The 124018-nt window shown below is 46.5% G+C and overlaps 3 protein-coding genes across 5 annotated transcripts; 1 reads left to right on the forward strand and 2 right to left on the reverse strand.

The window, feature by feature from the left end:
* The first annotated feature begins 23078 nt into the window (after positions 1-23078).
* Positions 23079-53783, forward strand: LOC118789165 (calcium/calmodulin-dependent 3',5'-cyclic nucleotide phosphodiesterase 1A-like). Its single transcript, XM_036545490.1, has 15 exons — positions 23079-23320; positions 37936-38049; positions 42604-42786; positions 44684-44750; positions 44957-45073; positions 46340-46480; positions 46767-46867; positions 48506-48631; positions 49207-49308; positions 49493-49613; positions 50234-50315; positions 50581-50701; positions 51594-51781; positions 52292-52579; positions 53698-53783. The coding sequence occupies exons 1-15, from the start codon at positions 23268-23270 to the stop codon at positions 53721-53723; spliced, it is 1830 nt and encodes a 609-aa protein (XP_036401383.1). The 5' UTR covers positions 23079-23267; the 3' UTR covers positions 53724-53783.
* Positions 53784-58313: 4530 nt separating this feature from the next.
* ppp1r1c (protein phosphatase 1, regulatory (inhibitor) subunit 1C) lies at positions 58314-76243 on the reverse strand. The gene is made up of 7 exons (XM_036546035.1): positions 75996-76243; positions 74703-74763; positions 68887-68924; positions 68403-68469; positions 65020-65235; positions 60631-60792; positions 58314-58623 (listed from the first exon to the last, which is right to left on the reverse strand). The coding sequence occupies exons 1-7, from the start codon at positions 76074-76076 to the stop codon at positions 58535-58537; spliced, it is 714 nt and encodes a 237-aa protein (XP_036401928.1). The 5' UTR covers positions 76077-76243; the 3' UTR covers positions 58314-58534.
* Positions 76244-84881: 8638 nt separating this feature from the next.
* LOC118789339 (protein ITPRID2-like) lies at positions 84882-118986 on the reverse strand. 3 transcript variants are annotated; one of them, XM_036545715.1, is made up of 19 exons: positions 118889-118986; positions 105994-106220; positions 105570-105612; positions 103782-103831; positions 102509-102562; positions 100168-100210; positions 99971-100069; positions 99652-99860; positions 96913-97550; positions 96360-96420; positions 95446-95534; positions 93625-95088; positions 92703-92777; positions 92129-92256; positions 91286-91430; positions 89955-90020; positions 88524-88865; positions 86680-86792; positions 84882-86148 (listed from the first exon to the last, which is right to left on the reverse strand). In XM_036545715.1, exons 2-18 carry the CDS (start codon positions 106178-106180, stop codon positions 86685-86687), a joined length of 3801 nt encoding a protein of 1266 aa, XP_036401608.1. In that variant the 5' UTR covers positions 106181-106220; positions 118889-118986; the 3' UTR covers positions 84882-86148; positions 86680-86684. The 3 variants fall into 3 exon arrangements, with proteins under 3 accessions (XP_036401608.1, XP_036401610.1, XP_036401609.1); XM_036545717.1 differs by having other exon boundaries at positions 86662-86792; XM_036545716.1 differs by lacking the exon at positions 118889-118986 and adding an exon at positions 107261-107319.
* Between the last annotated feature and the right edge of the window lie 5032 nt (positions 118987-124018).

Raw genomic sequence — 124018 nt, forward strand, 5'->3', positions numbered from 1 at the left:
TCTTAGTTTAGTGGTTTCTGCTCTTCATCAGAGGTGCTTTTGAATATTTTTGTTTTGAGTTACCCCTCTGAGCAAGGGTGACCGAAGTTGATCAATGATCAAGTACGCTCTCGCCTCTAAAGTAACACCTTGCCCAGTTTTGGAGAGCAGCAGTTACCTAATGCAAACGGCCATGATATTTAACCTCAAGAGAAAACACGCGCTTTTGAAATGGTAATCAGGATCCTATTGTGCCAGCATCTAAAGTGGGCATTGGTGATTAACCTTTCAAGTGGTCAGGTCTTTTGAATTTCGCCGTTTGAAAAAGCCGGAGCTGCTTGGGAATGTGGAGCTGAGAACGGGGTGAAGAGGCATTGTACGGGAGAGATCTTTTGCTACTGCTGTGCGGTGTGTTCGGTTCCGGAATGCTAGATAGAACACCGTGCTGCCGCGCACAATGATGAGTGACGGCATTCACCGAGGTCCAGCCGCAGTGTGTTAGTCACTGCACAGTTTTAATTCGGAGAGTTAAATTCTTGCTTTGCTCCTCGCTGGCAAATCCAGTGCCTTTGCAGACCACGTCCGGTGGCTTGATACAGTCAAGGATGGAAAGGTGAATTGTTGGGTAATTATCGTCGCATGAATAATATATTGCGCCTCCAGCCTCCAGGTAGCTGTCATTCACCTTCAGCTTTTTAATCCCTCTGCTTGTTATGAAACGTAAAATTAACTGCGTTCTCTCCACAGAACCATTTTCATACATACAGCACCTACAGATGTCGTTCTGTCCGCGCCCATAATCGTTGTATAGCGCTTGCGTGTGCTGTACAGTCCGGTGTGCTCTATAGATCGACAAGCGAAAGGTTTCAGAATGTCAATTTCGCCGGATTTGGGATTACACCCTTGTTACTTTGTAGGTTCTTAAAGTTCACTTAGTCGAACAAGCAACCTGATATGAAGCGTCTTGGAGCTGGAACATTAGCTATGCCTAGCACTAGGCCTTGCGTACAGGTACTGACGTTACTGACGTCAGAGCCCCGCGCCTGTGGTTTTGTGAGAAACCGTTTGGAATAGATTAAATCAGGTTCATTACTGGCTGTGTAATGGCTCTGCGGGCAACATTACATTGGTGAAGAGACCGCGGTTGGGGTGGGCGTATTAAAGTTTTAAAGCTAACCTCCTCTTTACCCCAGTGCACAATAAGAGAGCTCTTGTCACACATGAGCGCTGTCCTTTTTGGTAAGCAGCTGCAGGTATGCTGCGTATCAGATGTACCCCTGACAGCCGGGCCTCGGGGCGCGGGATGAATGCAGCGGCACCCTCCCGAAGGCCTGTAACACGACCTGAGGATGTAAGCGGACCACAGGGCCGGATGGACCAAAGCTCTCTGCGTTTCACAGCAGTCCCTCATAATAAAGACAATCAAATTATTATTACTTATCTGGAAAAGGATTGGACACGTGCCATCGTAGGCCTGAATATTACCAAATATGACCTGTGGTGTGACTAAAAATGACCCTCAGAAGAGGCCCACAGTCTCTGTTATTGTTTAGCTGATGCCCCTTTTTTCAGGTTAACTCTCATACCTCACATTTTACATCCTAATCCACTTCAACAGGATACTGTACATGCTGTGTGGTGAATATGCACCGAATATCAAGCAGCATGGTTTAGCTTCTCAACCAACAGTGATAGCAGCAGCGTCTCTGGGAATTGAACTTGCAGCCTCTGCGTTACAAGTGCAGCTCCTTAGCTGCTATGCCACACTGCCACCCCCTAGTATGCAGGGAATTTAAAAAAAAAAACATTCCTGCGGTGACCGGTGAGGGGTCTCAGAGCTCGCTGTTGCCGCGGTTTCCTCCCGAACGCGGAGCCGGCTCTCCCGGTCGGAACATGTCCACTCTTCCCCCACAGTCGCAGCCGCCGGCACGATGAGGAAATGGACGTTGCCATGGCAACCCCGCCTCATCAATAACCATTTCCGAACAGAAGGCAAAAAGATGAATAATGTTTTATTTACGGACGCAGCGTGAGCGTGCTGTCGCGGCTGTACGGTTTTCCATTTGTTTAAATGAAGTCGTGTGAGACAAATGAGCTCACGAAAAGGAAAACGCATTAACCCCTCGCGTTTTGTTTCTTGCGCAAACATCGCTAATCCCATTTCCCATAATGAAGAAGAACGAGGGGGCTGGAGTGGTCTCCCTCGCAACGTTACGGCATCGATGGCCCGCCATTGCGGAAAAAGGCGACGTTGGCTAGCTTATGGAAAATGCTCTCAAGTTGGTGGCTTTTATTTTAGCCCGCCCAACAGATAAAGCAAAACATTCAAAAAGAGGAATCAAGAGGAACAGGGCTGGTTAATGAGATGTTCTTTTTAATGTCCAGTTTTCATCAATAATTTGATGGAGGAAATCTCTTTCCTTGTTGTGCCATGATAATTTTCAAATGATTACTCTGCCCCTCCATAATGCAGTATAATTCGATACAAAAAACAGACCTCAAGGAAATAATTAGGATTCAGTCCACGCAAGAGTCGTCTGCAACATCTGGGGGCATGTACCTCTGCGTCCTCATAAAGTGTAACCCAAAAACTATCCCCGTTTCAGCCTCAGGTCTGCTGTTTCGTCATGCTTTGAAGATGCAGCTCTGTGACGTTTTAACAGCAATCTCGCTTCATGAATACGCAGAAACATGCACTCAACCTGCTCCCTCACAGTTAAATCTCTTACTAAAAGGTTTCCTGTGTGTTATTAAAGGGGTTTTTCTCCACTGATTGGATCAGATGGGGCTTTAGCTACCTATCCACCCTATGGCGGCACTTCCCAGGGCTCACCCCGAACCTTTCCTCTCCACCTATCTCCCTGCCCCGCAGGTGGGATGCTTGCATGCTGTACAAACAATCAGGAATTTTTTTACTAGCAAACTCCTCCTCCTTTTCCACTTCCTCCAGCAGTGATTGGCTGCAGCAGCAACTCAGTAATGTTGAAGGCGGCGGGGTGACGGTGCTCAGGTTCACTCCAGGGTCGCTCCTGTCCGACAGGGAGCCGGCAGATATTTTTGTAGAGGCGTGAATCATCCCAGGTCTTTGCAAACCTTGCAGAAATGCAGCAGACGGGGCCAGGCTACAGCGTCGCATCAGCTGTGCCTGCGCTTCCTGCCGAATGGGGCAAACATCGCGAAACTGCAGCCAAAGTGCTCGGCAGGGCCTCCTCCGCCTCTGGACCGGACACGAGGAAATCGACCTCTTTTTCCCCGTAAAATCTCTTATGGCATGGGAAACACAGGAGCCTGACTCTCTGCTTGATAGTTAGGAGGGTCCTGTTGTTCTGCTTTACCCCCCTCTGTTAGTGCAGCTTAGATCCCAGCCTTGGACTGATGGATTCATTCAGATAGTGTGCCATGTCAAACACTTGAGAAATTCCCCTCCTCTTCCCCCCTCTTAATGGCAGTCAATACCTGTACCTGTGAGTGTGTGTGCATGGGTATGTATGACAGTATGTGTGAGAGAGAGAATGCGAGCGTGTGTGAATGCGTGTGTTTGTGTGTGTGTTTGCGCGTGGGCGTGTGGGAGGCTGTGTGCTCTCGCATGTTTCAGTGTACACATCGCTGCAAGGGCCACCTGTGTGCCCTGAACAGCTGAGCAGCGATCCCGGTGCTGCAGCCTCTCGTGTGTCTACAGCGAGAGAGAGAGAGAGAGAGACAGAGAGAATAACAGAGAGAGAGAAAGAGAAAGAGAGCAAAAGATAGAAAGAGAGAGAGGGAGAGAGAGACAGAGAGAATAACAGAGAGAGAGAGAGAGAGGGAGAGAGAAAGAGAAAGAGAGCAAAGGATAGAAAGAGAGAGAGGGAGAGAGAGACAGAGAGAGAGAGAGAGAGAGAGGGGGAGAGAGAGAGAGAGAGCGAGAGAGAGACAGAGAGAATAACAGAGAGAGAGAGGGGGAGGGGGGAGAGAGAGGAGGAGAGGGAGGGAGGAGAGAGAGTGATGGGGGAGAGAGGGAGGAGAGAGAGAGAGAGAGAGGAGAGAGAGAGGGAGACTGATTTGCCCATCTGACAGCAGAGAAGCGAGCGGACCCCGTGCAGCCGGTCGAGCATCTCTCTCTCTCTCTCTCTCTCTCTCTCTCTCTCTCTGCTCTGACTGGCGGATGCGTGTTGCTAGCGGTGTCCGTGAGACGCGCGGAGCCCATGCCAGCCGGGATGCAGTGAGGACGCGTGGGGGGGCATCGGGGATCGTCCGCGCAGCGCCTGTACACCACCGCCGCCTCGCCGCGGGACCCGCGCCATGGACGCTCCCGCCGGTGACTCCGACAATCTGGAGAGCAACTCCCTGAAGTGCCCGAGGAGCGAGCCCAGCGAGAGGATGGACTCTGACAATCCGGAGAGCAACTCCCTGAAGTGCCCTAGGAGCGAGCCCAACGAGAGGATGTGGATGAGGCTAAGGGGCATGTAAGTTTGACTCCCGCGCGTGACTCCCGTGGGGGGAAGGTGAAGGGCGCGAGGGGCAGGAGGGACGCGTGGGGCTCGGTGCTCCGCTCAGGTGAATGCTAGTCTTGCGGTGCCGGGGGAATTTTGACCTGCTTTGTTTTAAGCTGCGTTCGATTGGCTGCCTCGTTTGATCCTATCCTGCTCGAGAGATGCGACTCGACATCGGACAGATCCCGAAACATGCAATATATGCCATTTGTAGGTGTGTAGCGTTCCTCCTCTTTACAGTGCGTGTAGGAAAGATGGAGCTGCTAGATTCCTGCTTGAGGCTTTTGCTGAAATGCTTCTCAGTTGTTGATTCTCTTGTATTCGCATGCTGGCTTTTTGCCATAAAACATCACACCTGGATGCAGGTACCTCCAGAGTCCATGCTCCGCAGTCTGCGCATGCCACAGGCGGGAAGGGTTTACTGCCATCCTCAGACTCACCTCAAAACAAACTACCTGTTACATCCCTGAAGTGTGTTTACTTTCAGCTGAGGGAGTATATCAGGCAAACCTGTGCAGTGCTGTTCTGGTGTCTAATGCCGATGCTACCTTCTGCAGTTCAGGTGCACAGGGCAGGTAAATTGTGTTTCAGAAATGTTGCATGTGGATGAATCATGGTTAAGAAAAAGACTCATTACTCCTTCTTACAGCTTCTTATAATGTACAGATACTAATAACCAGCTCAATCAGCTCTAACACCTCAGGTGCCAAAAATGACAACTGGTGTCACAGAACACAAGGGACACAAACTACATGCTGCATGTTGATCGTTTCACCGCATCGGGAAGACGTGGGAGGAACGTTGTGTCAGTGAAGGGCTGTGTTGGTATGGCGACGGAACAGCCAACATAACCATTCCTGCAGGGTCACATGCCCCGCTGACATAATCCACTGACAAAAGAGAGCTGAAGCGGACAGTGGATCCGTCGTGCCAGGGTTTCGGCTTTGAGGGGAGAGGGATCTATCATCCACACTGCGCCCTGCCTGTGCGGGACGCTCATTAGAGGGGCGATTCTGCCGTCTGCTCCGCAGGGGAGCGAGCTTGTCGTGGCATCTGCTCTGTGGCTCACGCGGTGGCCACGGCCGTCGGCATGCGTGTTGCGGCGTCACAGCGATCAGAGTGGCAGCGCGAGTTTGCACGCGGTTTATTTGTGTGGAGTTGTGAGTCTGTCCAGGATTCATAGGTCCTGATCAGAACACCTCCTTTTTCCTGTTTCCCTAGTAGATGCATGCACATGCACTCACACACACACATTCACAAATGCACGCACGCGCACGCACACACACACACACACACACACACACACACACACACACACACACTCACAAAAGCGCACACACACGTGTACACACATGCACAGGTGCACACAAACACATGTGCCTGTGTACGCACATACAAACCTACGCATGCACACACAGTCACTCTCTCTCTCTCTCTCTCTCTCTCTCTCTCACTCACACACACACACCCACAGGTGCACACACACCCCCACCTGGCGAGCGGTCTGTCAGCACGGTTCGTTCTACAGCCAGTCACATTGACTGCGCTGCATCCACAGATCTCTCTCGCTCAGTGTGGCGTTCCCAGCCTCTTTCCCCCTGGGGCAGCGCTTTCCCACTTTCACACAAAGTGGGAGGAATTCATTTAGTGTAATCCCTGCCCGAGCATCCCTACACGGCTCCCGAGCGAGGGTTGCCATGACGCCTCCCTCCATCCCACCACACCAGCGCTCCTCCAGTCCGCCCAGCTGCGCAAATCACTGACTGACTGATCCTTGGATCAAAAACCTGCCCACAGCTTTGTAATTACCCACAATTCCACAGACCCCGCTGGCGTGAGAGTCACCCACGCCTCTGTCGAGAGGGGCGCGGGTAGGCATTGCAGAGACCCTCCAAAAGAATTTTCCCCAGCATCCCAATAGCATGGTTATCTTTGAGGTTTTAAGCACACTCTGCGTAATGGCTAGATGTCCAATTGTTGCTGTAGAGATCACTGTCAACTTGGATTCTCTTCTTTATTATGTTCTTTTCTGTGATGCATTCTGTGATGCATTCTGATTCGAAGGATTGTTTTCTGGAATTATTTTTGCGCTGCTAGGTATAACTGAAGTGCAAGAGAGGTTTAACTTGCTTTCCTTCAATAAAGATGCAGGTATTTCGACTTTGGTTCTTTTAGATGGTGGATATCAAAATAAAAAAAAAACTTGCATTGTGTATGGCAGCAGGTGGGAGTGTTGCTCAGTCAAACATTTGCAGTGAATTTTTGGTTGAAACGTAGCTTTAACACTCCTCGGCTCTGCTGTAGTAGGGTGCAGAAGCTAGGCTGAGTTATGATCTTTGACACTACTTGCATACAGCAGCTGTTATTTACATGGAAAATTCCCTGCTGGTTGCCAGCCTCATATGAAAAAAAAATGTGACATTTTATTCTCAATTTACATAATAATGATATTAGCAAAGAACTGTGCATTTGTTTTGCAACTTTTGTAATAATTCAGCCCCTATCCAGTTGCGTTTCAGACACTCTTGTGGATTAACGGCCTATTTATGTTCAGCACAAATGGCTTTATTTTGTATGGGAAAACAATTAGTGCAATGAATAATTCACTGTTTAGTAACAGTCTGGGTGAAAGTGATTATTTCTGTGTTGCCCTTCAAAGAAAGGAGTGAAGGGGTGGGGGAGGCAGAGTGTATGGATGTGTGTTATAACAAAACGTTGTTTTTCCTCTCTCTGCTCAAATACTTTGAATTTCAGTTACATGCATCTTTGTATTTAAATTTGTCACATGTACTCTGCTTCATAATACTTACATTTGTTCTTTTTTCCCCTGAGCTATGGGATTGTTTCTCCCACAAATCTAATGATCGCTTGTCTTGTTTTTCAGGCAGAAGTACAAAAACACGTCTCAAAGGTAAGACATCTTCGACTCAATTACAACTTCCTCAGCCAGGCCATCACTGAACTCCTGTTTCAGAATCAAAGCTGTTTCAGATTTGGACAAAGCCATTGTCACACCACTGGCCCTTTCACCTGAAAGTCACACAGTCCTTACAGTGCTGACCTTATCAAACTTTTTGTTGCTGAACGGTTTCATTCTTGGCAGAAAAGTTGCAGAAGAATTTCTCCTTTGCCTGTCATAGGCAGTTAGTCATTGTGCCTGGGGTATGACATCCATTTATTTTTTTGCCAATATTGAGAGCTGGGGCTGCTAATTAAGCTGTCAACACTCCTGTCACTCCAGCTCTTCTCCAAAATGAAATGATCTTTTTTTAGTACATATATACATATGTATATATACGTACATATATTGTGGCTATAACCCTCCCTAAAGCTGTCTCCCCAAACAGTTCTAGACAATGGTTCCGACTGTAGCCTACCTATTCAGTCTATGCGAAACTAGAAATGACATGTTGAGAATGTGTGTTAGAATACACAAGGGAATAAAACACTAACACTCGCTCTACCCCTGAGGGATTGCTTGGGGCTGCAGGCTTGTACTGGGTGTGGTTTGTTAGTAATGTCTGAAAGGTACTCCCATTGCCTTTCAGACATTACTAATAGCAGCAGTGTGGATGAGCCGTTTCAAGTGAAGGATGAGCGGAGAGGCCTGCAAGGAGCCCGGGACCCCAGGTGCTTGCCATGTAGAGACGGGATTGGATTAGCCCCTGGCTTCCCTTTGTACATCTGCGCGGCGCATGCGACCCCTTCCACAATCCGGGTGTCTCAGGGGTTTTCGACGTGATGAAGTGGCCCTCGAACCCTCCCACGGTAGCGGGCCCTGTCGCGGAGCGCTCCCTCCCGGTGGGCAGCCCCGCGTTTACGTAACTCCCGCTGAGAGGCACTCTTCGGTAATGACCCGCACCGCCTCCCCTGGAGTCAGCCTCTCTGCTGTCAGTAACGGGGGGGGGGGGGGGGGGGGGGGGTTTGGCTGAGGGATGCTGGATTTGGAGTGCGTCTGTGAAACCCACCGCAGCGCTCTGCATTAGTGCTGTCTGTGAGCCCCGGCCGCCACCACTGCGCCACGGTAATGCGGCCTCCCTCATCTCAGAGTCGGAGCAGAGATGCTGAACATGGAGGCAAATAACTGTGGACCAGCTGTACCTGAGATGAATGATGCAGTGATTGAGGTTTTATGATACTAAAGCAGTTTGATATTAAAGCTGTTTAAACACTCCGCTTTTAAGAGGCAAACAATCCATTTATAAGAATCGTTTTGGGCTCACTCGCATGTAAAAGTATACTCAATCGAGGCAAATAACTATGGATCAGGTGTAGCTGAGACTGGTGTGATTCGTTCTTACATTAGTGATTGAGGCAGAATCATTATGATACTAAAGCTCTTTAAATACCCGCCTTTTAAGAAGCAAACAATCCACTAACAAGAACCATTTCAGGCTCGTTCACATGTAAAGCCATATTCAATCGAGTGCAATGGTGCATAATAAGCGAAAAAAAAAAAAAACAGCTTAAAAGCCATTATGAATATGAATCTCCTGTCTGGCATTAATTACTGTAGCACCTACTATTTAAAATATTTGGAGAAAAAAGGTGTGCATTTTAGCTAAGTGCTTGGATGACAGTCAACATGGCTGAAAAAAGATGTCATTTTCACTCAATGAAAAACACAACCTTATTGAGGCTAACGATACGAAAAGCTCGAGGAATAAGGGACACAGGAACTTAATGAAAGCTAGAAAGGAACCTATGAAGGCAATGCTTGACACGCTTGACAAGGTTGTTATGTTGTTGACTGTAAGCTACAAAGCTCTAAATATATTAAAATATGTAAAAAATGAGTCAAATTATTTTATGTTTTAAAGAATTTAGATGAGGACTGTGCTATGGCATTGGAGCCTACAGTTTTCAGGCAGACACCATGTCTGACAAGAGACATACATTAACTGCATAAAAATACTGTCTCTTCAAGTTCTTTTTTTGTTTCACATTTTCAGTATTTCTCAGTTAAACAGGAGAAAAAAGTGTTATTGGAAATGTAAATGTTCATTTCATGCAAACATTCATCCCTCTGCCTTTAAGAATTCACTGCTTATGAGGATCAGCTCTTCCTGGACCCATATGATTCTTATAAAAAGATTGCACAGTCCTTCTGAGGAGAGCCACAGTCCTTCTGAGGTCATTTTAGGCTCAGCCCTGATGAGAAGGGTATTTATAATTCCACTAGAGACCTCCACTCTTCTGTTCCTCTGAACCCAAGTACTCAAAGCTTTTAGTGGTACAGACTGTACCTCATTTTCTTACACTGCCAGTGATGACCAAGATCAAATTCTTCCATTCTTCCATCTCAAAAACAATATATAACAATATACACAACATAAAAGCCAATGTGTTTTTCTCATTTTGCAAAGGCTATCTGGAAGATCAAGATATTTTTTGCCCCATCTTTTCAATGTCTTATTTCCTTCTTCTTCCCTAACATACAATACACAGTTGACTCTTGTTGAAACTTTGTTGAATATCTACAAAGACGTTTACTTTCAAAGAAAAGAAAGCGTGAGCCGATGGTTCGGACTGTGGTGAGACTCGATGACAAGTGCCTACCTTTCCATTACCTCTTATTTCAGCGGCCAAACCTGCGGGCCTGCTTATTAGCATCTCCTCCAAGGTACTGGCTGTTCGATTTAACCTTTCAGTTTTGGGATGTGCTGGAGTGGGACACTGAGTTCAACTGCATTACCCCCGTTTATCTGACCTTTATCACGCTCGGAAGGTCAACATTCCAATAACCCCATCATTAAGAGCTAATTTCTCAGTACATAATCGAGAATCGGCCTTGTGTGTGTTGTCAGGAGCACTGCAGAAAAGAATTGAGTCACCTAGAAACCTTCTACATTACAGATGCTTCAGGAATGTAGAACACAGACAATATCCAACCTTGTAAACTGCGTGGATGTATTTCACAATCCATTTCCTATTTGTTTTGTTTCAAGTTATTTTATCAGAGAAAATGTTCCTGGTTTTATTGGTCTCCTCTGCCAAATTATAGCTGATGGACTTCGTCTTCCTGATGAAGTAAACCATTCTTGAAGTTTACAGTTACCAGCTCTTTCATCATTGTTGCTTTTAACAGCTTATGTTCTTTGTCAAATACAGGTATGTACAAAGCTGAGCTTGGAACATTTTTATTATGATTTAATTAAGAACACCCATAAAGAACATCATATTAGACAGAACCATATTAACCCTATGTCAACTGAAACAAAATTCATATTCTTGCAGCAACTTAAACATTTAAGTACATTTTAGAATGAACATCATGTACGCAAATCAACAAAACACCAGGGACTGCTTTTGATTTGATGTTAGCAACAGATGTGGTTGTTAATTTTATTCCTTAATCATTTGGTTTTCAGGTAATTATGACATGTATTTTATTGAGCTGGTGAGATTGGTGTTACAGTAATGTAGCATCAGCAGAAATGCAGACAGGATGTACTGCACAAACGGAAAGATTTTGTTCCATAAAAAATGCGGGCTGAAGCTATACAACAGCTGGTCTGCTCGCTGTGCATGTTTCAAATGCTCCCACACAATGTCTTTTCAACTAACGATGATAAGCAGCTCTACTTCCCTCTACACCCTTAGTCCAACCCACCTTTAACCTCATTGGTTTTTCCTACCGATCTTTAACCTCATTGATCATCCAGCCCACCTTTAACTTCATCCTTTGCACGTATCGCCCGTTATAACTTCCTGACTCATACAGCAATAGTGTGGTGTGCATGGTTCACACAAGCACTGCTGAAATGGACCTTTACAAACTACTTGTATGGCATGCAGAACTGTGCTGTGATGTATGGCAATTATGAAACAGATGAGTGCCAGCACAGGGAGATTGCTTTTGAAGACCCAGTGCGAAGTCTTGTTTCATCTGTTGTTTAGCTATAACTGTAAATCTGAATGGAGGCATGCATCTCCCATCATCATCACCAGTTTTTATTTAGCCCCCCAAAATGTGCAAAAACTATTGTCCGATTAAAACAATAAGGTGACAACATTAACAGTGTTGGAATGGAAATTAAACACACTTTAATGCAAGATTGTTTCACTCTTGTGAACAGCCCCTCACAGGAATATCTGGTGCTCTTGAAGGAGGTTATAGCAATGAAAGGGAGGCGGTAAAGAGATGTTTCAGAGGGCCTGCCAGCCCTCTGTTGGGAGGATGTGACCTCAGCATGACAGCTTTAGATGACACTGCAGATAAAGAGCAGTCTAACCCTCAGAGGATCATGGGGTTAACTGCGGAGTCAGTCACAGTGAGATTACAGCCTTCTGCGTCCACCATCACAGCTGCCGAGACACATTAAAACGCCAGCTGTACCCGGGCCACTGCAGAACCAACATGTGGTGGGCGTTGCCTTCCGGTACCGCTGAGGGTGTCTGTCAGGTCCAATGCAATGTTTTCTCCCTCACATGTTCCAGGAGCACCTAATTTATGTTTCCCCTGACTGTATCCGAGGCAGAGACGAAGACCAGGCTACATCAGTTCAGATGACGACTCTCACTCTCTCAGGAGAGGTGGGTGTTGTTAATGATTTAGTGCTGAAGTCTAGACCGGGTGAGGGTCATGGCCGTCCCTCTGTTCTCCTTCCTCCTCCTCCCCCAGCAAGCAGTGACCACTAACATGCGCTAAGCAGTGTTACCATTCATCCCCCACCCCCCCCCACATCGTCCTCGGGGGTCGGGGCTCTGCAGCGTTTCCAGGCAACAGGGTGCAGTAAGTAGCTCTGTGGAGGGGAAGTCATTCCTCTCAGGGATTAGCTTTCTCTCAGTCAGAAATCGCCACATGTTAATGAATACGTGTGACAGAACAAAAGGACCACCCCAGTACCGTGCGTGGACCTGGCGGTCCCGGCTGGACTGGAGCTGGTCTGAAGGTCCTTATGGCCACCTGCAGTCTGAAGGGCTGTGGAGTGGCTGCGATACCCTGAGGCCTGTCTTAGGAAAAAAATACCCTCAACGCCCCCCACAGTCGATTTGAAGGAGTTAACAGGAATGAACCTTTCGGAAAGTGCGGGTAGTGTAATCTAATGGCTTTACCTGCTAGCTTACCTGCTAGTTTGTACCTTGCCTGGCCAGCCATTGAAACCTGGTCATGCAGTCAGTTGTTGACTCCGTATGGTTTTTCGCTTGTCTTGCATTGTACCGCACTCGTAAGTCGCTTTGGATAAAAGCGTCTGCCCAATGAATAAATGTAATGGAAATGTAAAATGTACGGGCAGTCTCCTCATTTTGTCGTTGACACGTGAGGCGAGTTAAATTAAGGATGATCATCCCATGCCAGCAGGCATCATAACGGGGCAAGAGAAGTGCGATCACACTACATTTACTGTTTTTTTTTTTTTTAAATAACCCTCATCTGATGCACGCAAAGCGTTGCAAATGCAATCAAAACACCGAAGGGACAAAACCATGTCGTTTTGACTGTGGGGGGCTGTGCATTTCTCGGCTGTGACCACCTCCCTGGCTCTGGCAGATGGGCGTTTTACCCGGCGCATCTCTGATCTTCACTGCAACTCCCTTTTCACTTTTAGCCGACGCCCTTAAGCAGAGCAGCTGATCATCCACAGCATGGTTTACATGGCATCCATTTATGTGGCTGGATATTTACCGAAACAATTACATTATTGCATTATTACTTTGTTGGCATTTAGCAGATGCTCTTATCCAGAGCGACTCACATCGGTTACAGTTTTATTTTTTTTAACAAAGTTATCCATTTATACAGCTGGATATTTACTGAGACAACTGTGGGTTAAGTACCTTGCCCAAGGGTACAGCAGCAGTGCCCCAGGGGGGAATCAAACCGGCAATTACAATTTCTGCTCTTTAAACCACTATGCTACACTGTCACCCAAAACAATTAATGTTCAGCACCTTTTGCAAGGGTACAACACCAGGGAATCAAAGCAGTAGCCTCTGAGTTGCGAGACCTGGTCCTTAACAACTGCACCACCTTGCTACCATTATGTTCCCTGTCTCTCTAGCTGAAAGCCATCTGAAGCTGCAGTAATGAAAAAAAGTCAATAAAAAATAGACGTTGTTGCAGGCAGAGGCTACTGGCTTGTGCTCCCTGCTGGGAGGTGCGCAGTTACCTGGAGAGGAGACAGCTACCTCAGGAGCTCGGAGCAGGCCTGGCCTGCAACAGCGGGCCCCAAGAGCGGCCATTAAGCGCAGGTAATTAGGACCTCATTTAGCTGTCTGAAGGCTGTCCCGAAGGCGACATTAACTAAATAGTTTGTATTCCACCCTCCTCCTTCCTTCCCTGTGAAGCTATCGGTAGCTTTCTGCCAGTTATCATTTCTGCTTTTATTGTTTGTTTTAGTGCTTTTCTGCAGCTCTCTGCCAGTTCGTCCCCCCCCCACCCACCCCCCCGAAGCAACCGTGAGGCTCTGAGCAATTCTGCTGGAAAATGAAAGTGTCGCAAAGCAATTACCATTGTCCTATACTAAACCTGCAATCACCTCAGGCGCTCAGCGAAATGAAATGATTTGTGAAAAGATCCAATGTTGCTTTCATTATATATTTGAGAGTCTGAGGTGATGCTGACTTTTTTTTTTTTTAACCGCTGTCCACATTAAATTAGTAACTGGTACGACACGAATAGCCTTGCTAAAATCCACAGCGGTGATAGTCCTCTTCAGGACTACAAAATACACATCCTTTCAAGAGCTCTTTATAATTCATTACACAGCATCTAGATAAATGGCCACAGGAACTGTTTTATCAACAACCAAGATCAGGCTGTCAATTTTCTTTTAAGGAAAAAGAAAGGATTTTAAAAAGATGCCTGATCTAATCTTTGCCCGAAGGACAGATTGTTTTTTTTTCCTTTTCTTATGAATTCTACTCGGCTTTTGTCTGGGTACGATCTCCACAATGTTGTCTCTTCAGGCAAAGGCAGGGGCACTCAGCAACACATGCAAGTGCAAGCGCTGCGTTTTCCAACTAAACGGACACGTTACTCTGCAAACTGTTGCTCTCTATGGTTGCCATGGTGACATGCTTTACATTACAGCGCCACAAGAGTGTAATGGCTCTGGAGGAAACGGTACACGCCAGGATAAAATGAAGCAATAGTTGCAACAGCTTTGTGACTCTCACGAAGGGGAGAAGGGATCCAGACCGGGAGTTTTGGTCGTATATGCAGTCCGGAGGTATACGCATCGTGGGGGCGTGAGCCCGCTGCCAAGCTCTGCACACACCGCATTCATGAAAGGAGGCGAAAATACGCCCCGGGTCGAACCCCAAGTGGCGGCGACGCGTTTTAAAAGCTGGCCCGAATCCCGGGGGTATTACTGTAACTGAAGCACCGGGTCTGCGAAACGAAACCCTTAAGCCTGTCCCTCTCCCCAGCTTTTTTCCATGACATCATTTTGAAAACGTGGAGCCGACTGCAGCCGTTGGAGCGCTCCACTCTGGCCCTGTCAAAAGGAGGAAGAGCAGGCCTCTCAGCACCTCACAGAAAATACAGTTAGCTGGTGCATGGGGTCTCACCCAGCCAATGGAAGGAAACCAGCTTCTGAACAAAAAAACAAACAAGCAAAAAAAAAAAAAAACTAGTCTCAGTGAGTCAGTCACTGAGTAGATACTAAACGGACATGTCAAGATGCAGTTGGGTAGGTCTGTGTGGATTTGCCTTAAACTCCTAGCTGTGCACCAGATGCTAATTTATGGTGACACTGGCGGAGTGCTGTTCCTGCAAGATCACTGTCACTTTCCCTCATCACTGCTGCGGAATCTGACTTCCCTTAAACTGGGGTACAAGTGCAAGCCTGTCAGAGTTAACATTACTCTCTGAGAAACTGTAGGATTTGGGCCATGGTTTCTCCACCAGGGGGGTTCACATCTAGGTGTTGAGAACTTTGGATAAATTACCGCACTCATGTGCAAGGCAGTGTGGTCAGTTGGCCAGCAGTGTGGTGTAGTGGTTAAGGAGCAGGGTTTGTAACCCAAAGGTTCCCACTTTGATTCCTGCTCCTGTACCCTTGGACAAGGCACTTAAGCTGAATTTCCTCAGTAAATACCCAGCTATATAAATGAAAAACATGTAAACACTGTTAATTATGTTGCTCAGGATAAGAACATCTGATAGGTAAATGTAATTTTTGGTTTGGCTGCCATTTTCCATTGGTGGGACATGCAGCAGATAGTTCCTGGACAGAACAGCATATGGCTCTGGGAGGTGCAAGCAGTACACACTACAGTAAAAATGAGCAGAATTATGAACATGTGGGGTCAATGTGATGACAGTCAGGCTAATATCAATCAGCACCTCAGTAAAACTAATGATGTGTTAATCAGTTATGCAGTCACTCTAAAGAACCGCTTCATTCTAGCGGTTAACAGCGCACATCCCAAAGCAAAATCAATGGCACTTTACCTGGCCCAAGAGATACTAAGGAAATTATGAAAAATGTATTACGATGACAAAACAGGCAATAAAGGACCAGAATTTGAAATGCAACAACTCATCATATAAATTCCCTATGAATTGCAAAAAGGGCAACTGAAGACATTTAGAAATGATGGCACAATATTCAGAGGTACCCAGAGGCGGTGTTTGAGATCCAAAGACTTATCGAGCCTTTTCATTGGGTTTGGTTTACATAACAATGTTTTGTGCCCATAAGGCAAGCGGGCAAATGTGGAGCGTGAGACGTTCGCGCGCTTGAGCAAATACTTAAACGGATGCCATTTTGAATTCCCTTTCAGTTTGTATTTCTGAATAACTCATATGAATAACGCATATGAAGAATTGCATACTTATGCATACACACAGACAACACATATACGTATATGCATGCCTAAGGCAAAGACACACAGCTGACTCAGTACACTAACTGCATGTTATACCGACTGTGAATACATGCTGTTTGTTCATAAATCTCACACATGTTTTGCATGCCCTTACTGCTTTTCTAACTTTCCAATGCGCACGCAGTGGCTTCCTAAACCCTGCCCTTTACTGAAGGAGACAGTGGGGGGCAGTCACGGGTTGCCAGAGTCCTGCATGAAGTTCATGACTGGTTCATCAAGATGAGCTACAGAAAGCAGGCGATTCCAGCACCAGGCTACACATTATATAAACACACAGGGGATAAGATCTTTCACATCACAGGGACAGGATGTGGGAAAGACATCTCAACTTCACACGGATCTGAGGATATTACAAAGACTGATACACAGCATGAAAGCTCAAATCTGAAGTGGAATCGCATCACTTCAAACACATTTGGTACAGGCAGCAAACAGCAGATGAAGAAATTAAAAAAACCATGAATATCTATACGGAATCTTCAAGGCAACACAAGAGAAAAAATTCTTTGCCCTGCAGGCAAAAGACACAGATGCTCTAATGACAACATGTAGTCACATATTGTATATCATAACAATGTATCCATATACACATACTTATTTGTTTCACTGATTGGGTCAGTACAGTCATTCCATCTACGTTGTACATCTCTGCCTTCCATGACCAATCATGCAATTTTCAAATATTTCTCTAAAATGACAGAAATTGCTGCTTACCTCTTCCTGGCATAAAATTAAATCAGCTGAGGGATGGCTGTGCAGCTCAGTGACCTCTGACAGATGATCACACGGTGTCACTCTGATGCTGAATTTGACACGAGAGAAGCTATCTGAGGGCAAAAGCATGTTATTAGTTTGCACAATTTTTGGTAGCCTGTGACTTTGAATACCTATATTCATATAAATCTCAGTTTTCAAAGTTGAGCACATGATGATGCTCTAAAGCCATAGGGTTTCTCTTATTACTCAAAAAGTTGAAGGTGTCGATCAACATGCTGAAGGTTTTTCCTACATATTGCCTTAGAATACAGTGTAAACAGAAACACAGATCCATGTGACTAAACTGGGTCTCCTCATTCCCTTTTGTGGTAAGATCTCTAGGCAAGTTTAAGAAACGCTTTCAAAGGGCATTTTCTGATTTTTTTTAAAATGGAGAATAGTCTCAGATTCGCAAGTGAAAAAGCTTTATCGAGATTCTCTGTGGTTCTCAGGGGGTCATGCAGAAATGAGTCATGTGCTTTTACATAAGCTTCCCCACATTCAACAGAAAAATGATCAGGCTGCATTTGCCAAAATCCAAAATCCCAGTTTTACAATTCTCACCCCATTGTCTTTGCAGTAATACTTTTGTATGTGAAAAAACTCTTTTGTGTCAGTGGTCAAGCCTCCTGGTGATAAGACCCCAAAAGAACAAAAGTTTACTTCTTGCTTACTTCAGTTTGATCCATTGTGGGTCACTTAGGGTCACTGTACTTAGGGTCACTGATTCTATTTTGACTGACATTTCATCATTTCATAAATCTAGCCTTTACTGCAGACTTTGGTTTTCCTGATTCTTTCTCAAAATGGATTGTTTCCACACATAAAGAGCCAGCCCCAAACCCGTTACTCACTTGCTTTCTTTTTTTTTGGCTTTGAAGGGAAAAGTCAGTGTGTACTACTGACTGCTGCGTTGAGGCCAGCTCCATCTTTAACAAAGCGTTTGACCATATTTCACAGTGAAAACAATCAAAATCAAATCAAAGAAGGAGTGTATTTTATATATTTACAGTGCAAGATACAATAAAACAGCAGGAGAAATATTTACGAAACATTTGGTTTACAAAGCCTTAGCAAAACTCAACTGCTCAGCTCACCTGCAGTCATAGCTAGGCTGATTAAATCAAAGGGTAATCGAATCCCAGGCTAATTAAACAGGTGAGGCTTGTAATCCAAAGGCCAGCCTCGCACACTCATGCACACTCAGTGACAATTACATTCATCTGGTTTGCAATTAATTTGTTTGCAAGAGATCTAATATTTTAAATTTGTCAAAGTGGGAAAGGAGAATCCTCAAAATTGACAAACATTCAAAATAAAATGCTAATTCCTGCACTTGCTATATGTAAATGCAAATTCCGTGTCACTGACTAAGTCATCACGGTTTATGTGAGGACAGGCGAAGGTTAATCATTCACAGTTTTGTCGGCTGTACGGCCCGGCTTGCGTCATCAGCTGGAGGAGGAGGGTCAGATCTGAGGGTTTCAGGACACTGTTTGGAGAGCCCGATCACGCACTTAAATGCTTAATAACTGTCCAAAAACATTTCCAATTTAAATGCTGGACGGGACCTCTCCTTTGAGTGACAAGCCCGAGCGTTGGCGTTCAACAGTATCATTTACAAGCCGCCGGTGTCAAAAGGCCCTGTTGGTCGGCGGTGTTGTCTCGTTTGAGGCCGCGGCCGGGCAGTCGTTGGTACGCTGTCGCCTCTGCGTGCTGCAGTCGCTGAACGCCCGACGAGAGAGGCCCTGTTTCTGAAGTAATCTGCGTAGTGGGAGCGATGCTTCAATTCCGCGTCCCCCGTAACGAGATGACTCACATCTCCAGAGTGCTTTCAAACGTTTCCATCTTATTACAATGCAGACAGGCTAATTAGCAACATATTACCATTAATGTGCTAATGACTCCCGTGCACTGCCATCACAAATGTTTAGGTTTTCAAACCACCGGCGCACTTAGTTCTCGTGATTTTTAATTGGTGTGCAGCAGCAAACTATTTCAGATCTGATCATGTTCTCAATTCCAATAATGTTGTTCGTCATGGAAACGCTTGTTATGTTAAAGTGGTGGAGGGAAACGGAGTGGGGAGGGCAAATTGCGGGTTCGAGGATTCAGATGATTTTAATCTTTGGCGCAGGTCCGGCTTACAGAGGCTTAATAATTCCACTACTGTAAATACAGTCATATCAGAAAAAAACAGCTCTCGTAGATGTAGTTGACCCTAAAGAAAGCACTCACTCTTTTTGTTACTGTTCACAACATCACCACAACACAAAGACAGAATTCAGACGGGGGCCTTCCGCTGTGAGATGTGTTGAAATCATTTGTTTTTCGCTGTAAATTTAGTCGAACATTCTGAGTTCATATCAATGCCAGAACTAAAACAAGCAACAAAGAGTATGTCGGAGGTTCGGAAACAAGAAAAAAAAAAAAACTGAAAAAACACATGGTAAAACAATTAGAATGGCATCCAAATATAGCCTTAGATTCCGTGCGCCGCAGCCAATAGCAATACTCCGCTGGCTAGGGCCCAAAGCGCGGCGGACTGACACGGCTCATGTCCCAGCGAGAGGTGGGCCCCCGCAGATGGGGCTCTATGAGTGGCACAAACGGCAGAGACCCTCAGCGCAAATCGGGCCCCAGACTCCCCTGTTGATGGGACACCCACTCTAGGCCAGAATTTGGAGTCAATCGCTTCCTCTACCTGCTTTTATGAAGTGCAGGTTTGTGAAGCAGGAATGACAGAGAGCACTCGATTTTTACCACTAGCCATATGTCAGAAGGCGTATCTAAGCAACAACCCCCCCCCCCCCCCCCCCCAACGAGAAATGACAAAAAGACACAAAGCAGCTGCCTTCTATGCCCCCTATGATCCTTGCTGGTAATTTTGTTAAGGTTGGTAAAGCTGGTAAGGCTGGTAAGGTTGGTAAAGCTGGTAAAGCTGGTAAGGTTGTTAAGGCTGGTAAGGCTGGTAAGGTTGGTAAGGTTGGTAAGGTTGGTAAAGCTGGTAAGGCTGGTAAGGTTGGTAAGGTTGGTAAAGCTGGTAAGGCTGGTAAGGTTGGTAAGGTTGGTAAGGCTGGTAAGGCTGGTAAGGTTGGTAAAGCTGGTAAGGCTGGTAAGGTTGGTAAGGTTGATAAAGCTGGTAAGGCTGGTAAGGCTGGTAAGGCTGGTAGGCTGGTAATTTTGTTCAGGTTGGTAAAGCTGGTAAGGATGGTAAGGTTGGTAAAGTTGGTAAGGTTGGTAAGGCTGGTAAGGCTGGTAATTTTGTTCAGGTTGGTAAAGCTGGTAAGGCTGGTAAGGTTGTTAAGGCTGGTAAGGCTGGTAAGGCTGGTAAGTCTGGTAAGGCTGGTCAGCGGGAGGCATTGCTCCATTTAACCAGTGTGGGATGTATGTACAGTAGAGGACGAAGGGAGGTTCAGAGAGCCAAAGGCCACAGCAGTCTCTCTAGAGTTACTGAGTGATGATTGCATTATTGCACATTCCTCATGGCTGATCGACCAATGAGATCACTGAGATCTGGTGGATAAGACAATAGACCAATTACCTAATACTGTTTCCACTCTGTTTTTCTTTGTAATGAGCGTCTGCGTTTGCAGCATGATTCAGGCCCTGAGAACTGAGTGACCACAGACTGTCTGAATTGGAGGAAGTGTGCAATTTTCTGTGGACAAACACGTCTGTCGAAACGAGATTTTACGAGGAATTTCATTCCTCAGATGTCAAATGAGGTTGTTTCAGTCTGTGGCAATGTTGCTCAAGCACTGTCCTGGTAAAACCGCAGAGCATTATGGTTTTAATTTCTTTTGAGCTCCATTAATCAAGTTTGATTGAGCTGCTAATGGGATACCGATCTACATTTGATGTCTTGGCCCACTGAGGAAGACTTGTGTAACTGCCATGGTTTGCCACTAATGGAGAAAACCAGATGTTTTCCTCCACTTCTTTGTCAATTTGTTCCTCATAACAAATTAGAAACTACAGATTACACTGAGTACAAGTCCAAGTACCTCAAATGATTACAATTAAATAGTAATTCCACAAATTAATTGTTATAAGCCCAACAACAACAAGTAACTAAGCTGTTTACCTCTAATTTATTGAGGCGGCGGCCCTAAATTTGTTTAAGTGGCTTATTTTTTTATCAACACAAACACAGCTCTGACACCACATTTCCTTTATGGAACGCTACTGCTGAAAACTGTCAAGAGGCGTCAGATTCAATCAAACATGATTATTAAGCTTCGCTGGAATGAAAACCGCATACACAGAGGAGTTTTAAGAGCTAACACTGAGAAACACTTAATCCTGTGCAATGCACAGTACAGTGTAATCCAGCTCTTCAAAAAAAAACTTCAAAAATAAGTGCAGTACATTAAAATCATTACAATATCAGCATCATTTTTATGATTTTTTTATGATTTCATCATTTTTATGATGCCCTTTAGTGCCTTTAAATACTGAGATGTGCTTCTGTTTACAAAACAAAACACTCAATGTATGATGAGATGTGCCAGATATGGTTTTTCAGCTTCAGAGACCTGTAAAGTTTAACATTAAAGATAGTGTAACATAATTATATTGCAACTGCCGATATATTTATGTTTAAACAGCACAATGACACGTTTCAATTCACAAAGATGGGTGAACACAGTATCATTTTAGTGTATATATGTAGTTTAACGGGCTTCAGAATGATTTTCTGGGGGTACCTACACTGCGTTATTAATCAGCAGAGGCTTGAACATTACTATCCACCATTTCTGTGCAAATACATGGCAAGCTTTGCTGCCACTTGACATTTTAATTACATTTAATCACTAGTAAATCAATGTGTTCACATATAGTATTACACTGCAGGCAGACCGACAGGCTGTCATGAAGAGTTACTTAAATGGGAACTCCACATCTTTGTTTATTTTTAGGAATGTTGACAGTAACATTCTTTTTTGGTGAAATTCAAAACCCTCTCTGTGAATTTTTGGAATTTCAATTCAGTAACTTCAGATATCAGTAAATGTTTTGATTCAGTCAGTACACTAACCTGTTGAAGAAGATGGAATGTTTCGGTTACGGAATTTACCCAGACTATTCCATAAAGAATGTAATATTATAAATGGGACTTTAGCCTGTTAATTGAAGGACACGCCCATCTGTGAACAGCAGCAATAATATTATTTTAATATTATATTTATTATTATATTTATTTATATTATAAATATAAAAGTGTTTTTTTGTGTGAAAAAAATTTAGAAGGCTGGGTTCCTCTTAAAAAAAATTTCAATACTCAACTGTAGTGTCATAGTAGTTTATGTATTTAGTGGTTATTTCCTGTCCACATTGCTACATGACATGATGGACGTTTCTGAATGAGAACCAGCACATTTTGACGACAGCTGAGGACGTCTCACTGTGAATGTTTCAGGTCTGCGAATGTCCATTTCTTCCAGAGGGGGCTGAACTCGTTGGGTGTTATCTGTTATCAGGCATGTTAGTGTGTTTTTCAGTCATCACCAGGGCCGAGGTGAGAGATGCGTGCCTTCCCCCTGTACCTCAGACACCTCGATCTCCCATCACTTAGCGCCCTGTGGGACCCCAGGGCGTGCTCTGTCGTGCTCCGCTCTCCGCACGGCTCCGCTCTCCGCACGGCTCCGCTCACTGTATCACCCCGGAGAATGAGAGCTAGATTGCGAAATGATGATTACCGCCGGCCTGACGTGGGGCCAGCCCTTCCCCGAGCGGAGCGGGCCCATCCGTCTTCATTAGCGCTCTCAGAGAGGGGAGCAGCCGCACGCGCTCTCTCGTGCGGGACAGCCCCGGGCCAGAGCGGAAACTTTCTCTCCCCACGGGGGGTCAGAGATAAGGGGGTCTGGAGCCGCTCCTCTCAGCCAGAGCCAGCGAGGTGAGCTGGCCCCAACAAACCTGGCGGAGGACTGTCTGAGCCAGAGAGAAAGACAGGGAGAGAGGGAGAAACAGAGAGAGAGAGAGAGAGAAAGATCCCTCTTCCTCTGTTCTGCGCAGGAGAGCGGGTCTCTGATGTGGCCCGTGTGGCCTTTCTCTCATCGCTGTCAGAGAGAGAGAGAGAGAGAGAGAGAGAGAGGGAGAGGGAAAGAGGGAGAGAGAGGGAGGGAGGCAGGACTAGTCTGTAATGCGTGCTGCAGCTTTGGGGGGGGACAGGCACAGTGTGAGTTTGAGCCTGTGAGCCTTTGGACTTCGGGACTTTTTTAAATGGATGAGTATGTCACTATCAAGAAGAAGCTTCTCCACAGGCCAGTCTTCAGGTAAGCGGGACGTTTCTCCTACCCCCCCCCCCCCCCCTGCCGATCTGTCTCCTTTCGGAATGCTTCACCTGCACGTGCGCATGTGCACGTGCCGTGAGCGTGTGTGTGAGTGGGGGGGGGGTGTGCCAGGTCATGCTGAGGCCGTCTCAGGGCGCGATCGATCCTGGAGATGCCTGCGTGCGTGAGTTTATCGTGCCTCAATTAGAACCCCGGGACTTTAAAACCCTGGGGGCTCTTTGCCTCTATCTCTCTCTCTCTCTCCCTCCCTCTCCTCCTCTGAACTTTCAGAGAGTTTCAAAGAGACCGGGAGGGTCGGCGGCTCAGTAAACATTTGCCGTCTGTTGTGGTTAAACGGCCATTAGGCTCGGAACATTGTGCCACGGTTCAGTGGCCGGCCCCGTTGCACAGGGCAGGTTGCGGGTGGCTCCGGTGCATGTAAAACAGGAAACTCCTAAAGAGGAGCAGCTGTGCAACAGGTACTTTACAGCACTTTCCCCTCAGCGGGGCGCGGAAACATTAACCAGTCGCTCCGCTCGCAGACCGCAGTGAAGGCAGCGACAAAGCAGAGAGCCGTTTCTCATGCTGGACAGTTTTGGGAGAAGACACGGGTGAAGGAGCTGCTTTCTTCTTGGGGGGATTTGTGGCTGGTTGTGCCTAGGTGGCAGTTGTGTGTGTGTGTTTTTGGGAAGTGGAGTCCAGCTCCCCCGCCAAATTTAGAAGCTGGGTGCGGGGGGGGGGGCATTCCCCTCGATCTGGCGGGAACGGTGGGGTGTCCTCTCCCCCAGACTCACCCTGGCTCCCCCCAACCCGGCCTGAGCTGAGCCTGCTGAGGGGACTGCATGGGAATAACATTTTTCTGGCACTTCCCGCCGCTGCTCCGAGCTTTGGAAGAGGAAATGAGGCTTTCGCTATCTTTTGTTTACAACAGGGTGACATTCCAGGCTGCACTTAAATTCCCATTGGACGGATCAGGCTGACATCTGCACTGTGTCATACCGAAGCCGGTCGGCTCGCTGTCATAAATAAACTGACATTTAATGTGGGACCAGGGGAACCAAAGAGGCCAGTGCACCGACTATCGCCAGTGACCTCTCACTCATGGGACTCAGCTGGGCCAAACCGTCCCCAGCAAACAAGACTGAAACTCAAGCTCAGGCCTAATGAAGCCCTAGGTGCAGCACCAAAATTTTCTACACAGAGGGTGAAAAGAATATTCGCCTCCTGTGAGCTGAGAGAACTTGAGACCGTGCAAAAATGAAATTTCAAAGGCATGAAACAAAACTGAAAAAATTTAAAAGGCTGTTTCTTTTTTGTGTTTCCTTTATTTTGAATGAGGGGAACTGTGGGAAGCGCTGTGGGATTTTCAGAGAGGCTAAGAACAAACAGTCTCCCCTCTAAGGCTGAGAATGCTGGAGTGAGCTTGCTTAGCGGAGCCTCAGTTTTCATTCCAGTTCTCCTGCAGGCAGACAGCGCATTTACAGAGGAGTTTGCATAACAAAACTCAGCTGTTTTACTTTTACCGTTTTTTTTTTTTACTGGGACCTTCAGAGCAACATGGCTTTGAACTGAGACAGGAGGGCAGCGAGGGCGCTGTGTCCCAGCGAATCAATCACTACTTTCCATTTTTCACCCTTAGTTAACTGTTAGACTGAAAAGATGCAGTTTCCCTGTTACAGATTCTAATGATGATTAACTCTCAAGTTCATTGGTGGTTCTAGACCCCATTAGAAGGGCTGAATGATAAAATACAGGGAAATTAATTCTGCCGCATCACACATGAGCATCATTCAGGATGTGAACACACAACCCACTGATACAGAGTCCTCACATCACTCCTGAGGTCTCATGGAGCAAAGCACATAATGACAACAATATGAGTTTATGACTTGTACATCAGTTATTTATTTATGAAATTATTCATTGCTGTAAGATTGAATTTACAAGTACAGCGGTTTTAAGAGAGATAGAGATGGGGTAGCGGGTCACTTCATTTTTAAGAGTTAATGATAGAATGAAAGCCAGCATTGCCAAGTAGGTTATAGTTAGAATTAGTAGCAAATGTGTCTGTAATACTTAACTGGAAGTGCTACAAGCGATAACCTGTACTGGGGTCCTCAGATTTGACGTTTGCTTAACTCCCCAGTGTTTTAAATTTTCGTCCAGATTGAATTCCCATAAATGGGAACACTCTGAAACTGACAGAGAGATTTAAAAAAAATGCAAAACATAAAGCATGATGGGAACAGGTTATCCATTCTTAAATTGCAGAGAAAGGCAGCGTTGCTATTTTAGCGCTCTGTCGGTAAGTCCGTTAGATCCCGGCTTGCTCCTCGTCTGTGTCCCGGTACGGAGGGGGCGGGGGGGGTGGGGTTGTGTGTGTGTGTGTGTGTGAGTGTGTGTGTGGGGGGGGGGGGGTTGGGGGGGGGATGAGGACAGCGCATGATGCTAGCGTCGCGTGCCAGACGTAATCCCGCTCAGATCACAGATCTCCCCTGAGAAAGCGCGGCCTGACAGTCACGGTTAGGGGAGCCATGTGATCCGCGGAGTCGCGGCGCAGTAAGTCGCCACAGCTGTCGGGAAACCACACGCCTCAGTCACCCCTCTCCATCAGAGAGGAAAACAAGTCGTGGCGAGAGACTGTTTACTCCGGACGCAGCGGGTCATCTGGTTTACATATGGCTGCTTCGGTCCTGAAACCGCCACCCAGGCCAAAGAATATAGACTGCTAAAGCTAAAGTGTCACTGCGTTCAAGTATTTATTCCTTTTCTCTATTTAACCTTTGTTTAACCAGGTTACTCGGTTGTGAAACGGACCTAGCTGAGAGGCTTGCAGCACAGCAAAAAGAAAGACCCCAGACAACAGGTAGAGACAGGTACTCTGCACAGAGCAACAGGTGCAGATGCTGGTCAACAGAACTTTGAATTTGCACACAAAAAGTTCATAAAATATTCAGGATTCCAAGAGTGGAGGGGAGTGCTCAGGGCGGCGTGGACATCTGCAAGCCAGACATAAAGCTGAATAAAACTGGCACTCGCCTCTGGGACCTGTAGGCAATCTTCCCTATCTCAGTTTATACTTCTGCAACAAATAGAAATTGTGTAGAGAAACACGAGTCTGAACGACCATCAAAGCCTGTAAAGATTTTTCCATTAAACACGGTAAATATGCTGGGTTAGAAAGGGTAATACTTTTTCTGTGTTTATGGCTAAACATCTAAGTAGCTGGCTAAGTAATGTGTGGTATGTGGCAACAATTTTAACACTAGTTATTAAGACTGGCAGATTTGTTCTATGTGGTGTAGTTAGCAGGGTGGTAGTGAGATTTTTCAGTTTTGCTTATGTACAGTAAAAAGGATTAACATCAGGGACGTTTATAGCTATTGAAAAGATCAGGGGCTAAGTCAAGTTTGCCTGGGGCTTGTCTTTTTTTTTTGAAGGGAGATCGGCATCGGTAGGTTGGGGAGGTTATATCTACCTTTATAATAAATAAATATTATCACACCTTCGGACACTGCAAGTCAAGTTCCGCTCTGTTACACAGTCTGTCTGTTGTTTTGCTATAAACACTTACTTTTTCAGGGAGAAAACATTCGGGGCTAGGCTTCAAATATTTGGGGCTATAGCCCCGAATGATCAGACCTAACAACGATTAACATGATCCCAGGTGACCTCACTGCATCGTACAGACCCTTCAACATGGCAAGCTTCGTGATTCATTGATTTGGGAAAAGAATATCAGAAAATTCACCCATTACAGTGCAGTGCTACAAATTTAGCACATTTGCAACAGGTAGTCTGGACCTTGAAGACTAAAACCACCAGCAGCCCTCCGTTGCTGGTTGTGTAACATCTGTGTTTCATTTCATCGCGGTTAACTTACAAAAGGACGATCTCATTCTGATGGACGGAATTGCATTTTGATACATTTTTAGAAAAGTGCCATATTAGGAATGCGAAACCCCAGCCTGGCAGCTTGCATTTGAAATATGATATTTTGTTGATAGATTTGTGGATAGTCTGTGTCGATGCAATTAGAAAAGGCACTGTGCTTTCCTCTGTGCCGTGACCCGATGACGTACGCTGGTGAGAATATGCACGGGCTGTAACGCGGTGTAATGTAATGGAGTCTGACAGCCCCTTGTGACTCGCGCCATTTGAAGTCCCTTTTCCCGAATGCGGGGAGAGTCCTCTCGCACCACTCCTGCTCCTGACACGCACAGGGAAAGTGAAGTAATCTGGAGTGAAGTTTTTCCTACCAACTTTTTTTTGTTTTGTTTTTTTTTTGTCCCCCCCCCCCCAACTAAAGCAAATATGAAGAGGTATTCAGAGTGCACCATGTTGCATCTCCAAATTACCCAAGAGCAGTAACATAGCTGGGATTTTCCTTATTCCCTTGCTGGTATACAAAAACACGTATATATCCCATATGGATTGACACAGGCTTTGGAAAGTTGTTTTTTATACAGATGCTAAAATAGCCTCCTTTGGTCACATACTGTGTTTTTGAAGGTCATGATGAATTTTGCTGGACTGTTGGAACGTGAAAATTCTCTTGTACTCTTGTGAATTGTGGCAGTATACAATTCCTGAGAACTATTCCCCTCCTCCCATGGTCAAAATTTCCCAATTTACCTCATGTTGATTTGGCAGTGCTCACAGACATAAGTGACCATGGAAAGGTCAGCTGCTATCTTTGCTTCTCTGAAAACACTTGTGTGATCTGTTGGGATGATTAACATGAAATTTTCAGAAATTAATTCTTTGGCCCCTGTATTACAAATCATACAGTTGATGTGCACCAATACAACCACAGCATCTTTACTGAAGGCAGTGCTAATCAGCTGTGAAAGGGTAGAGTAGGTTTGATAGGCTTATGCGGTGGCAGAGAATTAGGAGAAGTGTCCTTTTTAAAAGAGAGCCATTCCTACACCACATGGTTTGGCTGCCATGTTGTGTGTAGCTTCAGATAACCTCTTTTGGTTATTCATGTAAAACTCGACATGCACAAACTTTGCCACACACTTCATTTCTTATAACATATACAATACAGTATATGTGTATATGGAAGAAATGATAGTGTAAGAGGGAGATGCAGGTTCAGATCCTGGGCAGAGCCTCTCTTTGTTCTCTTCAGAGAGGTGCTTAATCTGACTTGCTTCAGCCATTACCTGTGTAAATAGACAGTGTATAAAAAGGCAAGCTATATGGGTTGCCTCGAGCAAAGGCATCTACTAAACAAATAAATGAATAATAAACTTCTGCCAACTGTCCTTTCATGAACATCATTGTCAGAGTTTCCTCAATAATAGTCATCAAAATTAAGTTACTATGTGAATCAAAATGCTTGCCATGAGACTCTGCAGCTTTATTAATTATTAATGTTGCATGTGTGCAATGAATGATAGTATTTATCACTTGCACCAGGGGTGCTTATTACAATAGTTAGTGTCCTTTTCAGGACTTTTGTGGTCACTTTGCAGCTTACTGCAACCCAGCATGTAGTTTTAGATGTTTCTGGATCTGCTTGGGTTCTTTTAGTAGCTGCTATCAGCACCTTTCTTCCCCCAATGGTAATTTAGGACTGTCGGTTCGTTACTCTCCTCAGTCCAGCTGTTTCACATTTAAGGGAATGTTGTAAACCGTGGACAGCTTTTGGGAAGACAACAGAGAGAGCCGCCCGGAGAAAGGCAGCGTTGAGCGTTGCCTAATTAGACACTCTCGTGAGTCCCTGTGCACTGCCTGAAGTCACTGTGGGTATAGATATCGTGGCGTTCAGAATTGGGGCCGTGTCCTGGTTCAGCTGCGATCCGTTCAAACGCTGCGCTGACACCAGTGCTGGGGTGGTATTCTCAGCCCGCTGGTGTTCTGCGGGCACAATGAAGACTTTTTGGGAACTGTGTTTTTTTTTTTTTTTTTTGAAACGTCAAAGCCGATTTTTCCTGCGTTGGAAAGACGGCTGCTTTAAATTCAGTGCAGACACGACCTGAGACCAGCAGAGCTCTCATCTGACCTGCAGCCAAGAGCTGCACTTATCCAATCAAAAGGCATCCATCCGCCTACAGTAGGTCTATGGGCTGATGTGGGACGAAGTTAGGGGGTTGTGGTCTTCTGCGTTTACTAACTCCTGCTGAGGTAACCCATCGTTTTAGCACTATACTTTGAAGGCCTGTGCAGGTCACCTTTCATCACCTCTGCCCAGCTGCCTGTCGCAACATCGTACTGTTTTCATTCACATCTTCAGACAGCTGGGTAACCAGCTGAATTAGTGCAGCAGTGTAGGAGCAGGGCTCATAGCCAAAAGGTTGCTGGTTCGAATCCCTGCTGGAACACTGTTGCTGTACCCTTGGGCAAGGTACTTAACCCAGAGTTGCATCAGTAAATATCCAGCTGTATAAATGGATAACATGTAAAAACTGAAACCTCTGTGAGTTGCTCTGGATCTGCTAAATGACAGTAATTTAGCGTGATGAAGTAGGATGCCGCTGCCTGTGAGAAGTGGCGAGCCTGGAAAAAGATGAAGTATCTGAGCGTGCTCAGTTCGCACTGTAATGGAGAAACGTGCTCTCTTTGGAGGCTGTGCCAGAACGGGTCCAGACAGGCTGAGGGACCCTGCTGAAGTGTTTTAAGTGGAAACCTAAGAAGCAGGTTTACAAGATAAAATAAACCAACGGGTAATATGAACGATACGATCTAAAGTGGAGTTATAAAGAATGTGTCTGGAGATGGGGGGGGGAAGGAAAGTTTGTTTGGTCGAGAGGCTTGCGTTCCATAAGCGCAGTGACGTCTGTCAAAACGGAGAAATTCGTCCGTCAACGCAAAATGCTGGAGGGCTATCAGAGGTGCATCTGAGAACTGGCTTTGCTTTAACTGAGGGGGCGTCCTGGAAAATGCGAATTCCCCAGTCTGAGGTAACAAGCGCGAGGGCTGATGGCGTGCAGCCCCAGTGTTAACGCGCGGGGGCCGTTCACAGCCGTTTACGGGGCGTGGCACGCTGGATGTCAAGAGCGTGAGCGTGCAGTTTGGAAAGACACCAAAGCGGAGGAGGCTGGGAAGGAAGGGCTAACGGTCACGGTTCTGTGGGCCTGGGACCGTGAGTGGTACAGAGAGAGAGAGCACAGGACTCAGGCTGGGTTTCTTTTTTTAATCGAGTTTTCAGAGCAGCGGCCCAGGGGGACGTCAGGTGGCCTCATCCCGATTTGAGCATACCCAAGAGCCTCGTTCCCCGAGTGAAGCACACAAGGCACACGCCACCGCCACCCGGAGAAATGTACCTGTCACATTCAGCAGTTTCACCAACAGTCACAGCCTGCCGAGGCCTAATTATCTGGCATTAGAGCACTGTCTGGATGTACCATCTGTAACATGTTGCAAACGTCCTCAGCCAGAAGCCGGAATTATCCGCTATCAACGTTTTTTATTGCTTTAACAAAAATAAGTGGTGTGGGAGACTAGCTACTCACAAAGGCTGTTTCTAGTCGTCTCTTTTTTTTTCATACATAAAGGGATCTGGCAATAGTTTTCCAGAGGAATGACATGCTTGCTTTCAGCGTCGGGACTTTGTTTTAAAAGGCTGTCGGTCCTCTGGGTGCTATCGTTGGGAGTGAGGAATTGGGGGGCTGCTTGGGAGGTTGGCAGCGTTGATACTCTCCGTCGTGCCCAGTGGGGCGTCGTCTGGAACCAAGTGACGGCAGAGGCTCTCTTTTAAGAGGAAGTTTACACAATGAAGGGCAAAACTAGCTCATGGGAATCTGACCCCTCTTAACCCCCACAGCCCCCCCCCCCCCCCCCCCCCCCCCCGACTGACCAGAACTGACTACCACTCTGACCCATCTGCTGGTATTCCCATCACCACTCTACAGACACCAGCCAGGCGAGCAGGGATAGTGGTAATATGGGACATTTCCTTCCTTCTGTGTCAATCTATTTTGGTGTGGCCAAGCACTGTTCGCCTCACTTTGCTGTCATAAATGAGATATTCATGGTTTAGCCTCGGGGCATTAATTCCCCGCTATAAGATGACATTTTTGAGCAGTGGGCCAACCACAATGGCTGAATTTAACCCTTTCCTGCCTTTCTTTGCACTTGCCCTGAGGTGGTGTGTGTGACTGCAGGGACAATAACCAATCAGACATCTCAAATAAAATATAAGCAGGGAGTGGCCTAATGGGGGAAGAAGCCGTTCTCACACATACCCAAATATGTATGTACGCTCACACACAGATTACATTAGTTGTCCAGGAACAATTTTTACAACTTATATGCGCATCACCTGGATAGGTTAACTAACTTGCCCAAAGGTAGAACAGTAGTGTCCCATCAGGGGAATGGAAGTGGCAACTTTTGGGTGAGAAGCCCAGATCCCTCTCACTACACCACCCCGCTCCACGTTCTTGCATGACCACTGAGGACTCTATTCTGAGCGAGGCGGTGAGGTTCTGGAACCTGGAGGGAAGCTCCTCTCGTTTCCATGGCGATAGCGGTAGCTTCCGCACTGCTTTGAGCGGGAAGCTTTTTGAGGAGTCTCCTGGTCGCCGGTCCTCCTCAGGACTCCACCACACGTTCAGACCCACCCCGGCGGAAACCGCGACACCGAGACCTCTGCTCTTGGGCTGACGTGTGTGAACACGGCTAAAATAAGACAGCCCTCTGTCTGTCTCTGTTTTTGTTCTGGGTGGCCGAGCTCAGAAATAAGTCGGCGTAGGAGGTAGAGTTTCACAGAAGGCCCATTTCAAAGTGCTGTCTGTCTTTGGCTTAAATTAACTTTTTATTTTTATTTCAAATGACTGGTCTCACGGGCCCACCCAGTGTACATATGGGACTATGGAAAATAATATACACTTCAGTCTTTCCCGATGAATATAATGACCGTTGCAGAACAACAGATGTCAGATGGCAGCAGATAAAAAGAGATGTCATTTCTCTCACTCAGTTACTTAATTTGCCTCTGAAAAGCTCTTTGGTCGATGTTTTTCTCTGCGTCAAAAGTACGAAAAAGATAAACCCTGGAATGTAAAGGAAGGATGTGCACTGAATTACACCATCTGAATGCAGCCCAGGCATCTGTCTTCCCTTTGCAAATAGCTTTCCTTTTCAGAAGCCTCTCTTCTGTGGATATCAAACCCAACCCAAGCACCTCCAGCTTTCATGTTAACAAGGATAAGCAATTTGGCTGTTGACAGAATGACTACTTTTCAGGATTGAGTTGTGCAGCTTGTTGTGTGGTAGTGTGCCTGCAGTCTGAAATGATTTTAATTAGCCAGAAGTCCTCCCCTTCTGCGCAGAGCTAAGCTTGTAACAGCACTGAGACCTTGCAATCCTATGTTCCCTCCTGACCGCTATGCTCTGCTACCGAACAGCGTCTGGTGGTTCTGTCGCATTGCGGCGTAAAATCACGTTCCAGGACCTTCTCTGCCGTTGTCCCCCGGTGGTGGGATGAACTTTCACCCTTCTTCTGTTCTGCCGAGTCTCTCTCTGTCTTCACGGAACAGCTGCTCAAGACACAAGACACAGCTCTTCCGCTCTCACCCGAGCGCCTGAAACACTGCCCCCTAAAGGTGCTTCTCATGTCTCAAAACTGTCTCGTACTAAAGCATATAAAAAATGTAATCTAATGGTTTATCGCACTCGTTAGCCTTACCAGCTAGCTTGTACCTTGTCTGGCCAACCATTGAAACCTGGTCAGGCAGCGCTTCAAATACCGTTGGCTCCTTATTGTTTTTTGCTTGTGTTGTACTCTGCCTCCCTTGTAAGTTGTTTTGGATAAAAGCATCTGCCAAATGAACAAATGTAAATGTAAATGAGACTTTGCTGAGAGGGCCGGTAAGCCTGGGTTGTGCGTTGGGTTATGTGGGATGCATGGCAGAATTTCAAGCCGTGCTGTTGTCACTCAGCGTGGAAAGAAAAGAACCCCTTCAGCTACAGCACCGGCATCTTGTGCTTCGGCAGATTTTCTTGTTTGGAAGTGGCCGGGACCCGAGGGTGCAGGACGAAAGAAGGGAAACTTTTGCAAGCATCTGTATTCGCACAGCCATTGCTGGCTTTCTTTACCCTCATTGTACCTCACTTCGGTGAGCAGATCGATAATTCGTCACAGCAAACAATTTAATACTTCCAAAAATAGACATGCTGTTTGTTATTTTCACAGAGTCACAGAGTATGTCACAGAGTACCAGAGTACACAAAGTCAGAGAATAAGAATTTTCAGGCTCCAGCTGAACGACAGTGTGCCTCTGCAATGATGTGGATAGAATGGTTTAAAGTGCTGTATTAATGAAATGATCTATGCGGACATGGGATGTAAACATTGCCCCACCCTTCTACCTCCTATTTGTGTCTCATCCCTATAAAGGGTTAGCACAATGCAGGCCCGGTCCAAATGCTTACCCTCCCCATGTCGCTAGGGCCAGCGTGACTGGTGCATTCTGGGACAGGATAGTGCCGCGCGGGTCGAGAGGTGGTGATGGCTCCCCTCTTCAGGCCCGTCTTTACATCACACTTATCACTCAGCCACTCAGCAGGTGGCTGTTCCCGGTGCTGGCTGCCCTCACAATGTGGAGGAGAGAAACCTCGCTCTTTCTCTTCCCTCCCCCTCCCTCTCTGTTTCTCTCTCTCCCTCTTTCTCTCACTCTCTCCCTCTCTCTCTCTCATTACCTCTCTTTCTGTCTCTCTCTCTCTCTCCCTCTTTCTCTGTCTCTCTTTCTGTCTGTTTCTCTCGCTCTCACCCTCTCTCTCCTCCCCCTGTCTCTCTCTCTCCCCCCCCCCTCTCTCCCTCTCCCTCTCTCTCTCCCCCCCTCTCCCCCCTCCCTCTCTCTCTCCCCCCGTCTCTGTGTCTCTCTCCCCCCCTCTCTCTGTCTCTCTCTCTCCCTCTCTCTTTCTGTCTCTCTCTCTCTCTCTCCTTCCTTCCCTCTCCTCCCCCTGTCTCTCTTTCTCTTTCTCCCTCCCCCCTCTCTCTCTCTGTCTCTCCCCTCCCTCTCTCTCTCTCTCTGTCTCTCTCTCTCCCTCTCTCTTTCTGTCTCTCTCTCTCTCCTTCCTTCCCTCTCCTCCCCCTGTCTCTCTTTCTCTTCCTCCCTTCCCCTCTCTCTCTCTCCCCCTCTCTCTTTCTGTCTCTCTCTCCCTCTCTCTCTCTCTCCTTCCTTCCCTCTCCTCCCCCTGTCTCTCTTTCTCTTTCTCCCTCCCCCCTCTCTCTCTCTGTCTCTCTCTCCTTCTCTCTTTCTGTCTCTCTCTCTCTCTCTCCTTCCTTCCCTCTCCTCCCCCTGTCTCTCTTTCTCTCTCTCCCTCCCCCTCTCTCTCTCTCTCTCTCTCTCCAGCGTGTGAGCTGTTTCCAACACCTTATCTGTCCCGGGCCTGTTAAGTCCATGCCTCTCCACCCCCGGCATGGCCTCCATCCTCCAACACCACGGACCAACAGACACCCGGGTAAAAATAGACCCTGATTGGCTGATCTAGGTCACGGTAATACAATGCTACCAAGGCAGTTTGACTCAAACCCAGCCTTACAATTGCCTTTTCCTGGAACTGTTTCTGTTGGGCAAGTGTTGAACAAGCATTAAGTTAACATGAGCTTATGACAAGTGTTTATATCACTGCAAATGGAGAATGTAGTAACTTTTTTTTTTACATAGTCCTACCCTTTTCTGGATTTAACAAAGCAGAGTTTTCAAATGTCCTCTCGCCAAAAAAAGCCCTGAAAACAGTGATTAATGCAATCACATTTAAGCAGGGCTTTGTTGACAATGTATGCTTTTAATGTTGTATAACATGTATAAAATGTCACTCTCATGAGTGAGAGTGAAGTTTTCAAAGCACAGCTGCTGTCCCACAGCTGGACAGCAGCCCTCCCCTGCCTGGCCACTGTCAATCTGTGGGAGGAAGTGGGCCATTTTGGAAAGAAGGCAATATTTTGGAACATTGACATTCACCACGCGCAGACTGCGAATCAGAACAGACTCTGACGACACGTGCCGTGAACTTTCTCGGTGTCTTTAAGCGAAGCGGACAGAAAGCAGCTCCTCAGAAAAAAATGCTTGTTCCATTTGCGTGAGGCAAAATGGCCTCAGATGGCTTAGCGCAACTTGGCTACGTTGCAATATCAATCATTTTGATGGCAGACCTATTTTTTTTTTTTTTGTTGTGAGTGTTTTACTTACAGAGAGCACGTGCTTTGGTGGAAGTGAGAAATATCTTCTCGTAGATTGTGTTTAGCTCGTCAGCGGCCAGGCCAGTTTGTACGTGCGATAACCCTGCTCTGCTGGCATCCCGCGCGGTCATGAGAGGGCTGTTCCATGCCCTCAACACAACTTGTCAACAGGCAGATTTTGAGCTGAGCGCTCCTTTCTGTTCGGAGGGAAGAAAAACACAAACACACTCCACTCAGACTCAGTAATCATGCTGCGTCCAAGTTATGATGGACTGTCGTGTTATGATTCTCTGTCAGTTCTGTGATTAATGAGCACATTATATCATCAGTTTTGTTGCAGGGATATCCTGTGGTCCACGGAGGTGATATATGCACAGTGGTGAATGAATCCCCATGGTGGAAATGTGTTCGCTGGTTTGTGCAGGCATTTCCTTGTGGGACTGCATTCTGAGGCAGAATAAACCTGGGAGAGCAGCAGTGTAGCATAGTGGTAAGGAGAAGAGCTTGTGACCGAAAGGTTGCGGGTTCAATTTCCCTCTGGAGTACTGCTGCTGTACCCCCATACAAGGTAGCAAACCTAGAATTGCCTTGTACATGCTGTGTAAATGGATAACATGTCAAAATTGTATCCTATGCGAGTTGCTCTGGATAAGCGTGTCTGCCAAATGGCAACAATGTAATGTAATGTAATGTAATGTAATGTAATGTTATATAATGTAAGCCATGTGAGGACCACCAGTATGACTGTTATCAACAGAACAACCTGCTCTGCACCAACACAGCCTTTCATGAAGTCATGATAACAAACCACCGGCCAATGCATTTCAGCGTCCTCTCTGTCAGATTCAGTTGGTCTTAATCTGGTGTTTGCCCACTGTTCTTCCCCAAGATGCACAGGGTTGTATCCCGTCTCCCTCTCTGTCGTGACTCCCTGTCGCGTAATGGCCCTAGTGACAGTTTGGATCTGGGCGGGAGCATTAGTCATGAGAAACACGTCAGGTACATGTCGTGATGTGCGGCGGTATTTATGGAAACGTGTTGCTATGTAATGGCACGCTGCAGTAAGTGAATCCAGAATATTCATGAGGCGAGGATCTGACTCCTGATTGAAAGCAGATATGATATTCCCCCCGCCGCTGCCCGACGGTCCCCGAGATTCAAAGCGAATGACTGCCGTCTTTCAGCGCCTCGGAAAGTTCTGGATCGATGATAGATTGCGTGCGCTGAGCCGAATCGGAGTGGAATAGAATTCCCGCACCGGCTTTAATGAGGTACTGAGCTCTGTGGTTAACATTTAAAGATGTTTATCAAGCATGCGCTAAACGCTCCACAGACTCTTTCTCCTCTGTGCTGATCAGTCGGTTTGGGATTCCAGAGAAACGCACATGCTATTGGTTGCCCTCACGCAAACCCAGGCCTGTACGCACCCAAAGACTCTCTGGCCCCGGCTGCCTCTAACAACCCCAGACACACTTTGGGCTTTCTTTGTGTTTCATAATTTCACAGTTCATGAGCAGGGTATTGTTCTTGGAATACTGGATTAAGGGAAATGCTCATTTTGCAAAAGTGTGAGCACGAACCCTACAGCACTGTGAGGACACCGAGTGTGTGGTGTTCCATTTTTTGAATCCCTTAAGTGCAGAAAATGTGATGTTGTTTTCAGATTCGCAGAAAAAAACATGTGGTTCACATATGTGTTATTCAAACAAGAGGAAAAGCAGAATGCATCTAATTAATGAAGATTACATAATCTCTGATCTGCCTCAATTATAATCATCTGAATGCTGTTAATGTTTTGATTGCGAGCCTGCGAAAATTTATTGTAAATACACACAAATGAAATGGGTTGCATGAACCTTCCCTGCACTATTTTCCACTGTGATATTCCTGTCGCATTTGGGTTTTAAGGTGAGGGTAATGCCAAAAAACAAATACAACAGAGTAGATTTGAGAGGATTAGGTGGAATTCATTACTGTTGAATGTTGACCTGATTGTTGTGACCTATATAGAGACCACTCTCCTTGTAGTTTCATCAGCAACCCTGGTGTGAAAAGCTGACACGTTAAGCTAACCAAATAACATAATACTTCATGCATGCTGTGTTATTATAAATTGACTATGGGAAGGCAATTTTTTCATGAGATGAAATTATGAAAATTAGAAAATTTATGCACCTTCACAGTAACAATATTTTCCCTGGCATTGAACTCAGTAAGGACCGTCCAAGAACAGGACAGTTAATATTATCTTCTGTATAATGTTATCTGTTACACTTAATAATCCTTAATACTCCCAGAGCACTAATCTGGGAACCTACAAAATGAATTACGGAGTTATTTATCAACCGGTCAAGGACAGCAAGGAAGAGCAGTGCCAAGCATGTGGGTATAAGTGGTAAAGACAGGGGGGAAAACGTGTTCTCGCACCTGGCGAAAGGGATGATGATTGATGGTCTTGCCTGCCTGTGTGTCCCTGCAGATTAAGATGTCTGGTGAAACAGCTGGAGAAGGGAGAGGTGAATGTCCTGGACCTGAAGAAAAACATTGAGTATGCTGCCTCGGTTCTGGAAGCGGTGTACATCGACGAGACAAGGTGAGCGGTCACCTGCGACCTCTGGGAATGGACAGTTAAGTGTAGAAAGCAGAGGTCGGCCCTTCTGAATACCACTGAGCTCTGCTGATAACTCTGTAGGCCAGGAGGCCCTGGAACCCCCCCCAAGCACCCACCTGAGGGATGGCACCAGGTTAACTGGCCGTCGATACTCGAGCGAAGGGGGGGGGGGGGGGGGGCTGGCTGAATGCTGCTGGCTGAAACACTGAGCTGCAGAGTTGGGATCCCGCGGGCAGCTGCAGTGTGTGAGGTCTGACCTGTGATATTACAGCCGCTGTGTTGGGATGGTTCATGCACAGTATGGATGCACAGCAAACAAACTCAGACTCAGACTCAGACTCAGATTCAGACTCAGACTCAGACTCAGACTCAGACTCAGACTCAGACTCAGATTCAGACTCAGACTCAGATTCAGTAACTGTCCTTACATGGGGAAATCTGCCTGCACATTTCACGGACAGAACAGAAACATGCCAACAGACAAAACTAAACATCAATACAGGCAAAGTACATAGGTCACATTAAGGAAATTCTATCTGTTTATGACAGACCAAGCAAAGCCTTTTTCGCGTTCCTGTACGGGGAGCCTTGGGTGGGTGTGCTGAGTTGCTGTTTTTCACAGGCGAGTCGTGATACTCACGGCTTTGTTGCTAGCATCAGTGTTGCGTTAGTCAGGAAACGGTGAGCCTCCCCACGTCCATAGACTCAATAGCTCTGATCTGGTTTAGGAAATTGACACCTTTGTTGACGTGGCCTTTGTTTCAGCTCTTGCAGCTTCTGTTTTTTTCAAAGTATCTGTTTATTCCATTTTTATGTGTGATGTGCACCCCTGGTGGCAAGGTCAGGTATTACACGTGGCACAATGAGCCGACCCTTGCATTGCCCTGAAACACACAGCATGCACATCCCATGCAGGTGATATGGCTGCGTAGCCTGGTGTCGCTCACTGGCCGTATCATCTGACGGCGCTGCGTGAGCAGGCTGTTCTGGGGCCAGCGGCACTGACCAGTTGTGATCAGGCATTCTGTGTTTCCTGCTGATGCTGTTGCAGTGTGCTTTAGCCATGAACTGTCGCAGTCATGCATAAGGCTTATATGTCATGGCTCCAGAGCTTAGGGAGGAGGGAGTGGCTCAGCAGTTCTCTGGGGCTGCTGGCACTGGGCACTTCCCAGCTATGAGCACCTTATCACTGCTTGCGTGTAGAGTATGAGGGCTTGTAGGCCAAGGCCTTCAGGGATTTACATGCGCATGATTCAGAAGCTCTTCCGTGCAGCGGTGGGCCCATGCTTTGAGTAATACTAACCTACTGTTCTGTGGTATACATAATCCTCCTTTGCTTTGGTGGGGCTTCATGGTAGAGGTGGCCATTCTGGCTCAGCTGTAGGGTTGAGGGAAGGACTCGATTGTTGAGTGTTCTGACTCAAAATGGCTGCTGTGCACCCATCAGGTGGTGGCGGTTGAGGTTAGTCCCCTTTTCACGGTAAAGTGCCTTTAGATCCTTGAAAAAGAATGATTGGCACCAGATAAATGAAATTCATTTATTCATTGTTGGCTCTTGATACGATTCGACATGGCGTGGCCCAAAAGGCATGGGCGCTAAGCCAGTGGCGGGGCTTTCCACGATAAGCATCAGTAAAGGTTATTTTGTTGTGCACCGCTTATGATTAGGTGCTGCCCCATAGAGTCAATTCCCAGGCCATCAGCACTAGATCCAAAGAGTAAGAAAATAAGGCACAACAGTACCTTCCAATTTTTCGGTTGATTTCATAAATATGTTCATCACCAGCGCTGCTTTTCTGAAAGCGTCTGTGAAATAAAGCAAAAAATTGGAAAGCAGTGTTGCGCTCTAACCTTCTCACTTTTGGGTTTCAGGGTTCCGCTTGAAAACATCTCTGTTGCATGCTGGAACTGCGGGAATGTTGCATGATGGGACTGTAGGCTCAGGTTGTGGAGGACTTAGCAGTGGCTCATGGGTGAACACTGAACGTGGGACTCCCAGAGTTCCTGGGCCTGGTCAAGAAGGAAGATGCCTCCACCTTGATTTTTTCATGACTCGTCTTTACATTGCGAGTCCTGCAGAGGGTCCCATCCATGCTGCACCTCTGTCAATATCCATCAGCATCATGATGTCATCACTGAGCTAACATTAACCCTTTGTTGTGTATTCAAGGCTACGGCCTTTTGTTGGTTGAGGTTTATGGTGCATTGAATGGTTGTTGTACAGTATAGTTATTTCTAGTTATCCAGGAGTGAAAGTAATGAATGTCTAACCTGAAACCATTAAGAGTGTGACATTTTGAAGTTCATGTATGGCAAGGCAATTATTTTTTTAACGGCTAGCTTCCATTAGTGTGTTTTTGGTTTTTAATTGTTGCTGAAATATTCTTCCTTATATTTGTTTAAATGGAAAATGGAAAATGTTTTTATAGTGCAGGTTAGTACATATTTATGTTATTTTAATTTAAGTACTGCACACTAATGTGTGCATAGGTCATGATGACCCACACACTGTGTTTCTATGCATAAATAAATGCATTTTACAAAGACAGCATGGGCTTCACAGAGACAGCAATAAAACAGATGACTCCTGAGAAATCCACACGTTTACATTTTCCCTTTTTGATTTTTTATTAGATGTTTTCAAGTGTGCAGAACCCCTGAGTTAAAAAAAAAAAAGCTGAATTTAAAACAGAAGTTTCCTCTGTCGGCAGCCGATGATCAAGGTTTGTGTTTGTTCTCTCTTTTGTACTTCCGCGTTCGGAGTCCTTCCACTGAACCTCCCCGCGAACCTGGCTTCTTTGCATTGCGGCAGCGCTCACTTCGGCGTAGTGAGAGACGGAGACGCGGGCGCACTCACCTGATGCGAAGGCGCGCTTGTCGGAGCTGCGCTCCTGTCATTAAAGCCTACCTCTGAGGTCCTCCGTGGGCGAGGCAGGTGCCGCCTCCGTGCCGGGAGAACATACTGAGGGGTGTAATCTCAATCCACGGGGGTGCACAAAAAGTCATACATTCTATATAGACATTGGCTTATAAGGAGACAACTGGGGGGTGCACTGAGGTCCGTCTGGGGGTGCAGTGCACCCCTAAGCACCCCCGTAGCACCGGGCCTGGGTGGGTGGACATTTTTCAGTGTCACCCCTCCGTGTTGAGGTAGCATTGATGCGTCAGACGGAACCTCCAGCAGTAAGAGAGAGGCGCGTGTGTGTTGGAGAGGAGGTGTGTGAAGCCAGCCAGAGGAGGGATAACTAACAACACCAACACTGGCTTGCAGACCTTGCCTGCCACGCCCGACAGCTAGGCCCTCTGCCCGCCGTCTCCCCCGCTGTTGTTAGCGCTCACCGCTAACGAGATCGAATTCCTCGAAGGCATTCGTCTCAAGCCGCAACGCGTCAGTCATGTCTGCCAAACAATGGCTGGTGGATTTTCCGAGCGAAATGTTGAAAGAAAATGATATGAGCGTTGAAGCTTTTTGGTTCTGAGGGCGTATTCCTTTAGATGTTGTAATGTAGAGCTGTATTTCATACTTGCTTTGCAGTGGCAGTGTGCTATACAAGTAGAGGACCTGGTCTGGATAATGGGCAGGTTGCTGGATCGGTTCTCCAAAAGCCCATCATCATTGGGTCCATGGGGATGCACCTGAATTCCTGATTACCCAGCTATAAAAAGGTTTAAGCTGTGAAAGTCAGTTTGTATAGGTGTGTTGAATTAACAAATAATGTTCTGTAAGAAAGATATTAATTCATTGAAATGGCAGGCAGTCAATTTCAAATGATTACAGATGGCCATGAAAAACCTGCTCACTGGTTTTCTGCCACTGCTGGATTCCTCTTGTAAAGCCTTAAACAAAAGCAACATTTTGTCTCCCTCGTAAATTGTGTATGGGAAGAAAGGACCCTAAATTGGTGCTTTTAATCAAATTGTGTGACGGCAGGATGACTCAGTAAAAGCCTGTGCTTTTTTGTCTGAGTCTTTTTGCCGCAGTTCTCAGAGGAGCGATCCTGCAGCACAGGTATTTCAGAGGACCCATGCTGTCACGCTTTTCATTAACACACAGACAATTCGCATTGGCATTCACAGGCAGCCAGCCAGGGTACCCAGAGCTGTTCATTAAGTAACTGAAGCTCAGCCATGAAAAACTGAATGACCCATACTTTTTTTTTGTTCTCTCTCTGTCCCTCTCTGTCTCTCTTTCTTAGGGCCGAAAAAATGAGTGATCCTTGCATTTTGCCCACTCTTTCTTTCCTTCTATCTCTCTCTTTCTCAATGTCTCTCTCTCCTTATCTGTTTCTCTTGGGGCAAAAAAATTGAGTGATTGATACATTTTGTTCACTCTCTCTCTCTCTCTCTTTCTTTCTTTGGGCTGAAAAACTGAACAACCCACATGATTTCCCACTTTCTCTCACAGGGTCACAGGCTGTAGGTCCCCCTTTTTCTTATGCTACAGGGGTGCACAGAGACAGAGTGAGGGAACCCCCCGGGGCTTGCCCTGCAGGTGGGGGGCTGCGTCTGATCCTGACTCTGGGTTCTGTCCCGCAGAAGGCTGCTGGACACTGAGGATGAGCTCAGTGACATCCAGACGGACTCGGTGCCCATGGAGGTCCGCGATTGGCTGGCCTCCACCTTCACCAGGAAGATGGGCGTGATGCGGAGACGGCCGGAGGAGAAGCCGCGGTTCCGGAGCATCGTGCACGCTGTGCAGGCTGGCATCTTCGTAGAGAGGTACCGTTCTACCTGCACTACCTGCCCACACTCAGCCGGCAAGAGGGACTCTGCACTGCACAGGATGGTCTATAGACAGACACTCATGAAGTTATGTCACAATGGCCAAATAAAGACAGTACAAAATGCACACTTATAGGATGTGAAATCATGACAACAATGACACTAAATAACATATTATATCCACACAAACGGTGCTTTCATATGCTGTCATCCAGTTGAAAAGGTTTTCCTGGTTTTAATCAGTCAGACAAGGTCTGTTTGGCCGAGAGTTTCACAACAAATTGTTTCAGCGTATCAATGAGGTCTTCGTAGATTTCAAGTATTTTGTTGATGTTGATGAAATAATATCTATGCATTTGAATTTTTGGGGTGTTAGGATTGAGATACACTGCACTGTGTGTTTCTAGAAGAGCTGTGGCCAGTATCTCTTATTCCCATGGCAACTACATAAGACTATCACCATCATCTGTTGCGCAAGTTCAGTGTCTCTGGGGGAGTACATTCTAACATGTAAAACCGAGTACATGTATTTATCTTACTAGCTTTCTTCTGAAGTCTCTCACCAAACCCTTGCATCTCAGTTAACTGGACTGATTATGTTCATTTACCAAAACTGATCCCAATGAAAAGCCTAGTCTGTAACTAATAAGCTACGTTGTGTCTAACACTGGTATTTATAGCTCGGAGTGGAGGACGGGGAAGGGGGGGCTTGCCAGTGTTTTCAAATTATTATCAGAATGTCAGAGCATTGGTTTTTATAAATACGAACATCTTTGTCAAGCTGCACTAAATGAATTATTAAGTACGACTGATTATTTTGCTCTGTTCCATAATTTAAAAACATCACATTAAAGGAATTGGAGACGGGGGCTGAAGCCTGTCCAGCGCTTTGAACTCTCCAAAAGCCGGCCGGTGGGACCGGCATTCTTCAGGCCGTTTCTCACAGGGAGAAGACAGTAAAAGTAATGAGTGAACTTGGCTCGGTGCGCAGTAAGTCACACCTTACGCCTCTGACGCTGCCAAGGCCCAAAAGCGGCACCCTCCTCTGCACTCCGACAGCCCCATCTTTGCCTGATGCCTCTCGTCTTTTCAGAGAACGCTTGGCTCCTAGTGGTCCTGACCATTCTGTACACAACGCGAGATCCGTTTCAGAATCGTGCTTTTTGCGGGATTAAGTGAATGCCTGCTGGATCTCTGAGTGTTTATGAAAGTGAACGCGTTCCCCGGTCCCTCGTAGTTCAGCCCTTACGGCAAAAAACTCGACAGGGGTAATATGATTGTGAATTGAACCGCTTATGTTGACTCTCGGTCCCCAGATGAGTTGCATTCCTTTGGTTCTGACTCCACTTAAGGCTCCACAAATAGCCGAAATGATGCAGGCAGTCCAAGTCTCCTGAGGCTACTTTCCTGGTCTCCGACTTTCGTAACAAGTAACAGAACTTCCAAATATGTACCGCTACTCCAGTTCTGCACTTAAACCAATGTATTGACACCAAACTGGGGGGAGGGGGGGGGGGGGCAATGTGGTGTAGCGGGGAAAGGGCACAGAACCCAGAGATCGCTGGTTCATTTCCTGGGGGTGGCCGGGGGGGGGGGGGGGGGGGGGGGGGGCACTGCTGGTGTACTCTCAGGCACCAGCTGATTTGCATCAGTAAACATGCAGCTGGCAGTGATGTCCGTTGTAAAAGTCACCTTAGGTAAAGGTGCCGGCCAAGTAAATAAATGATGCAAATTGCAAACACTGTACACTTTAAAGAATGAGCACGCGACAATTGTACCTGCTGTTGATATTGTGCAGTAAGTAACCAACATAGACCTTATATGCTTAATTAACAATTAATAACTGGATTTACGAAGTTTTAATGCTTGAATAACACATGATTTGTATCACCAGGATGTACAGAAGGACTTCAAATATGGCTGGGTTGACGTACCCCCCAACCGTGATCACTACTCTGAAGGTATTTATCCCTGTTTGCAGGGTGCAGTTGAAAGCTGAACTTCAGTAGTAGTCTCGACAGTGATTTAACACCTCCGTGATAAAGTGCTAGGATGAGCTTGTAAGGCAGAGATTAACAATGGCTCAGTGTTTTGGTTGGACTTTGCTGTGCATGCCGTCTGCGTGTCCTGGTCAAACGGAGGCAGCTGAACGTCTTTTCCCCTGCAGGATGTCGACAAGTGGTCGTTTGACGTCTTCGCGCTCCACGAGGCCAGCGGCGAACACGCCCTGAAGTTCCTGGTCTATGAGCTTCTCACCAGATACGACCTGATCAGCCGCTTCAGGGTCAGAATCTCGCGCTCATTACCACTTCCTGTCAGCTGATCTGCGCTGCATGTGATTGGCTGTCCTCCTCTCTGATGGGTTTCTTGTTTCCTGGCCATATATGTCAGGAACATGTGGAGCCCTTTTGTAAGAAAAAACAACCTTTCATGGTTAAGCTTCATTGAATACCCCCATCACAAAGAAACACGTCTCCATCTCTCATTGGTCAGTTTATAAATATGCTAGTTTACTATTGGTCTACTGCTCCAAATGCCTGTAGTTTTAAGGCCTAAGAATATATGTCATTGGTCAAATGAAAAGATTCATTTAACAGAACAACGAATTTCAGTTAAATTAAGATGTAGGCAAAAATGCACACTGTCTTCACCCATAAAGATTGTTTTATCCAGTGAGGCCCCTGGCTGAAGCCGTGCTCTGCAGTGAGCTGCAGATTCTGTTTGTTATTCTTGGGGCACAGTGACTGGGAGAGATGGCGTAGGACTCATACGAATCGCAGCCCTTTCCCTCAGAGACCGCCCGTCCACACTGAGGCTGTCATGTAAGGGCACACAGCGAGTCAGAACCCAGCCCTGCACCGCGATCTCTGATCCGTGGGCTCAGAGATCGCGGTGCAGGGTGCTAATCTCACTGTGACTAAACACTGGCGGAAAGCCTGCGAGAAAGATGGCCAATGCCTTCTGACCTTGAAGGTCCTTTAACAACAACGTCCAGCTCAAACGCACAGATTGTACAGAGGGAAGCTGCCTAAAACCCTGTTGCTGAGAACAGCGTATTCCCTTTCCAAAATCCCAAATGCACTTGGAATGTTAGAAGGCAAATACTCATTGTTGACAAAGTCTATTTCCAGTCATAACAGTTTCCTTTTTAGTCCTGACACATGTCAGCATATATAGACACGGTCTGCAATCTGTATCGGTCTTGGCAAGCAAACACCTAGCACATCATTTATTGAATTTGACTGGCAATTAGTGCTGCAAAGCCGGACAGAGATTGAAGAGATTGATGGTGAGCAAATGCAAATGTGGAAGATCTGCGCACGCGTATAACATTATCAACATTACGTTATGTTTTTGGCCCCAATTTGACATGTATATGATGCTTAGCATAGAGTATCGTTTCCAGTTATGCAAGTTATAAAAGTGAGGCCTGTTACGTGTCTCATCAACTGCTGGTTCCTCATTCATTTTTGCCCTTTCCTGGAGTATTAGACAGTACAGGACCTGGCCATGTCTCTAGGCCCAAATCTCCTCTCCTCTTCCTCCTCAGATCCCTGTCTCCTCGCTGGTCTCCTTTGTGGAGGCGCTGGAGGTGGGCTACAGCAAACACAAGAACCCCTACCACAACCTCACCCACGCCGCCGACGTCACCCAGACCGCACACTTCCTAATGCTCCACACTGGCATCATGGTGAGTCTCCCGCAGAGGGCCGCTGGAGAAGCAGTTCTGCAGCCTGCCACTAGGTGGCCAATATTGTCTATTCCAATATTGGTTTATTGATGCTTTTAATAAAAGTTTGGTCAATCATGTCACATTCCATTCAACGAACCCAAAACAACTGCACAAAAGGTTTTTATCTCCTACACATAGTGCTACATGTTAGTCATTACTCATCCTAATGGGGCACCCGTCAGCTTCATGCATGTAAAACATTCATTCAGTGTCCTTACAGCAGTTGTGACCTTCTGCTTCCCAGCACTGGCTCACTGAACTGGAAATCCTTGCCATGGTGTTTGCGGCTGCAATCCATGACTTTGAGCACACTGGGACAACCAACAACTTCCACATCCAGACAAGGTGAGAGGCGCTGGGCTACCCTCCCGTGTCAAGTGTCAGTGTCAAGCTCTAGCAGGATTGAGATGGGGCCACACTAGCCTGTCCTGCTGATGTCACATGACAAGAGACCAGTGTATGGACAGGGTCATACTGTTAGTGCTTGTTCTTCCTCACTGACTTACGTTTTTCGCAAGGACTCTGATTGGCTATTGTCCTGTCAGTCTCACCCCCTGCAGGTGAGAAAAGTGAGAAAAGGCATAAAAAAACATAAATTTACCTCTTACGATTTGACCACGGCTCAGAAAGTTCATCCTATTCCGTGTGAGCAAAAACACACACCAAGTCTGAGCCACGAATCCAAAATAGGGTGACTGTTTCCAGACTCACTACACATGTTTTGTTAAATATTTGAAAAACACTTCAGTCTTTGGGTAGGTCTTCCTCGAGTGGTCTTTGGTCCTATTTTTATGTTCGCCTCATGTTTGAATCCAGGTCTTTTTTAGAGCTGCGGTCATTTTTATTGTATCAGGGCTACATTAACTGTTGTGACATTCCTCCAGATGCTCAGAGGAGCCTCATCCACTCAGCACTCAGGGAGTATTAGCTGAAGGAAGACAGCTGTTAGCAGGAATAACGAAACAATATTCACTCATGTGCTCTCAGTCTGTTTCTCCAAACAGTGTGCTGTAATGCGGCTCACTCAGGCGTGTACAGGCCTTTGCTATTGTTATAACACCTGGCACAGTTCAGTGTGTAGCAGAGCCTGTCAAATAGATGTCTTCCAGTCTGCAGGAGATTAACGACTCGCGGCACATTCACTCATTCTGCGAGTAAGAGCTTGCGCATTTTGCCTTGAATTGTGCTCGAGAGACAGCTTGAAGTACCCATTGTTTCAGCCTTGGCCTCCGCAAAACCCAGGAACTGAATGAACGCGGTTGATGTTGCGACTACTTCGCTGTACCTCTGTTGCCCCTAGTGGCACAACGTTGTTACTGCAGGAGCTTCAGGACCGCAGGAATCAGTGAGTGAATGAGTGAGTTAGAGAGGAGCACTGCCATTTCTATGCCTGATTCTTCCAGCCACAGCCTGAAATTACATACTGGCAGAGATTCTGTGAAGAGCACCAATCCCTGCTCTTAACCTCAAATAGCAATTGATTAGAAGGGGCACTTGAGAGTTGGAGCTTGAGGTGGAAAATGAAGGTGTTGCATCTTTTTCAGCCATTTATGTCCACAGTCTTTCAACTGAGAGCAGCACTGCGTTGTGTATTCTGTTTTTTATGTGATGGGAGGAGCTCTGTTTGAGCCAGCACCTCAGAATGAGTCATATCCCAGCGTGCCTTGCTGAAATTACACTGAGCCACAGCCGAAAGAGAGAGATGACAGAGGGGTTTGTTCGAGCAGGAAGCAGGAAAAGGCCATCTACTCAATTTAAGGTTTTCAGAGAGGAAGGCCGCCACACAAAGTGACACAAAATTCAAGACGGTAGAAGTAGGTAAAAAAAAAAAAAAAAATCAATGAATCCCAGAGTCCCTCTCACCGTGGTGGCACTTAGCCTTTCTGTGAGGGATATTGACCTGATGAAGATGCATAACCTCACACAGCCTTCCGGCTCCGTGAAGCCCCCCTTGCATTTATACTCTCTGCCGGCTCTGTGCAGGTCAGAGGTGGCCATTCTGTACAACGACCGCTCCGTCCTGGAGAATCACCACGTGAGCGCCGCCTACAGGCTTATGCAGGAGGACGAGATGAATATCCTGGTAAACCTGTCCAAGGACGACTGGCGGTGAGCTGCTGTTACAGCCTCTGCATGAAACTGTTATGCTGATTGTGTGATGTGAAGAGACAGACCCTGGCCAGCAGTGTCTCTGGCTCTTCGAACCCGACCCTGTCTGTCTGTAGAGCGGAACCAGCATCCCATCCTATGTGTAGGTTTGATATTTTTGGGATGTTTACACAGGTTCTGTCCACTGTCCTGTGAGCCTATAGGATGGGATTGGAGTGTGAGTGTGCTCCTATGTCGGGATGGGTGTCTTTAGTCTCTCGCTCTTCTCCTGTATGTCTGCAGGGTAGGATGAATGTGTTTATGTGTCTGAACCCTCTTCTGTATGTCTGTAGGGTATGATCAGTGTATTTCTGCATCTGACACCTCTCCTGTACGTGTGTAGGGTATGATCAGTGTATTTCTGCATCTGACCCCTCTCCTGTACGTGTGTAGGGTATGATCAGTGTATTTCTGCATCTGACCCCTCTCCTGTACGTGTGTAGGGTATGATCAGTGTATTTCTGCATCTGACCCCTCTCCTGTACGTGTGTAGGGTATGATCGGTGTGTTTATGTGTCTCTCCTGTGTGCGTGTAGGGAGCTGCGCGCCCTGGTCATCGAGATGGTCATGAGCACAGACATGTCCTGCCACTTCCAGCAGATAAAGACCATGAGGAGCAGCCTACAGCAGCCAGAGGGGTGAGCGGAAGACCTGGCCCTGCCCCCCCCCCCCACCCTCTGGGCCTCCTCTCGCTGGCCCCGAGCCCTGGCCTCCGCTCGGACCCCTCACCTCTCCCCTCTCTCCTCCGTGTCTGTGCGTGTCTGTGTGTGTGCGCGTGCCTGTGTCAGTGTTGGCTGATGTGATGTTGTCTGTGGTTGGCAGAATAGACAAGGCTAAAGCGCTATCTCTGATGCTGCACGCAGCCGACATCAGCCACCCCGCCAAGTCCTGGAGGCTGCACTACCGCTGGACCCGGGCGCTCATGGAGGAGTTCTTCAGACAGGTACCCCACGTCTGTGTGTGTGTGGATCCGAACCAAAGAGCTAGGACTGTAAAGAGGACTGAGTGCAAGGTGGGACACTTCAGTGAATGTCCAGCTGATTAACCATGCATATTACTTGCTTAGCAGATGTAGTTAATCAGAGTGATGTGCACAGGTACAATATTTACATCTTCATGTACACAGCTTGATTTTTGTTGAGGCTGTTTGGATTAAGTACTTTGTCCTACCTGGGAATCAAACTGACAACCTTTGGGTTATAAGCTCTGCTCCTTTGCAGCGTTGCACACTACTAACCCAATACCCATAAAAATGCAAGCAGTTAACAATAAGTCATTCTGGATAAGGGCATCTTCCAAGCAGACAGTTCGTAAAAATACCATTAAATCACACTCAAAAGACAATCACATAGTGTTGTTCAGGAGACTGTAATAATTCTCATCGTTTTCAATTACGAAGTTAATGCAGAGTTAACACTGATTAGAGCAGCATACCCTCGGCGTGGTGCAGTCATGAGTGTGTAATAAATTTCTTTGAATGTGAATGAATTTCTCGTGAGTGCAGCGGTGGTAAGCCTCTCTGTGTGTGTGGGTATACAGTGTTTGGCTGTTGTGTGTTTGCAGGGCGACAAGGAGGCGGAGCTGGGGCTGCCTTTCTCTCCTCTCTGTGATCGCAAGACCACGATGATCGCGCAGTCACAGATAGGTGGGCTTCCCGCGTTACAGTGGTCTCTGTTTCCATAGTGAAAACGAAGGACATGTGATTAGGCACTGATGAAATTAGAAAGCATATTAACGCCCCCTAGTGGAATTATGGAAAATTGCCACAAATTGGTTGACATACAAGACTGTATTTGACTTTTTTTAACTACATAAACAAATTTTGTTTGAACTGAAAAAATAAACTACTCATGATTTTAACAGTATGTCACATCTTTATGACTTTATTTGGATTTTTCTTTTTTTTGCAGGGTTCATTGACTTCATTGTAGAACCGACGTTCTCTGTTCTGATCGACTCAACAGAGAAGATTATTACTCCTCTCATAGAGGAAGCCTTAAGATCAGGGGGGAGCAGTGTCCGGAGATCCAGGTATGGCCCCTTTCTCACGGCCGACTCCCTCTAGCAGCACTTCTGAACCAGGGGTACCTGGCCACCCCCCGGGGGGTTAAATGTAGCCTCCTCTTGGGGAAGGCGAGATACATAATGCCTGTGATATTTATGGAATGCAGGTCACACAAAATGAAGACTGCCCTTTGTCTCACTTTAATATTGAGGTTTTAGTGTTGTTGTGTCTTGTCTTTCGATGCTGTACATAGTTTAGTAACAGAACCTAAAAGTATGAATATGAATTAAAATGACTCCATTGAGTCCCCATTGAGAAGGGGTGCCTCAGGTTTCGTACTGAGGCTGTGACTGTGATTGATGAAGGTGTGTGATGAAGGCAATGAAGATTTGATAAAGGTGTGCAAGAGTGACAGTTTACTACAAGTCTTTCTACAGTGAAAATGTATGGTATGTACTGGTAAAATCCAATGCATTTACAAGTGGTCATGCACACACATATTCTTTGAATTATCATGGTTTTTCACAATACAAAAAGCTTATCCAAGCAGGAACCATAGAGTTCAATAAATAAGAAAAGTGTTGATAAAACTGTATTTTATTCAGTACGTTGTGAATAAGCTGTTTTGAACCCAACACCTTATGCAAGGAAACTCTGGGATGCTCATGTACCTTGGCTGTTATGAGTATGAGTATTAACTTGAATATGGAAGTGAATCTGAGCAGCAGATATGGCGTGATGTTGTCAGGATAGGTGCTCCCTCTGTGCTGTTTCAGTGGAGCGTACAGTGACTGCCAGGCACTCCCTTCCTGATTGGCTGTGCTTCTTACCCCGGCAGTCACTGTACTGTTTCAGTGTGAGTGTACAGTGACCGCCAGGCACTCCCTCCCTGATTGGCTGTGCTCCTCTGCATTGCAGTCTGACCGGCGGGGGGTCAGGGACCGTGGTGGAGTCCGTGCAGAGACACAGCGGCCGGGGGTTGACCTCTGACCAGGGCGCGCCCACAGACTACTCCCTGTCCAGCATCAACCTGAAGCGAGTGCGCCATACGCTGGCCGAGGTCATCCAGCACAACAAGGAGCGCTGGAAGGAGCTGGCTGTGCAAGGTGCCTGCAGTCCGTTACATTGTTGCATTACACGGTATCCATTTATACAGCTGGATATTTACAGAGGCGGTTCTGGGTTAAGTAGCTTGCCCAAGGGACAGTAGCAGTGCCCAAGAGGGGAGTCGAACTGGCAACCTTTCAGTTACGAGCCCTGCTCCTTAACCACTATGCTACACTGCCACTCCTTAAGACTTAACCCCTAGATGGCATTCTTTTCATATATATTTATTTGTGTGTTTGCTCAGCAGACACCCCTGTCCAGTATGAGTAACTTACATAACTTACATAGTAACTTACATAGTAGCTTACATAACCATTAAAACAGCTGAAGAAGAAATTCAGGGCAGGTGCTTTGCCTCAGGGTACATCAGTACCAAGGGCAACCTACAGGTTATGAGACCTTCTGCATAGCCTTATGCTGCACTAGTCAGAAATCAGCTGCTGTCAGTAATTCTGAAAAATGCATAAAGTCTCATGAGACTATGTCTTCTTATTATTTTTTCCCCACAGAGCTGGCGAACAAAGAGCTGGAATTGTGTGACAAAGAGGAGGCAGGGACAGAGACTAAGAGTGACGTCAGAGAGCTGACGGAAGTCACGCTGACACGGACCAGCTTCGAGATGCAGAGCGAATCAGAGTCAAAGTCCCCAAACGAACTGAACAATACCAGCTCCAATAACTCTTCCCAGAATTCCCTGGACCGGGATCTCCCCTCCCCGTCTGCGGAAGAGGGGGGCGATTCCCCGCTGTCCAGCTCGGCCGTGCGGACACACAGCTCCGAGCGGCTACCGTGGAATGGTAATACCCTCTCTTAAGCTCAGCATCCGCTGTACTGCATGTGACATTTGCGTTCTGGTGAGGTTTTGCATATGGTGTACACACCTGCGTGCAGGTGTGCATGCTAAATCTTGCTCTTATATTAGTGTACTTTGATATTCCTCGTTTCAGTGAAGGGGTGGCACAGCTGGGGGAGCCCAGGGTGTTCACTTGTGGTCATGAAACAGGGTACTGGCAGGGATGCAGGCATGACCGGTGTATGATGTCCCTGGTAGATGATGTGACTGGTGTGTGACAGGGCTGGTGATTGGTGATGGGAGTGGTGTGTGAGTTGGATTGTGTGTGACATCACTGGTGATGAGAGTGGTGTGTGAGGTGGATTGTGTGTGACATCACTGGTGATGGGAGTGGTGTGTGAGGTGGATTGTGTGTGACATCACTGGTGATGGGAGCGGTGTGTGAGGTGGATTGTGTGTGACATCACTGGTGATGGAACTGGTGTTCCGTGTCACCAGTGTCTGCTAGCTGGGGTCAACCACTGACTAATGCCAACTCATAGGCCCACAGGCTACACCTGGGCCAGTTTCAAGCTGCAACAAGTCCACTCCATAGATAGCTGAACTATCTAGAGCTATGTGTCATACCAAAGCAGTGAGGCAAATAGGATATTGGTATGTGAAGCAAAAATTAAGTATAAATCAGAGGAGCTTATATATATGTATATAATATATAGTAAGATATATATATAGTTCATATATAGTTGAAAAAGTAGAGAGGGGCAACAAGACTGGTTCTAGGCATCAAACATCTAATAGGCTTTGACACAACTTTTTACTCTCAGCAAGAGAGACTCAAGAGCAGTTTGAAGTTTTGAAAAGAATCCATAAATTGAGCTACAGCAGCTGTTTCAGACTCTGAGGACATGGGAGGAAATTAGTTCAAGATAAATTTCACAGACACTAGGAAGTATTATTTTTTTTCCGACAGTGTTATCAATGCATGGAATAGCCTACCAGGATTAATTCATGGCCAGGCTTAACACACTGCTAGATGCACTCTAGACTAGGAAAACCGGCCAGTCTGCAAGGGCTGAATGACCTGTTCTGTTCTTGTTTGGCTGGCGTGTGCTGTGTTCGCAGGGCAGAGACCGGAGCCAGCCCTTTAAGAACATGTTCCGAGCCCTCGATGCCCACTGCCACAGATTGCTTCCCAGATATTACTGTTTGTTTTGTTTTTTTTTTTGTAAATTTGTTTTTAATTTCAGTCTAATGTATTATTTATTAAAGACGGGGAGTCTGCTCCCCTATGCACCACACTACGCCTCAAGCTCATTCTTCCATTCTCCCCTCTCGCCACGAGAGCAGCGTTTTATTAGCACAGGGCTAAAATCGAGCCCAGCTTCCTCCTCCAAATACAGTTTCCACATAGAGGTCCTCGCCTCCTCTTCCTCATCTCAGTTCACACATCACCGAGGAGATCTTTGCAGAGGACAGATGATTAGTCTTGTCTGATGATTATCTCTGGCTACCTCACACTGCAGCATAGCCTGTGTTCTATACAGTATATTGACCCGAAGGAAAAGCTAGAACACAGTCTCCGTCTGGCATTTTTGAAGCTGTGCATTTTCTGATCTGCATCTCTTGATACTTGGATGAATTTATACCACGCATAAATAATTTAGAATTTGCATGGTATTTACTAAGAGTGATCATGTGCAAAGAGCACTCCGATCTGAACTTCAGTTAGACACCGCCGAAGATAAATTGTGGCTCTGTCTTTGAACTCACAGCCAATACGGGAAAGGATCAAGCAAACACAAGTCAGATGAAGCAAACACTCCAACCTGCAGAGCTGCCAGTATTAACAGGGGAAGCAAGCAAACATAACTCAGTGTCACGGTTTAAAAATAATCTGCTGGTTAAAGAAAAACAACTAACAAGCAACTACTAAGGTCAACTCTATAAGCAAAACAAAAATACTACCAAAATTAAAAAAGATGGTATCACCCAGAGAGACACTACACGCATTCTCTCGGAATGCATTTAATGCATTCTGGGCTAAATGGCTGTCCAGAAACTAGTATGCATTGCAGAGTCATTCATTTAAGTGGAATCCATGAGACGGGGGGTATGATATTTGAATGCTCTCTCTCCCTTTAACAGGCTTAAAATTTACACTGTGTCGGGATTTCAAAATTCTAGCACAGCGCATGAAATTACTGATCTCTGGATGCGAGAAAACAAAATGTACTTGTTTATGTGCACCTCATAAATTCCTGATAATTAACATAGACACCCGTGGTTTCTTTTACTCATTCCAATGCATAGTGCAACTGCAGTGATCTTCGGTTCTGCAGCTCTGACTTTCTCACAGACCAGGCCAGATTTAGCGTAACGTCAGCAGTGTCCAACAGAGCACATGTTGCTGGTGCACCCCTGCACTGGGAAATCTGTCAGCTCCCAGGGCTGAGGACATCACACACACAGAGCTGCTGCGTGCTCCACAGAGCCGAGTCTCTGCATTCAAACCGGAGCATTTTCCCAGGCTTTCTTAGCTGGCACAGAGGTTTCTAAGCATTTTTTCAACATCTGTCCCAGGCGAAATATGTTCAGCTGGGCAGGGCAAATTATTAACAAACCAAGTTTACAACCAAAGGGTAAGCACTGAGTTTACACTAAATGCCTTTGAACATTGGACTTTGCAATCAGTTTACTTGTCTTATTTTCACCATCCATTCATTTCAATTTCATATGGACATACCCGTACAAAAATATATCGAGAATATATTTTAGCATACATGCAAAAACTATATTTTAAGGGCTAAATATATTATTCAGTATATTATACATTTCAACTCCATATAGCCTGCGAATTATGTCCCCGTCACCCTTTTTGAGCTTGTCACAGACTTCATTTGAGATAACAGCCAAACTTGCACTTGGTGCTATTTAGAGCTGAATGTGAGGAAGCTGGCTGATGCTTCTCACCGAACACAACAGAGAGAAATACCAAATAAAACAAATAACCTAGTTTAAAATACAGAACAAAGCCTTGCCAAGTACCACACACTGCTCACAAAAGTTTTCCCTGCAGCACAGCACACCTGTGTTTAATGTGCCTCTGATTAGGCAGGTGTAGTTCATTAACCAATGGCTGGCTTCATAGGTCATTGCAATGACAAAAAGGTACACAATTAACAATTTACTGATTTGGATGCAGTTGATGAAGTGGGATCTGCTATTGGTAGGTTTGAATTGGATAGAAGACATTGTTAAATTTTAAATTTTAACAATTAATAATCATTCAGTTGCTTGGGGACAGGTGAAGGCCCTCCTTCACAGTGAAAAAAAGTTAATCGCTCACAAGGTTCACTGGATACAGCTGGGCAGTTGAACTAAAAAAAATAAATAAATAAATAACACAGTGCATCTGTAAATGTAGATCCCTATATTCTAATGTACCTCATGGTTCTGACAAAAGCTTGGTCAATAGAGATCTTTGAAATAACTCTGAGGAGGGTGGACATCTGACTGATTGGAAGTTTACAGTGCTGTCCACGAGGGGGCGCTAGAATCACCCATCATTCTATTATCTCCGTTTTGTATGTCAGTGTGGCCACTGTTTGCTCTGACTGTAATGTTCATGAGCGTTCTCTCAAGCAACGGCTCCAAGTTCAAGGCTCCAAGGGTTTCAAATAATGTGCAACAAAAAAAAACCAAGGTTTAAATCCAGATAAAATCAAGTATATGAAAAAAAAATGTTAAAAGATGAAAGCAAGCTCCACGGCTGGGAGAGCAGCTTGAAACACCATGGACATCATAAGATGAAGTTTAATGTCTACAACTTGGTGTCTGAAGTATATGAACGCTCAGAAGTACGGGAGTTTCAAAGGCACTGACGGAGGCGAGAGAGAATACATTTATTCATTCTGGTTATGAGAGGACAATGCGCTACGTGTTGTGAATTCATCTCCTGCTGTGCATTGCGTGCACAAATATTTCTTCTTGGATTTAAAAGAATTAGTAAATGCAAAAATTGATGAAGGCACAAGGGTCTTTCTAGGAACAGAGATATTTATTTGACATTAAAAAGACTGAAATATATACAAACCCAAACCTTAACAACAAGGTGACACTGTGCTCTGTGTCAAAATTACATATTATGACATTCAGAGTTTCTTGTTGGTGAGAAACTACCTGAAATATTTCTCTTGCCTTTACAGGTTACACAGATAAAACCATGTTGAATATAGATTTTGAGACCAATGTATTAAAATTTTAATAGGTTAAACTCAAAGCATCTATATGTTTCAATTAGTTGCTTGTTGACTTGAACAAGGTTTTCAGAAGCATATCTTTAAACACATGTATATACATCTAAAATGGTTATAAAGCCCAAAATATTAACACCTTGCTCAAAATAATTCTGAACTATTTATGGTGTTGTGCCATAGAATATTTGCATATTTCATATGGGCATCTAGGGGCGGGACAAATACATTGATTTGATCCACTCATATATGGTTCATTTCCATTTAGTTTTTTCTTTGGGGAAAAAAAGCCTGACCTTTGCTTGCAAACATGCAGACCAATCAATATCAGGCTAAATTCAACAGATTACAGCCATAAAATATAAGATACATAAAACATAAGAAAGCAATTGTTTCAGGTTAGAAAGGATTATTTTTCAATACATGTAGCCAGGTACCAAAGCAGGTAGATAGCTGTTGCTGTCTTAATGTAACAAACATTATTCAGATACATAGCAATCTGATTTATGGCATATTAATATAGATACTTTTTACAAGTAACCACCAACAAAACCTAACATAGTTAGCTTGTTAGTATTTACTGTAACTATCAGCCTAGCCAGAAGAGTACAGCTTATCATAATGTCAGTGCCAGAATTAAATTTGTTACAACAAAGTTGTGAATGAAATTTATATATGATTTTCTTTAATGCCATTAAATCAACAGATGTTTTAAAGAGGAGGTTTTAAAAAATGACAGTTTGACAGATTGCAAATGGCCAAAGTCCCAGGCCTCCATATCTATTCAGACTGAGTTGAAAGGGCTAGCTACGGGAATCAGACATGGCTGAGGCCCACAGACTTCCCTAGTGCTAGTCTGGCGATGTGGACACACTGGCTACATTAAGTGAAACCCAATGCTCCATCGCAGCCATAAAAAGAGACACATAGCACTCTGTTTTATTCAATTTCTTTTTAATGCATATTAGGGGCCATGCCAAAACCATTAGAGGTATGGCCAGGTTGCCTTGCAGGGGGCGGTCGGTCGTGTTTGGAACTCGGATTAGAGAGGGGTATGTCTCTACCGGCGGTCCCTCTCTGCTGTGTGGGGGGGCATGTACAAATTACTTTCATGTAAAAAAAAAGTTTTCCACAAATACTTGTGAAAAGTCAGCGAATGGCTTTGTTCTGGAATTTGAGCCTTTTTTCAGTAGCTCAGAGGAACCTAAACTGGAACAGTTAGCATATAGACATGTACGCTGTTATGTTCTTAAAAACAAAGATATAAGTCTCTGCGTGCATCCAGATTTTATATGGTATTTTATTATTACTAATGACACAAAAACATTAAGCTGGTATCTCATCTGTTTGTCATGTCACAACTGTAAATGGTCAAAAACAATGAAGCACATTAGCTCTGTAAGAGCATGGATGCCAGAGTAAGGTGAAGTAACTGAAGTAACAGCTAAAGAACCGAACTGTACTCCAACCACCATATTCAACAAACCCCCCTAGTCCTTCCGGCCGTTCAAAACCCTCCCCACCTCACCTGCAGCTGGAGCTCAGGGGTAGGGGTATAAAAGAAAGACGGTTGTTTCTTAAGACAAAAAAGGCATTTATCAATACCTCTGAGCCCCATTTGGCTGAAAAAGGGCACCCAATTCTCTTTTCCACTCACACGCCAGAACTGTCGACACCAGATGTGAAAATGGAGTCCCATGCTGTCTCTACGGTTTCCCATCATCCTCCTGTTCCTCCAGACCCTCCTCCTCTTCGGGGAACGCGGACTCCCTTTGCGGGTGCAGCAGCTTCCCTCCTGCAGAGACACACCTGCAGAGTCAGGGTCACCTGTACGGAAGCTCTATTGGGCCAATTTTAAAATGAAAAAGTCTAAGAGTCAAAAAATAAAAGACAAAGGCTAAAATACATTGCATTTGTGTTTGGCATTAATAAACTGTGTAAGATGAAAAAGGAAATGTCTTCATCTGAATTAAAAAAAAAGTCTGAAGTTCTTTTCACGTTCATTGCTTCCAAATGTATTTCACTCTTGCAATTTCTCTCTGACTTTGTTTCCCCCCTCCCCCTCCCCCCCTCCCTTCCCCATGGACATCTGCTCCTCTTCCTCCTGCAAAGTCAATAAGCTGTCGAACCAGCAGGGCACTGTCTGTCTGAGCAGGTACTCTATCACAGACCCCTGAGAGACGACGGAGACAGCTCCCCTCTGATATACTGTGCTTCAGAATTGCATCACAGTTCAGAGATTTGCGGAGCGCGGAGTGGAGCAGGGGACTGGGGACTGACCCAGGGTCAGGCGACAGCTGCTCCACAGCCTGACCATCTGGACACACAGAGATCAGGTGGCAGGAGCTTCCCCCTCTCTCTGAGGTACCGGGTGGCACAGAAGGAGCTGAGTCAGCAAACGGCTCTGAATGCCAGGGCTGACGGTCAACGTTATTAGGCTGAACGCTCCCTCTGTTAGTGCGGTTGGTATTCACAAGCACTTTCCCCGCTGCTGATGTGCGCCACAGTCCGATCCAGCCTGATGGCGTTCCAGTCCTGACCGCATTCCATGCTCCGCCCCTCCTGGTCAGCTGACCGACCGCAGCGCTGCGCACGGTCAGAGGCTGATGTGCAAGGCAGGTTGCCAGCATCACTGGGGACAAGGTGGTGTTTGTGCTTCAGCAGCTGCGGTACCACTGACACGCGTCCGGTGAAAACACCCAGATATGCTCACTCATCTCCAATGTGCCACTCATGACCCCATGACCCCCCCCCACTCATCACCATGACCCCATGACCTTTCAAACCACTCTGGGGTGGTGCTCATACATACGGTGCGTAGAGCACAGCGATTTCTCAGTAACATGATATAGTAAGACTGAGAACAGGAAATGAGGCTGACACAAGGATGGTCAAGTCTATTAACAGCCAGTAGAACATAATTAAAATGTAAAGAGACCAGCAGTTGCCTTCACAGAAGAAACACACACATTACTTAATATTTATGGGGATCTCTGTGGTGACGTTAACATGAACACATTTAGGTTCAGTTTTATTCTTGTGTGTGCATACTGCAAAGAGAATTTTAAGATAACACTGTAATGTCTTGTCTTTGTTTGCTGACACTGTTCATAATTAGAAGAGAGGAAGTGAAATGCACAGTGCAATATATCTTGTTTCTTAGGAACAAGAATAACTTTAACTCTATTGCTGCCGCTCAGAACGTCGGCCTCCATTCCCAGTCTCTCATACGCTTGCCAACAAAATAATTGTGAAGGAGTGCACAGGATCGCATTGCATCATATATTTTTGTCATTTAGCAGATGATCTCACCTAGAGTGACTTATAAAGAGTGGGTAGGAAGTGCAGCCAGTTAAGCGGTAGGAAAACGTTACGTACACAACACAACTGAGCATGTTTGAACAAGTGTCTGCCCCAGAGGTGGAAAACGCCGGCTTCAGAAAGTAAAAGCCCTACCATGTATTCGTTCTAGCCATTCACTAAACAAGGTGATTTCAGTAATTAGCTCCTCTACCTGGCTGAAGAGTTGTGCTAATTAAATTCAGCTGGTGTAGTGCATGGGTGGAACAAATACATGGCAGGACTTTTACTCTCTGAAGCCGGAGTTTTCCACCTCTGGTCTGCCCATTTGTCAGAGTGTTGATAACTAGTGCATACGTAACTGCACTGGATACTTAAATGCAGTACAACATAGCCTAAATTGAGATTACAGCATACCCTACAGTGCATGGAGAATGGCCCTTGCTGGTGTACTGCACTCAAACACATGGTCGAGCTCCGGCTGGTTTGGGGGCGGCCCTACCTGGAGTAAAGGGATGAGGGTGCTGGTAGGGCGTGTCCTTGCGCCTGGGCGGGGTTCCTGGCTGCTGCTCGGCGCAGGTGTCGGAGTGCGGCCGCCATCGCTGGGGGCCGCGGGGGTCTCTCCCTTCCTCCCGCGCTCCGTGGGGGTCCGTCAACTCCCTGCCTGCGGTGGCCATACACAAAGATCCTGCGTCAGCCCGGGGGGGGGCAGCACCCACAGAGCCCTGGGATCCTGCTACCCCCCTCCCTGCATCACAGTCTTCATCATAATGCCTGACACCCGGTGCAAATGCCCCGGGGGGAGGGGGGCGGGGGTGCACCAAGAAGTGTATGGAGGACATCGAGGAAACACTGACCATTTCTCTGATTTGTTCATTAGTGGATCACCTGGATTCATTTGCCTGATGATGTGGGCTTTACCAGTGCAGAGATTAGGGCCGGCCTGGCGCTATGAGAGTGCACCCCCAGACCGACTTCAGTGTACCCCCAATTGTCTCCTTACAAACCGATATCTACACGGTATTTATGACTTTTTGTGCACCCCCATGGATTGCAATTGCACCCCTCTGTATTTTCTCCTGGCTCCGGAGCCTGGATTAGGGCCATGCGTACAAGAGACACAGGATACAAGACAGACACCTTTTCAAAGCCATGCGGTTTCTCATTGAGAAATGAGGACGAATACTATCAGTCTGTTTTAGAGTATCTTGTGTATTTTATCAAGCAAATCGGTCATTACTGAAATCATTTAAATGTCGTATTTTGAAATGCCATATTATTCAACAAGCCTTAAAGGACAGCTGGCACTCTGCTCATAATGGTGCAAAATTTTGATTGTGTTATCATAATTCAACATGTTTATCCAACTGGAGATGATATTTATTGTAAATTTCCCCTGAACAATAAAAGTATAACAATTATTATAGGAAAATCTTAATCCTGAAAAAAAAGATGTGGATATACATCATATATAGACCAACAATATTTCTGCAGTCAGAATATGTATAGCGATACACAGAATAATAAACACAGAGATGCTGGTATGACACACTTGTCCAAATTCACTTCCATAAGTTGATAATGAGTGTATGTGAGGTTATGATAATGAGCATGAGTGTTATTACAGCTAAATATATGACAACTACGGGTTTTATCCAAGTTCTCTGCGATAATTAATCACTGAAAATTTGTTGAAACGATCCTGATGCAAGTAATTAGCAAGGATTCACGAATTAGAAAACATGTCATTCAACCTGTGTGTTTTTCACTGTAACAATGTATTTTTATTCTGTTGTTTTCTGGGGAGTAATACGGCACATTGTACTTACAAGTAAACTAACACGCTGTCCTATCATGTACAGCGCCCTCCATATTTATTCATACCCCTGGCCATGTGCTATAAAAGGATAAATGTAACTATTGTTTTTCTCGTTGATTTATTTTTATTTTAATTTTATACGTTAACCTTAATAGCATCGCAGAGAGAAAATTCAGATCGTTCACAAATGATGGATTTTATTCCAGAAAACACAAAAGTCACGAGTCTGATGTATGATTTGCATTTCAAAACACTTTCATTCTGATTTTTGACTTGATTTAACAGCAGCTAGACAGCTACTACACAGATAATCAATCATAATGACGACACTACTACTACCACTAATTATAATTAGTACAATAATAGTATGATGATAATGATGTAACTATTTGCTTCCAAAGTTTTGAACCGGAGGGTATCCTTGGCTGAATTTGATGAAGTGAGCTTAAACACACACATCATATACATGTTTAGGCTTCAAAGGCACCGGGTCCAGTTTACTTTTTGTGCACATCACCCTAAAGTGAGATGTTCATAAAATCTAAAGTAGAGGGGAGAGAGCAGCTCTGCAGGACTGAATCAGTTACCAGACAGGAGTGAAGTAGAAAGGGCAGAGCCATGACATCTGATCTATATAATTCTGTCCTCATAAAAATGTTGTCTGTTTCCTGATTCATTCTTACATACTATTGCCTTAGAATGGCAATTCCCTGCATGGAGATAGAGGAAAAAGCAGGAGTTGTGTATTAATATGTATTTAGTAATTCTGATGAAGAGGGGTTGCAGTACGAGCCTAAGATAGGTCAGAACTGTCACTCCTTTAGAATGGTTTCTCAGCTTGAGAGAAAGAGTCACGCACTTCCATCTCCAAATATCATTTTCACTTTAGCTCAGAACATTCTGGAAAAAATGCAAATGCAAGGTTCTGTTGCTGTAAATTAATTGAACGCAAGATATTTCTTTAAAATAATCTATTCATTTTTATTACATTTCTTTTCACAGAAGAACAACATTCCATATACAGATTGAATGGACAACAAGGCTACTCTTTGATAGATACCACAGAAAAATGACAAGTATTTCTGATCTGGAGAAAGACAAGCACTTTGAGGAGTGAAACTCGCCGCGTTGTAGAAAAACAAGAAGATGTGATTGCTATGCCTTATTATTATTAAACGAAAACTCTGATTTATGTAACTAGAAAAAAATACGGTGCGCAGTGAGAAAGATAAGCCTTAATAGCTCGTTATGGGCTCCGGTAGATGTTTCCAGAGAAAGGCTTCCGTGTGTGATACAATACTGCGAGGACAGGCCAGCCGCAGGAAGGAAAGGACAGAAGCTGGCCTGGGTACGCTAGGCTATCGAGAGACAGACGAAGGACTCGGCAGCGGTTCCTGCTGACTCTCTGACACCTCTGACCGCTCTCCTGTACAGATATGTTAAAGTAATAATAACAGATGGTGACAAGAGGAGAAAGAAAATAATAACAGTGAAATTATCAAAAAACGTGGAGGGAGAGAGAGAGGAAGAGAGAGATCAGACATGTTAGCAACACTCGAATTGTACTGAATCGTTAGTATAGTAAGCCATGTTGGAAACTATGCCCCAGAGACAGTGAATACATATATTGGATAGACACATGCAGAAGGGGAATCCTTATATAAGGGCAAATGGTGTAACCCGATATGGTGTCAGGGAAACCATGTTTATACCGTGAATGCATTACCGCAGCTGTACTTGAAGAGCTTGCTAAAGATCTATGTCTTTGTTACATAAATGTAAAGGCTTATCCATGAGCCTACTGCACATAATACTGCTCTTGGAATTCACAAGGAAGAGCACAAGTAAAACCAGACACAAACACACACAGTGTGCATTGCTACTGACAAATCGTGGAAGGCTGGTGGCGAACACGTCACACCGAACTGGGGAATGGTGCTATATGTCAGTGCGCGAGGACTACAATTCAATTTCTGAGCCATACAGGGCTGCGCGTGAGTCACTGACGATGCCGTATAGGGGTGTAAACTGCTTACCCCAGCTCTGGGATGTACCAGGTGTTGCTATCGTGCTGACAGCTGTGAGACGGTTTGTGGATGGATTCAGTTTATTCCTTGTGTGCTTGCCACAGCTCAATCAACTCCTCATCTCTGCTCTGCCCTTCCTGTATTCTCCCGTGAGTCTGGTGCTCACAGCTTCTGTATGGTATATTTTTCGATCCATGGCTCCCTCACTGCATGTAGCTATGGCTCTTACAGTAAAGAGTGAATTTTTTTTTTTTTTTTGTCAGCATGTTACATTATTGAACGGGTTCTCTTATTTTTCACTGGCTGTTGCCAGTCCCTCGGTGCTTGTGAAGCCCTGCACTGAGCATCAATCGGCAACAATTTCAAAACCAGTTGATATCCACTCCCAGCTTGCTCAGCACTCAAAAGAGCGATCATTTTTGCTCTTAGGAGCCACACGGCACTAGCCAAGGTGTTAAACTGTGCTGCGATTTTAGCGTCCGCATGCTAAATTTCACTAAGGATAACGCACACTCTAGGCTAAATTGCAGCTAATATCATAATTTGTGTACGAGGCATTACGGTGATCTTTGAACATTTATATCATTCTTTTAAGTATATGCAATGTAATCTTCTCAGAAGTCCTCGTTTTGCCTTTGAAGGATCCAGAGAGGTTGCTTGCAGTTAACAATGCAGAAAAAGAAGGATCAGTTACAGTGCAGATATATGAATGTGTATGTTCAGAGATCACAGTAACATGAAGTGTTCTCATTGGATCTCATTGGCATCCTCACCTTTGCTCCAGGTACCTTGGTACCTATATGTAATACCTGCCTACCTATCCTCAATCCCAGCCTCCAACATTGATTATAAAGATTCTGATCTGGGATGAGTTAATAAGGGAGGAGGATGTCCATACTCTCCCCTTCAGACTCATGCTGACTGTGGGTTGTATTTAATAAGGGAGGAAGATGTCCATACTCTCCCCTTCAGACTCATGCTGACTGTGGGTTGTATTTGTACTGTGGGGGGAGAGGTGAGACAGCCCACAATACCCTGAACTTACCCCCAGCACAGCTGCTGTCTGGGTTTTCCTCAGTACCAAGCTGCACACTGACAAAGGCCTCGTTGCCATTGGGCTCCGGGCAGTTGTGATTGGCCCACTGGGCTGCGTTGCCATAGTGCTGGGCCGTGATTGGACTGAGCGAGTCAAGGCTGTCAGAGAGCCCCGCCTCCTGATGCTCCTGCTTCTGAAGGTGCTGCTCCACCACCAGCTGCAGCTCTGCACTCAACAGGGGAGACAACAGCGCCACACATGGACAAGTACTGCCATGACACCTTCCTTAAGGACCTCCTCACTTCGCGGGGACAAAGCTGAGTTTTCAAGGCAGTGCAGATTTGAGTCTTTTGGCAAAACCCTAATAAGCTTTCTCAGTGATATCAGCTACTTCAATAGCAAATTTAATAAAACAAAGAACATGACAGTGGCATTTTACTCTTTAAATACATTTTTTAACTACGTTAACAGCCAGTGATTATTTATGTTCTCTTTCTTAGCAAAACAAGGGATGTAAGCATGCTATTCAACTGAATTCTGGACAAAAGCGTGAAAGTGCAAGCCAACCAAAGAGAAGCCATGCAGTGAAAGGAAGCAGTCACCAGCCTGCTGACTAACACTGCAGCTCATTTCCAAACCCTGCACTTTTGAAAAATTGAAAGTGCTGGACATACATTGAACTGCTTATCTGAGCTACTTTTTTTAATGTGTGTCGGTCTTTTGTTGCTGAGATTCACTCTGTTGAACTCCTGGTCCCCCAAGCTTGCATGGCCCTGAAAAACTACCACTGCGACCATTACATTTGCCTGTGTGAACTCCTGTTGGAGACAGCTGTACTTACTGGATCTGAAATCCACCACAGCTCATAGCCACCAGGTTCTATACAATTGCACAGTTGTCTGGGTAGTCCAGTTTGGTCCAGCATTAAGTGTCCCAAACACCTATGTGTTTACACTGGACTTATATAGACCCATACAGACAAAGCCTACATTACAACTGACTCTACATCTGCACCAATGTCCAATTCATCAAAGAGCTAAATCAAGGGTTAAAATTTGGGTCCTGCTACACATTAAGTGCTCCTGTTACCTGTGTGTTTACACTACTACTAATAGTATACTGAACAGTATACTACTAGTAGTAGTACTACACAAACAGGTTTGACAATTACAACTATCCGTATGTACACAATGGTTATATTGCTAATGCAGGTACAGTGTAAATGTACATGAATATTCAGCCCATTTGTTGATGATGGGACCATCAGGTCAAAGTCCGCCTGTCATTATACTGCCAGGGAGAAGGAAAGGCTACCATCACTCAGACAGACCTCCAGATCTCTCTGTCCATAAAGCGAGGAAGTGTGGAAGTAGGTTTTATTCCAGGAAACGCTCCCTGTATGAGTCAGCGATACTTTGCGCTTAGCCAATGTGGGCTCTCAAAAACCCCCTATGCTGGCAGTCTCCATCCGCCATCGCAAGGAAAGCGGCTGAACAGAGATAAAATATGCTCACGCGTGGTGTCACGCCAGCTGTGGACTGTGATATAATAATGGCCTAAGTCCAGCTGGCTTTCTGATGACATCATTTGACAAGAGCATTCCGTGCCACATGAGATTCCAATCAAAACTCGGGGGATTTGGCAGAAACATCCAAATCAATAAGCTTAATTATTTGTTCTAAACATGGCCGCTTCTTCCATTGAAAGCATTGAAATGGAGAAAGCTGACCTGACCTGCTTTGTAAGAGCACCCACCAGCCCTGAATGCAACAGTGAATAGCCACATTCCTGGGCACTGGACTCAGTGGGGTGTCAGGACTCATACAGAAGCAGGAAGCCATTGTGTTGGAAATAGCAGCAAACCCCAAAGACTTCACTGTAAGACAGCTGTGTGTTTGTGGTGCATGTCTATCTGAGTGTGTGTGTGTGTGCGTGTGTCTATGTGTATGTGTGTATCTATCAGTTTTTATGTTTGTGTGTGTACTGACCATTAGAAATCACAAATGTCAGGCAATGCCAGATATTGCATATCTGTATTATTGAACAAAAGCAGTGCTGGGTCAGGTAAATGATGGCACAGCACTCACAAACATCAGATGTGTCAGGGGTTAGGTGCATGCTCTTGTATCCCGTCCTCTCCATACATAATCCAACGGCTGAGCCGAAACGGAACCACCATATCTAGTACACTATGTCCTCCCCATGTCTGCAAGTCTCCGACAAGCACTCACAGGTACTGAACGTGCAGACAAAGCATGACACCTCCTGAATACGCAGTTACTATGATTGGCCATCTGACAGTACAGAGATCAAACAAATGTCACTGGGGCCAGCTGAGGGTGGTGCAGTCCAGTGCTGAGTCTGAAAGTAACTGTCTCTGATAACCACAAGTGCAGCGGTCAGATAACCACGATTCAGCAGGAAGTCTATGTTTCGGTCAGCTAGAATACAGATCTAATCTATAAAAACAATGCTGTTATGTCTCTGTGGCAACACCTTGGTATTAGTCTTATTGTCACACAGTGAGAGAGTTTGTTAGCGAGCCAGATTATTGATTGGTTTTTACATAGCTGATAGCTGATAACTGTAGATGTGGGGAATTCTGCCATTTCCCTGCCAACCACATCTCATGGTTCTAAATGGTTCATCTAAAGACACACGATGTCGTCCAAAACTACAGCTCAGAAACACATAATGTTGTGTATATTATCTGTTGTGTAGTGTTGTGCTCTCGGCTGTTTAGACGTCGCAGACAAAATTCCCTAAGGAGACAAGTAAAGTAAAATGAGAAATAACAGAGTGCGCATTAATGCTTTTTGAATTTTGCTACTGTACATTCGCACGTAAGCCGCAGTCCATACCGCATTAGTGGGCTCCTGAACATTTCTGAACACATCTGAGTGCACAGAATAATCCCTAACTCTGATGCTCTGTTTGATACTGTGGCTGATGCTGTGTCATGATTGGAACTGTGTGCTGTGCACAGTGATAGGACTTCTTCAGCACGTTACAGAGACCCTTGACGACGCTCCCAAACAAGGCAATGCTGTCAGTGTCAAGGAGAAAAGTGCAAGTGCAAACCAAGTTCTCAGGCCAAAACAAAAAGAAAGCGTGTTTGGGCATACAGGCAAAAGAATAAATCCACATAAGCAAAATGATCTCTGCACTTCGTGTGCTGCAAATAAAAACCTCAATCAATAAAAAAAAATCACCTTGTGTAATGATGAGGTCTACCTACAAGAAATGGCAAAGATGCACTCAAGAAAGCAGTGGTGACACACGCGTGTTCTTGTAGATGGAGCTTCATGTAAGCTGCGTGTGCAACAACAGGGAGCCGACGCCCCGGCGTCTCATGCAGTGCATGATGGGAGACGAGCCCCCGGGCGGTTTACCTTTCATAGTGGGTGGGGTGTAGACGCTCTGCTTCCTCTGGGCGGGGGACGGCTCGGCACTCTGTACCTGGCACGGGGAGTGGAAAACATCGGCGTGAGAGGGTTCGGTTTCACCCATGCTATTTTGGGACGGGACACGCCCCCGCCAATCAATAATAACCGCATCAGAGCATCCTCCGCTGAAGAGACACATCAAGGGGGAAAAAAACACACACACGCGTGCGTGCACACACACACACACACACACACACACACACACACAGCCTGTCTGGAAAGTGCACTAATAAAATGGAAGCTAAGGAATGGCCTTTCACATTGCAGCGGGCAAGGAAATAGCAACAGCAATCCAGTACAGCTCTGCCAGAGGGCTGCCTCAGTTTAGAGGAGGGAGGTGGTGTTCTGTTGGCCAATAAAATCAAAGTGAATCTAAGGGTGTCTGGACCATTTCCCCCCTGTGTCACAGAGACGACAGCGCGTGGCTTACCTCCGCTTGGCTTCCTGTTGTCCCTTTGTCATCCCCTTCTAGGGAAAAAAAATGAAATTAGTCATGTGAATCATTGATGTTTTTTATTGCTCTTGTCAGAGCGCCCCTTTAATTTTAAACCCTCACTTTAAAAACCAATCACAGGCTCGGCTGGCAACACAAAGAGTGCATCACCCTGTTTTAATACGATAAAGTTGATGAGGCAATAAAATGATACGCACAAAGAGAGCAGCACTGGTATGCCCATTAGGCAGGTGAGTCACATATGTAGCACTGCACCTGTCGTAACTGTCTCAAACTAGCCCACGCACTCTCAATCTCTCAAAACAACAGCCAAGAGGAAAAAAAAACCACAACATCCTGGTAGAATCACTAATTGTTGCTACTGAAACAAAAAGAAAAGACAACTAAATAGTTATGAGTTATGATAGGAACACAGCGTTTCACAGCTCAGTCTGTAGACGTGAGCAGCTGTGGGTTGAGAATGACCTCCTGCTCTTGTGAATGCTGGTGTCCGTCTCCTATAGCCTGTGGCATTACAGACCCTATGTAATGTTCACTGGGTTACTGGCTCAATTATTCATCCTCTCTGGCAGAGTGCAAAATCGACTGTCTCAGTCAGCAGAAGCATTTATCTCCCCCGCAACAAAGCTTATCACAGGCAGGAACACAATTAGGCTGGAGCACCAGGCAAACCCACGGATAAGTGAGAACACGGTGAGGAATCACCGATTTGCCACGACACGACAGGGACACAGCGATGAACCAGAACACAGTGAGGACCTAGCGATGAATTGACCCCTTCTCCTTCCTTACCACCCCATCACCAAGCGAAACCATCCTCTCGTAATCCTCCCTAGGCACACATCCATGACATGCTCACAAATGTCATTCATTTGAAATGAATCATGTTAATATTCAGGACAACAGAAAAAAAAAAAACAATAACACTGTCTATGTGTTGTATCTGGGTATAACTTTGAGACCCGTGGAAAGCACATCTGCCTGGGATTGAAACTTGATAATGTTCCCTGAGTGTGTGGACACAGGGTGAGAACATGGACCCCTTTACCTACATGATGACATCACAGGATCTTTATCTTTGGAATGTTTAAAAGGTTCTGCCTTCAGTTTTATTAACAAGTGGGATGATGTACAGACTAAATACATTGAGCAGAGACCTTTTGGCCTGTGAACGTTACTTGCCTTTGAAACTAATTTGTTCTGGCCTAAAATAACATCCATCTGTTATTCATTCCTCTCCTCATTGCTGTGCATGCCATGGTAAAGAATCACTCCCTAAAGATCTCACATCTCATGTGCTACATCAGGTTTTCAATGTGGAACACAACAGAAAAAAGACACATATCCCGTGAAGAGACCGCACACACTTGGTACACTTACAACACTTGATATGATACTGTTGCTATAGTAATTTAACGGTGCTGTTTAGTGAACAACCTAGCTAACAGGTGAACTTTTGAAACATCATTGTTTATTTCATGTTACAATTACAGAATAGGGTTGAAATATTGGCATTCTACAACATCTCCCTACTTCAGTTTGCTATAACCATTAATTTAAGCATGTCCAAGTGATGTACCAATAGAATGTACGAAAATTCCATTTAGGCACGGTATACCAGGGAATATTGTTATGGCCGGAACACAGACTGTGTTGACCTAACTGGTTTACAAACTCTATCTAGTTAATATGTCTGCAATAAAGGTCAACTGAGTCATAGGCAAATTTGTGTTAAATAATTTAAAGTGGATGAATTAAGCACGGCAGGATAGAATTCCACAATCAATCAATGCTGTTTGTGCCTGTGCAAAATGATACTGAAAATTGCATAATATCCCAGCCTTTGTACATGTAAATACAACTGACAACACAGTAAGCATGCCTGAGTCTAATTCAGTGAAATTTCCTGTGTCAAAGGCAAGTAAACATTGGACGTTGCAACAGAGAAATTACGCAGCATGATAAAAACATGGTTTTAAGCCTTCAGAAGGGGCATTTGAGTCTGACAAGATATAGCCCAACGCTCTGCTTTGGATCAGAGCGAAATGCCAGCGAGACAGAGAGCGGCTTGTTCTCAGAACTCTGTCTCGGACAAAGAGGGTCCCACGCTGCCCACCCACTGTGGGTCTCCCGAGAGTCACACCACACGGCCCGCAGTCACACATAGGGTACGAGCGCGGCCACGACACCGCGTCAGTACAAGGACAAGCGCCACGCAGACCGGTGCCTCCAATCTTTATCGCACTTCTCAACTTGCAAATTCAGCTTCAGCCTGAGAATGGTGTCTGAGGGGAGCATTGATGTTTACTCTTGGGTGGTGTAATGGTGACGCTTCATAAACCCCATGAGGGGAGGAGCCATCATATGATGTCGATCAATGGCTTGTAGAAAGCCAATCAACAGACTTTGCTTGCTATAGTAGATACTGTAGATGGACAGCGTACATAACATGTACACATAACAATGTATATAATACATGAAGATGCACAGTACTTGTAGTAATAGGTATAGTGATGAATGGAAAGGCTTTGTACTTGCATACACCCCTACTGTCAGGTACAAATATTACAAATGATTATGTATTGCAAGCATTGTGAAGAGTATCAAATACAAATATTAGGATCACACACGATGCCCTCACTGTTTTCTGTAAAGTGCAAAAGGACTCAATCTCAGTCAACAAGCACGAGACAAAAACGGGCAAACAACGACATGAAACACGCATCACACAGAAAAATACAAAGAAAAACAGGATGGAAATCCTGCCCTTGAATACTCAGTAAAGTGGCTGAATCCCTAGCTGAAGGCTTCATGGACGCTGAGCTGGCTACCTTCACATAGGTTTATTGCACTGTAAGAATTGTGGATGAACCTTTGTTACAGAGAAAAGAATATACACGTGTGTCTTGTCCATTATCGATGAGCACAGCTTTTGGCACAATTAAAGAATGATTTTATCTTTGCTCATCAGCTCTGAATATTAGCCATCACAGGTCCTACAGACTTGCTAAACACACTTTCTACTCTTGCTGTTATGAATATGTGCAGCTCTGCTGTGGTACATGAGGGATTCATGTCAAATGTGTGAGTGTTAAATCATAATTTAAATCTCATATTCTCCAACAGCTGCTGTGTACTGCTGTGGTAAACCCTTGGACTGTGTGTTTGCTCACTGAGCAAATGACACCATTGATAGGATGTGTGGGATGAACAGCAGGTTCAACAGTTGTGGGTGCCTGAGGTCGTTTGTTTGACCTTCCTCAAGGTCACATGGGCACGTGATTACATGTTCAAGGTCACTGTGTCGTCACAGTTTTTCAACAGCGTGAATGGCCCAAGTTGTTCCCTGAAGTCCAAGCATCCCACAGAAAGCTTTTTGGAATTATTCCACCAGGACCTGAATTCAAAATGGCCGTATGGCCTGGAAATCTGCATGCTCTATGAGGCACCAACAGACCATCCGGTGAGATGAAGGCCACTACAGTGACCCCTAAGACATCACAATAGGAATTTGATCCAAGTGAGATTCCATACACAACAGAGGATTGTAACAATGTTGCCAAACAACAATGCTCAGTACCGAGTGTGACGTCAGAGCTTCCAGAACATTCCAGAACATTATTGTGAATGAACGACTTAATTAAAGCATTAATTAAAGTGAAATAGTGAAAAAAAGGTAACCACCAAAATGGTATTAAGTTCTTTCCAGTGTCAAGCAGCTCTGTGTCACAAAACTGACATTAGTTCTCCTGCTTTATGAAATAGAAAAATGTCTTAATAAACAAAAGTGGACACACTGATGCAGTCCTCTATACCACACACTTTGATACCATTACACACTTTACTGAAAAACTAGCCAATCACTGTCCCTCCAGAAGATCCTCTCATGCAACAAGGATGCATTCATACACATTTAAACTGGCTTCAAAGGCTGGATTAAACCACATGGTTGCTCTTGTTGAAATGCATCTACTTATTATCAATTTAGACCAATTTTGCCTGAGCTAGAGCACAAAGACATCAGAGCGTGCGTAAGAGTTTAACACACTGGACATTGTTTTTGCGGGGCCATTCCATCTTTTTGAATGAATGCTCTTTGATTGCTTGATTATGCATTTTTTTCTCTTCTCAGACACAGTTTGTTTTCTTTTTTCTTTTTGCAAAATGTGCTGTCAACGTTTTCAGCCTGACAGTCCAGGCAACGCATGCTTGCAAAGCTCGACAGCTGCTGGTTCACTGACGCTGTGATTTTGCAGCAGAGCCCCACGCACAGCAGCCAAGTCTGGCTGTTAAACACAGAATGTTTAACAAAGAGTTTCACCAAGGTGACCCAGCAGTCAAGGCAAGCGACGGAACTCGGGAGTAACTCTCCTGTGTGGGGAAGAAGCCACATTTAGCACAACCGGCAGCAAAAAAGTGGAGTTTAGCCCATTTTAAATGTAGGCTTGAGTGATCCTCCTCACGCCAATGATCTTCACTCCCTCTTTGAAAAGTGAGCCTGTTGCAGCTGATTGGTCCAAACTGAGTTGCTCGTGCAAAAAAAGGATAATATTGTCTAACAGCCTTAATTTACATCAGACTTATACAATACAGCTGTTCTACACACAGGAACAGGGACTAAAGCCGGCAGGTGTCTGATTCAGCAATCAAATCTCATTTGCACACATTGTGGTGTCCCTCCAGTTTTCTCAGAGACTGTGCGTTCCGCGTGACTGTGTTCTGATTGGTGGCCATTCTCAGCTCCTTGCATCTCCTTCTGAAGAAGAGACTACAAAGGAGCAGGTCAAGACGTGGCCATGGCAACGATTCTGATGACTTTGTAAATGAATACATTGTTGCGTTGTTGTATTGTTGCGTTGATTCCATCAGGGACCCCTCTGACACGGGCAAAAACGTCACAGAGTCAAAACCCAAGGTTAGATTACAGCTTCCCCTCCTCCTGCAATTTGAGACACGATGTTTTCCCACTATCGCATACTGAAATGATAACAGGAACCCATTCGTTCAACAAGAGGGTGAGCAGAAAAAAAATGTTCTCACGAAAAATCTGCATTAAAAATTTCTCCTCTCATTGTTTTTGTATTTTTATGGTTTTTATTTCACGCTGGAATTAAGTTAAATTCCATTTTTCCCTTTCCAAAGCCCACCTAAATCACCTCTATGATATTATTATGCTCAGTTGTTTTGGCATACTGTCCTTATGCACAAATCCCACTTTCCCAGCATTCCCAGATATCCCTAGGAACATAATGACCATGACAGTCTTTATCCCCAAAAGACAGCAAACTATGACCAGGACCTCTGATGGCCTCACAAATCAACATGTGCTTTCTATTACTTTGCAAATCCAGCATAAAGTCACAAACATTTCATAAATACCCATTTAGAAAAGAATCTCTAAAATCTTATAAAAGGAAACATTTGGTGTTTTGTTTGAAATGTAGGCTATTTATGTCGCAGTGTAGGATGATCGCACAGCTACAGCAGGGATAGCTTGGTCTGACTTGCAGAGAGTGGCATTTTATGTATTCTCTATGTATTCTGACCCCTGACGAAATGGAAGGCCAGTCTTGAATACACAGATCTACTTGGCAGGTACACCAGTGTCACTCTCGCGGGCTGGAGTCAGAGTGCCGTGACGTTCGGAGATGAGACGTGGTGGGGATTTTTCCACTGTAACCCAAGCGGCAACAAGCACCCATCCGCATGCAGGGTGGACGTTGCAGGGTGCTCTCCCAAGACTAATTCCACCTCAGCGAGCTTTCCGCCAGCAACCTTCCACTGCCCCTTACCTGCGGCAGGTGCGTCGTTGTAGATCACCAGCGTGGCTGGTGTGGGTCTTCTTCGGCGAATCTGGGGAAGATGGAGGTGAAGGTGAGAGGTGTGCAGAGAGGGCCGCTGCCTGTCAGTCACAATATCAGGGGCTTGCATGTCAACAAAAAACACATGTGGGTATTAGCCCTCACTGTCATTTCTGAAGGGCGGCCAGGCTGTAATTTTGACTGAATCTTTCCCCATTGTTGTACTCAAGTGTACTCAAGTGATACATTTAAGGAGGCGTAAGCTTATCTGGGTGGAACAACAGACCCTCTTTGATCTGAACCCCTGATATTTGTCATAAGTTAGGACAGCAGAGTTAATTACATTTTATCCACAGAGTCCTCGTGACATCATTAGGCTCAGGTTGCAAAGGTACGGACCGACCGTTTCAAATACGCTGCAGAATGTGTGCAAACATGCCTACCCCAGAGAGCAGACAAGGCGCAGCGCTACATTCCCATAACGCCGCCACCACGCCGCCCTTCACAGTTTCACCGGTTCTCTGATATTCTCAAGGTCCAGTACAGCTCGTCTAATAGCACAACAAAAGTCAAGCAAGTTTTTAGCCGCTGTCCAGGTTTTGGGTACGAAGCAAGGTATTAATCACCCACGGGACATAGGTTTTGGGTAAGAGGCTGAGTCTGAGACAAGTGAATGCCCATGGGATATAAAAAAGGCATTTCAGCATACAATATCGTACATGGGGATTTTGTGTAATCTGACCCACCCTAATGGTAAAAACGATCTTTCAAACAATTCTGCTCTCTAGGGCGTACACTCTCACCCTCATACGCATTCAAAACATGCCTCACAAACTGTCAGACACGCTATGAAGCGACTGCACCAAACCGCTTGTGCTGCGTAAAGGTTCAGGTGGTTGAGATACCCCAAATTTTACCGCAAACAATTCTCCTCAGGCCATGAATTCATTACGCTTGCACCCATTTCCTCTCAGCTCATTTGTTCTAAGTTGGGGTAAGTAGGGCTTCTCACAGCCCCGAGCGAGCCGGGACGATTCTGAAGTCTCTCCCCCATCCAGTGACACCTTAAACTAGTCACTGTCACAACACAATCACACGGTCTCTGACTACCGCAGCCAAAAAAGTAGGTAAAATCTGTAATTGCGTGCACACACAGCCAAATGCGAGGCAAAGCAATTCATCCACGTCTCGACAGGACAAACCCCCCACAGGCTGCCAGCCTCTCCCTCTCAAAGGGCTTTTGGCCCCCTGCGGGCCGAAAAAGAAAGGGTCGCCGTCACTCACGTGTTCCGCTGCCTGGGGGTCCAGGTGGCTGTGGAAGAGGGGCACGGCGAACTGGATCTTCTTGGGGCTGTTGGGCTCCATGGTGCTGGCAGGGAGAGAGTGCGGCTGCTGGCACACACAGCAGCTCACAGCAGCAGCAGCAGCAGCAGTGGCCTCCTCTCCTGCCCCTCCTCACTCACCCTCTGGCCGCTCCTCCAAGGACCTCCCGCCTTTCCAGTGCTCCTGTCAAAGAGACTACCGCTGCCCTGGCTGCTCCGGCCCAGACTACCAGCTCTCCGGCTCCTCTCGCTGGTCTCCGGGTGGGCCGGCCGTCCCGGGCAACACCGCAAGCCAATCCCCTGGCCGGGTAATAATAGCAGCCCACTGGAAAGTGCAATATAAGCTCCCATTGGGGCCTGCTGATGCTGCCGTTAATTATTAATGAGACGAGTTCAGGAAGCATTTCTTTTTTCTTTTTTTTTTCCTCTTTCCTCTCTCTCCCTTCTTCTCATTCTTCTTTTTTGCTCTCGGTAGATCTCCCCTTTTCTGAGGTGCGAGGACCTTGAGAAAGGAGAATGCATTTCATAATTCATAACGCAGTCGATCACCGTAGCACATCATTTACGAATTCTCAATTATTAATGGGTCCGTCATTTTTTTGTTCTTTTTTTTTTGTTGCAGTGACGGGTACTCGCACCACCTTGGGTGCGGAGCGAGTTTTATTTTTAGTTTGACGAACCTAATTCTGGGTTTAGCGCAGTCATATGCAGAGAGCAGGTATGCATTGCCAGGATCCACATTTTTGTAGCAGCGTGAGGCCATAAATACCCAGGATTTGACACACGAAAAATGCACCCTCAGCACACGTATCGCACACTTTTACCACAGAAACAAGCATGCAGTCGCTAGCAGGGAGGGTAAAGCTTCCCGTTACGCCCTGGTTTTCAGGTAGTGAACGGAATAAGATCCTCATTCTCTCTGGGTAGTGTGGGAGAAGGGCAGTGAGAACTCACATACCAGCCAGCTTCACACACACATCCATCAGGGTGACCAAACTGACTGATACTCACCAGACACGCTCCTTGAGTGTGCCCAATGGACAGACTGACAAGCAACCATTCCTCCTCCATCACCTCAAGAAATACAGTATTGAGTCTCTAAACTATAACTAACACACATCAGATATTAGTGAATGGTCAGTCTGTGGGTTTTAACTGTGCTCTCCTTAACAGCGATCTGTTGCTACTTCCCTCCCCGGCTATCTGTATGGGTTATTTATTCATGAAAAATAGTATTCAGTGTCTTAGGTGCAGTACAGGAGCAATACACAGTGAATGTCAAAGGTTTGTTTGTGCCACTTCTAATGTGTTGTCCTCCTCTTCTGTTATGTGAATCTTCTCATCTGTGATTTGTTTAAATTATTTAACCTTTGCTGTCTGTAGGGTAAGATGCACTGGATTTTAAATAATTAGCATATGTGACTGTCATGCTGAAGCATCTTCGAGAGTAGCATATTTATGCATATATACACATTATATATATGAAAAACTGCACATAGATGTATTTTTGTATTCATTTATTTATTTTTTTTAAATCCAAACATTTCAATCACCCTGATTATGTTGACAAGATCAGAATGATCTCAGATGCCTGGGACTGACTTCAGGTTTCTTGTCTCTGTGAGAAGGAAAACGAACTGTGATGCACTCTGGCAGGAGAGCAGAAAGCGTCTTTGCCTTCATTTTATGAAAGCTTGTAATTGAGTTACAATCTGTAACGTAAGGGAGAAAAGTGCAACAGCATTGCCTTCCAGCCAGTAATTTCCAGCGGCTTTTACCGCCTGGAGCTAAGTGCATTTAGACAGCAAGCTTTCAGAGGGAGCGGTTCTGATTGCATTAAGATTTGCTGCCCGTATCCTGCCTAAAAGCTAATGTGAAGCTATGTGCACACTGTATTTTCCTTAGGTCAGCATTAACACTTTTTTTCTTTTTTGTTTAGGGGATAATGATGCATTCACTATTCTTAAATGTATTATGAACTCAAAAGGAGAACGGGCACTCAGTGGAAACTTTGGCGCTTAAAAACTGCAGCCGTGAATCAAATAAATTGTCTCGCTCTGCCATTTGTGACCTCATGCTTAGATTACTCATAATTACACCCTCATATGCATGCTAAAAGACAGCGCGCTGAATGGAACCGTGGGTAATATTCATAAATAATCGAATCAAGCGACACTTACATGTAGGAGTCAATGACAGAGGAGCAGAAATGCCAAAACACTGCTGTTTATCGTTTGACGCCATTGCCATAAGCTTTCTCTAGAGTCTAGAGAGGCTGACAACTGATATCTCACATCTGCCACCTTAATACCACATATTGACCCACTTATCGTCGTCCTGAATGAGTCATCAGGCAGGGCTGCACTCAGACGTTGCAGCTTTTGTTTGGAGGGACACGTCCAAACAAAGCCGCCCCTCCCCCTCCCCCGGGTGTTCTGTTTTATTTTGTTATGAATTTTTTGTTCATTTATTTACTTAGTCTTTTCTGCAACTGTAACCATCATTGTATTGCTTCTTTTATAATATATTTGTGTTGATTTTTTTAACTGTCTATTGTTTTGCTACATTGATTATTGTTTTGTACATGTGAAAATTCGGTAATAAAAAATTAACTTGGAACCCCCCCCCCGACTAATGCAGGTTGAAGAGTGTGTTTACAAAACTCCCTGATTCAACAACACAGTTCATGCATCTGATTTCTTTCTCACGCAGTGATTTATGAACAGTTGCACAACCCTGTTATACAAGTGGCATTTTAGTCCTTGGCAGCTTTGAACCCTGTTATTATGTTAAACCATTAAAACCATTTGAACCCTGTGACAAACTAACCTCCAATGACAGCACTGAAAACACAGTCGCAGGCTTGACGTAGCCGCCACACGTTGTACGTTGAATATTCAGCATGCGGTGGAGTAAGAAGCAGGTCCCAATACGCATGGCTGTACGGTCCAATGTGACACCATAGAAGAAGAATGCATCTCAAACACAGTCGTGTTATTCATCCTTAGCCAACAAGTCCACCTCTGTAGCCTCCCGGCCCACTGCCACGGCGCCCACTCGCCTGTTTTCACTCTGCCGTCAATGGTCCCCTTTTACAGGCTCTGACGCCACCCAACATCCCCGAACGCAGCCAGGGAACGCTTAATACCTGTGAGGGAATACACACAAGCACAAATCTGTCCCTAGGAGGAGAGCTATTACAAAAAACGCGCTGTTGGGGGACAGAGAGGGTGTCAGAGAGAAATGGTCACATCATCTGCAGGTTGTCCGTGTGGATTAGCATCAGAAGAGATGAGCCATTCAGACCGTAGATGGAGCGGTCACATCTGGGAGAATAATAATTACTATAATTGTAGTCATTACCGTGATTATTGTGACACCATCGGGGTACGCTAGGAGCTTGTCGGCCCTCCTGGCCGTGACCCCTGCCAAGCTGCCCTCTCCACCTCCCCTCCACCCCATCTGTGTGCACAACAGCCGCCTCATGTTTAGGGGCAAGAAGAGCAGAGAATTGAGGAAACGTACCACTGCATGGAGACCGGCAGGCTCAGGACCAGGGGGGATACGTGTCAATCACACAGGGCTTTTTCCAATTCAGCATCCATGGGGAAAAAAAACTCAATCGCTTCTAATTATCGGTAACGGGGACAAACATCGCAGAATTTCCGATGTTATGAATCCTTCATCAATACCACTAGGAAAAAAGTGTAAATACTGCCATCTTGTTGAGTATAGGAATGAGCTGAAAACGATAGAAATAAATCTAGCTGGGTTTAATTAAAACGCACACTACTGTGTGAAGTCACTGAGCCCCATAAATCAATGTGACTTTAATAATGTTGCCGTAAAGACTGTATTAGCAAGGAGGAGCATCACAGGAGATCACATGGCGATTTTTCTTTTCATGAAGACAACATATTGATGAGCTGGCAAAAAGACACATACACAAGTGTGGGCATTCATAAGAACCTGATGTTGTAGCTTGGTAGTCCATCTTAAAAATGGAGAGAGGCTGTGTTTGAAAACAGCAGAGACAGTGACTGATTCAGAGAAGCATACTAAGCCAGTCATCAGATAAAATTCAATCTTAATGCATGCAGTGTTACTGCTATGAATAGACTGATCAGCACGTGGTCTTCTTAACAGGCTTTTGGCCATAAACTGGACTGTCACTAGGCTGTACTCTACTGTCACTCCTGGTGCTAGAGTTTAGACTTGCTCCCACACCACCGGAAATAATTACCACAGAAGAAGTAGTCATATTAACATTATGAATGCATAAAGTTCTTACAAGACACAGGTACTTCAAGAACTTTTGGTTCAGTAGCTTATCTTTGCAGTTAAAGTCTATTTACCCAGGTAGTGTAACCACTGTATACACACACATCATTAAATAAAGCTTATAATCAATAAACCAGTTTGTGGATTGTCTCTTTGCCACCATGCGTATGTACACAGCAGTTGCGACTCAGTACCTGAGTATGTAAAATGTAATTGCATCAATTAATGTGAAGTGGGACAAATCTGAATTCCTTATTATGATGTTGGATGTATTTGACATTGCTGTGGGTGTACACAGCAAGCATTTTCCCTTAGGCCTTGAATATATGGGTGGTATTACTCCTACGGCCACATGGTGGCGCTGCACACTGCATAAGCATTTTGCATAATGAGTGATTATTTTATCATACTTACTGTGGTATGGCTTCCTGTTTTTTGCCTCAGGGGCACCCTGAGGAGGATAAAGTCCTCCCATAAAACCAAATGTGTTCATGTATTGCATACTTTGCACCTATTTTGCATTATTGAACTTCAGAGGCGCATATTTGAATGTTTCCATTTCTGATAATGTTAACCTCCATCATGACTTGTATTAAATATTGTATGAACCTGGAGCAAAAGGTAACGTACGTGGATGTGAATATGAGATCAGGCTCAGGTTGAAAGGGGACAGCACATTACAACCTCTTTAGGTCCAAGACAGATTCATTTTAATGGCCAGCAGGCAATCAAATATTTATCATAAGTAAAAATTACTTTTTGATATTTCAATGAACTTACTATAACTTTAAATACATTCCCCCACATGAAAGTCCAGTCATTGTCATTTACTGTATAAATAAGCTTTTGCTAAAAATATTTACTACACTATATAAAATAAACACACTTGCATTCATTAGGGTTAAATTTAATGTGCAGCCATATTAAGTAAATGCATATTTTTGATTTAACAAATATTAATAAAACCAAGCATGTTATCCCTGGGAATTAAACAATCTAACTACAAGCAACTTGTCCTGATACTGAAACCAGAATAGGCAAGACTGGTCAGTTTAAATGCAGGCCTTGTGATGAAGGGTGACAACTTATGAGTCACATAAAAAGATTTAAAAAGACTTGAGACACTTAAACAAAATAGTTCAAAAGACACAAAACTTGCAGAAGACTCTCCCTACCCTGACCTGACCTTACCTTCCACCTCCTGCAGTCCTCCGCTCATTTATATCACCTGCTTGTTAAATGGGGGGTGTGGCCAGTCAAACAATTACCCATTGCCTGCACACTCACACATTCTCATGCACACTCTGACAAAGGAAAAACAGGGCCTTTAACAAGTTACACATTTGTACACCATAGATTAAATTAACACTGGGGAAACACTTGGCTCTGTTAGTGAGGATTACATCAACTTTACAAGCCTTCTTGCAGCTCAAAATGTTATATGTGGTTGCTTCACAATAAAAGTCCTTAGAATCATCATCAAAAAAAAAAAGAAATCATAAAACAACAAAGTTCAACACAACTAGGGTGCACTACTTTAACATGAAAAAGGGCATGACTTTTGCAGCTCTCTAAAAGTATTAAGTTAACATATTTTTAGTGTAATTAAAATAAACAACATGAATGAAGAACACAAAATGATAATGAGGAATTAGTAACTTGGGCCCTTTTTGCCGTGTTCATTTTTGGACCTTGCCTCCTTGGCCTAAAACTGGAATTCTGACTGCAAGTCAGAAAGGTTACAGGAGGCTTTGGGCAATATTAAACTCAAAAAACCATGTTTGAAGTGAGAGGTGAATAAAAGCCAAAAAAAGAAATTGAAATCAAGATGTCTCAGTGCTAAATTTGACCTATGTGGTGAAACTCAGTGTCCCATAATCACATAAACTGTTAACTATAGCTATAAACGTCATAACTTAACCAATTATTGAATGAATAATGAAGTCCCTGCACTGATAAAAGGAGTGTTGTGAAACTGCAGTCCTGCTTTCTATTCTCTCCATTCTATTCTATTGTGTTTTCTTTCTATTCTGTAGAAAAAGAAATGTGTTACCTTTTCTATTCTCTAGATTCTCTTCTGTAAGATCATTGCAGGTTAGAAAGGCTCTGCCCATCTCTCCTCTCTTCCTCTCCTTCCTTCCCTCGCCATCAGTCACCTGCCTGCTTCCTCTCAGAATCAGCCACCTCAGCAATACCTGCCAGGTGAGAAATGACCTGCCTATCATTACAGGACTAAATTGGCTGCGTATTGTAGAATATGTTTGAAAGCAGGACAGTTCTGGATAAAGGAACCTCACCCTGCCTTGCTGTAGAATGTGTGCACCTCCCCTCCCCTCCCCCAACCCAGATGTTAGAAACTCTGTAGCTTGTAGATTATCATATCATGTGTAGATTATCACATAACAGTGTCATCTGAAGCGATAAAGTTGTTATTGGAAGATTAGTCATGCTGACCTCACCTCCCTGGGCTGGGGCTTTAGTGTACAGGTTCTTGCTGGCAGGAGTGAAGGAAACCAGAGTAGCTGAGAAAGGGGCAGAGACCTCTTTGGGCATTAATGTGCTTTCTGGTGTATTAGGTTTGCTATGTTTGCATTTATTCATTCAGGATGCCAAACTGAACATGAGTTTTGAATACCATACACATCACTGCAGACATTTGTGACCATCTATTGAGTTAAAGGCTGCTGCAGAATTCATTGACCTTATGTTGTTACCGTAGCACAACATCCTCTCCCAGATTTGATATAGCCATGAAATTAGACATAAAATGGTTGCAGATGTTCCGGAATATTGGGAAGTAAATAATATGCGAGTAATATGAGATTTGGGAGAAGGGGTTGTTTTGGAAATTGACTGTTAGGGGGGTATGTGAAAGGATGCTGGATTGGATTAAGGTCAGAGCAAAGCTGCCAGTTATCTGTTTTACCCCTGAACAGGTAGAGGAGATGCAGCCTTTATGGGAGATGGTGTGATGTGGTTCATCCGCTCTGCTAGAAAGTGTTCAAGCAGGTAATTCCCAGTTTGGGGGAGATATCGCCTTGTGCACATCTCCCTGTGCTTTTCAGGGCCCAGAACATGGTGTTTGTCTGGTTACTAGTACTGCGTCTTTACTGTGTACTGACCGTTGCCAGAAGACCTGAGGAGTTCTGACAACAGATGAGCCAGTCCAGCAATTTTGGGATGTCACAGCCATCTGTGTCCCGATAATGAACTTATGATGTATTTTTTAAACATTTGTTTCCTTCTCTGTGCACTGTGTGCTACGGCCCAGAGGTCCTCTGCACCTCACCTTCTCCCCTATCAGTGTGCAAAAACCCACCCCCACCCTTTTACCCACAATCCCTTGTGAGCATCCCACAATATGCCCTTTCACAAACCCAGGTTTCCATGGCAGCACTGGATCGAACGTCTCCGGAATGGGCTGCCGAGTGGAATCAGAGCGATATTAAATTACTATAATCTCCGCACACTTTTCTTAACTCCAGTGTGGGAAAGGAGAGTGCTTGTCATTTGCAGAGTACAATAACTGAAAATGCAGGGAGAAAAATGTCACCATGAATACCGGCTTCCATGCAGAGAAATGAGAGAGGCTTAAAGAGCTCTCAGATCGTGACAACTGCATCGGCACAGTGATGAAATAAACTGGGTAAGAGTAGGTCTCACTTTTAAAGTCCACTTTTCAAACCTCGCTCAGTTTTATGCCATTCATGCTTTAGCCGTCCCCGCTACTGAGGCTTAGCAATGGTGAACAATTCCGGATGTGCATCACAAGAAAGTTTCTAGGACTGAATAACTACTTAATAAAATAGAAATTTACAACGTGTTGATGCCCCGATAATTAACCAGCCAAAATCATCCAGTCCAATAATAAAAAAATCAGCTATTGCTATTATGCTAGCTAATAATGTATTGTTTAGCCTATTAGCTAACAATTTAACTAAGTTATTAATATATTATCTGCAGGAAGCTAATTAGCAAGTGAGCTAACATTAGCATTATACAGTTGGTTCACCACTGTCGCCACACACTCAACGTGTACTCAGAGGGAGGCTAAAGGGAAAAATAACATGCACAATATTGTGTAGACAATTGCAAAATGCTTGCTGTTTTTCTCTGCAAACATGTGATGCATCAAATCAGTATCAAAAGATTCCACTGGGGTTATACCCTCTCAGAAATGAGCCAATACCTTCCTGCAATTAATGCACCCTTTTACATACACTGACTTCACTGGTAGCCTTCAACCCAAATTAATTTCCAAATGAAATATGTAAATATTTATAGCTTAATTCTCATGGTAGGTACATTCAGATTCATACTAACAGCCTTGACTTTTTTTTATTTTGTACACTGCAATTGTGTGCAGATTACCCTAGGAAACCAATCATGATCACTCAATCTCTGAGTCTCTGTCTGGTGGGTGCTGGTGCCTTTGGTGATGTCATATACCTGTCAGATTTTTGATGCCATCTCAGTTGTTCCCTTAGTCTAATAATCACAAACTCACTGCCTGGATGTATTCAAAATAAATAAATCTTTATTAATATTTTGCTCTAGAGATCTTCCCCATGCATCCCAGGTCACAAGTTAAAAGTTTAGAATTGTCTCCATTTACATGGACCCATCAGTTTATATAAATCAGTTAGTATTACAAATAATTTTAAAGTAGAAAAATTAACATCTTTGTGGCATAATCCTATTTTTAAATCATTGTACAACAGGGCAATATAACCATCCTAACACTTGTTAGCTTCTTGGCTAAAAAATCATAACACCAGCTCAGTATTAAATCCAAGTGCTATCGCATTGTGGTTTATCCTTCATTCTTAATAACAATTTTAGGAGTTATTTTTTGCTTTACTGACACAAAATAAAAGTTTGTTTAATTATGAAATGTGCTTTAAGGTCGTGGGGTGACGAGGGAAGGACCTCTGTACATTAAGTGACAGTACAGCTCAGACAGGTTCATGTTCTTTATCAGCGATCAACAGTTTCAATGTAACCCACCCAATTTCATTCTCCAACAGTTACAATGTAACCCAATCAGTTACATTCTCCAGCAGTTACAATGTAACCCACCCAATTTCATTCACCAATAGTTACAATGTAATCCACTCAGTTACATTCTCCAGCAGTTACAATGTAATCCGCTCAGTTACATTCTCCAACATAATAACCATTGTCATGCTTCACCTCTGTCTCACAAAAGTAAGGATTTTATAACAAATATACACATTTTATTGACATTAGTGGTGCTTTACATCAGAAAATACATTTAGGAATGTGACTTTTTAAAAGATCATTATAAATAAGCACAGCTTTTCGACAAAAATAAAAAGACGAACTGACAAAAAAAGTAAGGCATTAAAGTTTCACCTGGAAAACAGTAGTTGTTATTAGTCGGCTCAAGTTCCAAGTAGAATGCAGTGCACTCCTAGCTCCTTGTAGAGGCTGGATTAGTAGGCTTAGAGGCTTAGTTACAGTAGACGCTTGACCTCCTTACACACACTTTCACCCACCCAAGGACGGTCTTTCAGAGCCCAGTCACATTCAGCCTCACCAACAAGTACTCCAACCCACATCACTTGCTAAAGTCCAACACAAGAACATTCACTGCCACTGGGAAATAAAAGTCTTTTAAATTCTCCATGTTTAAATGGGATGGTTATGGTTATGTGTAGCACAGTGTACAGCAGCTTTAGTGTCTGAAGCTTGCCGTGTGATTGACCCAGAGACTGTTAACATTAAACTGTGGGGGGGGGGGGGGCAGACCTCATTGCAGGTTGCTGCTGGTGTCCAGGGTGGTTCTATTCCACATGGTCCCTCTCCTTTACCTGCAACAGAACAGATAGAGTCATTCACAGCTTGAATGGACTAGAGTAGTGAATTTGATTTTTTTTTTTATTATTAAAACAGAAAAGGTTGTCTTTCCCACTCTCTGTGAGCTGACTACCTGTAGCTTTTAGATGCATCAACAGTATCAAGAATGACTCCCCCCATGCCTGTGGGAGCAGATTCTTTTGTGCGTGTCAGGAAAACTGGAGGGAGCTCAGCTGTGAGGTCGCAGGGTGGAATGGAGCCCCTGTGTTTGTGACTCTGTGTGTCTGTGTGAAAGTGCGTTGAATACTCTGGCTGGGGCACAGGCACTTTACCCGGGCCATGACCCTGCCCGTGTCTGCCGCAGGAAGGTATCACCCACTCTGCACTTGGCAAACAGCAGGGTCAGCATGATACCAGAGAGGAGAGGAAAGATCACCCTCATTCACCCGCACCCCTGCCCCCCTCAGACACACACACACACACTCACACAGACGCACGTTGGCAATGGAGGGCGCGCCTCCGGTTACCTCGGAAATTTCCATTACCGTGCTCACAAGGTGGGCTCTCCTGTTGCCACGGGCGATCTCCTTGGCGACACGGCAGCCAGGAGCTCATTCACAATCTCCTGCCGGATTTCGTCAGCGAGGCTCTGCCTGATCTGAGAGAGACGGAGGATGGCGGGAGGTCAGAGGTCAACGCAAAGCGGATGAGATACGCCAACGGATTACAGGCCCAGCTCTGACTCCCTGACGCCATCTGAGACTCGTAGCAGCGCTGACTCACGCCCAGAGAGGGCAGGGCTCCGCTCAGAACTGGAGCAGTGAGTGGACACCAGGTACAGCATGTGCTGCTAGCAGTACCAGAGCAGAAAGCTGAGGCCGGGAACATGCGGAGCTGTCTGATCACTCACACACATCCAGCCTGCAGCCCTTCCAAACCAGTGACATCACTCCTCACAGACAAGGCCAGACTTTGCAGCTCACACACTTCAAAGTTTCCATTCAGAGTTTCAAAGGTGTCAGAATACCCAAAAGCTCTTCAACTGGTCAAACGGAAGATTTTCCAGTATGGGATCTTCACATTGCACCACAGTTTCTTTGCAGATGCTCTTGTCCAGAGCAAGTAGATTTAAATTTCTTTTACATTTTTTTCCACATTGCCCATTTATACAGCTGGGTTTTTACTGAGATGATTTAGGTAGAATTCCTTTTCTAAGGGTGTAACAGCAGTGCCCCAGCAAGGAATCAGATTGGCCACCTTTGGGTTACAAGCCCTGCTCCTTACCACTGTGCCACATTACCATCAAAGACTCTCTGATCAACAATACTGTGAAACACTAAAGTATGTTTCAGACAGATCCTTTCCCAGTGATTAATCAAAAAGGCAGGGAACAGCACACAGCACCCATGTTCTCTGAAGGTGGCCCACATGATGGCTCATTTTGTTTCACAACTGCTTTCATTCACACATTTTCAATGGTAATTTTGACCTTGCCTTTATGCAAAGTTACTGTTTGTGAACAAACATAAATCTGAACACAGTTTTTTGTATGATGTATTTATAGCATTGCCTCTCATATAAAGGCCTTCCCATTGACACAAGCTATTTAATACTGGCAAACAGCATCAAGGCAAAGCATTAGACAGCCAACAGGTGGCAGCCTGTGGGCTCTCAGAGGCTAGCCATTGCAGCTAATGCACATATGCAAGGCAGGAACTGGTAACTTAAATCACACTTTTTCACAAAAACTGACACCGTGATAGCTATTCATTCAACAGCTAAATGGTGCTAGCCAAGTGTGGTGACAAACTTTGAACTTCCTGCTTGTGAGGGTTGACCGTCTGGAATAATGTGCATTAATAACTGAATCAATATATACCTATGTGACTGTATAAATTCAGCTATCTACTGATAAAGTGCATTATAACCCACTAAAATTTCTTAAATCATTGGCATTAATGTATGTGTATCATTGTATTTTCCAATAAATAATGACCCTATTAATATTTATTTACTTTTATTTATACTTTAATTTTGACATTTCCCACAACTGTACTGTTTTGGTCACACCCGAAATACAGTATACAGAGTGGCAGTGCACTATAGTGGTTAAGGAGCAGAACTCCTAACTAAAAGGTTGCTGGTTCGATTCCCCACAGGGGTACTGCTGCTGTACCCTTGGGCAAGGTACTTAGCCCACAATTGCCTCAATAAATATCCAGTTGTAGAAATGGATAACATTGTAAAAACCTGTAATTGATGTGAGTTGCTCTGGATAAGAGCATCTGTCAAATGGCAATAATGTAGTGTAATACTGTCGTATCAATAATGCCGATGAACTGTAAAAACTGTAATCAGAGGTCAGGAAGACCAGCCTCCACCCTCTCACCTCCTTGATGAGCTGCTGCAGATGGGGGCTCTCTGCTCCTCCCCCTCCCCCTCCGCCTCCCCTCTCCTCAGGAGGAGTGGGCAGTGTGGAGTCTGCGCCGTGCGGAGCTGCTGCCTGGGGCCGCGGGGGCGGGGCTGGGGTCAGGCAGACAGATGCCCGGTACACACCCGCCCGCTGTGGAGAGGGGTGTTTGGGTGTGGGGGTGCCCAGGGGCCGGCCGGGCCTGGAGGGGCTGTCGGAGCCCGAGGAGTACCCGGACGCCAGCGAGGCGGCGGAGCTGCCCCCACCCCCGACCCCCACCTCCTCCTGCAGGTAGAGCTGTTCCCTCAGCAGCTCGGCCACCTGGGGGAGACATCACGCAGACCTCACATGAGGAGGAGAGGGGACACATCACACACACCTCACATGAGGAGGAGAGGGGATACACGGCACACCTCACATGAGGAGGAGAGGGGATACACGGCACACCTCACATGAGGAGGAGAGGGGACACATCGCACACACCTCACATGAGGAGGAGAGGGGACACATCACACACACCTCACATGAGGAGGAGAGGGGACACATCACACACACCTCACATGAGGAGGAGAGGGGACACATCACACACCTCACATGAGGAGGAGAGGGGACACATCACACACACCTCACATGAGGAGGAGAGGGGACACATCACACACACCTCACATGAGGAGGAGAGGGGACACATCACACACACCTCACATGAGGAGGAGAGGGGACACATCACACACACCTCACATGAGGAGGACAGGGGATACACGGCACACACCTCACATGAGGAGGAGAGGGGACACATCACACACACCTCACATGAGGAGGAGAGGGGACACATCGCACACACCTCACATGAGGAGGAGAGGGGACACATCACACACACCTCACATGAGGAGGACAGGGGATACACGGCACACACCTCACATGAGGAGGAGAGGGGACACATCACACACACCTCACATGAGGAGGAGAGGGGACACATCGCACACACCTCACATGAGGAGGAGAGGGGACACATCACACACACCTCACATGAGGAGGACAGGGGATACACGGCACACACCTCACATGAGGAGGAGAGGGGACACATCACACACCTCACATGAGGAGGAGAGGGGATACACGGCACACCTCACATGAGGAGGAGAGGGGATACACGACACACACCTCACATGAGGAGGAGAGGGGATACACGGCATACACCTCACATGAGGAGGAGAGGGGACACATCACACACCTCACATGAGGAGGAGAGGGGATACACGGCACACCTCACATGAGGAGGAGAGGGGATACACGACACACACCTCACATGAGGAGGACAGGGGATACACGGCACACCTCACATGAGGAGGAGAGGGGACACTGAGACTGAGACTTCAGCACAGGGAGCAGCACTCTCTCAGAGACACTCACCGGCTCTCTTACATTCAGGGACGGGCTGCTGCACAGGCTGTCAAAGCTCTGCCCTCTACGGACACCCTGTAGTAATAACAAGAAGCGATGCATTTTACACAGATTACTCCTCATACAAGCTGTGTAAACAGTGATGGTCTCTCCTGAAGATAATGTACTGTACGTACATTGTGTATTTATGGCATTATCAGGAGGTTTCTCTTGTTGTGCTCTGGGACAGATGTGTGATGTAAGGGATCATGCTCTACTAAACAGCTGCATGTCAACACAGTTAAAGATAAAATGACCAGCACACACCACCTTAGAAACCCCCCGTCAACTTTAAAAATTCATGTCCTGGAATGTGTGTGGCATCAACTCTCTGGTAAAACGGATGAAGATCCACAACCTCCTGACCTCTGCAAAGCGAAACACTGCATATGTGCATACACCCCTTATAGGTTGCTGACTTTCTTTATTTAAAAAACCTACGATTTCCTATTTCTCTTGTGAAACGGGTGGCGGGGGGGGGGGGATAAGGGGGATAAATAAGCAGGACTTGGTGTGAAGCAGGATTGTCTCCTCTGCTGTGCTGTTGCTGACTGGGGGAGAGAAAGGGGAGGGGAAGCTGCAGAAGAGTTACAGAAATACGATTTGATCACATTATAAATGGGATACGAAGCTACAAAGAAAAGAGGGAGTACAAAGGAAGCGATAGATTGCAGTCTTGGGTCTCCTGATAAGGATGAGGGGTCTGGACAGAAAAGCGCATTGTTCGGAGAGACGGGGTTTTTGTTCAAGATGGATTCTGTGCAAGACTGTATTCAAAATTGATATGTGACTCATATATTGCTTTCTAGTGTTACAATTTACAGAGCTCTGCCATCAAATGAGTGAGAGTATAATGCGATTCTGACCAATGTCTAAAGCACCTCTTACAGTAATGATTTCCAATGCTACTCGACCATGCACCACAATGACTGACATTTCCTACCTACTATCAACTTTAGTAGACTCAGGAACAGTGAATCTTTGAAGTAGTGTAACAAAAAAAAATGTCTGCCTGTTCTTTAGAAATTGCAAAACCACTATATTAAAACTCTGGTAAAACAGAAACAGAAACTACTCTGGAAGCACCTACTTAATGTGGAGCATATTCCAGAGAAGTTCTGCGTTGAGGCAGAGAACACACAGACCTGGATTCCAGCTAAAAACTTTCCTTTCCCCTCTCTCAACTCCCCGCGGACTGGAAGTCAGACCACAGCTGGTAAAGGGACATGGTATTCTAAATATACCAGGAACAGCTGTGAGTAGAAGCAGCCTTGTGAGCTGTTGCTGTTGCAGACACTCACCACTGGGTGGCGGTAGAGGCCGGAGAGCTGGGAGGAGCGCAGCTGCTCGTCCAGGGAGAGCAGACGATCTTCCAGCTGCAGCTCCAGCTCCTGCAGCTCCTGCCTCACTGCACTGCGCAGATTCTGCAGCTGCTCCGCCTCCTGCCTGAGAACGAGGGGGTACATACGTGCACACACACACACACACACACACACACACGCACACGCACGCACGCGCACACGCACACACGCACACACGCACACGCACACGCACACACGCACACACACGCACACACACGCACACACACGCACACACACACGCACACACACACGCGAACACGCACACACACACACACACACACACGCACACACACACACGCACACACGCACACACGCACACACGCACACACGCACACACGCACACACGCACACACGCACACGCACACACGCACACACGCACACACGCACACACACACACACGCACACACACACACACGCACACACACACACACATACACACGCGAACACGCACACACACACACACATAACGCAAAAAAAAAAAAATAAATAAGCCTACATCTTTAATCGCAAGCACTGTACAATCTTCCATGTGCCTGACAGGAAAACAAGGTTTTTGAGAGTTTTTAGCTTTACAAAGCCAAGGCTGAAAAGCGCCACGCGGACACCTGCAAAAACACTCGCAACGGCATGCAACATAAAGTGCCAGTGTAATTTCACCCCCACGTGGACACAGAACGGACAAAGCAGCATGACCTAATCTGCAAAACTAGCTACACTGAGACTTAAAGGCGAAACATCTGAGAAAAAACAATGGGTGAGTCTCAGGTGCGTTAGGGGACCCACCTCTCCTCCTCGGTAAGGTGCTGGTACATCATGTCCTGCTGTCTGATGAGGGCTAGCTCCAGGTCCATCATCTGAGTGCGGAACAGACTCAGACTCTTCCTCATCACCTGCAGCTCCTGGAAGCCACTCTGAGAGGAAGAGGAGGGACACACATCACGCAAAGACACTGCGGAAAACCACCATGCTGTCTCTGAACACATACGGTACGGGTGAAAAGTTTGGACACAACTTTCATTCTTCATTTTTAGTATTTTACACATTTTAGAATAATAGCAAAGACATCAAAACTATGAAACACAAATAGAATTATGCAGTGACCAAGAAGTGTTAAACAAATCAAAACTATTTTATATTTTATATTCTTCAAAGTAGCCAAAAAATATTTTTAATACCAAAAAGAATTCATACATAGGTATCAACTTCACTATCTATTTTGCTGACACTGTATGAACCCAGCTGCCCATCAGACAGCACAGAGAACAATCCCACTTAGCCCATGTGGTGCTGAGGCAAAGCTTTAGACATACGGATGTGGACGCAGATTTACTCTTTGCTTGAGTATGGATATACGCACCTCATGCAGGGGTTGACCTGCTCTCTGTGTGCTGAACAGGTGAGTAGCCATGTCCTCCCCACGCAGAGATGAACTCTGTTCAACAAAGGAAACAATGACACTTAACAATCAACACAAAGTCTCCGCCATTCAGTGCAGGGCTTTACCCGGAGAGACTCCCCGTGGCTTAACAGACGGGTCTACCGAGAGTGACTCGTTATCAAAGTCACCAGCTTTGAAACAGACATGCTATACAGTCACTATACTATACTACACTATACAGTGTGGAGATGTAAGGTCCTCCAGGCCTTACTGCTCCGCTGTATGCACACAGCCCCTCTGACTAATGAGGAACTCAAAATTACACAGGTGCTACTCAAACCTGTCTTCCTCTGAGCAGTAATACGTCCATATAACTATCCCTCTGCGGCTCTGCCAGTGCTGTGCCAGGCAGGCATGTGAGCAGCACTGCCCCAAAGTGGAAGCAGGTAGATTCAGTCAGGTGAACTGACCTGGTTAAATAAAGCCTATGTACATAAATACCAACGGGAGCTATTCTAAAATAAACGCTGTGTCCCTTTCAAGAGGGCGATTTCTCTGAGACTCTCACTAGCGCTGTGCAGGGAACATGGTGATCTGTAACCCTTGAGGGCACACTTGAGCTCCAGTATCACATATTTATCCGGCTCTGTAAATGGATAATGTGTAAAAAGCTGTAGCCTATGCAAGTCGCTCTGGATAAGAGCATCTGCTAAATGACAGTAATGTACTGCAATGTAATCCTGAGGAATGACAGCTAATAGTTCTGGCCTCCCACACGCCCACACCAGCGCGTTACTCACACATGCATTTGCATGGCTTTCTAAATAATCCAAACCGTGAATAGTGCGGTGTGTAGCAGTGTACATGTGTCTGATGGGCTGGTGCACGTTGGCGCCCTCACCTGGGCCAGGTTGTGCACTGCGCCCCTGATGTCGTGCAGGACTCTCCGCAGCTGCGCCTCGGTGCTGGACGCGGGAGGGGCGGCTGGGGGAGGGGTGTAGGGGTGGGGGAAGGGCGGGGGGCACAGCGTGCTGTAGGGGGCGCTCTGGGGGCTTTGAGCAACTCTGTGATGGTAGGAGGCAGGGTGAGGGTGGCCATAAGGCGAGCTGTAGGGGGCGATGTAGGGGTTTCCAAAAGGGCTGTTGCAGCGGTTGCTCTGAGGAGCACTGTGGTGGAAGGGGGCACTGCTAGGGTTGCCATAAGGCAAGCTGTAGGGGGCGCTGTTGGGGTTGTTGTAAGTTGAGCTGTAGGGGGCGCTCTTGAGATTGCCATAAGAGCTGCTGTAGTGGTTCCTCTGAGGAGCGTTATGGTGGAAGGGGGCACTGCTAGGGTTGCCATAAGGTGAGCTGTAGGGGGCGCCGTGGAGGTTAATGTAAGGTGAACTGTAGGGGGCGCCGTGGAGGTTGTTGTAGGGTGAGCTGTAGGGGGCGCTGTGAGCCGGCAGGGCAGGCATGCTGCAGGTGCTCCAGGAGCGGGACTTCTCGCACAGGGGCTGATCAGGCCAGTCTGGGGGCGTGGAGTGCAGGGAGCAGGTGGAATGGGTCAGGTGGGGGGGCATGTGCAGGGGGTAAGGGGGCATCCGGCTGGGTGGGTCTGGGCCGTCCAGAGTGGCGCTGGGCGGGGCCTTCTCCTGGGGGAGGGAGCTAATGATGAGGGTGGAGCGACAGGGTGACTCCTCCCCTTCTGCCTCCTGCGCCGCCCCCTGCCCCACCCCCTGCCCCGCCTCCTCCTCCTCTTCCTCCTCGGGGGTGTAGCGGTAGGAGAAGGAGGGCGGGGTGCAGAGCCGGACGTTGCCGGGACGCAGCTGGATCTTGACGGAGGAGACGACACGGGAGGGGCGGAGGGAGGTGGGGAGGGAGACGGACCTCCGCAGGGGGGCCCTGTCCCGGTCGCACAGCAGCGCCCCGTCCCTCACCCAGACGGGGGTGCCCCGCCCCTCGCACACGGACATTGCCTGGTGGGACCTCTGCAGAGCCCCGCGGGCCCTGTTCGGGGTGCCGGAGACGGGTTCCGGGGACGGGCGGGGGTCCGTGGCAGAGCCGAGCTCCACGGTACACCCTGGCCCACCGGTGAGACCCGGTTCCTCGTTCTCGCTCGCCTGTCTCACTGTGTGTTTGGGGAGCTGGTGGGGCGTGTACTTGGGGATCTCCACCTCCTCCTCCTCCTCTGCCTCGCACTGGCTCCCGCTCAGGGCGCTGGGGTCCTGCAGGTCACTGTCATCCAGCACGGTGGCCGTCAGGGCCTCCGCTGTGCCCCCCTGCAGCTGCTCGAAGGCAGGGGACTCCACGGCCAGGGGGGTGCCCAGGTCCCCAGCGTTGGACGTCACTGTGGTCTCACTGTCACAGCTGTCTGAGCTCTCCTGGACCTGAACACCCAGCACACACAGGGTTAAACTCTCACAGAACTGAACACACAGATGGACACACTGAACACACACTAGGAGAAACTGAAATAAAACACACAGGAGCTGCTGGCACAGCCTGTTGGTGGCCCCTGAGCATGACTTACACACCAGGGTTTACAGCCCTCATTAACTAACTATTCATCATTCAAACTGACACCACAAACCAGCCGGTTCACTTATCTTTCACAAAGAGAAACGAGTCAAACACACTGTCAGTATACACACGCACGCTTGCACACACACGCACACGCACACACACACACACACACACACACACACACACACACACACACACACACACAGTGAGCTCAACGTCACCTTCAGGTAATTAGAAGAGCAATCTGCGGAGGGGTCTTCAGCAAAGCCGCTGCTGTCTGAGTGCTGACTGGCTGTCCTCAGTAACGACTCTGTACCGGGACAGGGACAAAGCATCTGAATTAGCAAACAATGCCTCTCTAACGTTCGCATCATTCTGCACTGCACAGACACACCAACACCGCCTTCACTCTGTGAAACCAGACTCCCTATACAACCGCATTATGAGTCATCCCGCTTTACCAGTTATAAAAGTTATGGCACTGACAATGAGGATGCTGAAAGTCACGTTTATGACAAAGTAACAGAACAGTAATGTTCATGCCTCAGGCTGCCTCTACATTAGAGAACACACAAAACTACAGCAGGGTAATTTAGAGGCAGACAAGGAGGTTTACCCTCTGAGAGGAACCCAAAGACACCCTCATACTTTTCACACAGCCGACACATTTCTAAAGGCTGCCATTTTCTACCAGCAGAGGGCAGTCTTGATGCATTTCTCAGACTTTTTCTGCTTCAGGCTCTTGTATTTGTATACTGGATTGCACGGATGGAGGTCAGCATTGTGAAAGTGAGTCTTTATTGCATAAGTAGTTACCAAACCATGCAGTTCATATGAGATATTTTTAGGTTCCTACAGGATTAAGTTAATTATTCAACAATACTGGCATTAACTAACTATTATAATCAGAAACTTGTGATACGTGTTTCTGATATCCAGTTTCCATGATATCCAACTTTCCAACATGTTTTCATACAGTCACAAGATATGGAAAAATGAACAATGTTTACAAGCTAATGGCAATAACAGAATGGAAAGCTTAAACATTTAAGAATGTTTCTGTTGTGTCCTGTTTCCCAAAGGATGATGGGATGTTCCTAAAGGCAGCCATCACCCCATTTCCCCCCAAACTCACCATTCCCTGCTCTGACAGGGCAGAGGGTCCCGGGCAGAGTCTCGCCCTCGTTACTTTGCACCTGGGGAAGAAGCACGGGTCACCTTCACTGCATGCCTCTCCCATTTCAGCAAAAACTGATGACGTGAAGCAACTTCTGCACTGACACACACGTGCTCACTGAAACACAACACTCACTGAAACAGCTAGGCTGAGCCAAGACAGAAGCACTGCTTCCTATTTACTCTCCAGGGTGCATATATACATATTTACACAGTGTATGTGTGTATACACGCACACACACGCACACACACACACTTTAGACCTCTAGTAAAGAGCCAAGTATTCACAATGCTGAATGCTACAGAAAAACAGAGGAGGAGAAATCCCACAAGTACTCAGAAAACAACTGTACAAAGGACCAACAGACACTGAATCATGAGATGACTGAACAGCTCACACTTTCACCCATGCCTTGCAAGTCGCCCTGGATAGGAGCGTCTGCTAAACGACAGTGAGCAAGCTTAAGGCAGGCAGTTTGGGCTGGTAGTGAGAGGGCGCTCGGGGGCCCTACCTCTTCCATCTCAAACGAGTCCTTGGCCTGGGAGAGGAGATGGGTGAGGCAGGGGTGCGCCAGCTGGTTCGGGGGGCCTTTCTCCGGGGTCGAGGTCTCCGTCACCGCGTTCCCCTTGCCTCTTTCGGGACTATCCTCGCTGGAGACGGCCGGGTCCTTCGGTGGGGCGAAATCTGGCTCCCGGGGGGGCACCCCGTCGCTGTCCGGTGGGACAGAGGGGATGTGGTCGGACACCCCGCTCAGGAGGGGATCAGAGGGGCCGTGGGGGGGCTCTTCGGTCACGGTGGCCAGAGACGGGTGCTCCTTCTTAAATGACGTTCTCTGCCTCTGCTCGCCCCGATGATCGGAGTCGGCAGGACCGTCGGCGGCGGTGGGACTCGAACCCCTCTCCTTCTCCGCGTCCGAGCACGCAGAGGGAGGGTTCTCGTCCCCGGCCGCGTGCAGGTTGAGCTTGGTGATGCTCTTCTTCAGGATCTTGGCGGCGTTGAGGGCGGAGTTGTTCCTGCGGAGGGGGGGTGGCTCCTTGGGCTCGGCGTCGCAGCTGCCGATCCTCTGGACAGGCGCGCCCGAAACTTGGGAGTACAGCGAGGAGAAGGCGTTGGCCACGGTGGTCAGCACCTCGATCTGACGGAAACGACCTGACCAGAGAGAACCAGAGAAGAGCGTCACACTGCAGGACCTGCTGCTGACTGCCAGCCAGTACCACCATACTTTACATTCATCAGAATAAGAGCTAACTGGAGCAAGCTACACTAAAACCCCTTCAGAACACCACTGTACCAGGCTGCAGGATGTCAGAGCACTGAACCCCCTATCAGAGGGCCACTAGAGCAGGCTGGAGGCTATCAGGAGACCCCTAAATCCCCCTATCGGAATGCCTCAAGACAGGCTGTGATGATACAGAACTAAAGGAGATAACGACTTCTAAACATACATTCACCTTTTGACCTTTCCAGCAAATAAAACAAATAACCAACAACCAGCTGCCTGCGAGACTTTGAAAGGCCAAGGCCTAATGGTTTATCCCAGAGTTCTCAGTGAGAATTTACACCTGCCTGGAGCAGGCGGTTAACTTCAAGTTTGGAGGTCAAGCATTTGAAAACAAACTGTGGGAAATGTGGTCAGTGGGACATACCCTGCAGACTAACAGAGTGGACCTTTCTTCAATGCTTAACACAACCAACCAGATATTTTTCCCAGGAAATCTCACAGAACCCCTAGCTGCTTGTTCAACTGTGTTCCAGTAGTTTCATCTCTGACACAGCAGTGTCATCTGTATTAAAACTAACTCAGCATAGGGGTGAGACAACACTCTACAGCTAAAAGGGGAACTAAAATCTCTAGTCTGTTGCTAAACGGACAGCGTCACTTCCACACAATGCTCCATCCCATCCAACAGAGTTCAAAGCCCTCGCTTGTGAAAGAGGGACGGTGTTCCCCGCAGACCTCAGGGTAAGCCTGAGAAGGGAAACGGAAGTTATGTAAGAAAAGTCAACATGACACCGTGGGCCAGCTCTGCGCGGCCATTCTAGGCAAACTAGGACACAGGATTACAGATGCAGAGCTCTTCGGCTCCAGCTCCAAAGCTCCAGTGTGACAAAGGCACTTCCTAATACCACGGCTGGACTCCACCGTCAGTCCTTCACCCCTGCGCACAATTTTTTAAAGCCACGTCCGTCTGTGTGATGTCTCATTTGGCCTGCCGCCCCGAGCCGACAGCGTTCGAACTGCTGGAGGAAATGCATTCCGAAGCAGCACAGCCCCCGGGAGGGAAACGGGATGGGCTTTGCATATCTGAGGAAGCACGGGGTGACTCACGCACGCAGGCGCTAACAAACAGGACGCCGAGCCGAGGCCGTTCCCGCACAGAGAGGGCCCGGCCCGCACGAGCACGACACAGAGGCACTCACTGAGCCCGGTCCGAGCGCTGGCCGAAAAACGAGCCCCTTCCGAAACTCCGCTCAGGCTCTGCGGTGTCCCTCCTCGCCCCCCTCCCCTCCCGCCGAGTGGCGCGCGGCTGGCTCTCTCTCACGGTGCTCCCAGCCCGCGGGTTCCTGCGTCAGTTATGCAAATGCAGGGTGATAAAGAGGACTGTGGGGCGAGCGGCTGGGTGGGGCCCGTGGGGGGCGGGGCGCACGGAGGCTGGACGTGAGCGAGCGGTCCGAGTCGGCTCCTCTGCACTCCGCTCCGCTGCGCTGCACCGCCACCAGCCGGCTCTGCGCTTGTCGGGGGATGGGGGAGACAATGGCCCCCTTGTGTGGCGTCTTTCACTCGAGAGGGAATTGCCCTCGCTCTCTCTCTCCCTGCCCGCACCCTCCCCCCCTCCTCAGAACTGGGCACACTGGGAGCAGAAATGCCTGGACATACCAGCCGGGCACGTACTTTGCAAATTTCCCAGAATGCACCACTGCCGTGCCAGTGCATGTCTAGTGAACTGTAACTTATCTAACCCTATCCCCTGTTTGCACACTTCCCATGTAAAATATCTCCCAAGCTCCCTCCTATATTTATAAGTGTGTGTGTGTGTGTGTGTGTGCGTGTGTGTGTGCACGTGGGTGCGTGTGTGTGTGTGTGTGTTTGTGCGTGTGTGTGTGTGTGTGTGCATGTGTGTGCGTGTGTGTATGTGTGTGTGTGTGTGTGTGTGTGTGTGTGTGTGTTTGGACCCGGCTGCCTGTTTAACACTGCTGCACAGACAGGAAGCAGAGCCGTGTGGCCGAGCTCGCGGACGGGACAGCGTACTTGTCAGGGCGTAGCTGGGGCTCTCCAGCTCCATCCGCCGCAGCTGGGCGCCCAGGTACACCTTGATGTCGATGCCCTTGGCGTAGGAGGAGGAGTTGAAGAAGCGGGAGGGGATTTTGGCGGCGATGTCGGGCTCCTCGGTGCCAAAGCCCAGGTTGTACAGGATCTCCTCTGGGTCCTCCTCGTAGAGGTCCAGCAGCTCCGAGACGCTGGAACGGAGGAGCGGGAAAAGGGGTCAGACGAGACAGGGTCGAAGAAAAGACAGGCGAATAAACAAAAGGGGAGGTCGCAGAGGGGCGTGGCTCCACGGTGCCCTCACCTGGACACGGTGGTGCTGCTCTTCCCCGAGCCAGTGGAGTTCATGCTCCGTCCCTTCTGTTTGAACTGGCTCCGCTTGTCCTGGGCCAGCATCCCGAAACTGGGAGGGAGAGAGAATGAGAAAGAGAGAGAGAGGCAGTCAGGCCCTGTAGGGGGCGCTCAGGAGAGAAAGGAGAGGACACGCGGAGTCTCCCTTACCGCTGCTCCTCGGTTGGAACGCCGTTCGCTCGGAGGTGATTGGCTGTGGACAGAGCATAGAGAATCGCATGTGAGTAAGGAGGAGTCAGACCGGAGACCACAGAGACTATTACCAGGAATAAAACAAGACTGACCACCACTGACCACTCTCTCCACACAAGTGTGTGACATTATGACTACCTGAATGGGGTAGCAGCCACACAGTTCAATGAGACTGAATGATTATACCTGACCTGACACTGATGTAAGTGTGTATCAGTTTCCAGAGTACCTTGATCTACTAGAATAATTTTTGATTAACGACAGGACAGAGCATATCTTTGTGCAGAATTTGCATCTTTTAAAGGGAAAAACTCTGGAATAACCTGAAAAAACTGAGACTGTGGATCATCAAGTCACCCAGAATCATCAGGCATTTTTGTGGTATTCTAGGGAAATCCTTCATAAGATTCAACATAAAATCTTCAACAATCAAAAAATAATTCTAAGGCTCTTCAGAAAATCCAGTTTTTGCCACATTACCACCCAAATAAAATGTGAAAAAACTCCATCATAAAACACATGCCTCTTTCCACATACAGTGTCCATTTTTATCAGCGAGTGTCAGCAGCATACTCAGGTACTGCAAAGCTTCCTGAAACTTCCAAACTTTATGAAGGGATTGTGTTTTATGCTCAGGATTTGTGCCCTGGAGCCTGAACCTGCCGGATCTGCGGATCCGAGGATCTGTGCTCCATATAAACACAGAGGCCAGGTTTTACGCCGCTGACAGCTTCAGGACTGTCTGCCCAAAGAATGCAAACTGTCAGTCTGGAGGTACACCAGAGCCCCCTTGCTTAAAGCCTGTGTGCTTCAGCAGGAAATCGGGCAGAGACCCCAAAACTCAAACACACCCAGTCAGTTCAGCTGGCTCCGCTTCCCGAACTGGCCGGTTAAGCAACTCTGCAAAAACCAGAGTGCTGGAGCCGCCCTGTTTTCCAGCCTGTTAGAGCTAACCCGCAGGCGTGCTGGAACAGGACTGCCCTGCCTTCGCCCACGTGGTCGGGAAGAGGAAGAGGAGCCAGGCAGGCCGCATGCTTGTCTGGGCTGGAGATGGCACATGGGCAGTGATGACAGCAGAGCAATGGAGCCGGCCCAGGCTTGCTCCTATTGGCTCCACCCAGAACCGTCCTGCCAGCCGTCCAGCCAATCCCCTGCACCGTTTGCGGTGACTGATGAGGACCAAACGAGGAAAATGACCGGCGGCACCATACTGGGCTGCTCTCAGAGGATTTCAAAATCAAACAGAGTGGCACCAGGTGCAGCGCGTGCCTCTGCCAACCCACCATCATTAAAAGTGGCCATGCTGCCATCCTTAACAGCCGTTACACCGCCACCCTAAAGAGCGGTCAATCTACCACCCTTAAGAGTGGTCACACCACCATCATTGAGAGTGGTCATGCTGCCACCCTGAAACAAGTCCACTGTAACGGTCCCCCTGTTCTGTGGTCATGTGACAGGCCCACGGGCCCTGCATGAGATGCACCCGGGGGCCCTTGTTTGAGCTCTCTGTGCGGAACAATGACACCCGAGTGGAATAAAGTACTGTTATGAATAATAGAAAGGTGCAGCTATGCCCCTACTGTCTGCAGCAGAGGGGGGATTTAACATTGCTCTCACTCTTTAATAATTCACACCCCCAGCTTCCACCAGCGGGACGGGGAGAGGGGTCCTGCGAGGGCGAAAGCAGACGCAGGCTACCTGATCTCACAGCTTTCTCCTGTGGAGCGTGGAGCGTGGAGCGTGAGAGAGAGGGCTACGCGCTTTGCGAGGAGACATGCCGGGTAGGAGCGTTAGCAGAGCGCACAGAGAGAGAGGCTCCAGGTAAGAGCAAAGGGTAGTGTGCAGGTACACTCTGCACCGCTAGGAAGAAGATGCCCGCTTCCTGGACCACTCAACACCTCAGTGACTACACTGCATCACAGAGAAGGGCAGAGTATTCAGCAAACACGGTACTGTTTTAAATTAAGGAATGCACAATAAAATGGTGGAATGCCATTAAAACACAGCCCCCTCATAAGAAGTTTTATACAACACAGCTTCCTCTTCCCCCTCCCTTCCTCCTCCCTCTCCCTCTCCCTCTCCCCAAATTCAGTTTTATACAACACCCCCCCCCCTCCCCCGCCTCCCCCCATATCCCAGATGGCGATCACTCAAGCACTCAAGGAAAATAGTAGTAACAAGTGGCAATAACAAGAGTTGCATAACATGCTGAAATGAGTACACAGAATCCATCCAGAAATAGAAACAGGTGTGCTTAAAGGTAGCCTGGCTCCTTTGGAAAGGGGGGCCCGAAACTCACCCTCCGCCCCCAGGGACAGGTCATCCTCAAAGCTGCAGCCGTTCTTCAGAGGACCTGCGCGGAACACAGCAAAGCCAATACAATGTGAACAACAACATCTTAAACGCACACATTTTCAGCTGAAGTAAAAACTAACCGGAGAAAAAGCTGTGAGAATATCTTACTTCTCTTCTTACTCACACACAAAAAAAGACAACGCATACAATTCCACCCATCCTTAGGCGCAGAAGTCCTTAAATGACACTAAATTCCATGACTGAAATCCTTTGACATTACTTGCTGATATATTGCTACTCTACGGTCTTACCTACAGAGTCATTGATCAAAGGACAACCCATGCAACTTAAAATTCCCATTTGCAGAGCGGTAAAAGTGATATTTCCTTCTTGCCTAGGTCCTGGTTAGGATAATATACTGGAAATGCTCCATAGTGCCGCTCCTCATTCATCAGTAAAAAGGAGAGAAAACGAGAGCTTAAGGGAGACTGTTTCTCTGAGCCTCTCTCTGACGAGCGTGTACCAGTCTGAGCTCCAAAAGTCACTGGACACTGCCGGTCAGACCGCCGCTGGAGTTCACCACACCCACGAACACCTACGCACCCAGCGCACACCTGCACACATCTGTGCATACCTGCACATACCTGCACATACCTGCACATACCTGCACATACCTGCGCAAACCTGCGCAAACCTGAAATCATCACAATGCAAATCAGCACACAGCGATGTGCCATCACACGCATGCACACTCACATCAACACACAGGCATGCATGTGCGTGTGCGCGCGCGCACACACACACACACACACACACACACACACACACACACACACACACACACACACATCAACACACACACACACACACACACTCACATCAACACACACACACACATACACACTCACATCAACACACAGGCGTGCATGTGCATGCGCACACACACACACACACACACATCAACACACACACACACATACACACTCACATCAACACACAGGCGTGCATGTGCATGCGCACACACACACACACACACACATCAACACACACACACACATACACACTCACATCAACACACAGGCGTGCATGTGCATGCGCACACACACACACACACACACATCAACACACACACACACATACACACTCACATCAACACACAGGCGTGCATGTGCATGCGCACACACACACACACACACACACACACACACACACACACACACACACACACACGCGCACACACACACACACAGATTGGAACTGGCATGGAGGGAACTCACCCTTGGTCGGTGTGTTGCTCTGTTCATCCAGAGAGGCCCCCAGGGGAGTCCTGCAGACAGTGAGAGACGTCAAAACCCACATCCTCTGCGGCCTGCTCCCTGCCCTCCTGCTGCTGCTCACGTCCACTCTCTCTCTCTCTCTGTCTCTCTCTCTCTCTGTAGCTCTCACTCTACCCCTCTCATTATCTCTCTTACTCTCTTCTGCTCCCTTTTTCTCTCCTCATCACCTTATCTCTCGCTCTCACTCTCTTCCTCTATCTATAGCTCTCTATCTCTCTCACTTTCTCTCTCGTTCTCTCTGTCCCTCCCTTCCTTTCTCTCTCTCTCTCACTCTCTCTCTCTCCCTCTTTCTTTCACTCTCTCTGTCACACACACACTCGCATTCTCACACTCATGGACATGGGATTGCACATGTGGACGTTCACACAGCCCTGCTCTCACGCAAACGCTGTTTCCATCCATCTGTTGGGCTTTTATTCAGCTTCGTCCAGTTTCCACAGGGTCAGGGCTGAACCCCCTGTGAACACGACACGTGCAAAACATCTGCCACAGTAGGCCAGTGGCAGGCCACTGTCCAACGCAACGTGTTATACAACGACCTCCCTCCCCTCTGTACACCTCACTGTAAACCAGGTGTACTATAAACCTCACCTCAATACCTGACCGAGAGGCTGAAAGCAGGTCACTGTCCAGCAAGACATGTTACACAATGACTTTACTCCTCTCTGTACACCTCACTGTAAACCAGGTGTACCATAAACCTCACCTCAATACCTGACACAGCGACCAAGAGCAGGCTGTTGTCTAGCATGCCACCTTACACAGTGACCTCCCCCCTCACTGTAGACCTCACCGTAAGCCGGTCAAGACTTACACCTTTACAGTGCAGAGCACATTTCTGACACTTCAGCTGTAACGACCAGGAACTGCTGTGGCGTCACGCTCTGGCGACGTCTCAGGTGAGGAGTAAACATTAATATTGAGTAAATATTCATTTATGTCAGTGTGACAGAGGATTCTGGCCAGCGTCACCTCGTCTCCGCCCTCTTTGCCGCGTGTCATGTGCACTCAGGCTGGCGGCTGCGGGGACTTTTGCCGCCACCCGCGTATTTGACTAGGGAAACAGCCTGCAGAGCGTTTGCACAGTGCACTCATGCACTGCAGTAGGAAAACAAAAGATTAAGAGCCGATCAAATCATTTTAGAGGCCGGAACGGCGCTGGCAGCCGAAGGGCGGGGTAACAACAGGACCTGCGTCTGCCGCTGCCGCTTTTCAGGACTCCGTCAGAGCGTGAAAACGCAGCGGCCCTCTGCTGAAGGAAGACAATCGGACCGTTTCCCTGCCAGGGGAGAGCTGCGCAACCTGGACCTGAACTCAGACCGTTGCCAAGTAACACACAGCACCGTGGCGTGAACGTGTCCGAGCCGTTCGAGCGAGAGGGCACGGACCCGCCCGGGCCGGTCTAGCCCGGCAACGCATCCTGACAGAGTCATAAGGGGTTAAAGCGAGCTCCCTCATCACCTATGGGACCGGAGTGGCCCGCTGAGTCATCGCAGGTAATGTTTTTCCTGAGTGGGCCCCATTCCAAAACCGCAGTGCTCTGCTCACACACCAGACCAATGCACCGACCACAGTCACACAGAGAGGGAGAGAGAGAGAGAGAACATAAAACAGTTCACCGGTTCCTAATATTGACAGAAGCCTCTCTTGATCAGACCTCTCCTTGCACTAGGAGCTCGCTGCTCTGTGCTCGGAGTGAAATCTGCCAAACATTTAGGCCCACCTCACCTGCATTCCTGGAGCCAGCTGGTGATCTTGTTGGGTATCCGCCCTTGAGAAAGCAATAACAAAAAGTCATGACAAAGGAGTGTGGTTACGGCCTGAGATGAGATCACTGAAAGGTACAGACATGCAGACTCAGCTCTGAAACACAGGTCACCGGTTGCTGTGTTTTTCCCCTGGAAGAAAAGCCGTTAGGCGTTACCGGCACTCTAAAGTGGTTTGTTGTGACTTGCAGGAAACTGCACTGGGTGCGCTGTCAAAGATCCAATTTCACCGCCCCCCCCCTCCCCCCCCCATTACTCCCAGGACTCTGACCCCCACAGCTACTCCTACACCTCCATGATCATTATCTAAGCGCTCCATAAAGCTCCTCTCTCCCGTTCACCCCCCATCCTCTCAGGGCAGGGTGGAACGAGGCGGAGGCCCGTACCTGGCTCCTCGGCAAGGGGTCCCTTCTCCTCCCCCTCCTCGGCCAGCTCCTGCGGCTGCTGCGCCTCCGCACCCCCGTCCTGCGACTCCGACGCCTGCCAGGAGTCTCGGCTCAGCGCCCAGGCCTTCCGCTTCACCGTGGCGGTCTTCCAGGGGTGGGGGTCGACTGGAGACTCACACTCCTCCATCCCGACCGCTCCGGGGGTGCTACAGCGGGGCCTGCCTCACCTGGGGGGGGGGGCGAGTGAACTTGTGTCAGGTGACCACTGTCCCCGGTACATCAGGTGACCACTGTTGCAGGCACCACTCCCCTTGGGGATCCGTGTGAGGGTTGTGTCATTAATGAGGACAGTCATAACTCGCTTTGTGATATCAAAAGGCCACTGTGAGGACCACGCTGATTTATTTATGATCTCTTTAAGTGAACCGGTATCCTGTTACCCCAATGCACCGAGAACGCTCCCTCATACAGCAGTGGGTAAGAGTAACAGCTCCAGCATCCACTGTAACATCTACAGTAACCACAGTAACAGCTCCGGTTAATGCTTTAACATATACAGCAACTACAGTAACAACTGCGGCAACCACAGCAACTACAACACTCAGAGTAACAGCTACAATATCCACAGAAAGAGATCGGGTTACCACAGTAACCATCTCAGCAACTACAGCAACAGCTACAATAACCACAGTAAGGGCTCCAGTTACCACAGTAACAACTGCAGAAACCACAGTAATGGCTACAATGACCACAGTAAGTGCTCCGGTTACCACAGTAATCACCTCAGCAACTACAGTAACAGCTATAATAACCACAGTAAGAGCTCCAGTTACCATTGTAAAAGCCACAATAACCACAATAACAACCTCCTCTGCCACCATAACAGCTCTAGTAACCACTGTAATAACTCACACACAAACACACACAAAGGGAAATAATGCTCCTAATGTACAGAACTTTGAGCCATTCCAGGTCTCACCACAAGCAGGACAGGGTGCAGAAGGATGCCATTTGGTGCTTCCACCTCCTTCTAGTGAATCCTGGAATGGCCTACACTGCTGTTACTTCTGCTCTGAATGCAAAGCAAAGCCCTACTTAAGGACGTCATCAAAAAAAAAAAAAAAAAAAAAAAACTCACACGCACAACAGGTAGCAATTAAGGACATTAATCACAGCCATTAAGATACGATCACGGATGAACGAAGCAAGTGACGCTTTCCTCAGGAAGGGAAACGGAGCAGCGGCAAACACGTGGCGCTAACGCTACCTGGAGCTCCGTCCGCGCCGCGAGAGAGTTCGGCGGAGCGTTCCTGCGGCGAAACGCTCGGAGGAGAAGCACGGTGCTGCCGGACACTGCGGCCGCAGTTTGAAAACAACTGAGACAGGAAGCGGCTGTTTAGTTAAAAGATTACAAGCTGGTGCCGAGTCATTTCCTGTTTTGGATCTGCGTTTTCTGGAGGGACAGACAGGACCCGCCGAAGCGGGACGGATTTATCATCCGAGTGTATAATCTCTGGGGCTCGGGGGAGGCTATTTTTAGGATTTTCCTATTTACAGAGGAGTCATTCTAAATAAGTGGTAATGCAGAAACACAATGGCCCCTTCGCTTCGGGAAACAGGTCTCCGAGGAACTGTGCTAACGCTGGAACGGTGTCGCAACGCTGCAGTGCTAACGCTCCAGCGCGGCGCGCTCCTCAACCAACAAGCGGCAGAAGGGCAGCTGGTGCTTTGCGTACTGCTCGAGTGTATTTCAGAGAGGGACAGACCCTCAGTTAAGTTTGGAAATCCAGGCGTTATGTAATGTTATCCTGTTTTTGCCCTGAGGACATTATTTCCCTACCCAAATAGATTTACGTGAGGATATTTACCATTTACCTATTCCTGTTTCTTTGTCCGTACTGATGCATTGATGTGAACACACGCGGTCAAAGTTACATGACCCTGTTGAGGTGTTTCTCCGCTGTCTGTCACACCCGGGGCACCATGCGCAGAGATGGATCTGGCATTTATTTCCCAGGTACGCAACCTTGCCCGGGAACGCAGCTCATCAGCTATCACAAAGGTGCCACGTAAAGGGGTGAATGTGCTAAAGTATGAGTGGAAAGCACATGCTTTTTCACCAGTGTGGATCTGTCCTCATCTCTGCGGTACGGTTGTCTGACGCCAATGGCGAACGCAACCCTTATGGGCTGCGTACTTTCACAACTGCATCCCTGTGAATCGATCGCATCTCTCTTCCTCCATGGGAATAGTCAGAGCGTGTAGCTGTGATGGATGGACTACCAAGGTGAGTATCAAAACAGAGCTACTCCATGCCTTACTCCATGTTAGACAATGTGTGTAGAACAGCTACTAAAAACCCAGAGCCACTCTGACTCTGCTTTATTTTAGACCATGGGAGGGGAAGAGCTACTGCTGTTAATCAGAGGGATATACCCCCGTTAAAAGAGAGCAGCTTGATCAGGAGTGGTGAAGCCCACGCCGAGCTGAAGAGAAGCTTGGCTTTAAACAGAACAACTCCTGTATGCATCTCAGCACTGCCCTGTAAGAGCAGAGAGGAGGATGATGCATCCGCACTGAGTGAATGTGAAAGCCATTCAGAGCGACAGAGCGGCTGTCAGTCCCAGCCTTCAGCCAGGGATCCCGCTGCTGAGAAACTCATAGCAGCCACAGCAATACTGCTGCAGCAACCCTGTGCACTGTGGCAGACGGTCAGACGGACACAGAGCCGCACAGCTCCACAGCACACTGCGCAGCTGCAGACGGACACAGAGCCGCAGTGCTGCGCAGCTGCAGACAGACACAGAGCCGCAGTGCTGCGCAGCTGCAGACGGACACAGAGCTGCAGAGCTCCACAGCATGCCGCTTCAGATAGAAGATCCGGGAATAAAACGATAAGAAACACTGCCCCTCCCTCTCTGACACTGGACTATGGCCTAGTCATGGAGGACTTCTGGCTGGGACATGATAACTACAGCGGGCGTCAGACTGAGAGGACGGGAGGAAGGGAGGGAGCGAGGGAGGGAGAGAGCAAGACAGGGAGAAAGAGAAAGAACAAGAGGTTTTAATGAGCAATACGGTGTTAGGGTTTGGCATTTCTGTATTTTGTGTTTGACTGTTTGTTCTGCTTTGGCAACACAAATGTGTATTAGTCATGCCGATAAAACACTGAATTTAATTGAGAGAGGGAGAGAGAGAGAGAGAGAGAGAGAGAGAGAGATAACAGTGTGGTCTGTAGGCTAATTAAAAGATGCAGTGATAATTAATAATGACAACAGGGCAGGTAACCAAGACTCCTACGGTAACTTTGGGGAAAAACAGCTCGCCTCCTGCCCCAGGGATTACTCTGGAGAAGGAGCGTGTGAACGGTTTTTGGAACAGTGAACTCTGGAGCAGTCAGAACTTTGTCACAGACTGTCTGAGCAGATCTGGGCTCGATGTGGAGCAGGGAGAGAATGACCCCCCACCCCCCCCACCCCAGTCTTTCCTGTTGGCTGCAATATCACAGAGAGGGAGGGGGAAGGGCATTGGTAACAGCGGCCGAGGCAAACACCTGGATGTCAAGGTTACTCCAAAACAGTGGGGCTCCGCCCTTGACTCCGTTCCTTAGTTCCCCTTTAAACACACGGAGGAAGCCGCTGCCTGTGCTTGCCTGGATGCCTCTCTCCGCAGCGGCCCTCGCTGATGCGTGTGTTATTGTTACTGCTCTGAATTTCTCGTGGCCCTCTGCACTCTGAGGGGGAGTGCTATTTTTAGCCCTGGCCCCGCCCCCTCCCGCAGAAGCGAAGATGTGCGGGTTCCCACATCCCCTGCCAAATCCGACCCATCATGCTCTGTGAGTGGCCCCGTGTCCCAAACGTCCAGCCTGACCCTGTGACCCAAAACAAAGGCACCCCCACCCCACCCCCCACAAAACTTACAATGAGGAGCCTAAAATAGCCGAGAACAGATCAGCACGAGCTTTTAAAACTGAGACGGAGGGTTCTGTTGGGACCGGGTCCCCAACCTTCCCCCTGTACCCCGGCACGGGTCACGTCCGGGGCGGTACTGAGAAACCGCGGTTTGCGTGAGAGCTCTGAGCGGAACCGCCGCTGGACCGCAGCGCTCGATCTGAGGGCCCCACCTGCTACGGTCTGCGCTGGCACTGAGAGACAATGCCCAGGACGGCTCCGCGCTCTGCCTCGCCGAGGCCTCATTCATTACAAACACCCCCTGACCTTTATATCAGATCCGCAAACGGCTCCCGACCTGGGCGAGCTGCTAGCAGGACCCCGCTGACGCACGGGCTCCCATTGTGACATTGTTTGCAGAACGTGGAGCTGGATCCTGCCCAGCAGTGGAGGAGAGACACCTCCCTGCTCCCCCGAGACCTCTCCCACAGCTGGCAGACCTCTGGGGAGAGGTGCAGAGAGGCAGGTCCGCTGGCACAGCTGCCCGGCAGCAGCAACGCTTACACTGACGGTGCAGACGTGTGTCGCTGAGGCTCTGCAGAAATGAGAAACCGATGGGTGAGCGGGATGCTGTATCAGAGCGAGAGAGAAGGGGGAGGATTTGGAGAGGGTGGGTGAGAATGTCAAAGAGAGTGGGCGTGGCAGAGAGAGTGGGTCATGTTGAAGAGGGTGGGCGTGGCAGAGAGAGTGGGTCATGTTGAAGAGGGTGGGCGTGGCAGAGAGAGTGGGTCATGTTGAAGAGGGTGGGCGTGGCAGAGAGAGTGGGTCATGTTGAAGAGGGTGGGCGTGGCAGAGGGAGTGGGTCATGTTGAAGAGGGTGGGCGTGGCAGAGAGAGTGGGTCATGTTGAAGAGAGTGGGCGTGGCAGAGAGAGTGGGTCATGTTGAAGAGAGTGGGCGTGGCAGAGAGAGCGGGTCATGTTGAAGAAGGTATGACAGAGAGAGTGGGTCATGTTGAAGAGGATGGGTGGTGTAAGAAAAGGTGGATGTGTATGGAAGGTGGCCATAATCAGAGATGACGGGCAGGGTCATGAGATGTTAGGCGGGGACAGAGAGAGTGGGCTCAGGAGAGTCATGCTCCCTCACAGCCGAAGAGCACTTAGTCCAGCCGGAGCGGAGACAAGAGGAAATGTCGCGTCAGCCGGGGGGCCCGGTGATCACAGACACCTCTGGGGTTAGGTACCCTGTAAACAGCAGTCCCAGAGCTGTCCACATCCATCACTGCTTATAACCGTTTCACAGGACTGCACTTTATTACACAAACGTGACACGCTGCTTATAATATCTGCTCTCCTGCCAACAGGCCTGCTTTGCATTTCCGTCTCGGTTTAAACAAAGAGGCTGGTGTTTAACCCAGGCTGGACTGAGAGAGCTTCCACCATAAACCCCGATAAACCCCACAGAGCCGAGACTCGTCCTGTCCTCAGGAGAGCAGGGGGGGGGGGGTGAACCCTGAGCGAAAACCACAACGTACACACATAGAGAGAGGCAGGGGATGGCACCACAAACATACACACAGGACCAGGCCAGCTACCTGCAGCTTATTACCCACACCCATTGCTCCTTGTCAGTACAGTGAAGAACACCTCATACCAGAGACGGCCATGTGAATACAGTGGAAGATGCCTTAGAGCAGAAAGAAGGCCATGGGCCCCTAAGACAGAAACACCGGAGTACTGCGGCAGAAGGAGGATGCCGACCCTGAGGCACATAGTGAAAAACAAGGACATTTCTACAGCTAAGCCTCTGCCCTAACACTGCATGTGTATTTGTGTGTGTGTGTGTGTGTGTGTGTGTATCGGGCGTGAAACGATACATTCAGCTCACGATGGGAAACGCTACGCGAATTGGAATTCAAGATATGAAATTACCAGGAAATGATATTCACAGAGAGATAGCGCTGATAAGAAAACAGAAATATGACAAGATTGAACAAGTCATTTTATTTTTCTTCACTTTCTTCAGATATCAAACCCTGAGCCGTACCAATTCATGCCGGGGTTACCATGGTATTGTGTGCCACACCTCTTTTACAAAATGGCTCAATAATAATAAATTGGCTGAACTATGTAGCTGCATAAAGTAAGGAGGGAAACCAAAATTTGAGTTAATTTTCTGGCTTACCACAATACCTACTTACTTCCCTAAAGAGATGGTAAACACCTCTGTCTTCAAGTAACTTAACTTTGCTCTTGGTAATGTATAACTAATACATTGGTAATAATATTTATGTATGTCAATACCCAATAATATTAAAAAAAAATTCTGTTTACCCATGGTGTATCAGTGAATATTATAAAAACTGGAATGCAAACTGACCACAACGTACAGTTGTCAGTTTGCATATATGAAATATGCAAACTGGCATGAGACAAAATAACAATATTTTGTCTCATGTCTAGTATGTGTGTGTGAGTGTGTGTTTGTGGATTCAAGCCTGTGTGTGTATCATGTGCATGTGCGTGCATGCTTGTGCGTGTGAGTGTATGCGTGTATGAGTGTGTGTGTGCTCATGTTTGCGTATGTGCAGACATGCATGGCGGTACGTGCTTTGTGCCTATGTGTACGTGCATGTGTGCGCGCTCATTAGCGCGAGCGGGTGTGTTTGGCCTTGCGCTCATGTCTCGTCAGCAGTGTGTTTGTGTGTGTGTGTGTGTGTGTGTGTGTGTGCACGCACCTCCATGGCCCTGAGAACCAGCACTGTGGAAAACGCAAAGGGTGGCCCAGATTAGCCCAGGCTCCTAAGCTTTGGCGCGGGGCAGCGGCCGCCTGCTGTCCTGCTCGCTGCTCCAGGTCCCCAGCGCTTCCTGCTCGCTGGCCGGTGCAGTGTGGGAGGGGGGACAGCGCAGGCTACAGGGAGCGCCACCTGCCTGGCTATCGCACAAGGACAAACGCACCGTTAGGGCGTTCTCAAGGATTTACGACCGCAAGGCAAACTGAGATGGCGAAATGTACAGGATACGCGGGGAGCAGGAGACAACCGGCACTCACGCTTCTGCAGAAACGTACTGTCCCAGGGATGTGATGAGAGCGTGGCGGGTCCAGGGTTGTTTAATCGCTGTTTGATAAAGGGCCATCTGTAGGTCTGCGCTGTTGCAGGCTCATGACCACGGTCCGTAAAAAACGCCATGTTTTTCCGCTCTTCCAAAAATGGGAGGCGTGATGTGAATGGTGATGCTGTATCAGGTTTTCCATCATGAACACGGATTGCACAAATACACCGTGACCATTTTAACATTACATCACATTATCATTTAGCAGATGCTCTTATCCGAAGCGACTTACACAGGTTACAGTTTTTTTTACTTGTTATCTGTTTATAAAACTGGATATTTACTGAGGCAGTTCTGGGTTGAGTATCTTGCCCAAGGGTACAGCAGCATTGCCCCTGTGGGGAATCAAACCAGCAATCTTTTGGTAAAAAGCCTTGCTCCTCACCACTATGCTAAACCACCAGATGCTGAGATGGGCCCATCCACCAACTCGAACAGGACTACCATGTTGAGGAGGCCAAGTGGAACCTTGTGAGACCCCAAATGATCCAAGGTGGCTGATTCTTTTTGTATCTTTTTCATCCAAGGCTCCAGGGCTGTTCCTTCCTTAGTAATAAGGGACTGGTAGTGGACAACCACTCTGCCAAAAATACGCCCAGCAACCGGAGTTCACTCCTACGCCAGCTCGTGTAGGTGTACCACCCAAGGAAACAGTCTGTACCAGCCTTCTCAAACATTATCTTAATGTTTAATCATTAGCCTGAGTGAGGTCAATATTACCTGGGCCTGAGTGCTGTTAAACAAATGGATGCAGGCCTCCTGTACTTATATATGTAATAAACTTGGGCAAAAATAGCACAGAGGGCTCACACACCAGATGGTCTTATTACATTTTTATTTTTATGTCTCATTACATTATTAAGTCTACACTTTAACATGTTACCCATCTATACAGTTAGATATTTACTGAGGGGACTCGGTTTAAGTACCTTGCCAAGGGTGCAACATATGGCCCCATCTGAGAATCAAACCCGCATCCTTTGGGCTACAAGCCCTACTCCTCACCATATTTCTGCCCTGCGCTGACGGCAACACCAAGTGTTTTCCCTTGTTAAAGCGTCAAAATAGATCCGGTACATTGTTTTATTTTAAATGTCAACTGATAGCGTGACCCAGTTTTGCAAGGCAAACACATTCAGATTACAGATATTTAGTTCTTAAGCATAATATTTGACTTCACAGAATGTAACCCTACCAACAACTTGCTTATCTCCTTCTCTAGAAGACAGGGAAGTGATCAAAGTTATATGCATTAGATATTAAAAATGATGGGCAATTAGCAAAGTACCACAACAGGGCCTCTTCCTCTTCTTTTAACTTTATGTTGCCATGGCAGCAATTTAGGTATTCTTTGATAAAGATATCTGACAGATGAATCTGTTCATAAACTTTTTTTCCCCACAGCACTGATAATACTGTTGATATCACACAGTAGTATTTCTCCGCACAACATACAAAAGCAATTTTAATACAGATACAAGTCAGAGGACAACTACCGCTGTCCTCCGAAAAAGAGTTAGTGGTTTAGTGACATTTTATTTATCAGCTGAGTTGTTTTCCCCAGAAGGCGCTTTCAGATGGACATTCCAAGCCTACATCAAGCACACGCTCTAATAAAGCTGACGAATAAAAGCTTGGCAAATACAGCCGACTACACTCCCTGAACACCAGAAAAAGCTTTCCCATTTTCCCATAGAAGAAGCTTTTGGGGGCTTAAGTAGGGCTCTTAGACAGTAAAAAAAAAAATCAATTTAGCCTATTAACCGATTAATGAAACCTTTGTTTATAAAAGACCATGTGTTTTGAAACAGCCAGAAATGCTAGCTAGAGCAGCTACAACAGAGTTCAGTCAGGGTTTACAGCTGTGACTTGCTACCTACTTAGCATTATGTGACTCATACTACAATAAAGGTGAGGTTATTCATTGACATGCTACCCTATTACCTTCATTTATGAGAGTTATTGCTTGACTGCCTGCGTGCAAATACCGAAAACAAAACCATTGTCTCAGATCCGGTGACTGTGTTTTCACTGGTATCAATGCAGAACAGACAGGTTTGAAAATACTGTACTGGAATCGCTGCCTAGCTTGCTAACTAAATTACTGTAGCTATGGTGGCAGCATGATTCTATTCCTCCTTTTACATAAACCCCCAGTAGCTACCTAGATGGCCTGTTCTTTTTCCAAGGAAATTGTTATGACTTATGAGAAGGTTGCTACTTATGAATGGATAACTGGACTGTTATATGGATGCTTTTACCTGGCTCTCTAAGCATGATTTAATCCAACAGAATGCAGAGTCAAGGGGATGATTTCTTCAGAGGTTTTATTTCCCCTTAAATGTACACGAGCCCCTGGGTTGGAAGATGCACAGATAACTTCGCACATAAAAATCAGCTTCCAGCCAAAGCTTTACCTGATTAATTTGTCCGATTGCTCAACCAATCACCACAGCCTTGCTTTTAAGCCCTCCTGCTGTGAGGAAGGTTCACCCGCACACAATGACATTCCCTGTGTGTGTGTTCAAATTCAGGCAGCACTCAAGACACACAGAAGAGACCGGGTGTCAGCTTGAGTTCACAGTCAGGCTCCTGAGTTTTTCCAGGTTAGCGGCCTGGTTCAGACACTTTGGAGAGGCCACCATTTCTTCCCTAAGTGCAAATCAGAGCTTACGGTCAGTCACATGACCCTCCAGCCTCCTTTCCGCCTGGCTGCCAACAAGGCAATGTTCCCAGCAGGCTTTGCACAGAAACGGATGGCCCTTATGAGGCAGAAGCGGTCGCAAAGCCCCGAATGAGCAACAAGCCCTCGTACTCCCCCTCCACAGCAATAACAGAGACAGAGCTTGCACGTCTCTCTGGTCGCCACGGTAAGAAGGGAACAGGCGCTGGGCCCCCAGCCAGCTTCATTTCCTGTGGCCGAGACCCCGAGCAGACCGTCGAACCAGGACGCCTGGCCTTCTCTTTCTCTCCGCGCCGCTGCGTTACGTGACAGAAATGTTCGGGGGGTTGGGGGGTGGGGGGGTGCACAAACAAACAGCGAGGAACAGGCTGTGCAGGGCCGGGGTGCCCCTCATTAGGCCCGGGAGGGGGGGGGGGAGTTGGGGGGTGCAATCAGAGAGTGGGAGAAAAGTCACCCCGTGAGACAGCACTGCGCTGTCGCAGGCCAGTGCATCGGGAACTCTGCTGGTAACCAGAGGGTTGTAGTTTCAGATCTCAGCTTGGGCACTGCTGGTGCATGCATAAGCAAGGCACTTAACCTGCACTGCCTCAGTGAACGTCCAGATATTTAAGCGGATATTATGCAACATAAATATACATTACGTAAGCTGATACAGCAACTGGATTAACCGTGTCTGCTAAACAAATAATGATGATAATGATAATCATAACAATGTAATCACAAGGCAATTTTCTTTTTCCCCTATAACGTACACAAAACATTTGTGCAGCATAACATGGATGCTGTGATCTGTTTTTACAGTGACCGGCTATGTAAGTGTACCTATCCTGGATCTGGCTCAAGCAGGCCGAGTTCCAAAATAATCTGAACTGCCCTTTTTTTTTTTTAAATCCCTCAGTCCAAGCCCCAAAAAACAAGACAGAACATAAACAGTTCCACTGGCTAGAAAGAGAATAAACAGTTCCAAGACCGCTTTTAACGTCTGCTCACAAATCAAATTCTTTAAAGCTGTAGCATCTGAGAGGCCGAGCCGCTCTTTGAAGGCCAGGTCCTAAAATTAGAGTGATGGTTTCTGATAAGCCGCCCCCCCCGCTTTGAAAGGAAGGCCCTCCCGCGACCGCGGCGGGAATGCAGAGAGGCATGTGATGGTCTGCGGATTCGCCGTGTTTGCTCAGCAAACGCTCCCTGACCGCGGGCAGGATTTCGCACCTGGGCGATGTCACAGGGAGCAGCGGGCAGACCGTGACCCGGCCCTGCAGTTTGCTCAAGGCACCGATGCCCTACTTTCCAATGCCGCTGCTCGACAGTGTACACAAGCAGCAAAAGGAAGAGCACCACCAGACACGGCGCGGTTTGTGGGTACAGCTGACCTCTCGCGAGTCTGACTCGTGGGTTTTAGATAGCTACAGTCACTTCCTCATTCCTGTACATGCAACCTAGACCATGAACAAAACCAATGCATAGAGACCTACAGGGGGGCCTGGTGCTATATGCAACATTCAAAATCAATTTTCATATTCTGAAGCACCCATAGAGCTTTAACTTCATGACTGTCTCTGCCTCTCTGGATCATTCACACTGACACTGGGAAGGACTGTTTAACACATACAGTTATTAATGCAAGAGAGAGTTTACCTGGATTCTCAGAACAAGGCACACACACAGCGTTCAATGCCAAGCTTGTGTTAGATATATTCTCAACCTCAGACAGAATGATGAGTCTAGCCAGGCTGAAGGGCCCACTTTCCTGATTAAATACCTTACATTTCTTACATTTCTTATAATACAATACTGTCCAAAACCAGCAATAAAAAGATGTTCTTGATTTCTGTATAACAAAGGGAACACTTCGGCAAACTTTTAAATATTTCACTAATGCAGTTTACCTTCGCCCGACAGTTCCCCTATAATGGCCCCAGTACCTCACACTTGCCTTACCCTCACCCACACCATTCATCCTAAACACCTCACCATACAAATTAGGCCTACACTCTTGATGAGACAGTAGCTCCATTTCAGCATTCCTCCAGCACAGATCAGAGACCAGCAGACCAGAAGCAAACAAAGGCTGTGCCCTCTCTCCCTCCTCTCTCTACTCAAAGAGGAGAGAGGGAGACCACACCGCTTTGATTCTTATCTTTTGGATTAAATATATTTTCAAGGAACTTAACAGAGAAGCCAGGAACACAGGAGAATAGCATAAACTACAGGACAGACATCAGCCAAGGTCTCCTTTTAAAAGGATAGCAAAGCACATCAATGAAGAAAACCACAAACTCTGACCCTGCAGGTTATGGGTATATGATAACCAAATAATGTGTGGTGTGAACGATCCCCACAAGATTATCACTGGTGATCCTTATGAAAATTATGACGTAGACTGCACGGGACGAATGATAGTGTACCAGGAACTCAAAGTATTCTAGGAGTTAGTGGTGTGCTAGGACATGCTGTGACTAAAGCTTTGGGCACTACCCACTTCTGGAAAAGGATGGCTACCCTGGCTAAAGGCGTCACCCCTAAGCACTCGCAAAAGCACCTCTCTGCTGGTTGTTGACTTTGTAACGTGAGCTGATTACATTAACGATGCGCACATTTTCTGGGAAATAAGCGTTTACTGGCACCTATTAACCTGCACCGGCAATTCACACAAGTACATATTTTAACATTACGTTCGTGCGCACCCCTGCACAAATATTTAAGACATAAAACGACGACTACAATAATAACAGTAATCACGATGACAAAATCTACGCTGCAAACCGCTGCAAAGGCTACAGCGTGCGATTCCACGTCTCTGCATGTTAATTCAAACCTAATACGACTTCACTACTCATTTCCACGATAAAGTGGGAGATTAGCGCTTTCATATCCACTTTCCATCTTCATCTTTTATCTTTGTCTTATGACGTAGGCTACACGAGATGGAAGGCTGCCAAGCGAACCCTTTCTGAAAACATTGTAACTTAGCCTAAATGTTTATTGGCTCCAAGTGCAGTCGATTCCGACGAAAATATATTTCGGTTCAATATTACATAGACACGATAACTGCTTCAGACGTCATAGATAGCTGCATGAACAGTGTCTACAGTAAATGATCAAACGCAGGCAGCCCCAGTTCAAAACAAAGCGATTGTTACAGCGCTGTTAACAACCTCACAATCCGACAACACCGCAGACATTATGCGTGAGTTAACGTAAACGGTCTTACCATAACAGTTCGGTAAGTGAGGTGGCTTCAGGCACCGCGCAGCAGCGTAACTTCGTAGGATCTGACAAACTTCGCCGAACTTCAGAAAGCAGCCAGGCTTCCGCTTCCGCCTGGAATACAAAGTAACTTAACAAGGGCGAGTCGGTGCAGCCGTCACAATCAGGGATCTCTGCCCCACGCCAGCCTGCGCTGCGACCTGCAGGAGTGAGGGCACAATACTGCACGTATTGTTGAGCTGTAAAAGAACAATGTATATCCACAGTTATATTAGGCGACTACACATTTAAAAAATACAATTAATATATCACTGCATATAAAATGCATTTAAACATTACGAGTTCAACAATGAAAATACAAGAATATAAATACACACACAAAAGCAACCATATTTCAAACACTTAATATTCATAGTTAACCGTTAAAGGGCTTGACTGTTGTTTACTCCACGTGGTAATTCTTACTTGTACACATAAACTTACTGCAGTTTGCCAAGGTTTGGTTTTTCATTAATACTGCGTTTCTAACAGGAGTGACAGTGCGCATTCTTCTGCAATGACGAACTGGTGCAGCGCTCGTGAAGTTTTAGTAGCCTAATAAAGGCTTAATCACGCACTTCGTGGTATCGTTTTGCCTGTATAAATCGAGTCTGGATCTGACGCTGTAATTTAAACTTTTTATAGCCTACAAAGTAAGGCACTGTAGGGTTTTTAAAATATTATCTAAATATAATAAACGGTCATAATTAAGGTATCAGCTCATTAAAATCAATTTACATATATTGATTTCAGTTAATTTAAGAAAAAAAACCTACCGGTGATATGATTTCGAAATGGCAGCGAATATAGTCATACGTTATTATGATAAATCCTTATGGAAGCGTGGTTACATTACGTTCATGCTGACAGCTATGTGGTGCAAAGTTTCTGGAGTTCTCTTCTTACTCAGAACGGTGTGCCCTCACTCGTTGGGCCTCGAGCAGTTCCCAAAATATTTGCGCATCTGCCGTAGTCAGATGTAGTCAGTTTATCTATATTCCATGTTCAGTATTAGGATTGCACTGACCTTCCTCGCATGGAATATACGGTCACCAACACGTGTTCTTTCTCTCTTAATGGCTGATGCCATTTTAAATTCAATCAAAATAAAAGAACACGCTGAAGTTCCTCTAACCACTGCGTCAGAGCAGTGATTGTAATTTATTTTATTTCCGCAAGAGGACACCATTGCATCGCTTAGACATTGGGTGAAATTCGCAAAGGTATGTATGTTTAAATAAAATTCTGTTAGGTAGAATGTTGCACGAATCACTATGTCAACAAGTACAAAGGTTGTTAAGACGTCGACTGATATATTAGCTATTAACTAATTAATAAAGAAAAATAAACATCCATTAAGAGGTTTCTCCTCCATTGTGGGTCTGCAGAAGATGTCAGAAACTGAAGATGAAATTCAAAGGACTTTTTCCGATCCCGTCTTATTCAATAGCAGAGTATAAAGTACCTAACTTGTTATATATATATATATATATATATACATATATATATATATATATATATCAGAATTTCAATATTGATCTAAATTGTTCCCCTTATGCTCTTCGGATAACGCACATGTGTGTTGCGTGTTAACAAAAACCGTAATGGCCATTTTATTGTCTTCCTTCTGGTCTCGGTGGAATTTTAATTAAAATTCATAGTTTGCTATGCAAACAGATGGGGCGGTATATTGTGTTACATGGAATGTATTATTTGTTTTGCTATTTTCCCGGAGGATGGTTAGCATTGTGATATATGGGCGGGTGCCACTTTTATGGAGCACGTTAGATAAAGAAATCATCGTATGATGAAATATTTTCCACCGTAATGTTAATGTGCGCAGTGCTTAAAATTCTAACACCCAGTACTGTACGCTCAAATTCCGGCATGTTTATACATAAGCATATGTTGTGGCTTCATTGTGGCTTTAGTGGATTTTTGAGTGGCTTTTCTTCTTTTAATGTGTCCTCCTCTCTCTCCATTAATGCAAAAAAGAGTGCGAAATAGGAAAATGCTTCACAACCGCCAGAGGGCGCTTTGGTCTACGAGGTGTTTTTGTGATTAGCGCAGACCACACCGTCAAAACCCGTAAACGTCCAAACACTTTTACAGCGTGATCAAATTTTGCCAAATCAAGCATGGTGAGATTGGCAATTCTGTGCCACATCTGTATTGTCTGTATTATCCGTTTTGAAGTATGACAAATAAAAATCAAGCCACACGGTGATGCAGACTTTAAATGCTTTTAGGCAGAATACTTCCACCCTAAATAAAACAGCGCAGAAATTCCATGACGAAAAAAAGTTTGACACGAAAAAGGTCAAACATTCAGGAATTCATCACTGAAATCAAAGGTCAAATTGCAATTTTTGCCTACACTTTCTCAAACGTTTCCGGAAATCCACCACACCCGAAAATCACGGACTTTTAATCCGCAAAAGACTATGTGAAGACAATATGTGATCATGCGAAAAGACCACAAATGTCTGTAGGTTGAAATCGTAATTAAGAGGGACCTGCGCGCGGAAAGGGCTGCGCTGCAGGTGCGTGCAGCAGGTGGCTGTAACCTCCGCGCAAAGCCGCTTCTGCCGGCCATTTCCTTTAATATGGAAACCGTATTCCACCCTGAGCCGCGTGTGGGTCTCCAGCCAAAAAATAATGTCTGCACCTCTCTTCCAGAATGATTTATTCTGCGAAAATACCAAAGAACTAATCAGCAGAGTAACTAATTAATACAAATCTGCATTTTTGCATAAGCAATTAGTCCGACGAGAGCGCAGTGAAATGGGAAGTTGGCTTCGTTTAATCTAACTGCTTATTCGAGCGGAAAGGCACTGGGGTGAGGCACCGGGTCTCTGTTTTGGGAGAAGGCTTTTTGATTAGGTAGAGAAAACGAAAGGTCAGATCATCAATATTTAAATCGCATCGAAACGGGCCCAGTCCGTGTTTGCAACCGAACACCATCCCTTTTTCACAGCACGTAAGTGGCAAAGCGTGTAAATCAGAGCTCAGTCAAGCCGTGAATCCCCCATGCAATCGTACCTTAAAAACAAATTTATCTTCTTCACACTGAATACGTGTTGCCACGCTTTTGTCACTGGTGGGTGGCATCCTTCAGTCTTTTTTTCTTACGGCATAAAGTTACACGCGCGAGTTTGATTCACAAATGTTGATCTCAGAATGAGTTTGGTTATGCGAATGCCAGTGAGTCCTGTTTTAATGCTCCGGTAAAGGGCCCTCACTAACTGATCCCTTTCCTACAATACTATCTGCAATGTAAATTAAGACATCAGAACATTTTCCCCACTCATTGGTATTCACTGGTATTTAAATAATTGTTATTGTTTTAACCCAAACAAACGACTAAAACTATAATCCTTTTCATTGTGAACGAAGGCCATTTTCTAAAGAAGGAGTGATTTCCTTCTATTATTATTCATGCAATTTATAATAATAAATAATAATAATAATAATAATAATAATAATAATAATAATAACAGACGTTTCACACAGGCTGTTTAAATATATCAAAGGATAATATTGGATACAAATCGAATGGCTGTTTTCTCGGCTTACAATGTATACCTTACGTGAATGTGTACCTTACAATGAATTACCTGTTTGTGCTGCACAAGCCCGCTTTTCCATCTAGATTGACATGTTGAAACAGAGCAAGTGTCAAAACAGAATAATTCTGTTTACCGCAAAATAAGTAAATATATTCAAATTGATGATTCTCTGGGGACCCTTACAATTCTTTTTTTATTATTCTTTTACAATTTTTCTGTAAATGTTTACTTTTGCCGCTGTTCTGTCTCATCGCGTAAAATCACTCTGAGGAGGAAACAATGAATTATACTGAAGCACACAAGCGTTTAAAGTTTCGATATTTTGGCTTCAGACGTCAAAGGTGACGTGTCGAACGGATAATATTACAGATATCGGTATTATTTTCCAGGTATGACCGCGTAATAAAATGTGAAATTAGATGCGCCGAACTGATTGCGCTTTATCGACGTATCCCCAGTTCAAGGAGAGTAGCTGTCGGTGGTGCTGAACTTGTTTAATTACTTTGCTGTAGCTGCCATGGTTTGCACGGTGACGCTACAAAATGAAAGCGGCAAACAAACCGAGTGAACCTTGTGTCCCTGGATGAGAGTTTGACCAGAGTAACTTGTCATTTATGAGAGATTAGCTGTTCTCTCCCGGCTCCGTGAGGCGCCTAGTTACTACGGGCACTTCACGGTTACCTGGTTATCGACCTGCGGACCTGCACTCTTCGCGTTTGCCTCGGACCATTACCAGATGTTAGGCACATATGAACCACAGCTAAATAAACATTGTGTATGTAGCACTTTAAAGCCTGACCAAACACATATAAAGATTGTTACTATTTCACCAGAAACTTCACACAGATCAATTAAACTGCAGAGACCTTGAAAAGCTAGCCCTTTTCCCCTTCGTTTTACCGCAAACTGATAGGTGTGAATTTACCAATAAACATACTGATACCACAGCAACGTTTCCTCAAATGATGCGTAGGCTATCAAATAGAAATGGCTGAAGTTTCCCCTCTTTGGTGCAATATGAATCAATTATTTTGATTAAGGTAATATGTCACTCCCAATTAAGAGATTTCAGTTTGGCATATTTTGTGTTGTGGACATCTGAAACGCGTTGACTAATTCTATCCCTCCAAGGCACGATTTGGTTACTTCACTTCACTATGTGTCCATTTTGTTTTTGGCCATCCGCACCTCTTGGCTCCGCTTTATCGGTAACAGATGGACACAGCGATAGATATGTGCGTCTTTCAGGAGTTATAATAATCACAAATCCGCATTCATGCTCTTATTTCATTGAGGGCACAAATAATCGAGGAAGTTTGTGCAATTAAACCGCTAACACAACTGTTCCTCCTAACATAAGATAAAATCAATACGTTTTTTTCATTCTTATTGTCTGTTCGTTTCCCCCTCTTGTTTTGCTGGTTTCTCAACGGTCATCACGTCAATTTTTTTCAGATATTATTAAATTGAATAGAAAACAGCAGATTTTGAACGTTGGATCAGGCTAGTGAGCCGTGAAACAGGCT

The sequence above is a fragment of the Megalops cyprinoides genome, chromosome 14 (genome assembly GCF_013368585.1).
Source record: "Megalops cyprinoides isolate fMegCyp1 chromosome 14, fMegCyp1.pri, whole genome shotgun sequence".
NCBI lineage: Eukaryota > Metazoa > Chordata > Actinopteri > Elopiformes > Megalopidae > Megalops > Megalops cyprinoides.

Excerpts from the sequence above, each read along its gene's own strand:
- LOC118789339 (XM_036545715.1), bottom strand. The coding sequence starts at position 106,180 with ATGGAGGAGTGTGAGTCTCCAGTCGACCCCCACCCCTGGAAGACCGCC. Across the intron at positions 105,613-105,993 it reads ACCCCTTGCCGAGGAGCCAG|GGCGGATACCCAACAAGATC; the intron begins GTACGGGCCTCC and ends TGCTTTCTCAAG. Across the intron at positions 92,778-93,624 it reads CAGTGCACAACCTGGCCCAG|AGTTCATCTCTGCGTGGGGA; the intron begins GTGAGGGCGCCA and ends TTTGTTGAACAG.
- ppp1r1c (XM_036546035.1), bottom strand. The coding sequence starts at position 76,076 with ATGGAGCCCAACAGCCCCAAGAAGATCCAGTTCGCCGTGCCCCTCTTC. Across the intron at positions 68,925-74,702 it reads CAACGACGCACCTGCCGCAG|AAGGGGATGACAAAGGGACA; the intron begins GTAAGGGGCAGT and ends TTTTTTCCCTAG. Across the intron at positions 58,624-60,630 it reads CCCTCATCCCTTTACTCCAG|GAGGGAAGCTGCTGCACCCG; the intron begins GTAGGGCCGCCC and ends GTGTCTCTGCAG.
- LOC118789165 (XM_036545490.1), top strand. The coding sequence starts at position 23,268 with ATGGATGAGTATGTCACTATCAAGAAGAAGCTTCTCCACAGGCCAGTC. Across the intron at positions 42,787-44,683 it reads GCTGGCATCTTCGTAGAGAG|GATGTACAGAAGGACTTCAA; the intron begins GTACCGTTCTAC and ends TTGTATCACCAG. Across the intron at positions 46,868-48,505 it reads AACTTCCACATCCAGACAAG|GTCAGAGGTGGCCATTCTGT; the intron begins GTGAGAGGCGCT and ends GGCTCTGTGCAG.